The following is a 144179-nucleotide window of genomic DNA, read 5'->3' as shown; positions in this document are numbered from 1 at the left end:
AATTGAGTTATGAATTCTTAGAAGATACTGAAGACCTAGTAGGAATAGAATCTCGAGTGAAGGAATTGGAGTCATGTTTGGCTATAGGGTCTGATGATGTTCGCATTATAGGGGTTTGGGGGATGGGGGGAATAGGTAAAACAACTCTTGCTAGAGTTGTTTTTCGTATGGTTTCAAACAAGTTTGAAGGTTGTTGCTTTCTCCCTAATGTTAGGGAGGTTTGTGAAAAAGATGGTTTAATTCCATTGCAACAACAACTTATTAGAAAAATATTAAATGAAAGTATGAGTATACAAGATGTTGACGAGGGAGTTTTCGTGATCAAGAATAGATTACGTCATAAAAGAATTCTTATCGTTCTTGATGATATAAATCAATTAGACCAGTTGAAAAAGTTAGTTGGGAAGCATAATTGGTTTGGTTCTGGTAGTAGAGTTATCATAACAACAAGGGACAAACATTTACTACGTATACTTGAAGTGGATGAAATATTCGAAGCTGAAGGATTGAGTGATGATGAAGCTCTTCATCTTTTGAGTTTAAAAGCTTTTAAAAATGGCCATCCTCCCAAAGATTATCTAGAGCTATCCAAAGATGTCGTACAATATACCAAAGGCCTTCCTTTAGCTATTGAGATTTTGGGTTCCTTTTTGTTCAGTAGAAGCATCAATCAATGGAAAAGTACATTAATTAGGATAAAAGAATATCCTGAAGGTGCAATTCTCCAAGCACTTAAAATAAGTTATGATGGACTACACGAAACGGAGAAAAAAATATTCCTATATATTGCATTTTTCTTTAACCATGAGGAAAAAAATAGTGTAGTAGAGAAACTAAATTATTTTGGCCTTTACCCTGATGTTGGATTAGAGGTTCTAGTTGATAAATCTCTTATAAAAATAGAAGACTTTAAAGTGTGGATGCATGATTTACTACAAGACATGGCCAGGAAAATAATTCATGAAGAATGCCCTGAAGAGCCTGGAAAACGTAGCATTTTGTGGTTATTTGAAGACATTAACAATGTACTAACAAATAATATGGTAAGAGGTTATATAAAAACTTGAGCACATACCCTATTATATTATTTATGTTCAAATTATAGTAGCTTTGGTAGTCATACATTTTGCAATTCTCTAATCCCTTTTGTTCATTATTATTAGGGAACAGAAGCAATTCAAGGCATAGTCCTAAAGTTGCCTGAATCAAAAGAGGCATATTGGAATCCTGATTCATTTTCAAAGATGCATCATCTTAAATTGCTCAGAATTAGTAATGTTCAACTTCTCCACGAACCCAAACATCTTCCTATTAGCTTAAGATTTCTTGAGTGGAGTGGGTACCCTTCAAAATCTTTGCCATTGAATTTCCAATCAAGTGAGCTTGTTGAACTTTACATGTGTGGTAGCCGCATTGAACAACTTTGGAAAGGAGCAAAGGTAATTTAAGCATCCTTGTACTTGTTTATATTTAAGTTCCATTAAATTGTAGGTATTTGTTGAAGCTAATTGTTCTTTTTTTTTGTTGCTTTTAATAGTCTTTTGAGAAGTTGAAAATCATCCAAATGAATGGGTCTACAAACCTTAAAGAGACCCCTGATTTGATCAGAGTCCCAAATCTTAAAGAAATGGTTCTTGAAGATTGTTTAAATTTACGTGAGATCCACCCTTCAACTTGGGTTCATAATAGACTTACTCGTCTCAATCTAAAAGGCTGTGTAAATGTCAATGTCAAAACTCTTCCAAGCAAGTTTGAAATGGAGTTTCTTGAGGATCTTATTCTTTCTGGTTGCTCAAAACTAAAAAAGATTCCAGAATTTGGAGAAAACATGCAACGTGTATTGAAGCTTTATTTGGATGGAACTGCTATTACTAAACTACCAACATCAATTGGGCATTTGACTAGCCTTGTTTTATTGGACGTAAGAGATTGCAAAAGTCTTACGTGTCTACCAAGCGTCATTTTTAATTTGAAGTTGCTTAAAGACCTGAATATTTCGGGATGCTCAAGACTTGATAGATTGCCTGAGAATGTGGGTAACGCTGAAAGTGTAGAGGAGCTGGATGTGAGTGGAACTGCCATAACAGAGGTGCCTTCTTCCATTGCTCTCTTAAAAAATCTTAAAGTGCTATCTTTCAGTGGATGTAAAGGGTTATCATCATTTAACTCTACATCTTGGTATGATCTCCTCCCTTTTTCTTCAAGGCCAAAAATTGCAAATCCCGCGAGGTTGTCCTCTCTATCGGGTTTGTGTTCTTTGACTAAATTGAATCTACGAGACTGCAATCTCAGGGAAATCCCTAATGATATTGGTTGCTTATTCTCTTTAGAAGAAATAGATCTAAGTGGGAATAGTTTTGTTTGCCTTCCTGATAGCATCAGTCGACTATGTAAGTTGGAACAAATGCATTTGAAGAATTGCACGAGTCTTCGATCATTGCTAAATCTTCCAGTAGATATCGTACGAATTTGGGGAGATGGTTGTACCTCACTGGAAATGGTACCAGATCTCCGAAAACCTAATTCTTTTTGTAAGGGAGAGCTTTATCTTTCAAATTGCAGTAAATTGGCTGAAAATCAAGATTTCATTGACATCTTTTTGGCTGTGATAAGAAAGCACCATCAGGTCTCTCTCTCTCTCTCTCTCTCTCTCTCTCTGTGTGTTATAAACAACTTGCTTTTTATGTTTTAGGGACTCTTTCGTCCCCGTAGATATGACTTTCAAGAGTACAATTGGAGATATGACATGATTATTTCTGGAACTGTAATTCCGAAGTGGTTTATCCATCAAAGTATTGGGGCTGAAGTGAATATAAAAGAACCTTCTTCTCATTTGTGTCATGACTGGATGGGGATTGATGTTTGCGTTGTACTTTCTTCTCGTTTCAAATTTGTACGATCTTGTCAGTTCATAGCAAATGGAAAAGTAATGTCTTCTGAAGTAAGCGATGGTTTCATGCTTGGATTAGTACCATCAGATGGTTTATTATCAGATCATATTTGGCTATTTTATTTGCTTCCTCAGTACTTCAACGAGAAGGACATAAAATTACTGAACGAATGTGAAGCAAATGAATTGACTCAAATTGGCATTAAAATTAAAACTAATGGTTCAGGCACGGATGTGAAGAAATGCGGGTTCCGAATGGTATACAAGAAAGACATGGAAGAACTCAACCGAACTATGGCTCAAAGTAGCAACACCAGCATCATTCCTTATGAGGACTTGGATGTCCTTCGTCATAATTTCGACAATTCAGCAGTGGTAGTGGAAGGTAAAAAAGCAAAGCGAATTAGTGTCGATTACGAAGGTGTTGGACCTAGCGGAGAAGGAAGCTCTAATGATGCGCCACAACCAAAAAGGATTGAAAGGCTCCTCGGTGATTCTGATTGTGAGGAATACTTCGAATGTGGTGAGGAGATCAATGATTAGCAGGAATCTAGATGGAATTGGAAATTGGGTTCAAATACTCTGTAAGTCAATGAATCCAAATTAATTGCTATTTGTTTTATCTTTTGGTATATATTTGTACTTTTGTTTGATTTGATTTTAAATTCTAAATCATATATTGCTTAGCTTCGTTATTTACACTTATTCCAAAAAGGGGCATCATTGAAGATTGTTGAACTCCTTGTCTTTAATCTAAATCAATTTTTTTCTCTTGTTTGCCCATAAGTTACTATCTTTCTTCTTGATTAAAGTTTTATTGAATTTTCCATCTTTACAAATTATATATGTGAACTCATGTATAAATCACAATTACAACAATTAGTCTATATATATATATATATATATATATATATATATATATATATATATATATATATATATATATCTGCTCTGAATTTTATTTTATTCTTTTCAAAGTAGGATACTAATGTGATTTGTGGTTCAACTCAATTGATTCATGGGTAAACTGAAAAGGATCTATATCTACACAGTAGCGGTTTTGGTAATTTGCTTAAGCTATCATAATTAGGAAGCTAAGCTTTTGTACCTATATGTAAACAGGTATGTGATAAACAACTAATTAAAAAGCTCTCACCGGAGACAATCTTTTATGCTAAAAGCATTTAATTTTGATTTATCTGTCACCACTACATGTTTTGAATGACTATATATTGCTCAATTGTTAGGCATGCCTTGATGAATAAGTGATTTATGATAATAGAATATGGAATAGTAAGTAGTACTAAATGGCCTCAGCTATGTGCAGCTTTTGTTCTGGATTGTAAGGGAATCATCATTCACATCATTGTCCTATCACCTATGTATTGCTTGTGTAGAAGCATTGATGAGACCTTGATCGAGTTTAAAAGAACACGGTTGCTAAAACATGAATTATGTAAAATTCGCAGTTTAAAAGTCTTAATTATGTAAGTTTTTACCATAAGATTTTTGTGCTTTTGCCTTTTAATGTACTTGAAAGTTTTTCCACCTTTCTAAAACTTTCACTCTGAATCAAATTATTGGCTTAAGGCTATCCATACCCATTTCAGATCATTACCATACCAGGCAGAGTTGAAACAAACCAAAAGTCCTATCTCCAAATTGTACCTTAATTAGATTATACCCAGTTGTAAGTGCACAATTGCACTTGGACCCAAAGACAACTACGGGCTTAGGCCCAATGAGCCTTAAACAATGAAATTTGTAGAGTGTGGGCTTGAAACCTAGGTTAGAAGTACTGAGAACTTGATAACAGGCTAAAAGTTACAAACACTTGTAAATAATAAATGATAATTGCAAATAGACCTCCTCGGACGTAAGCCGAGGACCCTCTCTGTATTATTTCTCTTTCTTTCTCAAAGATTACAATTCTTAATTTCTTTTTTTGTTTCTTGGCCCCCCCCCAATTTCTTTGGCGTTCATCCCCCTTAAATACTTCTTTTCCTGATACTTTATCCACGTGTTGCTCAAACCTCCTCCCCCCTAGATATTTCTTTTCTTAGTGCCTTTGAATAGTGACCAGAAGTTTCAGTTCTACTGTTTAGGAGTCACTTCCCCATTAATGCGGCTAGGGAGGTAGGTGCAGAGTCTTTAATGTGGAGGTGGCAGCCTTTGCTTTTGGTATTTTTCTAACACCGGTGTACCTCGAAGGCTCAAGGTTTCCCCCTTTTAACCAACAATCCTTCCAGAATTCTGCCTTGCCCTTCGTAGTGAATCTCCAAGTTCTCTTGGATCTGTCCGAGGAGAAACTCACCCTCGGCTGTATCCTCGGACCCTCGGCGTATGGGCCGATTCGTAGTACTAACAAATTCTTAGATCAAAAGCAGATCGGCCCTCCTTGCTACAGCCCAAAAGGCCCAAATGCCCACTTGGGTTCCTTTACACCCCACACCAGCAAAGAGACCTAACTAGAATTTAAATTAAAAGGACAGCAATAGACGGTAGAGAACCTGACCATACAACAAACTTGATTATATATTACTAAGCTTGTCATCTGAGACATATTCATCTTTACTTTAATCAAACTCGAGAAGGCAAACAACTGTGTTGACAAGGTTGAAAGTTGTAGAAGGTAGCCTGCTTAGTGCTTAGATTGGTAAGCCTTCTTGTTTTACTTGCTATCATTGCTGTATTACATCTAGAATTAAAGTTTTCTCATCTTATTCCCATTGGGTTTATTATTTAGAAGGATGTATCATAATCATAGTGGAAAGATGTTAAGCTTTCATAATCATTGTCATTCATTTCTTGAAAATCTTATATTTTTTGTCATTCAAAGCAATCAGCATCTGTTAATAGGAATTTAAAGTCATCTTGACACTTCGACTTGGAAACAGTACCAGGTTAGGGAGTGATACTCTCCTGAGGTGTGTGGTCAAATTTTAGTCACCCCTATCTCAAGGCAAGGAGCTATAGATAAGCTGATATGGCCTCAATGATATAACGTTAAAATTAGCTGCCATTGAAAGTAGGAGAACTTAGATTATAGGAGACATGTTTGTGGGGATTGAAGCTTCCTTTGAAGTTAATAATTTTTGTGTGGAACGCATGAAGACTTACTCATCAAATCAAAATAGTGAAACGAAACATAGTGAGTGACAGTGTGTCTTATGCAATGAGGCAGAGGAAAACATGGATCTTTTATCCCTTAAGTGCTCATGCTATCTTGTTTGGGTTATATTTGAGCCTTGGAACTGAGTTAATTTCTCCTTGCTCTTTGAAGCAGTGGTTGGCTCAATGGATGGACAATCCAAATTTGTATAGATTGATGTTTAAGGGTGCAAAAGAGTGTGCTTAAGAAGTGATAATGCTTTGTTTTGCAGGTATGCATAAGCCTCTATTGCACATCAGGCAGATCGAAGTGACTGCAGGAAAGTACCAAGGCAAGTGTATTGAGCTCTGAAGGGTTGTGGATGTTGACAATTGAGGGACACCAGCAGAGATGGTGTGGATGGGGTGGTTTTGGCTATGAAGCCAAATCATGTGATGGCAAGCTGTTGCAGTTCTTCCATATGCAACTAAATGGCATGTAACTAGATGCCTGGCTGTGCAAAAAACATTAACTGAGGCTATACAGCTTGATTTTTGCAGACTTATTTGAACAATATCTAGAGTGGAGGACCTCTTTTTGAGAAAGAAAGTCCCTTGGCAAATTTTTGTGCTGATTGAAGACCACAAGTGCTTGGAAGTTGGTGAACACTAGTGGTTATGTATGTTGTGCATAAGAGAGTCATTGCAGATCTTGGGGCCCTGGCTACTCTTGCTTTCTAATCTTATAGACATTTTTGGACTCTACTAATAGCCAACCATTCTGACATTATTGTATCTAAAAACCAAACCAGAAAAAATGTTATCTTTATACCTTTTTTGGACTTATTTAAGCCTTGGGCATATGTCAGTGTGCATTCATTTATATTTTAAGACATTACATAAGAGATTTGTTTCTTTGAGTAAATTCCTGTTAAAGCAAATAAGAGCAATTGACTTGACCATATAAAATTGCTTGAGACCAACTTTTCTTGCCTCATGAAGCTTCTGCTATCCTGGGTATTCCACTGAGTCGTCACTGCCCTCCAGATAAAATTGCTTGGGCTTACTCCCCATTGGGTTTGTTCACCACAAGCAGCGCCTATAAGCTCCTTGTTTCCAGTGATGCTGTCAGTCAAAGCAGGAAGCTCGAATGTGGATACTCAAAAACATCTTTGGAAGGGAGTTTGGAGGCTACGGGTTCCTAACAAGATTAAACATTTCATTTGGCGAGCTTGAAATGACACTCTGCTAACTATGAGCAACCTCTTACGTCCTCTGATAAGTGTGAACTTTGCCAACTCTGCCCAGAAGATCCGTTGCATGCCATCTGGTCTTTCAAGGATGTTGAGAGTACTTGGAGCTCAGTCCAATGCTTCCACCAATCGAGTGCCCCCCAACCCCTGAATTTTTGTGACTTACTCTCTCAGTTTTTGCAGGTTCAGGAAGATTACAGAAGGAGGTGTTTGCTATATCAGCTTGGTTCTTGTGGAATTGGAGAAACGCTATCCATTTTGGCCGACTAGTGCACCTTCGGCTCATATCATCTCATTGGCGGGTAACTTGCTGCAAGATTTCTTGGCTACTCAAGAACTGGACCTGGTGGTGGATCGCTCCCCCATCCTGCAACAATGGCGCCCTCTGGAGCTAAACCAGCACAAAGTCAACTTTGATGCTGCAATATTCAGAGCTACAAATTCGGCTGGAACTGGAGTCGTTGTCAGAGACTGGAAAGGTGAATTTGTTGGCGCGTTGTCTATCTCTGTGCTGCTGTCTTATACCGTTGCTGATATGGAAATCTTAGCGTGTCAATAAGCTGTCGAATTTGCTGCTGAGATTGGTCTTAAGAGAGTAATTTTTGAAGGGGATTCAGCCACGGTTATCAATGCTTTAAATCAAGGTAGTGCTGGATTATCAACCTATGGAGTCGTCATTGAAGACATTCGCTGTCAAGCTATGGTTTTTCAGTCCTCTGTTTTCAATCATGCTCGTTGTTCTTGTAACTGTGTTGCTGATGCTTTAGCAAAAAAAGCTAAAGGCAGTCGGGGTACCCAGGTGTGGCTCAACGATCCACCTAAGGATATTGCCTCCTTGTTATTTGATGTTCATTAAGTTCTTTTTCAAATACCACATTGCACTATCAATTGAGTTGCCTAAATACAAGGCAATTGAAGTTATAAAAAATGGATATGTACAGCATTAGCCTACTAGGAAAACAATATCACCGAAACGGAGTAAAATTCACTTTGCTCATGTTGCCGTGTAAATCCATGAAAAACATGAACTTGATTATGACATAAAATAAATAAATAAAAGGTACATGAATAATAAATAAAAGGTCATGCTAATAAGTGTCTTTTTTTTTTTTTTTTTTCTATACAAGATAAAATTCAATAAAAGCCTAGTCTTCTTGTCTGGTTTCTCAAAAACAAAAAAGACTTGACCACTTAATGGCTCTAGCCGAGTAACTATTGTATACAATTTTTGTTGTGCATCAACAAGATATGCGTCCTTTGAGTCACGTTATATAAATTTCCAATAGAAAAACTTTGCTCAAATGGGTTAGAATGGTAATAATAAGAAGATAAATGAAGTTTAGAATAGCTTCTCTTGTTTCTTAATGGAATGATGAAAATTGCATAATTTTTTCCAATTTAAAAGGATCTAGGGCAAAACCATCTAGTCTTTTCAAGCGTGTAGTAGTAAATTATTGTTATGCTGCATAACATGATCATTTTGGTTTCAGCCAAGGAACGCAAACAGTTGTAGAGAATTCACAACACTTGGTAATGTATTGAGAAATCTCATTAGTTCTTAGAGAATTTAGAAGTCACTAGTGAACTTATCGAAACCCTCATATACCTCATGACATACCTCATGATGCAAATCCATTCGCAAAGTTATGAATTTTGAAGATGGGGTTCCCACTAAATTTTTTTAGATTACATTTTCAATCTTCATTTATTATTATTCATTTTTAAAAATGGTTACATCTAAAATCATTAATAATGTCTTCAACTGCCTTTTGTTCATCTACCAAAAAAAAAAAAAAACTTCAACTGCCTTTCAAAATCCCCTACCTCTTTCTTTTCCTTTTTCTCCCTTTCAAAGAACACAACAAGCTTTCTTTTCCTGTCCTATCAACGATTTCTAGGCATTTGCTATACCTTTTGGATTTGCAATGCAACAAATCACATAAACTACATTACACATAAAAATTTCTTAGTCTGTAACAATCATCAATTCATTAATGGAAGTGAAACGCAACAAAGGAACGATTGCATGACATTTTCTTTGACTTTCAAAGAACTTGGGTGCAATTGTGAGACCAAGATAGCTATTGTTTGAAATGATCGAAACCAAGATATAAATCATTGTGATGCAAAAATTTCACAACTCTAGGTTCTGTGAAAGAAACAAATTATTAGAAGAAGAGAAATAAAAGAGAGAAAAGCCGCCATGGGGGGTGGGGGTGGGGGGCTAACCATAAAAGGCACAAAGAAATCAAAACTCACCAAAGAACTGAGTGAAAATGAAGAAGTTCAAGTAGCAGGAAACATTTTAGGTCATTGCTGGAGGAAGAGGTTTCATGACGATGTCAATGCTGAATACTACTTGAAGAAAATGTATACAAAAAAAGAAGTATCCTATCTCAAACTCAATTATGAACAGATTTAGATGCAAAATTATACAAAGGAAGCAAATGGAAGAAGAGAATAAGAGCAAAGAAATTATTGAGAGCCAAATAAACATAGATGTAAGCTGTATAATTCCAAGTAGTGAGTTACAGATAACTAAAAAAATGTCAAAAGTGTCATTTGACAGAAAAACACAACATAAATTTTTTTTTTTTGGTGAAAAGAAAAATGGTTAGGAGGGGATTGTAGCACCCCTTAACCGTCTCCGAGCAAGGCCTCATTTTTATGAAGTATAAGGGGCAGCACCGCTTCCCTAGTGGGGAAATGACTCGAACCCAGGATCTAAGGCCACTAGTCCACTCTCAACAGTAGTGAACATAATATATTTAGAGTATATCAATTAATTGATATACATCCTACAGACATGCCTATGCCCATAAATAACAATGTGGATATATATGGCTTTCACAAATAAAAATTTTCAATCAATTTTAGTGATCTACAATCATGGAAGGCACAAATAAGTAACCTCACTTCATAAATCTGAGGCTTCAACAATCTTAGGAGTAAAAAATATTAAGCCTCAATAATAAGAGGTTGCAACCATACATTAACAACCTTACCACTTATACCAAAAGCTAATACAGTTAAGAAATTATAGATTTAATATTTTAATCATTATTATGACACTCCCTCTAACGTGTGAGATTATACTACCTTTTAACATGTAGGATCCAACACAAGTGATTTTTAACTTTCTTAAATGGGAGGTAAAGTAGATATAAGATTTGAACTTAAGACCACTTACTTTAATACTATGATGAACTATTAGTTGTTCTAAAAGTTTAAACTATTAAAAAATGGTGAACCTAATTATTTACTTATTATTCTAATGGTTTGAAATAGAATGACATGTCATGGTCTATCAACTTGAAACTCTATTTTGGGTAAAATTTCTCATTTGCTAAGACCGCTACTAGAATGAATTTCTTCTTCTTTCCTTCTGTTTTCAGTTTTCTCTATTGAGTTGAAGTTCTCATCCACCACTTCAATGGGGTATCCCCAATTGTATATCTATCTTGGTTTATTGTGGTAAGGATTCATAGTCGACCCCAAAATTTGAGACTAATGCTTCTTGTTGTTGTTATACTAAGTTCCTTAAACACATTTGCCAACTGGTGGGAGCTCGAATTCCCAAATTATCGCTAAACAAAAAATTAACAATTAAGAACAATCAAGAATCCCCCAACACTGCAAAAGGGCTAGTACTACTGACAAAGACATGATCTTTAAACCACCAATAGCAAGTAAACAAGAAACTAGGCTATATTTGGCACTGTTGTTTAAATAATAGTTTTCAGTGTTTAAATAACAATAATACTTCTAACATGTATTTCTATAACACTCAAACACGTATTTCCATAACACTGAAAACTGAATAACAATACTTAAATACTGCTACCAAACGGGCTCTAAAGAATTGGGTAACCAAAGAAACACAATTTAATGCAAATTTCTTGTTCAAACTTCTTGTTCAATTGGGCCTCACTGTGTCTGAGATAGTGATTGGGGCCTAGACAAGCCGAGTAAGTAATGCAAATTTTTGTTTACTTATATTATTTTAAAGATAATGCAATTTAGGGTCTGGTTAATGATTTTGTGGATGATTAAAAACTACGAGAGTCTGGATCTTTTCTCAAAGATCCCATGGAAATGCCAAGCCTAACATGCCAAACCTAAAACGAAAAATGTGGCTATCAAGTAAATAAAATAAATCAATTTGGCTAGTAAATAATTCCACACGTGTTACTCAATACTTTCTTCTAGGTAGATAGGGACAGACCTTCAATTATCCTCTTCTTACTTATCTCTTAAGCATTTCCAAGTGCCACTAGCCATTTAAAAGCATAGTTGAATAGTGAAATACGATTCACAAAAGTCAAGAAAAGTGAGCACAATAATGGTGGATGACTCACATGGTGTGACCTATTTCATGCAGCCATAGGACCAGGTGTTGAAATTATAACATCATATCATCTAATCACTGAGCAAAGTACTCTTTTTTCCTCCTCTTTTCTTTTGCTTTGTAGACTATATAGAAAGCCAAGACCTATGTTCCTAATTGGCTCATTAACTTCATCGGATAAGGATGGCTATTAGAGCTGCACCATATGTAAGCATTACTTATATTATCAAGACATTTTTTTTTTTTTTGTTTAAAGAATTTCTTTACCTAAATCATGTGAAGATGTCCCTTCTTTTTTTTTTTTTGACTTTTGAAGTAAACCATTGTGCATTATAAAGTGAAATATTATCCACGTATTTAGCATATATATGTTAGGGAGGAGAGAATGTATGAGTTTAAGATCCAAAGTTTTAAGGGTCTTTTGAAAACCAATTTGGATTGTACTTAAATATGATCACAAATTCAAAAAACCAAGGGTTTGGTTCTTAAATTGAAGCATGATTTCAATTCATGGTAATTATGTCAATGACTTGCTTGATAATTTTTTTATTTATTATACCCCATCAAATTCAAATGGCTAAAATTAAAGATACCCTGTATGCACCCATTATATTTACAAACATGGATATGTAATGCAATGTTTGATCAACAAGATTCAAGATTTCAAATGATTTTATTTGTAATTGGCATAAGGTCATAAATACGCCAATTCATGTGGTAAGGGCAAATGTTGATCTTAAAAGATATGCTAAAATGCCATTCACACAACCCAATTTAAGATTGCCTTCAAATTGGTTGATTAATTATAAAGTATGCAATTTGCATGAGAAATTATTTCCTAAATATGGAATATTACACCTCTTTCTAAAATAAATGTGATTCTTAATATGGATTCAATCTTTTATATGAGAAGAAGATGTAATACACCAAATATATTAAATAAATTTATAATTTACACAATCAATTATTGAAATAATATCAATTTGCCATTTTTATCAACTTTCATTTGAATCTTGTCATTAATACACTCAAAAAAAGATGAGATATCACTTTGAATAGGAAAATATAACACAATATTGTTTTAGGTGGGTTAACCACAAATATGTGACGGACTATGGTGAAATTGACACATTGATATCATTGTAATGGTAAATGGTGTAAATTATAAGTTTTTAAAGCTAATGAATCGATTTAAAAGTGACCCTAGACTTTGAGAGTGTAAAATGTATATTACCTTAAAATTTAAGATGCTACATAGCCTTAGAAATTTAAATTTTTATTACAAATATTTGTAATTGATCCTATTAATGAGAGTTTACGCCAATATGTAACAGAATTGTGATCCATTTAAGGTGTAATTAAATCATCTTTCATCTATATGTTACTCCAAGGAATATTTTTGAAAAAAAGAAAAAGAAAAAGCATCACCCTAATAAATTCTAGAACATGTCATCGTGCTTTTTGATAGATTTTCAATTTTAAGTGTTTTACTAAATGTATTGAGAAATCTCATTGGTGCTTAGAGGGGGAAAAAGTCATTAATGAACTTATTGACACCCTCATATAGTTTCCATTGAATTTTATATTACATTTCAATCTTCAGTTATTATTAGTTTATGGGTCATGCTAACGAATACTCTTAGGGCATTAGTTAACAATTCATTTTAGGAAAGTTTTAATACCACTTTTATGGGAAATGAAAAAAGCAGTCAAAATATTAATTACTTTATTTCATTTTCGTATAAAAACTTTCTTTAAATGAATTATTAACCAATGCCCTTAGGGCATTCGTTAGCATTTCCCTTAGTTTATTACTAATTTTGTAAAAACGGTTATATCTAATATCAATAATAATGTCTTCAACTACCTTTTTTTCATCTAAAAAAGAATCTTCAACAGAAAAGTAAGAAAAAAATTTAAGAAAAGTTTCAATAAATTGCTGAACAAGTGAACCGTCCATTTTCATGTGAGGTTATGGTGTTGCCACATTAAAGCACTTAATTTAGGCGAAAATGCAAAACTGACCCTCTAAACTTCTTTAGATTTTATTTCAGCCACAAGATGTTTTTCTAAGTAACCAAATGTAACGTAAAAAAAAAAAAAAAAAACACTAATTCTACCAAAATTTTTATTTTAAAATATACAAAAATGAAAAGATTGAATAAAAAATTAATACTAGTAATATCTGTATGAGTGTACGATTGAAAATGAAAGGATCAAACTGATCTCTTTGAGCTCTAGAAATAACGGAAAATGAAAGAGTGGAAATAGAGCTACTCCGTACTATTTTTCTTTTTTTGGTGGTAATTTTAGACTAACAGAATGGGTATACGTGCCATTTTGAATATATGATGGTGGATTAGGTGGTTTATGTGACAATTAATAGTAGATTAGTGGTTTTTTTTTTTTTTAGAAGAAGTAGATTAGTGGCGTTTTTATAAGTGTCCATTTGAGTAAACATTGTTTTTTTTTTTTTTTTTAATATAGTTTCAATAGTTATAACGAGGGAAGAAAGATTTGAAGGTTTCCGTTGAAAATACTTGCTCTTGGCAGTTTAGTTGAGTAAACTATTTTAAAACACTACTAGTAGTATATCCTGGAATTAATTGATAATTTTATGCAAAATAGATAAAATATTTTATAAATCTTATCAAATTGTATTAGTAATTAGTTAATGAGCCACTTACTGAAATGTAGAGGATTCTATTCATGAGGTTGTTTCGGAATTTGAACTTAGGAAAATTATTATTTACTCCCAGAGTACCATAAATGCATACTCCCCCTCTCACATAAATGATAGGTCTCATCATGAATTTAATTAGGAGGACCCACCATTCATGTGAGAAGAGGGAGTACACATCTATGGTACTCCGGGAGTACACAATAATTTCTCTTCAACCTAAAACCCTTGCGAAGAAAGTCAAAAGATTAGATGGAAAAAAAAAAAAAAAGAAAGAGTAAATCATAGTTTTAACTTAGTGGATGCTGAGCTAATTTTTTATTTATGTTTGTCTAGAGGAAAAAATTTATTTAAGTCCATCGAATATTAATGTGTCTCCTAATAGAATTCTCTTCATTTTATCAATTTTATGGTTATGATTTCTATTTTTTGAATTTAATAATGATAAAATATCTTCATTTAAAATTTTAAATAACTTGAAATTCATATACTTTAAATTTGTAAAATTTAATTTAAATTATGAAATAGATTGATTTTAAATAGAGATTATCATTTTCCATAAAAGAGAGTGAGGTCTTTAGCCTAAGTAATTTTATAATAAACTTCTTATTCATAGTCCTATCTTACAATAATTTAGCACTTTATACCATATATGATTCATGCTACCTTTTTCAAACGATAATATATTTCCAATTCCACATCATATGGAATTTGATGAAGGAAAGCTTCATTGAAGGTGCATAAAAAGGAATATTTTTCATTTGTGATTTTGATTTGATTGTCAACTCAACTTGATGGAGAAGCATGCTTTAAGATACCTACAATTAGCTAATATTGATGGTACAAAGGGGATAAAAATTTTGGTGTTATTAGATTTATTTTTAATTTACTAGTACTTACTACTTACCACGACGAAAAAAATCTTGGGTGAGACAGGCGTATAAGCCCATTGTCTCATTGACATATGGACCCACGCATGTGGACCCATAAATGTGGGTCCCACATGTCAGTGAGACAATGGGCTTATACGCCCGTCTCATCTAATACCTTCTCATCACGACATGTTATGGTAAGGCCAACAGTGATCCTAAAGTCTTTAAGAAAATTGACATTTTAATCTATATTTATCTATACTACTATTTAAGAGACTTCTCCTATTTGGATTTCACATTTTGGATACCTAAAGTACCCTCATCATATCCACTTACAAGTTTTCAACTAACGAGGATAAATATGTAAATTAAAACTCCTATACTTTAAAACCCACAAACTCACGTACGTTTTGCAGTTTCTATCTCTCATTCTTCTTCAGATTGAAGACATTTAGTTTAGCTCTACATCCTCCTTTCTTTTTCTTCAGATTCAGATTAAATACATTTATTGTCAGAGGCTCCAACAAATTTTCAGGTTCTATTTTTTGCAAGTTCCTCTTTATTTTCTTTTCTTTTTTTGTTTATGATTGACTTTCTTTTAGCTCTACTTTTTCTTTTCTTTTTTTATGTATCACGTTAACTTTTTTTTTTTTAAATGTAATTTTGAAATGAATGATTCCTTTGTATAAATGATCAATTACTATTTCCTCACTTCTTCTTCTTTTTTCCTTCTTCGAATATTTTTGTTCTTTTTAAGAATTTGTTTTTTACCGTCATTGTATATGTTTTTGGCGTTAAAATTTTTTAGTTTTTTAGTTTTTTTTACCATCATTGTATATGTTTTTGGTGTTAAATTTTTGTTATTTAGTTATTTATTTAAATAGTTGATGATGTGCTGATTAGATTTTAAAGAGTCCATGATAGAGTTAAATTCTAAAAAATATTTATCTTCTATTTCCTCACTTTTTTTTTTCCTTCTTCATATTTTTTTTTCTTTTTAAGAATTTTTTTTTTTTTACCATCATTGTATATGTTTCACCAACTGTTTCATGATGTTTTGGAGACTGTTTGGTGTAGTCTTGCTGATGGGGATGCCGATGCCTTGGTCTTAAAGGTTTGATTTTTACTTCGTATTTTTTTTTCTTAGCTTTTCCTGTATGGCTTTGTTATTTTATGATGAATGTGTTGCAGCTTTAATAGGAGAAGAAACAAGTTCTGATTGTTTTTTTGTTTGATCTCTCTTGGATTGTTTATAGGAATAAGAATGAGATAATAAAGAACAATGAAGACAATAGCATTGTCTTTTTTCCTTCTTCGTATTTTTTTTTCTTTTTAAGAATTTTTTTTTTTTACCATCATTGTATATGTTTTTGGCGTTAAATTTTTTTTTATTTAGTTATTTATCTATATCTATATCTTCTATACTATTATTTAAGGGGCTCTCTCTGTTTGGATTCCTCATTTTTTAATTCAAAAATGCCCCTACACCTCTATGTTTAAGTAGAGACAAAACTAAAGGACAATCCGGTAAAAATGCAACTCTAACTTCCACTAAAACATTGCCTAAAAAATAGGACCACTCTGCTGTTAACTTTTAAATTACTTTTTCAAAATAAAAATTATATATATTAGTTTTTATTTATTTATTATTATTATTTTTTTATGTGATATGCGGCAGGGGTTTTTTTTTTTTTTTAGGAAACAGTGGGTGGGTTTTTTTTTTTTTTTTAAAGAAGGTGGGGTAGTTTTTTTTTTTTTTTTTTTATAGAACTTGGGATAGGTGTTTTTTAATAGAAAACCGTAGGGTAGGTTTTTTTAGAAGGTGGGATGGTTTTTTTAGGAGAAAGTGGGGATTGTGAACAATTTTTATTTTTCCACTTTTTTGTTATTAATTTTTGTTGATTTACAATTTTAACCTTTTTTATTTTTTAGGAATAATAATAAGTTAATTAAATTAGGGGTATTTTTGTAAGTTGAAAACACAATAACTAGCTTTTTGAATCCTCTTAATATATAGAGAAATCCTCTTAATATATAGAGAAGATAAAATTTTTTTTAAAAAAAACACAGTTTTTTCCTACAAAATAGGACCACTAACAAAAAAAAAAGCCTCATCGCACACACGAAGCACGTGTGATGAGGCTAGTACTATTATTTAAGGGGCTTTCCCTGTTTGGATTCCTCTTTTTTTTTTTCAAAAATGCCCCTACACCCCTAGGTTTAAGTAGAGACAAAACTAAAGGACAATCCGGTAAATGCAACTCTAACTCCTACTAAAACATTGCCTAAAAAATAGGACCGCTCTCCTATTAATTTTTAAATTGATTTATCCACTTATAAATTAAATTTTCAAAATAAAAAATACTATTATTTAAGGAGCTTCCCCTGTTTGGATTCCTCTTTTTTTTCTCAAAAATGCCCTTACACCCCTATGTTTAAGTAGAGACAAAATTAAAGGACAATCCGGTAAATGCAACTCTAACTCCTACTAAAACATTGCCTAAAAAATAGAACCACTCTCCTATTAATTTTTAAATTGCTTTATCCACTTGTAAATTAGATTTTCAAAATAAAAATTATATATATATATAATAAATAAATAAAAAAAAACTCTACAAAATAGGATCACTATTAAAATTTTAAAAAAAAAAAAAACCTCACTTCAAAATTCAAATACATTCCCAAGTAGTTACCTAAAATCAAATCTTTTCCACTAACCAGCAGTTTCACTCCATATGCCAGACTTAAAACCACGATGATTTTGCCTTTTACAACTCTTAAATCTATTTCTATGGTTCTACGGAATTTCACTACTAGGTAAGAGGGATACTCTACTTATTTCTCCAATTTCATTTTTTTTTTTTGGGTATTTATGTTTCTAATGACAATTGTTTTTTTGGATAAATAATCTCAGTTAATTACTTTTTTTGAAATAATCTCAGTTAATTACTGATGTATTGCGTCTTGATTGATGTGATTCTCAACCATTTTTTTATTTAATTATTTTACTTATTCTTGGGTAATCGGGTTAGATGAATATTTCTGCCCATGAACTAATACAATTGTTTTCAGGTCTTAGTACTTGGGGCGTTAGGCAATGGTTGCTCTTGAAGATATTTTGGTTCTTGGAGAGCCAGTGGCTAGAATTGTGAAAGATTCAAACATGAAACAATTACAGATCTCAAGGAAAAATGAGGAAAACCACATAAAGGATTTGGATAACTATTTATTGGAGAGTGATGATTGAGAGTGAGTTTGATTTCGTTACCCATTATCTTGCACTTCAGATAAACATTATAAAAAATAACTTTAATGTTTTTGTCTTATTAATTTTTTTTTTTGGTATGTGTATGATTGTATCTCAAGTTGAGGAACACGAAAAGAAGGTTATCTTAGCCCTTTATTAGTTGGATAAAATGTTGTAATTTAAATTTTCATCCAGCCAATCATAAAAAAGAAAAAGAAGAATAGAAAGAGGATTATTATTATTTTTCTTTCTTTCTTATATCTATAATTCTAAGGATCTGGATAGTAATAAAGTAAAATACATAATCGAAAAAGGTATTTTTGTATCTTGTATTTTGTATTTTTGTGTTTTCAAATACCATTAAACCAAAGGATAGTGACTCCAAAAGAAAAAAGAAAAAAGATAAGTGCTTTTAAATATATATTTTTATTCTATATTTTATCTCAATATATATATATATATATATAAGTATAGTTTTCTACACCAAAAAAAAAAAAAAAAACACCTTAGGTGGCGATGGTGCTTATTTATATCTTGAGCTTGTGATTTCATAAATTTTATCATTGATAAATATTAGATTTTGAATTCAAAAATCTATCCACACAGCGTCATACTAGCCTCTGAATTCCATCACACCTCTAATTATTTTATAATTGAAAATATAATAATCTCAAATTATAATAGACGTAAATTATTAACTTTTTCTTAAAAAAATAGAAAAGTGTGCGTGTTCAGAAACTAGTAGATGTTGAATTAAGTGGATAACTGTTTCAATTCTCAAAAAAAAAAAAAAAAGTGGATAACTGTTTAGAGAACTTCGTAACTCAATTGGCAATATATTTTTTAAAAATAAAAATAAAGTAAATAGATTCTAATTGTCGTTACAAAAATATTGTCAACGGTCTTTTTGTAAATAAAACAAACAAGTTAAGTTATTATATAGAAGAACGTTCCAAAAAGTTTCCATCCACCCACTATTCTCATTTCCCCAAACCAACTCACGTGACCTACTCAATTTATTTCTCATCTCACCTAAAATCTTGACCATTTCCTATTCTCATTTCCAACGTCTGTGGCTTTATGATATGTGCTCTGAGTCTCTGCAGTCTCTTTTCTCTTCTTCTTCTTTGCATTTTCTCTCTCAACCGGGCTCTGTTTCATCTCGTTCTTTTTTTCTCTCCTCTATGCGATGATCCAGTGTTTTAAGGCAGTGGGTTTGATTTGTAACTATTGGGCTAATAGATTTTTAATTTTTTTTTTTTAAGTTTTTGTTTTGTAAAGTTTTTGGGTTTGTTGTTGTCAGTTGGGCTGGGTTGGATTGCCTGGGTTGATTCATGTTGCCTAATAAAAAAAATTTCTTAGGGTCAGAGGGCCCGGGCCCTTTGGGCCCCCCACTGGTCTGACCCCACCACTAACTATTTGAAAGCAAAGTTTTTTTTTTTTTGGGGATGGGATTTGAAAGCAAAGTTAATGTACAAAAGTGAAGAAAAGTGAGCATATTAATGGTGGAATTGTCATATTGTGTGTCCTATTTCATTCAGCCATAGGGACTAGGTGTTAGAATTTTAACATGATATCATCGTTACACTGAGCAAAGTTTTTTTTTTTTTTTTTTTGGATTTTGTTAGTGTGTGCCATTAGGGCACACAATAAGTATCCATTTTTGGATAAAAATTTCTTAAAAATTGAAAAAGTATTGACAACTTTTTTAATTTTCAAGAAAATTTTACCATAAATGGATAGCTTAATGTGTGCCCTTAGGGCACACATTAACTGGATTTTTTTTTTTTTTTTTACTCCTTTTCTTTTGCTTCGTAGGCTATAGAAAGCGAAAAACCTTTGTTGGTAATTGGCTAAGGATGGCTATTAGAGCTACATGCCTGCATCACATGTAAACATGCTAATCTTATCATTACTTTTTTGTTTTAAAATTTTCTTAACTTAAATCATATTAACATCTCTCTCTCTCTCTCTCTCCAAGTAGACTATTGGAAATTCTAAGTGAATGATCAACCACTTCTTCAGCATATGTACTCTAGGGAGGAGAGAATGTATGGATTTAATATCTATAGTTTTATGGGTCTTTTAAAAACCAAATCGGACTATAATTATATATAGTCACACACATTCTAAAAGCCAAGGTTTTGGTTCTTAAATTAAAAAGCATACTTATAAAAAAAAACTAACAATTAAAAAGTATAATCTAAATTCAATTTATGACAATCATGTCAATGACTTGTTCCATAATGTTTTTTATTAAACACCTCAAATTTGACTAGCCAAAATTAAAGATGTCTAACTTTTTATGTCATATCAAATTTCATTCAAATATAATATTATTTATTATTTGGTTAATGAATTTATTTTTTATATATAAATTTAAATATTTAATTAATAACATAGAGATATATATATATATATATATATATATTTTTTTTTTTTTTTTTTTTTTCTGAACACGCAGTGCAATAGTGGAAGATAAACCCTTTCGGACTAATAATAAAAGCCAATAACTTTGATTCTATTTTTAGGAGCGGATAGAACTTATTGCTGAAAACTAAAAACACTGTAGTAAAATAATTTTTAAATGTGTGAATAGTGCCGTGGGACCCATTTTTAATGAAAAAATTGCTGAAAAGTGAAATTTGTGGGTCCATGAATAGTGCACAAATGCACTGTTCATGAGAAATTAGTCAACAACTACGGCTTGAAAAAAAAAAAAAAAAAAACTGAAAATGCGGGGCTTCAAAACGCAACGTGAAAACGTTGAATCCAAACGGGCGGAGATACAGAGAAAATGGAACAAAGACCAATCATCCGGTCCCACGAGTAAAGGCAATTCCCATGATGATGAAACTTCCAAGTTCCTATAGCTTTTCTTAACTCTCCAACATGCTATAATAGTTTTCCTCTTCAATTATTGTCTCTCTATTTTTCTCTTTTTCAGACTGAGCACACGGAAAGTTTTATTTTTTTACCACCAAATCGTTCAAGCCTACTCGAATCCTCAAGGTCCTCTCTCTTCTCTTATGCAGTGTTTTGTGTGAATTCTCTATTTTCTCTTTCTTTCTTTTTCAAACAAAGAATCTGAATGCCCAGCAATATTAGGATCACCACAGAATTCACAAGAGTTTACCATACCAATAAATGAGAGATATGTCGCAAAAAATAACTATCCTACTAACTTTTTTTTTTTGTGTGGAATAAAGAACATATTAATAGGTAGTTATTTTTGCACACATATTTTTTATTTATTAGATTTAATACGAATGACGTGGTAACATTTGATACAAAATACATTTTTTCACGCTTAGGCTCGACTTCTTTTTTTTCTTATATATTTATTTTTTTTAAATGGCCCATGTGCAAGTTAGTTGGCAACTTTAATGTAGTTGTGAGAAGTGAGATTGTTGAGAATTTTATTGTGACATCTCGCCCCTCTTTCACATATTCACAAAATAATAATAATAATAATAACAACAACAACAACAACAACTAGCCTCTAAGAGCATCTACAATGGCTCATGCCAATCCTATCATATTTTACCATCTTAAAAAGTCACTTTATCAATTATACAATACCATTTTATAATACACCAACATCCCAACTTTTATTTTACCATACCACATATTAAAATAATATAAAAATATTTCTCACTTCTCTCTGTGATCTCTATTTCTCTTCCTCTGTCAACCTTCTCAGTCACACCACCACCACCATCCAGCTTCTCAGTCACACCACCCACTTCCGCTAAGCAAAATCTAGCTAATCACTCGCCAATTTTCGATCCAAATCAAAATCAAAATCCAAAACCAAAACCAGAAACCCACCACCGACCCACGCCGCTGCTACGCCACCTGACCCACACCCACATCAGTCACAAACCCACCACCGCTAGAAACCCACACAACTCACCGATCTCCACCGCTAGAAACCCAAATCACTCACCGATCTCCGATCCAAATCAAAATCTAAAATCAAAATCAAAACCAGAAACCCACCACCGACCCACACCGTCGTTGCCGCCACTGCACCACCTGACCCACGGCCACATCAGTCACAAACCCACCACCGCCAAAAACCCACACAACTCGCCGATCTCCACCGCTAGAAACCCAAATCACTCGCCAATCTCCACCACCAGAAACCACAAAAAATACCCAGAAATGAGAGACCAACTGAGAGAGAACAGCCTGAGATTAAAGGGATTTGGAGATGGGTGGGTGAATTGGCAACGATGGCGAGAGAGAGAGAGGGGGGATGAGAGAGAAGAGAGAGGCTTGGTGTGAGAAAGAGTTCAGCGATGGAGAGAGAGATGAGAGACCATGGAGAGAGAGAACTGATATGTACAAATAAAAAATTAATATTTTTTTTACAATTGAGCTACAGTGTGATTCTACATTTAGAATCACACTATAGCACAATTGCAAATTTTTTTTGCAATCCTTAAACTTTACAAGTTCCGCGGTAGTGGGTAAAATGGGCTTACATTTGCCATTTGCCCATTTCACTGCTGATGCTCTAAGGTTAAAAATTTTTGTTGATGTGATTAAGACTTATTAAAGGTAAAAAATAAAAAATGATTTTTTTTTTTGAAAACATGAGTTTAGGTAGTTGGAGCATTTCAAATACCTGAATAAAGAATATTCCTATTTTGTAAGTAATGTTTTAGTATAAGTTTTTTTACATAAATATAATTTAGTTTTTTCTCTACATTTTTTTGAGGAACAGTTTTGTCTTTACTTAAATTTAGGAATATTAGAGGTATTTTTGAACCAACAAAATGTCCAATTCAAACAAAAAAGCCCCTTAAATAGTAGTATAAATAAGAAAATTTTTGTGTAGTCCCAACCAATAAATATAAGACACCTCATTAAAAAAATGCTTACATAGGCTTTTATGCCACATCAGCTCAATAACCCCTACCCATCTTAACATCTATTAACCCCGTTTGAGTAGAATTCAAAATTTAGAAGTGAATTAGGCGGGCTTCACTAGAATTGCAATCTCAGTCAAACTTTCAAATTTCATTTTTTAGATATGCCATCTGTATCAAAATTCCAAGAACTTGCTCTCTCACAGTCTCCCCGCCATAGCAGTATCCACCTCTCCTGCATCAAGGGGGAAATATATGCTTTGGCCTGAATGAGGCACTTGTAAGAGCATAGTTTCTTTTTCCTATTTTCATGTGTTCATGTGTTTTATAATTTTGCATATGAGGTGTTTTAAGAAAAATGCAACTTAATGATAACTATGGATGTTTGTATGGTGTAAATTAAAATGGTTTGTTGGGTTTTACTGATGTAGAATCGATTTGAATAAGAAGCAAATGCAACAATGCATAAGCATCTCTTGTTTAGTTCCATTAGAGTTGATGTCACATGCATATTACTTTTAGCAACCATGTGCAACTTCATTTTTAATTAATATTCATGAGTTTTTACTTGCAGAGGTAAGTAGCATTGATGCCCAAATTAGAGCAGTCGAAGTTTCCCCATGAATGAAGGTTGAGGGCTAGAGGCTATAAGGTGAAGCAACAGTGGGAGAAAAAAGTAAAATTGCTAGGATTGAAGTCCAAATTGGAACATTCAGATTTATTCATCTAAGATAATCAGGTCAATGTCAATGTAGATGGGAAGGATAGGGAGATTTTTCCCCTCCCCCTAAGTTGAACTCTCTTGTAGTCTTTAATCAGAAGAAGGTTTTTTTTTTTTTTTTCTTTTTTTTCACTCTTTGTTTATATCCGCATAGTAGAGGGAAATTTCTTTTCTTTAGTTGTAAGAATCTTTTTTGATCTCTTTCTTGTTTACGTGATAATAGAGGGAAAAGAGATTGGTTGTAAATGACAATAATAGAAGAGAGACGAAAAAAAATATTGAACTTATTTTAAAATCTTGTTGCTCAAGACATGCAGTAAGCTTTGGATGGGTTGTTACAGCTGCTCTAGGAATGACTAGTACTGAAAATACTTTCGGAAACCAACTTGGGAGTAAGAAGCTGCAATTCTAAAGATAGTTGCTGCAATGCTCAAAATTGAAATGCAAGCGTAAAAATATGGATCGTCATTCTTCGTAAGAAGCAATAGTTGCCTGGTAATAGCTATCCAATGTTCATAGCCAGACATTTCAACCTAAAATAACTTCAAATGCTCCCTGTCATTATAACAACCAATAAATTAATATACGCTATAGAATGTTATGAACTAGCCTCATGAAATTGTGAGGGAAAAAAGAATTTGAGTTCTAATTTTCTGCTTTCATCTTTATTAATTTGTTTCTCTTTAAATAGCATACAGTACATGACAGATGTACGATACAACTTATGATAAACACCCAACTCATAACATAAGCTAGATAAAAAAACTAGCAAACAACCCAATGCTCCTCTACACTTCAGAAAGTCTAGGAAATAAGCTATTAATAATTTTTATCTCTAACTCATGAATCCATGTCATCCAAAGCCAATAATGACAGCTCCTTCATGTTCAAGTTGCTGATCCTCATCTTTGGCCTATTGCTCATCCTCATCTTTGGCAAGCCGAGATTCCCTCTACTCCAAGCATCTTCCAAAATGCAAATGCCTTCCAGGTTTGTCCGAATCATAACACAGAATCACTAAATTATTGTTCATCAATAAAAATCTATTGTCTAACTACTTAATGGTTTAAACTATCCAATATTTACCATTGCATCATTAACTGTATTCAAAAGTACATTAAAATGCACACAAGTTTGCTAGCACAAATGTCAATTATTATTACTGTCAATTAGATTGACAAGCCTTTATACTATCAATCATTACCTTTGGCCGTGAAAATAAGATTTTTTTCCATGGTAAGGATAACTTGAACTTCATACAAGGCATAAAAGTCAATATCTAAATAGCCAATATTCAAAGTTCAAAAGTTTTTGCCTATCCAAATTTTCACCATATCTGTTGAAGTTAGGAAACCATAATGCACAATAAACTTTATTTCAGGGATTCAATTCTCTCTTGCTTTGTCATTGACATTCATTCCATGCGATTGGTCGCCAATTGAAAATATGACCAGACTCCACTGCTCATGCATGTATGCCTATAATTATCACAACACTCATAAACAAAGAATAAAACTTATAGCATGGTCATGGCACTAATCTTGATATAATATATAGAGCATTGCACCTCAGATATAGCAACTGAAATTATTTGCAAATTAAAGTTAAACAACACTTAAGAGTTCACGTGGTAACAGGTCCAAGAATGAGTCTTGATGATTGAACTAAGCTTTTCTCATGGAAATAAACAAGTTGAATAAAAAGCCTATACCCAAATTCTTTAAAGATGACATGGTCTTTTCATTGGGGCATTTTATCAAACGAGTTGATTACAATGAGTCAGTGATAGGAGGAACGAACATAAATTGTGAAATTAATTGGCCATAAATACCTAAATACCCAAAAGAAAAATCATCAAAGAGATCAACATGGATATCAATGGAAACTAAAGAAAAACAAAATAAAAGATCACCAAGAACACCTATGGCATAAAATGTCATGGGCTAAGAAATCCGGGAATTTCATCCTACAAAAAGAAAGGGAAAATAGAACTCACCCCATTCATCGCTTGAATCTTGAAGCATTATCATCCTTTGTTAAAGGAACAACATACCTCTCAAATCTAAAAATTTGGATTACCCATCAAAGCATTTTGTATATCCAGGATGAGGAGGCGAGGGATTACGATAGAGAAAACGTAGAGGAGGCGTGCGGTGATAAGCAAGGCGATCTTGAGGTTGCCGTTGCTGGTGAGTGGGATGTTGGAGGCGATTTCACCAAAAATACATTTTGTTCGGTGTTGGGAAATATGTGATATTCCATAAAACAAATTTTGAAGAAAGGTTTCAGATCCTGCCATTTACATCTCAAATTTGAATTTGGTCTAAAAAACAAAATTTGAAAACACTCTCAGAAGAACTGACGGGGTTAAAGGGACGTTAGACATAATGGGTGACATGGCAGGTTAGCTTACATCGTCAGTTTTTAATGATCTGTCTTCTTCTTATCGGTCCAGATTACACAATAATTTCTCTTTTTTTTGTACCTTTTTTTGGGATTCAGGTCCTATAGATTTTCTATAGTACTCTACTAAATAGATTTTCTTAAATTTTAACAATTCTTTAATGATTTAATGGTCTAGATTTTATCATGTCAATATTCTGTTAACAATAATTTTAATTGTTTTGTTTGCAACATTATTTTATTATTTTAAAACTATTGTTAATGGAATGTTCACATGGCAGAATCTAGACCTTAAAATCATAAAAGAGTGGTTAGGATTGAAAATCCATTGGTAGAGTACCCTAGAAGATTTGAATCCGTTTTTTCATGTGTCTTTCGTAACAAACTAGTTAACGAATTTAGTTATTTGTTAACTAGTTTGTCAGTATTGTTTATTTAATTGTAGTTGTACTACATCACTTTTTTTTAATACTATTGTGGAGGCCTCTTTATAAATGTTCTGATTCCTAATCGAAATTTCATTAGTTATTTAAATGAATCTTCTTTTCCTAATCTCAATAAGCTTCCGGAATCCTGTGGTGCACCTTTGGTGTGGTGGTCACTCCACAAGTATAAAAACTTATGGGGTGTAGGAGGTAAGGGTTGGGTTTCAAGTCTCTAGGAGGGAGTTTCACACATATTTATACTTAGATTAGGCTAGAGTAGAATTTTATTTTGTATTAAAAAAAAAAAAGCTTCCTGAATAAAAACTCACAACAATTTCCATGATTATGTTATGATAGTTTTATATTTATTGTGGCCAAATTCCATCTACCAATAAATAATTAATTTATGAGTAAGTTTTTGACTTTTGTCATTAACATTACTTATAAATTAATAATTAATGGTAACATTGTTTTCACTTTAACCTAACACTAAGGGTTTGTTTAGAATCCGCTTATTTGTTGAAACTAAAAATTTTTTGTTGAAAGTACTGTAGATAAAGGTGAATGTTAGTTGAAATAGTACAATAAAACCTATGAATAGTACCAAAAAGTCTATGTATAACCCCACTCAATGTGAAAGGGACAATACATGCATTGGATGCATGGTGTATATTCTTGTGAGAGAGTCAGAGAGAGAGAGATAGAGGCCTGTTCTCCATGGGCCTAACTTTAATTAAATGTTAGAAGGGCCTTATGTGTCCTTTTTATATATAAAATGTTCACTTACAAGGTCATTGGGCCAATGTAATTGGGTCCCAATTGTGTTCAAGATAGTTACATTTAGGCACATTTAGGCCTAGATAAGCCGAGTGAATAAGGCAATTTATGAGTCTGAGGAATGATTTTGTGGATGATTAGGAACTACAGTAACTGGATATTTTCTCAAAGATCCCATGGAAATGCCAAGCCTATAACATGCCGAACCTAAAACAAAAAATGTGGCTATCAAGTAAATAAAATAAAATAAATTTGGCTATTAGGGTCTGTGTTTATTAGTGTTATTTAAACAACAATTTTCATCAACACAACATATATTTTCATAATACTTTTTCACCTACACGTATTTTTATATCATTTAAACAACATTAGAAATACAAATGGGTCCTAAATCATTTTAAATGTGAACTTAATATTTTATCCTAGGCAGACAGGGGCAAGACCTTCAATTATCTTTAAGCATTTCCAAGTGCCACCAGCATTTTAAAAACATAGTTGAACAGTAAAAATAAGATGTACAGAAGTCAAGAAAAGTGAGCTTAATAATGGTGGATGACTCAACACGGTGTGTCCCATTTCATCATTACACTGGGCAAAGTACTCTTCTTCGTTTTTTACTCCTCTTTTCGTTTGCTTTGTAGACTATTGAACATAATGGAGAGGAATCTTCCAACTAAAAAAAAAAGCCAATAAACTAAAACAAAAAGATGAATTATTCGGTCCCACGAGTAAAAGCAATTCCAATGACGAAGTTTCCTAGTTCATACAACTTTCCTTAACTCTCCAACTTTAACTATAATAGTGTTTCTCTTCAATTATTGTCACTCTATTTTTTTCTCTCTCTCAAACTGAGCACACACAAGGTTTTTTCTACCACCAAATCGTTCAAGCCTACTCGCATCCTCAAGGTCCTATCTCTTCTCTTATGCAATGTTTTGTGTGAATTCTCTGTTTTATTTCTTTCTTTCATTCTTTTTATATTTATCTATATGTTTCGATTTCTCTTTTGGATGATGAGAAAGCAGAGGGAAAGGGGAGGAGGAACATACAGATTTTTTTGTACTGGGTTTTGACCTTTTGTTTTATAGTATCTGAATTTGTCTAGTCTTATACGAACTGTGATTGTTAAATTACAAACACAGAGGATGCTTTTGTAATAATTTAACGTTAGTTAAATAAATTTCTGCATAAATAATAATCATAATAACGTGAGTTATCTACTTCGTATAAAAAATAAACAAACAAAAAATGTTGACTTCACTGAAAACAGAGGATGTGTGAATGTCCAGTAAGGCTAGGATCGTTGCCAATAGCTTGTTTTTTTCGTCTTATTATTTTAAAAAAATTAAATTAAATGGTGCGAGGTAATTAGCAAATTGAGTGTAGTTGAAAGATTGTTGTGACCTTAGTTTATTTTATTAATGTCTTTCGTCTCTCTTTCACATACTCACAAACAAAAGAAAAAATAATAGTCATTCCTTTATTAAAAAAGAAATTATATAATAGGAATTGAATCATGTGTTGTTTCTAAGATATTTTTGAGCTTTACAATCACTACTGCAAATTCATTTCTCAAATCCATAAGGTTTCAATTTATACACGTCCATCTCTTTTTTCTATCCTTTCACTCCCTCCTTAAAATAAAACATCCATATCAAATATTTCCTTTTTTCTCTAATTTATTTCTTTTACTTTTTCTGTCAATTTTAATTGAAAACTACCTCTTTTATTTATTTATTTATTTATTTTTCTTTATTGTAGTTCAATACTTGCCAACATATTTCCAATGTCTGCCATTAGCACTAAGAAGGCCTCCTCTTTGTCATCATTTTCATCTTCAACACAACAGTGCAAATATGATGTCTTTCTTAGTTTTAGAGGTGAGGATACTCGCACTAGTTTCACGGACCATCTATATGTTGCTTTGAAACAAAAAGGCATATTCACCTTTAGAGATGAGGAAAATCTTGAGAGAGGAAAATCTATTTCACCGGAGCTCTTGAAAGCAATAGAAGAATCAAGATTTGCAATTGTCATTCTCTCAAGGAACTATGCATCTTCAATATGGTGCTTGAAAGAACTTGCAAAGATCATTGAATGCAGGAAAGAGATGACCACAATAGTTTTGCCAATTTTTTATGATGTGGATCCATCTACAGTAAGAAAACAAACAAGCACCTTTGCCCAAGCCTTTTCTAAACATGAAGAATGTTTCAAGGATGATATAGAGAAAGTGCAAACATGGAGAGCTGCTTTAATAGAGATGGCAAATATCAAAGGGTGGCATCTATAGGATAGGTAATCCAATTTGGCATATTACTTGCTTTTAAATGTTCAGACTTCAAATAAATGCTCTTCTTATCTTAAGCCTTGTTTTGAACTTTAAGTAAAGCGACATAGATATTCACGCTTCTTTTCTATTTTGACCTGATATAATTAATTTACATTTTTGTGTTTCTTTCAAGTTTTCCTTGCACCAGTTATCTACTTTTTCTTGTTTTAGTCAACAAAATAGAACATTGGATGCCTACTTTCTTTTTGGTCCTATTTATGGGTGGTACTCACTAAATATCATTCTCTCTTCATTGCAGGTACGAGGCACAACTTATCCAAAATATTGTGGGGGAGTTATGGCAAAAATTGAGTTATGAATTCTTAGAAGATGCGAAGACCTAGTAGGAATAGAATCTCGAGTGAAGGAATTGGAGTCATGTTTGGCTATAGGGTCTGATGATGTTCGCATTATAGGGGTTTGGGGGATGGGGGGAATAGGTAAAACAACTCTTGCTAGAGTTGTTTTTCGTATGGTTTCAAACAAGTTTGAAGGTTGTTGCTTTCTCCCTAATGTTAGGGAGGTTTGTGAAAAAGATGGTTTAATTCCATTGCAACAACAACTTATTAGAAAAATATTAAATGAAAGTATGAGTATACAAGATGTTGACGAGGGAGTTTTCGTGATCAAGAATAGATTACGTCATAAAAGAATTCTTATCGTTCTTGATGATATAAATCAATTAGACCAGTTGAAAAAGTTAGTTGGGAAGCATAATTGGTTTGGTTCTGGTAGTAGAGTTATCATAACAACAAGGGACAAACATTTACTACGTATACTTGAAGTGGATGAAATATTCGAAGCTGAAGGATTGAGTGATGATGAAGCTCTTCATCTTTTGAGTTTAAAAGCTTTTAAAAATGGCCATCCTCCCAAAGATTATCTAGAGCTATCCAAAGATGTCGTACAATATACCAAAGGCCTTCCTTTAGCTATTGAGATTTTGGGTTCCTTTTTGTTCAGTAGAAGCATCAATCAATGGAAAAGTACATTAATTAGGATAAAAGAATATCCTGAAGGTGCAATTCTCCAAGCACTTAAAATAAGTTATGATGGACTACACGAAACGGAGAAAAAAATATTCCTATATATTGCATTTTTCTTTAACCATGAGAAAAAAAATAGTGTAGTAGAGAAACTAAATTATTTTGGCCTTTACCATGATGTTGGATTAGATGTTCTAGTTGATAAATCTATTATAAAAATAGAAGACTTTAAAGTGTGGATGCATGATTTACTACAAGACATGGCCAGGAAAATAATTCATGAAGAATGCCCTGAAGAGCCTGGAAAACGTAGCATTTTGTGGTTATTTGAAGACATTAACAATGTACTAACAAATAATACGGTAAGAGGTTATATAAAAACTTGAGCACATACCCTATTATATTATTTATGTTCAAATTATAGTAGCTTTGGTAGTCATACATTTTGCAATTCTCTAATCCCTTTTGTTCATTATTATTAGGGAACAGAAGCAATTCAAGGCATAGTCCTAAAGTTGCCTGAATCAAAAGAGGCATATTGGAATCCTGATTCATTTTCAAAGATGCATCATCTTAAATTGCTCAGAATTAGTAATGTTCAACTTCTCCACGAACCCAAACATCTTCCTATTAGCTTAAGATTTCTTGAGTGGAGTGGGTACCCTTCAAAATCTTTGCCATTGAATTTCCAATCAAGTGAGCTTGTTGAACTTTACATGTGTGGTAGCCGCATTGAACAACTTTGGAAAGGAGCAAAGGTAATTTAAGCATCCTTGTACTTGTTTATATTTAAGTTCCATTAAATTGTAGGTATTTGTTGAAGCTAATTGTTCTTTTTTTTTGTTGCTTTTAATAGTCTTTTGAGAAGTTGAAAATCATCCAAATGAATGGGTCTACAAACCTTAAAGAGACCCCTGATTTGATCGAGTCCCAAATCTTAAAGAAATGGTTCTTGAAGATTGTTTAAATTTACGTGAGATCCACCCTTCAACTTGGGTTCATAATAGACTTACTCGTCTCAATCTAAAAGGTTGTGTAAATGTCAATGTCAAAACTCTTCCAAGCAAGTTCGAAATGGAGTTTCTTGAGGATCTTATTCTTTATGGTTGCTCAAAACTAAAAAAGATTCCAGAATTTGGAGAAAACATGCAACGTGTATTGAAGCTTTATTTGGATGGAACTGCTATTACTAAACTACCAACATCAATTGGGCATTTGACTAGCCTTGTTTTATTGGACGTAAGAGATTGCAAAAGTCTTACGTGTCTACCAAGCGTCATTTTTAATTTGAAGTTGCTTAAAGACCTGAATATTTCGGGATGCTCAAGACTTGATAGATTGCACGAGAATGTGGGAGCGAAAGTGTAGAGGAGGCTGGATGTGAGTGGAGCTGCCATAACGAGAGGTGCCTTCTTCCATTGCTCTCTTAAAAAATCTTAAAGTGCTATCTTTCAGTGGATGTAAAGGGTTATCATCATTTAACTCTACATCTTGGTATGATCTCCTCCCTTTTTCTTCAAGGCCAAAAATTGCAAATCCCGCGAGGTTGTCCTCTCTATCGGGTTTGTGTTCTTTGACTAAATTGAATCTACGAGGCTGCAATCTCGGGGAAATCCCTAATGATATTGGTTGCTTATTCTCTTTAGAAGAAATAGATCTAAGTGGGAATAGTTTTGTTTGCCTTCTGATAGCATCGATCGACTATGTAAGTTGGAACAAATGCATTTGAAGAATTGCACGAGTCTTCGATCATTGCTAAATCTTCCAGTAGATATCGTACGAATTTGGGGAGATGGTTGTACCTCACTGGAAATGGTACCAGATCTCCGAAAACCTAATTCTTTTTGTAAGGGAGAGCTTTATCTTTCAAATTGCAGTAAATTGGCTGAAAATCAAGATTTCATTGACATCTTTTTGGCTGTGATAAGAAAGCACCATCAGGTCTCTCTCTCTCTCTCTCTCTCTCTCTCTCTCTCTCTCTCTCTCTCTGTGTTATAAACAACTTGCTTTTTATGTTTTAGGGACTCTTTCGTCCCCGTAGATATGACTTTCAAGAGTACAATTGGAGATATGACATGATTATTTCTGGAACTGTAATTCCGAAGTGGTTTATCCATCAAAGTATTGGGGCTGAAGTGAATATAAAAGAACCTTCTTCTCATTTGTGTCATGACTGGATGGGGATTGATGTTTGCGTTGTACTTTCTTCTCGTTTCAAATTTGTACGATCTTGTCAGTTCATAGCAAATGGAAAAGTAATGTCTTCTGAAGTAAGCGATGGTTTCATGCTTGGATTAGTACCATCAGATGGTTTATTATCAGATCATATTTGGCTATTTTATTTGCTTCCTCAGTACTTCAACGAGAAGGACATAAAATTACTGAACGAATGTGAAGCAAATGAATTGACTCAAATTGGCATTAAAATTAAAACTAATGGTTCAGGCACGGATGTGAAGAAATGCGGGTTCCGAATGGTATACAAGAAAGACATGGAAGAACTCAACCGAACTATGGCTCAAAGTAGCAACACCAGCATCATTCCTTATGAGGACTTGGATGTCCTTCGTCATAATTTCGACAATTCGGCGAGTGGTAGTGGAAGGTAAAAAAGAAAAGCGAATTAGTGTCGATTACGAAGGTGCGGGACCTAGAGGAGAAGGAAGCTCTAATGATGCGCCACAACCAAAAAGGATTGAAAGGCTCCTCGGTGATTCGATTGTGAGGAATACTTCGAATGTGGTGAGGAGATCAATGATTAGCAGGAATCTAGATGGAATTGGAAATTGGGTTCAAATACTCTGTAAGTCAATGAATCCAAATTAATTGCTATTTGTTTTATCTTTTGGTATATATTTGTACTTTTGTTTGATTTGATTTTAAATTCTAAATCATATATTGCTTAGCTTCGTTATTTACACTTATTCCAAAAAGGGGCATCATTGAAGATTGTTGAACTCCTTGTCTTTAATCTAAATCAATTTTTTTCTCTTGTTTGCCCATAAGTTACTATCTTTCTTCTTGATTAAAGTTTTATTGAATTTTCCATCTTTACAAATTATATATGTGAACTCATGTATAGATCACAATCACAACGATTAGTTGATATATATATATATATGCTCTGAATTTTATTTTATTCTTATTAAAGTAGGATACTAATGTGATTTGTGGTTCAACTCAGTTGATTCGTGGGTCAACTGAAAAGGATCTATATCTACATAGTAGCGGTTTTGGTAATTTGCTTAAGCTATCATAATTAGGAAGCTAAGCTTTTGTACCTATATATAAACAGGTGTGTGATAAACAACTAATTAAAAAGCTCTCACCAGAGACAATCTTTTATGCTAAAAGCATTTAATTTTGATTTATCTGTCACCACTACATGTTTTGAATGACTATATATTGCTCAATTGTTAGGCATGCCTTGATGAATAAGTGATTTATGATAATAGAATATGGAATAGTAAGTAGTACTAAATGGCCTCAGCTATGTGCAGCTTTTGTTCTGGATTGTAAGGGAATCATCATTCACATCATTGTCCTATCACCTATGTATTGCTTGTGTAGAAGCATTGATGAGACCTTGATCGAGTTTAAAAGAACACGGTTGCTAAAACATGAATTATGTAAAATTCGCAGTTTAAAAGTCTTAATTATGTAAGTTTTTACCATAAGATTTTTGTGCTTTTGCCTTTTAATGTACTTGAAAGTTTTTCCACCTTTCTAAAACTTTCACTCTGAATCAAATTATTGGCTTAAGGCTATCCATACCCATTTCAGATCATTACCATACCAGGCAGAGTTGAAACAAACCAAAAGTCCTATCTCCAAATTGTACCTTAATTAGATTATACCCAGTTGTAAGTGCACAATTGCACTTGGACCCAAAGACAACTACGGGCTTAGGCCCAATGAGCCTTAAACAATGAAATTTGTAGAGTGTGGGCTTGAAACCTAGGTTAGAAGTACTGAGAACTTGATAACAGGCTAAAAGTTACAAACACTTGTAAATAATAAATGATAATTGCAAATAGACCTCCTCGGACGTAAGCCGAGGACCCTCTCTGTATTATTTCTCTTTCTTTCTCAAAGATTACAATTCTTAATTTCTTTTTTTGTTTCTTGGCCCCCCCCCCCAATTTCTTTGGCGTTCATCCAACTTAAATACTTCTTTTCACGATACTTTATCCACGTGTTGCTCAAACCTCCTCCCCCTAGATATTTCTTTTCTTAGTGCCTTTGAATAGTGACCGAAGTTTCAGTTCTCCTGTTTAGGAGTCACTTCCCCATTAATGCGGCTAGGGAGGTAGGTGCAGAGTCTTTAATGTGGAGGTGGCAGCCTTTGCTTTTGGTATTTTTCTAACACCGGTGTACCTCGAAGGCTCAAGGTTTCCCCCTTTTAACCAACAATCCTTCCAGAATTCTGCCTTGCCCTTCGTAGTGAATCTCCAAGTTCTCTTGGATATGTCCGAGGAGAAACTCACCCTCGGCTGTATCCTCGGACCCTCGGCGTATGGGCCGATTCGTAGTACTAACAAATTCTTAGATCAAAAGCGAGATCGGCCCTCCTTGCTACGGCCCAAAAGGCCCAAATGCCCACTTGGGTTCCTTTACACCCCACACCGGCAAAGAGACCTAACTAGAATTTAAATTAAAAGGACGGCAATAGACGGTAGAGAACACGACCATACAACAAACTTGATTATATATTACTAAGCTTGTCATACGAGACATATTCATCTTTACTTTAATCAAACTCGAGAAGGCAAACAAGCGTGTTGACAAGGTTGAAAGTTGTAGAAGGTAGCTTGCTTAGTGCTTAGATTGGTAAGCCTTCTTGTTTTACTTGCTATCATTGCTTTGTATTACATCTAGAATTAAAGTTTTCTCATCTTATTCCCATTGGGTTTATTATTTAGAAGGATGTATCATAATCATAGTGGAAAGATGTTAAGCTTTCATAATCATTGTCATTCATTTCTTGAAAATCTTATATTTTTTGTCATTCAAAGCAATCGGCATCTGTTAATAGGAATTTAAAGTCATCTTGACACTTCGACTTGGAAACGGTACCAGGTTAGGGAGTGATACTCTCCTGAGGTGTGTGGTCAAATTTTAGTCACCCCTATCTCAAGGCAAGGAGCTATAGATAAGGCGATATGGCCTCGATGATATAACGTTAACATTACCTGCCATTGAAAGTAGGAGAACTTAGATTATAGGAGACATGTTTGTGGGGATTGAAGCTTCCTTTGAAGTTAATAATTTTTGTGTGGAACGCATGAAGACTTACTCATCAAATCAAAATAGTGAAACGAAACATAGTGAGTGACGGTGTGTCTTATGCAATGAGGCGAGAGGAAAACATGGATCTTTTATCCCTTAAGTGCTCATGCTATCTTGTTTGGGTTATATTTGAGCCTTGGAACTGAGTTAATTTCTCCTTGCTCTTTGAAGCGAGTGGTTGGCTCAATGGATGGACAATCCAAATTTGTATAGATTGATGTTTAAGGGTGCAAAAGAGTGTGCTTAAGAAGTGATAATGCTTTGTTTTGCAGGTATGCATAAGCCTCTATTGCACATCGGGCGGATCGAAGTGGCTTGCGGGGAAAGTACCAAGGCAAGTGTATTGAGCTGCGAAGGGTTGTGGATGTTGACAATTGAGGGACACCAGCGGAGATGGTGTGGATGGGGTGGTTTTGGCTATGAAGCCAAATCATGTGATGGCAAGCTGTTGCAGTTCTTCCATATGCAACTAAATGGCATGTAACTAGATGCACTTTGTGCAAAAAACATTAGCGAGGCTATACGGCTTGATTTTTGCGAGACTTATTTGAACAATATCTAGAGTGGAGGACCTCTTTTTGAGAAAGAAAGTCCCTTGGCAAATTTTTGTGCTGATTGAAGACCACAAGTGCTTGGAAGTTGGTGAACACTAGTGGTTATGTATGTTGTGCATAAGAGAGTCATTGCGAGATCTTGGGGCCCTGGCTACTCTTGCTTTCTAATCTTATAGACATTTTTGGACTCTACTAATAGCCAACCATTCGACATTATTGTATCTAAAAACCAAACCAGAAAAAATGTTATCTTTATACCTTTTTTGGACTTATTTAAGCCTTGGGCATATGTCGGTGTGCATTCATTTATATTTTAAGACATTACATAAGAGATTTGTTTCTTTGAGTAAATTCTGTTAAAGCAAATAAGAGCAATTGACTTGACCATATAAAATTGCTTGAGACCAACTTTTCTTGCCTCATGAAGCTTACGCTATCTGGGTATTCAACGAGTCGTCACGCCCTCCGGATAAAATTGCTTGGGCTTACTCCCCATTGGGTTTGTTCACCACAAGCGGCGCCTATAAGCTCCTTGTTTCCGGTGATCTTGTCGGTCAAAGCAGGAAGCTCGAATGTGGATACTCAAAAACATCTTTGGAAGGGAGTTTGGAGGCTACGGGTTCCTAACAAGATTAAACATTTCATTTGGCGAGCTTGAAATGACACTGCGCTAACTATGAGCAACCTCTTACGTCCTCGATAAGTGTGAACTTTGCCAACTGCGCCGGAAGATCCGTTGCATGCCATCTGGTCTTTCAAGGATGTTGAGAGTACTTGGAGCTCGGTCCAATGCTTCCACCAATCGAGTGCCCCCCAACCCCTGAATTTTTGTGACTTACTCTCTCGGTTTTGCGGGTTCGGGAAGATTACGAAGGAGGTGTTTGCTATATCGGCTTGGTTCTTGTGGAATTGGAGAAACGCTATCCATTTTGGCCGACTAGTGCACCTTCGGCTCATATCATCTCATTGGCGGGTAACTTGCTGCAAGATTTCTTGGCTACTCAAGAAGCTGGACACAGTGGTGGATCGCTCCCCCATCCTGCAACAATGGCGCCCTGCGGAGCTAAACCGGCACAAAGTCAACTTTGATGCAGCAATATTGAGCTACAAATTCGGCTGGAGCTGGAGTCGTTGTCGAGCGGAAAGGTGAATTTGTTGGCGCGTTGTCTATCTACGTGCTGCTGTCTTATACCGTTGCTGATATGGAAATCTTAGCGTGTCAATAAGCTGTCGAATTCTTCTTGAGATTGGTCTTAAGAGAGTAATTTTTGAAGGGGATTCAGCCACGGTTATCAATGCTTTAAATCAAGGTAGTGCTGGATTATCAACCTATGGAGTCGTCATTGAAGACATTCGGCTGTCAAGCTATGGTTTTTCAGTCCTCTGTTTTCAATCATGCTCGTTGTTCTTGTAAGCGTGTTCTTGATGCTTTAGCAAAAAAAGCTAAAGGCGGTCGGGGTACCCAGGTGTGGCTCAACGATCCACCTAAGGATATTGCCTCCTTGTTATTTGATGTTCATTAAGTTCTTTTTCAAATACCACATTGCACTATCAATTGAGTTGCCTAAATACAAGGCAATTGAAGTTATAAAAAATGGATATGTACGGCATTAGCCTACTAGGAAAACAATATCACCGAAACGGAGTAAAATTCACTTTGCTCATGTTGCCGTGTAAATCCATGAAAAACATGAACTTGATTATGACATAAAATAAATAAATAAAAGGTACATGAATAATAAATAAAAGGTCATGCTAATAAGTGTCTTTTTTTTTTTTTTCTATACAAGATAAAATTCAATAAAAGCCTAGTCTTCTTGTCTGGTTTCTCAAAAACAAAAAAGACTTGACCACTTAATGGCTCTAGCCGAGTAACTATTGTATACAATTTTTGTTGTGCATCAACAAGATATGCGTCCTTTGAGTCACGTTATATAAATTTCCAATAGAAAAACTTTGCTCAAATGGGTTAGAATGGTAATAATAAGAAGATAAATGAAGTTTAGAATAGCTTCTCTTGTTTCTTAATGGAATGATGAAAATTGCATAATTTTTTCCAATTTAAAAGGATCTAGGGCAAAACCATCTAGTCTTTTCAAGCGTGTAGTAGTAAATTATTGTTATGCTGCATAACATGATCATTTTGGTTTCAGCCAAGGAACGCAAACAGTTGTAGAGAATTCACAACACTTGGTAATGTATTGAGAAATCTCATTAGTTCTTAGAGAATTTAGAAGTCACTAGTGAACTTATCGAAACCCTCATATACCTCATGACATACCTCATGATGCAAATCCATTCGCAAAGTTATGAATTTTGAAGATGGGGTTCCCACTAAATTTTTTTAGATTACATTTTCAATCTTCATTTATTATTATTCATTTTTAAAAATGGTTACATCTAAAATCATTAATAATGTCTTCAAGTGCCTTTTGTTCATCTACCAAAAAAAAAAAAAAACTTCAACTGCCTTTCAAAATCCCCTACCTCTTTCTTTTCCTTTTTCTCCCTTTCAAAGAACACAACAAGCTTTCTTTTCCTGTCCTATCAACGATTTCTAGGCATTTGCTATACCTTTTGGATTTGCAATGCAACAAATCACATAAACTACATTACACATAAAAATTTCTTAGTACGTAACAATCATCAATTCATTAATGGAAGTGAAACGCAACAAAGGAACGATTGCATGACATTTTCTTTGACTTTCAAAGAACTTGGGTGCAATTGTGAGACCAAGATAGCTATTGTTTGAAATGATCGAAACCAAGATATAAATCATTGTGATGCAAAAATTTCACAACTCTAGGTTACGTGAAAGAAACAAATTATTAGAAGAAGAGAAATAAAAGAGAGAAAAGCCGCCTTGGGGGTTGGGGGTGGGGGGCTAACCATAAAAGGCACAAAGAAATCAAAACTCACCAAAGAGCGAGTGAAAATGAAGAAGTTCAAGTAGCGAGGAAACATTTTAGGTCATTGCTTGGAGGAAGAGGTTTCATGACGATGTCAATGCTGAATACTACTTGAAGAAAATGTATACAAAAAAAGAAGTATCCTATCTCAAACTCAATTATGAACAGATTTAGATGCAAAATTATACAAAGGAAGCAAATGGAAGAAGAGAATAAGAGCAAAGAAATTATTGAGAGCCAAATAAACATAGATGTAAGCTGTATAATTCCAAGTAGTGAGTTACGAGATAACTAAAAAAATGTCAAAAGTGTCATTTGACGAGAAAAACACAACATAAATTTTTTTTTTGGTGAAAAGAAAAATGGTTAGGAGGGGATTGTAGCACCCCTTAACCGTCTCCGAGCAAGGCCTCATTTTTATGAAGTATAAGGGGCAGCACCGCTTCCTAGTGGGGAAATGACTCGAACCCAGGATCTAAGGCCACTAGTCCACTCTCAACAGTAGTGAACATAATATATTTAGAGTATATCAATTAATTGATATACATCCTACAGACATGCCTATGCCCATAAATAACAATGTGGATATATATGGCTTTCACAAATAAAAATTTTCAATCAATTTTAGTGATCTACAATCATGGAAGGCACAAATAAGTAACCTCACTTCATAAATGCGAGGCTTCAACAATCTTAGGAGTAAAAAATATTAAGCCTCAATAATAAGAGGTTGCAACCATACATTAACAACCTTACCACTTATACCAAAAGCTAATACAGTTAAGAAATTATAGATTTAATATTTTAATCATTATTATGACACTCCCTCTAACGTGTGAGATTATACTACCTTTTAACATGTAGGATCCAACACAAGTGATTTTTAACTTTCTTAAATGGGAGGTAAAGTAGATATAAGATTTGAACTTAAGACCACTTACTTTAATACTATGATGAACTATTAGTTGTTCTAAAAGTTTAAACTATTAAAAAATGGTGAACCTAATTATTTACTTATTATTCTAATGGTTTGAAATAGAATGACATGTCATGGTCTATCAACTTGAAACTCTATTTTGGGTAAAATTTCTCATTTGCTAAGACCGCTACTAGAATGAATTTCTTCTTCTTTCCTTCTGTTTTCAGTTTTCTCTATTGAGTTGAAGTTCTCATCCACCACTTCAATGGGGTATCCCCAATTGTATATCTATCTTGGTTTATTGTGGTAAGGATTCATAGTCGACCCCAAAATTTGAGACTAATGCTTCTTGTTGTTGTTATACTAAGTTCCTTAAACACATTTGCCAACTGGTGGGAGCTCGAATTCCCAAATTATCGCTAAACAAAAAATTAACAATTAAGAACAATCAAGAATCCCCCAACACTGCAAAAGGGCTAGTACTACGACAAAGACATGATCTTTAAACCACCAATAGCAAGTAAACAAGAAACTAGGCTATATTTGGCACTGTTGTTTAAATAATAGTTTTCAGTGTTTAAATAACAATAATACTTCTAACATGTATTTCTATAACACTCAAACACGTATTTCCATAACACTGAAAACTGAATAACAATACTTAAATACTGCTACCAAACGGGCTCTAAAGAATTGGGTAACCAAAGAAACACAATTTAATGCAAATTTCTTGTTCAAACTTCTTGTTCAATTGGGCCTCACTGTGTCTGAGATAGTGATTGGGGCCTAGACAAGCCGAGTAAGTAATGCAAATTTTTGTTTACTTATATTATTTTAAAGATAATGCAATTTAGGGTCTGGTTAATGATTTTGTGGATGATTAAAAACTACGAGAGTCTGGATCTTTTCTCAAAGATCCCATGGAAATGCCAAGCCTAACATGCCAAACCTAAAACGAAAAATGTGGCTATCAAGTAAATAAAATAAATCAATTTGGCTAGTAAATAATTCCACACGTGTTACTCAATACTTTCTTCTAGGTAGATAGGGACAGACCTTCAATTATCCTCTTCTTACTTATCTCTTAAGCATTTCCAAGTGCCACTAGCCATTTAAAAGCATAGTTGAATAGTGAAATACGATTCACAAAAGTCAAGAAAAGTGAGCACAATAATGGTGGATGACTCACATGGTGTGACCTATTTCATGCAGCCATAGGACCAGGTGTTGAAATTATAACATCATATCATCTAATCACTGAGCAAAGTACTCTTTTTTCCTCCTCTTTTCTTTTGCTTTGTAGACTATATAGAAAGCCAAGACCTATGTTCCTAATTGGCTCATTAACTTCATCGGATAAGGATGGCTATTAGAGCTGCACCATATGTAAGCATTACTTATATTATCAAGACATTTTTTTTTTTTTTGTTTAAAGAATTTCTTTACCTAAATCATGTGAAGATGTCCCTTCTTTTTTTTTTTTGACTTTTGAAGTAAACCATTGTGCATTATAAAGTGAAATATTATCCACGTATTTAGCATATATATGTTAGGGAGGAGAGAATGTATGAGTTTAAGATCCAAAGTTTTAAGGGTCTTTTGAAAACCAATTTGGATTGTACTTAAATATGATCACAAATTCAAAAAACCAAGGGTTTGGTTCTTAAATTGAAGCATGATTTCAATTCATGGTAATTATGTCAATGACTTGCTTGATAATTTTTTTATTTATTATACCCCATCAAATTCAAATGGCTAAAATTAAAGATACCCTGTATGCACCCATTATATTTACAAACATGGATATGTAATGCAATGTTTGATCAACAAGATTCAAGATTTCAAATGATTTTATTTGTAATTGGCATAAGGTCATAAATACGCCAATTCATGTGGTAAGGGCAAATGTTGATCTTAAAAGATATGCTAAAATGCCATTCACACAACCCAATTTAAGATTGCCTTCAAATTGGTTGATTAATTATAAAGTATGCAATTTGCATGAGAAATTATTTCCTAAATATGGAATATTACACCTCTTTCTAAAATAAATGTGATTCTTAATATGGATTCAATCTTTTATATGAGAAGAAGATGTAATACACCAAATATATTAAATAAATTTATAATTTACACAATCAATTATTGAAATAATATCAATTTGCCATTTTTATCAACTTTCATTTGAATCTTGTCATTAATACACTCAAAAAAAGATGAGATATCACTTTGAATAGGAAAATATAACACAATATTGTTTTAGGTGGGTTAACCACAAATATGTGACGGACTATGGTGAAATTGACACATTGATATCATTGTAATGGTAAATGGTGTAAATTATAAGTTTTTAAAGCTAATGAATCGATTTAAAAGTGACCCTAGACTTTGAGAGTGTAAAATGTATATTACCTTAAAATTTAAGATGCTACATAGCCTTAGAAATTTAAATTTTTATTACAAATATTTGTAATTGATCCTATTAATGAGAGTTTACGCCAATATGTAACAGAATTGTGATCCATTTAAGGTGTAATTAAATCATCTTTCATCTATATGTTACTCCAAGGAATATTTTTGAAAAAAAGAAAAAGAAAAAGCATCACCCTAATAAATTCTAGAACATGTCATCGTGCTTTTTGATAGATTTTCAATTTTAAGTGTTTTACTAAATGTATTGAGAAATCTCATTGGTGCTTAGAGGGGGAAAAAGTCATTAATGAACTTATTGACACCCTCATATAGTTTCCATTGAATTTTATATTACATTTCAATCTTCAGTTATTATTAGTTTATGGGTCATGCTAACGAATACTCTTAGGGCATTAGTTAACAATTCATTTTAGGAAAGTTTTAATACCACTTTTATGGGAAATGAAAAAAGCAGTCAAAATATTAATTACTTTATTTCATTTTCGTATAAAAACTTTCTTTAAATGAATTATTAACCAATGCCCTTAGGGCATTCGTTAGCATTTCCCTTAGTTTATTACTAATTTTGTAAAAACGGTTATATCTAATATCAATAATAATGTCTTCAACTACCTTTTTTTCATCTAAAAAAGAATCTTCAACAGAAAAGTAAGAAAAAAATTTAAGAAAAGTTTCAATAAATTGCTGAACAAGTGAACCGTCCATTTTCATGTGAGGTTATGGTGTTGCCACATTAAAGCACTTAATTTAGGCGAAAATGCAAAACTGACCCTCTAAACTTCTTTAGATTTTATTTCAGCCACAAGATGTTTTTCTAAGTAACCAAATGTAACGTAAAAAAAAAAAAAAAAACACTAATTCTACCAAAATTTTTATTTTAAAATATACAAAAATGAAAAGATTGAATAAAAAATTAATACTAGTAATATCTGTATGAGTGTACGATTGAAAATGAAAGGATCAAACTGATCTCTTTGAGCTCTAGAAATAACGGAAAATGAAAGAGTGGAAATAGAGCTACTCCGTACTATTTTTCTTTTTTTGGTGGTAATTTTAGACTAACAGAATGGGTATACGTGCCATTTTGAATATATGATGGTGGATTAGGTGGTTTATGTGACAATTAATAGTAGATTAGTGGTTTTTTTTTTTTTTAGAAGAAGTAGATTAGTGGCGTTTTTATAAGTGTCCATTTGAGTAAACATTGTTTTTTTTTTTTTTTTTAATATAGTTTCAATAGTTATAACGAGGGAAGAAAGATTTGAAGGTTTCCGTTGAAAATACTTGCTCTTGGCAGTTTAGTTGAGTAAACTATTTTAAAACACTACTAGTAGTATATCCTGGAATTAATTGATAATTTTATGCAAAATAGATAAAATATTTTATAAATCTTATCAAATTGTATTAGTAATTAGTTAATGAGCCACTTACTGAAATGTAGAGGATTCTATTCATGAGGTTGTTTCGGAATTTGAACTTAGGAAAATTATTATTTACTCCCAGAGTACCATAAATGCATACTCCCCCTCTCACATAAATGATAGGTCTCATCATGAATTTAATTAGGAGGACCCACCATTCATGTGAGAAGAGGGAGTACACATCTATGGTACTCCGGGAGTACACAATAATTTCTCTTCAACCTAAAACCCTTGCGAAGAAAGTCAAAAGATTAGATGGAAAAAAAAAAAAAAAAAGAAAGAGTAAATCATAGTTTTAACTTAGTGGATGCTGAGCTAATTTTTTATTTATGTTTGTCTAGAGGAAAAAATTTATTTAAGTCCATCGAATATTAATGTGTCTCCTAATAGAATTCTCTTCATTTTATCAATTTTATGGTTATGATTTCTATTTTTTGAATTTAATAATGATAAAATATCTTCATTTAAAATTTTAAATAACTTGAAATTCATATACTTTAAATTTGTAAAATTTAATTTAAATTATGAAATAGATTGATTTTAAATAGAGATTATCATTTTCCATAAAAGAGAGTGAGGTCTTTAGCCTAAGTAATTTTATAATAAACTTCTTATTCATAGTCCTATCTTACAATAATTTAGCACTTTATACCATATATGATTCATGCTACCTTTTTCAAACGATAATATATTTCCAATTCCACATCATATGGAATTTGATGAAGGAAAGCTTCATTGAAGGTGCATAAAAAGGAATATTTTTCATTTGTGATTTTGATTTGATTGTCAACTCAACTTGATGGAGAAGCATGCTTTAAGATACCTACAATTAGCTAATATTGATGGTACAAAGGGGATAAAAATTTTGGTGTTATTAGATTTATTTTTAATTTACTAGTACTTACTACTTACCACGACGAAAAAAATCTTGGGTGAGACAGGCGTATAAGCCCATTGTCTCATTGACATATGGACCCACGCATGTGGACCCATAAATGTGGGTCCCACATGTCAGTGAGACATTGGGCTTATACGCCCGTCTCATCTAATACCTTCTCATCACGACATGTTATGGTAAGGCCAACAGTGATCCTAAAGTCTTTAAGAAAATTGACATTTTAATCTATATTTATCTATACTACTATTTAAGAGACTTCTCCTATTTGGATTTCACATTTTGGATACCTAAAGTGCCCTCATCATATCCACTTACAAGTTTTCAACTAACGAGGATAAATATGTAAATTAAAACTCCTATACTTTAAAACCCACAAACTCACGTACGTTTTGCAGTTTCTATCTCTCATTCTTCTTCAGATTGAAGACATTTAGTTTAGCTCTACATCCTCCTTTCTTTTTCTTGATTCAGATTAAATACATTTATTGTCAGAGGCTCCAACAAATTTTCAGGTTCTATTTTTTGCAAGTTCCTCTTTATTTTCTTTTCTTTTTTTGTTTATGATTGACTTTCTTTTAGCTCTACTTTTTCTTTTCTTTTTTTATGTATCACGTTAACTTTTTTTTTTTTAAATGTAATTTTGAAATGAATGATTCCTTTGTATAAATGATCAATTACTATTTCCTCACTTCTTCTTCTTTTTTCCTTCTTCGAATATTTTTGTTCTTTTTAAGAATTTGTTTTTTACCGTCATTGTATATGTTTTTGGCGTTAAAATTTTTTAGTTTTTTAGTTTTTTTTACCATCATTGTATATGTTTTTGGTGTTAAATTTTTGTTATTTAGTTATTTATTTAAATAGTTGATGATGTCTTGATTAGATTTTAAAGAGTCCATGATAGAGTTAAATTCTAAAAAATATTTATCTTCTATTTCCTCACTTTTTTTTTTCCTTCTTCATATTTTTTTCTTTTTAAGAATTTTTTTTTTTTACCATCATTGTATATGTTTCACCAAGCTGTTTCATGATGTTTTGGAGACTGTTTGGTGTAGTCTTGCTGATGGGGATGCCGATGCCTTGGTCTTAAAGGTTTGATTTTTACTTCGTATTTTTTTCTTAGCTTTTCTTGTATGGCTTTGTTATTTTATGATGAATGTGTTGCAGCTTTAATAGGAGAAGAAACAAGTTCTGATTGTTTTTTTGTTTGATCTCTCTTGGATTGTTTATAGGAATAAGAATGAGATAATAAAGAACAATGAAGACAATAGCATTGTCTTTTTTCCTTCTTCGTATTTTTTTCTTTTTAAGAATTTTTTTTTTACCATCATTGTATATGTTTTTGGCGTTAAATTTTTTTTTATTTAGTTATTTATCTATATCTATATCTTCTATACTATTATTTAAGGGGCTCTCTCTGTTTGGATTCCTCATTTTTTAATTCAAAAATGCCCCTACACCTCTATGTTTAAGTAGAGACAAAACTAAAGGACAATCCGGTAAAAATGAAAATCTAACTTCAACTAAATCATTGCTTTTAAAAAATAGGACCATTTCTATTTGTTAACTTTTAAATTACTTTTTCAAAATAAAAATTATATATATTAGTTTTTATTTATTTATTATTATTATTTTTTTATGTGATATGCGGCAGGGGTTTTTTTTTTTTTTTAGGAAACAGTGGGTGGGTTTTTTTTTTTTTTTTTTAATAAGGTGGGATATTTTTTTTTTTTTTTTTTTTATAGAACTTGGGATAGGTGTTTTTTAATAGAAAACCGTAGGGTAGGTTTTTTTAGAAGGTGGGATGGTTTTTTTAGGAGAAAGTGGGGATTGTGAACAATTTTTATTTTTCCACTTTTTTGTTATTAATTTTTGTTGATTTACAATTTTAACCTTTTTTATTTTTTAGGAATAATAATAAGTTAATTAAATTAGGGGTATTTTTGTAAGTTGAAAACACAATAACTAGCTTTTTGAATCCTCTTAATATATAGAGAAATCCTCTTAATATATAGAGAAGATAAATTTTTTTTTAAAAAAAACACAGTTTTTTCCTACAAAATAGGACCACTAACAAAAAAAAAAGCCTCATCGCACACACGAAGCACGTGTGATGAGGCTAGTACTATTATTTAAGGGGCTTTTCCTGTTTGGATTCCTCTTTTTTTTTTTCAAAAATGCCCCTACACCCCTAGGTTTAAGTAGAGACAAAACTAAAGGACAATCCGGTAAATGCAACTCTAACTCCTACTAAAACATTGCCTAAAAAATAGGACCGCTCTCCTATTAATTTTTAAATTGATTTATCCACTTATAAATTAAATTTTCAAAATAAAAAATACTATTATTTAAGGAGCTTCCCCTGTTTGGATTCCTCTTTTTTTTCTCAAAAATGCCCTTACACCCCTATGTTTAAGTAGAGACAAAATTAAAGGACAATCCGGTAAATGCAACTCTAACTCCTACTAAAACATTGCCTAAAAAATAGAACCACTCTCCTATTAATTTTTAAATTGCTTTATCCACTTGTAAATTAGATTTTCAAAATAAAAATTATATATATATATAATAAATAAATAAAAAAAACTCTACAAAATAGGATCACTATTAAAATTTTAAAAAAAAAAAAAAACCTCACTTCAAAATTCAAATACATTCCCAAGTAGTTACCTAAAATCAAATCTTTTCCACTAACCAGCAGTTTCACTCCATATGCCAGACTTAAAACCACGATGATTTTGCCTTTTACAACTCTTAAATCTATTTCTATGGTTCTACGGAATTTCACTACTAGGTAAGAGGGATACTCTACTTATTTCTCCAATTTCATTTTTTTTTTTTGGGTATTTATGTTTCTAATGACAATTGTTTTTTTGGATAAATAATCTCAGTTAATTACTTTTTTTGAAATAATCTCAGTTAATTACTGATGTATTGCGTCTTGATTGATGTGATTCTCAACCATTTTTTTATTTAATTATTTTACTTATTCTTGGGTAATCGGGTTAGATGAATATTTCTGCCCATGAACTAATACAATTGTTTTCAGGTCTTAGTACTTGGGGCGTTAGGCAATGGTTGCTCTTGAAGATATTTTGGTTCTTGGAGAGCCAGTGGCTAGAATTGTGAAAGATTCAAACATGAAACAATTACAGATCTCAAGGAAAAATGAGGAAAACCACATAAAGGATTTGGATAACTATTTATTGGAGAGTGATGATTGAGAGTGAGTTTGATTTCGTTACCCATTATCTTGCACTTCAGATAAACATTATAAAAAATAACTTTAATGTTTTTGTCTTATTAATTTTTTTTTTTTTTGGTATGTGTATGATTGTATCTCAAGTTGAGGAACACGAAAAGAAGGTTATCTTAGCCCTTTATTAGTTGGATAAAATGTTGTAATTTAAATTTTCATCCAGCCAATCATAAAAAAGAAAAAGAAGAATAGAAAGAGGATTATTATTATTTTTCTTTCTTTCTTATATCTATAATTCTAAGGATCTGGATAGTAATAAAGTAAAATACATAATCGAAAAAGGTATTTTTGTATCTTGTATTTTGTATTTTTGTGTTTTCAAATACCATTAAACCAAAGGATAGTGACTCCAAAAGAAAAAAGAAAAAAGATAAGTGCTTTTAAATATATATTTTTATTCTATATTTTATCTCAATATATATATATATATATAATTATATTTTTCTACACCAAAAAAAAAAAAAAAAAACACCTTAGGTGGCGATGGTGCTTATTTATATCTTGAGCTTGTGATTTCATAAATTTTATCATTGATAAATATTAGATTTTGAATTCAAAAATCTATCCACACAGCGTCATACTAGCCTCTGAATTCCATCACACCTCTAATTATTTTATAATTGAAAATATAATAATCTCAAATTATAATAGACGTAAATTATTAACTTTTTCTTAAAAAAATAGAAAAGTGTGCGTGTTCAGAAACTAGTAGATGTTGAATTAAGTGGATAACTGTTTCAATTCTCAAAAAAAAAAAAAAGTGGATAACTGTTTAGAGAACTTCGTAACTCAATTGGCAATATATTTTTTAAAAATAAAAATAAAGTAAATAGATTCTAATTGTCGTTACAAAAATATTGTCAACGGTCTTTTTGTAAATAAAACAAACAAGTTAAGTTATTATATAGAAGAACGTTCCAAAAAGTTTCCATCCACCCACTATTCTCATTTCCCCAAACCAACTCACGTGACCTACTCAATTTATTTCTCATCTCACCTAAAATCTTGACCATTTCCTATTCTCATTTCCAACGTCTGTGGCTTTATGATATGTGCTCTGAGTCTCTGCAGTCTCTTTTCTCTTCTTCTTCTTTGCATTTTCTCTCTCAACCGGGCTCTGTTTCATCTCGTTCTTTTTTTTCTCTCCTCTATGCGATGATCCAGTGTTTTAAGGCAGTGGGTTTGATTTGTAACTATTGGGCTAATAGATTTTTAATTTTTTTTTTTTAAGTTTTTGTTTTGTAAAGTTTTTGGGTTTGTTGTTGTCAGTTGGGCTGGGTTGGATTGCCTGGGTTGATTCATGTTGCCTAATAAAAAAAATTTCTTAGGGTCAGAGGGCCCGGGCCCTTTGGGCCCCCCACTGGTCTGACCCCACCACTAACTATTTGAAAGCAAAGTTTTTTTTTTTTTGGGGATGGGATTTGAAAGCAAAGTTAATGTACAAAAGTGAAGAAAAGTGAGCATATTAATGGTGGAATTGTCATATTGTGTGTCCTATTTCATTCAGCCATAGGGACTAGGTGTTAGAATTTTAACATGATATCATCGTTACACTGAGCAAAGTTTTTTTTTTTTTTTTTTTTTTGGATTTTGTTAGTGTGTGCCATTAGGGCACACAATAAGTATCCATTTTTGGATAAAAATTTCTTAAAAATTGAAAAAGTATTGACAACTTTTTTAATTTTCAAGAAAATTTTACCATAAATGGATAGCTTAATGTGTGCCCTTAGGGCACACATTAACTGGATTTTTTTTTTTTTTTTTACTCCTTTTCTTTTGCTTCGTAGGCTATAGAAAGCGAAAAACCTTTGTTGGTAATTGGCTAAGGATGGCTATTAGAGCTACATGCCTGCATCACATGTAAACATGCTAATCTTATCATTACTTTTTTGTTTTAAAATTTTCTTAACTTAAATCATATTAACATCTCTCTCTCTCTCTCTCCAAGTAGACTATTGGAAATTCTAAGTGAATGATCAACCACTTCTTCAGCATATGTACTCTAGGAAGGAGAGAATGTATGGATTTAATATCTATAGTTTTATGGGTCTTTTAAAAACCAAATCGGACTATAATTATATATAGTCACACACATTCTAAAAGCCAAGGTTTTGGTTCTTAAATTAAAAAGCATACTTATAAAAAAAAACTAACAATTAAAAAGTATAATCTAAATTCAATTTATGACAATCATGTCAATGACTTGTTCCATAATGTTTTTTATTAAACACCTCAAATTTGACTAGCCAAAATTAAAGATGTCTAACTTTTTATGTCATATCAAATTTCATTCAAATATAATATTATTTATTATTTGGTTAATGAATTTATTTTTTATATATAAATTTAAATATTTAATTAATAACATAGAGATATATATATATATATATATATATATTTTTTTTTTTTTTTTTTTCTGAACACGCAGTGCAATAGTGGAAGATAAACCCTTTCGGACTAATAATAAAAGCCAATAACTTTGATTCTATTTTTAGGAGCGGAGATACAGAGAAAATGGAACAAAGACCAATCATCCGGTCCCACGAGTAAAGGCAATTCCCATGATGATGAAACTTCCAAGTTCCTATAGCTTTTCTTAACTCTCCAACATGCTATAATAGTTTTCCTCTTCAATTATTGTGTCTCTATTTTTCTCTTTTTCAGACTGAGCACACGGAAAGTTTTATTTTTTTACCACCAAATCGTTCAAGCTTACTCGAATCCTCATGGTCCTCTCTCTTCTCTTATGCAGTGTTTTGTGTGAATTCTCTGTTTTCTCTTTCTTTCTTTTTCAAACAAAGAATCTGAATGCCCAGCAATATTAGGATCACCACAGAATTCACAAGAGTTTATGATACCAATAAATGAGAGATATGTCGCAAAAAATAACTATCCTACTAATTTTTTTTTTTTTGTGTGTGGAATAAAGGACATATTAATAGGTAGTTATTTTTGTACACATATTTTTTATTTATTAGATTTGATACGAATGACGTAGTAACATTTGATACAAAATACATTTTTTCACGCTTAGGCTTGACTTCTTTTTTTTCTCATATATTTATTTTCTTAAATGGCCCATGTGCAAGGTAGTTGACAACTTTAATGTACTTGTGAGAAGTGAGATTGTTGAGAATTTTATTGTGACCTCTCGCCCCTCTTTCACATATTCACAAAATAATAATAATAATAATAATAACAACAACGACAACAACTAGCCTTTAAGAGCATCTACAATGGCTCATGCCAATCCTATCCTATTTTACCATCTTAAAAAATCACTTTATCAATTATACAATACTATTTTATAATACACCAACATCCCAAATTTTATTTTACCATACTACATATTAAAATAATATAAAAATATTTCTCACTTCTCTCTCTGATCTCTATTTCTCTTCCTCTGTCAACCTTCTTAGTCACACCACCACCACCGTCCAGCTTCTCAGTCACACCACCCACTTCCACTGAGCAAAATCTAGCTAATCACTCGTCGATTTTCGATCCAAATCAAAATCAAAATCCAAAATCAAACCAGAAATCCACCACCGACCCACGCCGCTGCTACGCCACCTGACCCACGCCCACATTAGTCACAAACCCACCACCGCTAGAAACCCACACAACTCACCGATCTCCACCACTAGAAACCCAAATCACTCGCCGATCTCCGATCCAAATCAAAATCAAAACCAGAAACCCACCACCGACCCATACCGTCGCTGCCGCCACTGCACCACCTGACCCACGCCCACATCAGTCACAAACCCACCACCGCCAAAAACCCACACAACTTGCCAATCTCCACCGCTAGAAACCCAAATCACTCACCAATCTCCACCGCCAAAAACCACAAAAAATACCCAGAAATGAGAGACCGACTGAGAGAGAAAAGCCTGAGATTAAAGGGATTTGGAGATGGGTGGGTGAATTGGCAGCGATGGCGAGAGAGAGAGAGAGGGGATGAGAGAGAAGAGAGAGGCTTGGTGTGAGAAAGAGTTCAGCGATGGAGAGAGAGATGAGAGACCGTGGAGAGAGAGAACTGATATGTACAAATAAAAAATTAATATTTTTTTTACAATTGAGCTACAGTGTGATTCTACATTTAGAATCACACTATAGCACACTTGCAAAAAATTTTTGCAATCCTTAAACTTTACAAGTTCCGCTGTAGTGGGTAAAATGGGCTTGATAGGTAAAATGGGCTTACATTTGCCATTTTCCCATTTCACTGCTAATGCTCTAAGGTTAAGAATTTTTGTTGATGTGATTAAGACTTATTAAAGGTAAAAAAATAAAAAAATTTGATTTTTTTTTTTTTTTTTGAAAACATGAGTTTAGGTAGTTGGAGTATTTCAAATACCTGAATAAAGAATATTCCTATTTTGTAAATAATGTTTTAGTACAAGTTTTTTTACCTAACTATTCTTTAGTTTTTTCTCTACCTTTTTTTTTAGGAACAGTTTTGTCTCTACTTAAATTTAGGAGTGTTGGAGGTATTTTTGAACCAACAAAATGTCCAATTCAAACAGAAAAAAACCCCTTAAATAGTAGTATAAATAAGAAAATTATTGTGTAGTCCCAACCAATAAATATAAGACACCTCATTAAAAAAATGCTTACATAGGCTTTTATGCCACATCAGCTCAATAACCCCTACCCATCTTAACATCTATTAACCCCGTTTGAGTAGAATTCAAAATTTAGAAGTGAATTAGGCGGGCTTCACTAGAATTGCAGTCTCAGTCAAACTTTCAAATTTCATTTTTTAGATATGCCATCTGCATCAAAATTCCAAGAACCTGCTCTCTCACAGTCTCCCCGCCATAGCAGTATCCACCTCTCCTACATCAAATTTCATTTTTTAGATATGCCATCTGCATCAAATTTCATTGAGAATTTCAAATTTAATGATTGACCTCTTGACAGATTGCCTTTAAGGTGTTTGTGGAAATGCTTGTTTTTCTTGGCATTTCTTTGTTGGCTTATGCTCTCATTTCTGGTGGGTGGGTATATGAAGGTGTCATTTGTGGTGGACATGTTTTAGCTGTGTTGGGGTGGGAAGTGGATTTAGAAGGGGGAAATATATGCTTTGGCCTGAATGAGGCACTTGTAAGAGCATAGTTTCTTTTTCCTATTTTCATGTGTTCATGTGTTTTATAATTTTGCATATGAGGTGTTTTAAGAAAAATGCAACTTAATGATAACTATGGATGTTTGTATGGTGTAAATTAAAATGGTTTGTTGGGTTTTACTGATGTAGAATCGATTTGAATAAGAAGCAAATGCAACAATGCATGCATCTCTTGTTTAGTTCCATTAGAGTTGATGTCACATGCATATTACTTTTAGCAACCATGTGCAACTTCTTTTTTTAATTAATATTCATGAGTTTTTACTTGCAGAGGTAAGTAGCATTGATGCCCAAATTAGAGCGGTCGAAGTTTCCCCATGAATGAAGGTTGAGGGCTAGAGGCTAAGGTGAAGCAACAGTGGGAGAAAAAAGTAAAATTGCTAGGATTGAAGTCCAAATTGGAACATTTAGATTTATTCATCTAAGATAATCAGGTCAATGTCAATGTAGATGGGAAGGATAGGGAGATTTTTCCCCTCCCCCTAAGTTGAACTCTCTTGTAGTCTTTAATCAGAAGAGGGTATTATTTATTTATTTTTATTTTTTTTCACTCTTTGTTTATATCCGCATAGTAGAGGGAAATTTCTTTTCTTTAGTTGTAAGAATCTTTTTTGATCTCTTTCTTGTTTATGTGATAATAGAGGGAAAAGAGATTGGTTGTAAATGACTATAATAGAAGAGAGACGAAAAAAAAAATTGAACTTATTTTAAAATCTTGTTGCTCAAGACATGCAGTAAGCTTTGGATGGGTTGTTACAGCTGCTCTAGGAATGACTAGTACTGAAAATACTTTCGGAAACCAACTTGGGAGTAAGAAGCTGCAATTCCAAAGATAGTTGCTGCAATGCTCAAAGTTGAAATGCAAGCGTAAAAATATGGATCATCATTCTTCGTAAGAAGCAATAGTTGCCTGGTAATAGCCATCCAATGTTCATAGCCAGACATTTCAACCTAAAATAACTTCAAATGCTCCCTGTCATTATAACAACCATTAAATTAATATACGCTATAGAATGTTATGAACTAGCCTCATGAAATTGTGAGGGAAAAAGAATTTGAGTTCTAATTTTCTGCTTTCATCTCTATTAATTTGTTTCTCTTTAAATAGCATACAGTACATGACATATGTACGATACAACTTATGATAAACACCCAACTCATAACATAAGCTAGATAAAAAAACTAGCAAACAACCCAATGCTCCTCTACACTTCAGAAAGTCTAGGAAATAAGCTATTAATAATTTTTATCTCTAACTCATGAATCCATCTCATCCAAAGCCAATAATGACAGCTCCTTCATGTTCAAGTTGCTGATCCTCATCTTTGGCCTATTCCTCATCCTCATCTTTGGCAAGCCGAGATTCCCTCTACTCCAAGCATCTTCCAAAATGCAAATGCCTTCCAGGTTTGTCCGAATCATAACACAGAATCACTAAATTATTGTTCATCAATAAAAATCTATTGTCTAACTACTTCATGGTTTAAACTATCCAATATTTACCATTGCATCATTAACTGTATTCAAAAGTACATTAAAATGCACACAAGTTTGCTAGCACAAATGTCAATTATTATTACTGTCAATTAGATTGACAAGCCTTTATACTATCAGTCATTACCTTTGGCCGTGAAAATAAGATTTTTTTCCATGGTAAGGATAACTTGAACTTCATACAAGGCATAAAAGTCAATATCTAAATAGCCAATATTCAAAGTTCAAAAGTTTTTGCCTATCCAAATTTTCACCATATCTGTTGAAGTTAGGAAACCATAATGCACACTAAACTTTATTTCAGGGATTCAATTCTCTCTTGCTTTGTCATTGACATTCATTCCATGCGATTGGTCGCCAATTGAAAATATGACCAGACTCCACTGCTCATGCATGTATGCCTATAATTATCACAACACTCGTAAACAAAGAATAAAACTTATAGCATGGTCATGGCACTAATCTTGATATAATATATAGAGCATTGCACCTCAGATATAGCAACTGAAATTACTTGCAAATTTAAGGTAAACAACACTTAAGAGTTCACGTGGTAACAGGTCCAAGAATGAGTCTTGATGATTGAACTAAGCTTTTCTCATGGAAATAAACAAGTTGAATAAAAAGCCTATACCTAAATTCTTTAAAGATGACGTGGTCTTTTCATTGGGGCATTTTATCAAACGAGTTGATTACAATGAGTCAGTCATAGGAGGAATGAACATGAATTGTGAAATTAATTGGCCATAAATACGTAAATACCCAAAAGAAAAATCATCAAAGAGATCAACATGGATATCAATGGAAACTAAAGAAAAACAAAATAAAAGATCACCAAGAACACCTATGGCATAAAATGTCATGGGCTAAGAAATCCGGGAATTTCATCCTACAAAAAGAAAGGGAAAATAGAACTCACCCTATTCATCGCTTGAATCTTCTTGAAGCATTATCATCCTTTGTTAAAGGAACAACATACCTCTCAAATCTAAAAATTTGGATTACCCATCAAAGCATTTTGTATATCCAGGATGAGGAGGCGAGGGATTACGATAGAGAAAACGTAGAGGAGGCGTGCGGTGATAAGCAAGGCAGTGCTGAGGTTGCCGTTGCTGGTGAGTGGGATGTTGGAGGCGATTTCACCAAAAATACATTTTGTTCGGTGTTGGGAAATATGTGATATTCCATAAAACAAATTTTGAAGAAAGGTTTCAGATCCTGCCATTTACATCTCAAATTTGAATTTGGTCTAAAAAACAAAATTTGAAAACACTCTCAGAAGAACTGACGGGGTTAAAGGGACGTTAGACATAATGGGTGACATGGCAGGTTAGCTTACATCGTCAGTTTTTAATGATCCGTCTTCTTCTTATTGGTTAGGATTACACAATAATTTCTCTTTTTTTTGTACTTTTTTTGGGATTTAGATCCTATAGATTTTCTATAGTACTTTGCCAAATAGATTTCTTTAAATCTTAACCATTCTTTAATAATTTAATTGTCTAGATTTTGTCATGTCAACATTTCATTAATGTGGCGTTTGGTACGGGGGAATCCACATTACTTCTGGCATCAAGATTCTTAGGAATCACATTCCTAGGAATGTATTTATTCCTATGTTTGGTTTCATTTGGAGATTCCTAGGAATGTGAGATGATAATGTTTGGTATATTCCCAGGAATCTTAAGTGAATTATTTATTTTTCTCATTTTGTCCTTAGATTTGAATGTGAAATACTAAGTCCTTTAAAAAAACTTCCTTTAAATAAATAATGAAAAATATATATAAACTATTAAAAATATCTTCCTCTAAATAAATAGATAAAAAAAATATTTTAGAATTAATATGACATTGACGTTTTTAATCAATGATATTGCACACATGTGCACTAACATCATCCACATTTGACGTAGTAAATCTAATTGATGTAGCAACACAACTAAAATTTTCTTTTTATGATTCCTTGGTGGTCGAGCCATCACTGCAATCATACACAAGAAATAAAAACTTGACATTTAAGAAAATTACAAATTATGAAAACAACTGCTACTAAACTAGCTACCAGTGTGACATATAGCTATGTAACTAATATAATGGAAGAAAACTACTTGGGATACTTACTAATAAATTCTTATTAGCTAAAAAAATCTGTTGTTTTTAATCTTAGACTAGCTATTGCCCGTAAATGACCAGTGCAAAAAGAGTAAAATGAGTTTCCTCCATTATATATTCTCACAATAATATCAAACCAATGAATCATAAAACAGCTAAACAATTAATTACAAACGAAATTACAAGCATCATAAAACAGCTACTAATATTATAGCGGCAGAGAATTATTTTGTCTTAGATTAGTTGCACACATAGAGTCATATACCAGCGTGGCAGATCTAGAAGAAAGAGAGTCACAGGTGCTACGTGATAGAATAGGTGCAAAAGACGCAAGGTTCAGGGAAGGTGATGAGGTGGAGAAGTTAGACTCTTTTTTTTTTTGGAAAAGTGGAGGAGAAGTTAGACTTTAAGACCGTGTATCATGTTCCATCTCTTCACTCAAAAAAAAAAAAAAAAAAAGGACCGTGTATCATCTAGAAGCACGTTGTTGGCGAAAATTTGCTGAATAGTACCATTTTAAAAACCATTTTGGTGAATAGTATATGAATGCAATTTTATTCATGGGTTGTTAAAAATTTATGCATTTTGTATCATTGTAAAATCAAAATCAAAAGCACTAGAGAGGATACAAATTATTGACATGTACTGTAACATATGAATCTAGAAACAAAGCTATAAATCCAAAAAAAAAAAAAAAAACTACATGAAGCTACTAATTAGATCTATATTTCTAGAAACTAAACAAAACTAAGATCTGAGATACGGATAGAAACATTAACAAATTCTCATGAAAATAAATTCATTAAAGTTTTGTTGAACAATACACACAACAGTAAATGTGATTTCTCAAAAAAAAAAAAAAAAAAGTAAAACTGAATACCTGGCAATAATGGAGAGTCTCCTTCAAACTTTTTTTTTCACACGTAAAATCTAAATAGAACTTTGTTAAAAAATATATTAACAGGGTTGTTTATCCTTATATTGTTTTGGCGGGAAAAGATAAAGACAAAAGAAAAGATATTGATAATTTGTTTATAGTTTATCTTAATTGTTTAAATGATAAGGAAAAAGGGTTAAAATTGTAAATTTATAAAAAATATAATTTATTTTAAGCTTGGGAATCTGGATTCCTACCTGTTTTAAAGGGAATCCACATTCCCACTGAGAGGGGTTTAAGAGGGGAATCCAGATTCCCTGGCATCTGATTCCCAAGCATAATTTGCAACCAAACATAGGAATCTTTAAACATTCCTAGGAATCTTAAAACATTCCCCCATACCAAACGCCACATAATAATAATCTTAACTGTTTTGTTTGCAACATTATTTTATTATTTTAAGACTATTGTTAGTGGAATGTTCACATGGCAGAATCTAGACCTTAAAATCATAAAAGAGTGGTTAGGATTGAAAATCCATTGGTAGAGTAAATCAGGAAATCTAGAAGATTTGAATCCGTTTTTTCATGTGTCTTTCGTAACAAACTAGTTAACGAATTTAGTTATTTATTAACTAGTTTGTTAGTATTGTTTATCTAATTGTAGTTGTACTACATCACTTTTTTTTTAATACTATTATGGAGGCCTCTTTATAAATGTTCTGATTCCTAATTGAAATTTCATTAGTTATTTAAATGAATCTTCTTTTCCTAGTCTCAATAAGCTTCCTGAATACCACTGTACACCTTTAGTGCAATGGTCACTCTACAAATATAAAAACTTGTGGGGTGTAGGAGGTAAATGTTGGGTTTCAAGTCTTCAGGAGGGAGTTTCACACATATTTACACTTAGATTAGGCTAAAGTAGAATTTTATCTTGTAAAAAAAAAAAAAAAAAAAAAAAAAAAAAAAAAAAAACTTCCTGAATAAAAGCTCACAACAATTTCCATGATTATGGTATGATAGTTTTATATTTATTGTGGCCAAATTCCATCTACCAATAAATAATTAATTTATGAGTAAGTTTTTGACTTTTGTCATTAACATTACTTATAAATTAATAATTAATGGTAACATTGTTTTCACTTTAACCTAACACTAAGGGTTATTTGGGATCTGCTTATTTGTTAAAACTGAAATTTTTTTTGTTAAAAGTACAGTAAAAGCATAGATCAACAGCAAAATAAGATATACAGAAGTCAAGAAAAGTGAGTTTAATAATGGTGGATGACTCACATGGGCAAAGTACTCTTCTTCGTATTTTACTCCTCTTTTCGTTTGCTTTGTAGACTATTGAACATAATGGAGAGGAATCTTCCAACTAAAAAACAAAAGCCAATAAACTAAAAACAAAAAGATGAATTATTCGGTCCCACGAGTAAAAGCAATTCCAATGACGAAGCTTCCTAGTTCATACAACTTTCCTTGACTCTCCAACTTTAACTATAATAGTGTTTCTCTTCAATTATTGTCACTCTATTTTTTTCTCTCTCAAACTGAGCACACACAAAGTTTTTTCTACCACCAAATCGTTCAAGCCTACTCGCATCCTCAAGGTCCTATCTCTTCTCTTATGCAATGTTTTGTGTGAATTCTCTGTTTTATTTCTATCTTTCATTCATTTTATATTTATCTATATGTTTCGATTTCTCTTTTAGATGATGAGAAAGCAGAGGGAAAGGGGAGGAGGAACATACAGATTTTTTTGTACTGGGTTTTGACCTTTTGTTTTATAGTATCTGAATTTGTCTGGTCTTTTACGAACTGTGATTGTTAAATTACAAACACAGAGGATGCTTTTGTAATAATTTAACGTTAGTTAAATAAATTTCTGCATAAATAATAATCATAATAACGTGAGTTATCTACTTTGTATAAAAAATAAACAAACAAAAAATGTTGACTTCACTGAAAACAGAGGATGTGTGAATGCCCAGTAAGGCTAGGATCGTTGCCAATAGCTTGTTTTTTTTCGTCTTATTATTTAAAAAAAATTAAATTAAATGGTGCGAGGTAATTAGCAAATTGAGCGTAGTTGAAAGATTGTTGTGACCTTAGTTTATTTTATTAATGTCTTTCGTCTCTCTTTCACATACTCAAACAAAAGAAAAAATAATAGTCATTCCTTTATTAAAAAAGAAATTATATAATAGGAATTGAATCATGTGTTGTTTCTAAGATATTTTTGAGCTTTACAATCACTACTGCAAATTCATTTCTCAAATCCATAAGGTTTCAATTTATACACGTCCATCTCTTTTTTCTATCCTTTCACTCCCTCCTTAAAATAAAACATCCATATCAAATATTTCCTTTTTTCTCTAATTTTTTTTCTTTTACTTTTTCTGTCAATTTTAATTGAAAACTACCTCTTTTATTTATTTATTTATTTATTTTTCTTTATTGTAGTTCAATACTTGCCGCCAACATATTTCCAATGTCTTCCATTAGCTCTCAGAAGGCCTGCTCTTCGTCATCATTTTCATCTTCAACACCTCGGTGGAAATATGATGTCTTTCTTAGTTTTAGAGGTGAGGACACCCGCACTAGTTTTACAGACCATCTATATGTTGCTTTGAAACAAAGGGGCATAGTTACCTTTAGAGACGAGGAAAATCTTGAGATAGGAAAATCTATTTCACCGGAGCTCTTGAAAGCAATAAAAGAATCGAGATTTGCAATTGTCATTCTCTCAAGAAACTTTGCGTCATCAACATGGTGCTTGGATGAACTTACAAAGATAATTGGATGCCTAAAAGAGACGATCACGACTGTTTTGCCAATATTTTATGATGTGGATCCATCTGATGTACGAAAACAAACGGGTGCCTTTGCCCAAGCCTTTTTTAAACATGAAGAACGTTTCAAGGACAATATAGAGAAAGTGCAAACATGGAAAGTTGCTTTAGAAGAAGTGGCAAATCTCAAAGGGTGGCACCTACAGGATAGGTAATCCAATTTGACATATTACTTGCTTTTAGATGTTCAAACTTCAAATAAATACTCTTCTTATCTTAAGCCTTGTTTTGAACTTTAAGTAAAGCAACAAAGATGTTCACACTTCTTTTTTATTTTTACTTGATCTTACTAATTTACATCTTGTATTTCTTTCAAATTTCTCTTGCACCAAGTTATTTACTTTTTCTTGGTTTAACCAACATAATAGAACATTGTATGTCTACTTTCTTTTTTGGTCCTATTTGTGCGTGGTACTCACTAGATATCATTCTCTCTTCATTGCAGGTCTGAGGCACAACTTATCCAAAATATTGTGGGGGAGTTATGGCAAAAATTGAGTTATGAATTCTTAGAAGATACTGAAGACCTAGTAGGAATAGAATCTCGAGTGAAGGAATTGGAGTCATGTTTGGTTATAGGGTCTGATGATGTTCGCATTATAGGGGTTTGGGGGATGGGGGGAATAGGTAAAACAACTCTTGCTAGAGTTGTTTTTCGTATGGTTTCAAACAAGTTTGAAGGTTGTTGCTTTCTCCCTAATGTTAGGGAGGTTTGTGAAAAAGATGGTTTAATTCCATTGCAACAACAACTTATTAGAAAAATATTAAATGAAAGTATAAGTATACAAGATGTTGACGAGGGAGTTTTTGTGATAAAGAATAGATTACGTCATAAAAGAATTCTTATCGTTCTGGATGATATAAATCAATTAGACCAGTTGAAAAAGTTAGTTGGGAAGCATAATTGGTTTGGTTCTGGTAGTAGAGTTATCATAACAACAAGGGACAAACATTTACTGCGTATACTTGAAGTAGATGAAATATTCGAAGCTGAAGGATTGAGTGATGATGAAGCTCTTCATCTTTTGAGTTTAAAAGCTTTTAAAAACGGCCATCCTCCCAAAGATTATCTAGAGCTATCCAAAGATGTTGTACAATATACCAAAGGCCTTCCTTTAGCAATTGAGATTTTGGGTTCCTTTTTGTTCAGTAGAAGCATCAATCAATGGAAAAGTACATTAATTAGGATAAAAGAATATCCTGAATGTGCAATTCTCCAAGCACTTAAAATAAGTTATGATGGACTACACGAAACGGAGAAAAAAATATTCCTATATATTGCATTTTTCTTTAACCATGACGAAAAAAATAGTGTTGTAGAGAAACTAAATTATTTTGGCCTTTACCCTGATGTTGGATTAGAGGTTCTAGTTGATAAATCTCTCATAAAAATAGAAGCCTCTAACGTGTGGATGCATGATTTACTACAAGACATGGCTAGGAAAATAATTCATGAAGAATGCCCTGAAGAGCCTGGAAAACGTAGCATTTTGTGGTTATTTGAAGACATTAACAATGTACTAACAAATAATACGGTAAGAGGTTATATAAAAACTTGAGCACCTACCCTATTATATTATTTATGTTCAAATTATAGTAGCTTTGGTAGTCATACATTTTGCAATTCTCTAATCCCTTTTGTTCATGATTATTAGGGAACAGAAGCAATTCAAGGCATAGTCCTAAAGTTGCCTGAATCAAAAGAGGCATATTGGAATCCTGATTCATTTTCAAAGATGCATCATCTTAAATTGCTCAGAATTAGTAATGTTCAACTTCTCCACGAACCCAAACATCTTCCTATTAGCTTAAGATTTCTTGAGTGGAGTGGGTACCCTTCAAAATCTTTGCCATTGAATTTCCAATCAAGTGAGCTTGTTGAACTTTACATGTGTGGTAGCCGCATTGAACAACTTTGGAAAGGAGCAAAGGTAATTTAAGCATCCTTGTACTTGTTTATATTTAAGTTCCATTAAATTGTAGGTATTTGTTGAAGCTAATTGTTCTTTTTTTTTTTTTTTTTTTTTTTTTTTTGCTTTTAATAGTCTTTTGAGAAGTTGAAAATCATCCAAATGAATGGGTCTACAAACCTTAAACAGACCCCTGATTTGATCAAAGTCCCAAATCTTGAGGAAATGGTTCTTGAAGATTGTTTAAATTTACATGAGATCCACCCTTCAACTTGGGTTCATAATAGACTTACTCGTCTCAATCTAAAAGGTTGTGTAAATGTCAATGTCAAAACTCTTCCAAGCAAGTTCGAAATGGAGTTTCTTGAGGATCTTATTCTTTCTGGTTGCTCAAAACTAAAAAAGATTCCAGAATTTGGAGAAAACATGCAACGAGTATTGAAGCTTTATTTGGGTGGAACTGCTATTACTAAACTACCAACATCAATTGGGCATTTGACCAGCCTTGTTTTATTGGACGTAAGAGATTGTAAAAGTCTTACGTGTCTACCAAGCGTCATTTTTAATTTTAAGTTGCTTAAAGACGTGAATATTTCGGGATGCTCAAGACTTGATAGATTGCCTGAGAATGTGGGTAACGCTGAAAGTGTAGAGGAGCTGGATGTGAGTGGAACTGCAATAAAAGAGGTGCCTTCTTCCATTGGTCTCTTAAAAAATCTTAAAGTGCTATCTTTCAATGGATGTAAGGGGTTATCATCATTTAACTCTACATCTTGGTATGATCTCCTCCCTTTTTCTTCAAGGCCAAAAATTGCAGATCCCGTGGGGTTGTCCTCTCTATCGAGTTTGTGTTCTTTGACTGAATTGAATCTACAAGACTGCAATCTCAGGGAAATCCCTAATGATATTGGTTGCTTATTCTCTTTAGAAGAAATAGATCTAAGTGAGAATAGTTTTGTTTGCCTTCCTGATAGCATCAGTCAACTATGTAAGTTGGAAATGATGCATTTGAATAATTGCACGAGTCTTCGATCATTGCCAAAGCTTCCAGTAGATATCGTAGCAATTTGTGGACATGGTTGTACCTCACTGGAAATGGTACCAGATCTCCAAAAACCTAATTTTTTTTGTAAGGGAGAGCTTTATCTTTCAAATTGCAATCAACTGGCTGACAATCAAGATTTCATTGACATCTTTTTGGCTCTGATAAGAAATCACCATCAGGTCTCTCTCTCTCTCTCTCTCTCTCTCTCTCTCTCTCTCTCTCTCTCTGTGTTATAAACAACTTGCTTTTTATGTTTTAGGGACTCATTCGTCCCCATAGATATGACGATCAAGATTACAATTGGAGATATGACATGATTATTTCTGGAATTGTAATTCCGAAGTGGTTTATCCATCAAAGTATTGGGGCTGAAGTGAATATAAAAGAACCTTCTTCTCATTTGTGTGATGACTGGATGGGGATTGCTGTTTGCGTTGCATTTTCTTCTCTTTGCAATATTGAAGTAACTTGTCAGTTCATAGCAAATGGAGAAGTAATGTCTTCTGTAGCAGACTTTCTTTTCACATATGCTGATTTATTTTCAGATCATATTTGGCTATGTTATTTGCTTCCTCAATACTACAACGAGAAGGACATAAAATTACTGAACGAATGTGAAGCAAATGAATTGAGTCAAATTGGCATTAAAATTGAAATCAATGATTCAAGATTGGAGGTGAAGAAATGCGGGTTCCGAATGGTATACAAGAAAGACATAGAAGAACTCAACCGAACTATGGCTCAGAGTAGCAACACCAGCATCATTCCTTATGAGGACTTGGATATTCTCCATCATAATTTCGACAATTCAGAAGTGGTTGCAAAAGATAACAAAGCAAAGCAAACTCGTGACTATTACAATGGGATTGGACCTAGTGGAGAAGGAAGTTGTAATGATGTGGCACACCGAAACAGGATTGAAAGGCTACATGGTGACTCGGATTGTGAGGAGTACTTCGAATGTGGTGAGGGGATCAGTGATTAGCAGGAATTTCAAATACTCTGTGAGTCAATGAATCCAAATTAATTCATATTTGTTTTATCTTTTGGTATATATTTGTACTTTAGTTTGATTTGATTTAAATTCTAAATAGTATATTGCTTATCTTCGTTATTCGCACTTACTCCAAAAAGGGGCATCATTGAAGATTGTTGAACTCCTTGTCTTTTTTCTTAATCAACTTTTTTCTGTTGACTGCCCGTAAGTCACTGTTTTTCTTCTTAATTAAAGTTTTGTATAGATCACAATCACAATGATTAGTCTAGCTAGATGTAGCATCTTGCTTTCTTGAAGGTTTTATGCAGTTGTTTACTAACTGTCAGCCAAAGAAAATGCTCTGTTCTGTTTAAAAGAGTCCAAATGATTTATATAAATATTCTGCTCTGCTCTGAAATTCTTATTTTTTCAAAGTAGGATGTTAATGTGATTCGTGGTTCAACTGAAAAGGATCTATATCATCTACATTCTTCATAATTGATTTGTAGGTCAACTGAAAAGGATCTATATCTACATCAGTAGTGGTTTTGGTAATTTTCTTAAGCTAGCATAATTAGGAAGCTAAGCTTGTACCCATATGTAAACAGGTGTGTGATAAACAACTAAATAAAAAGCTCTCACCGGAGACAATCTTTTATGCTAAAAGCATTTAATTTTGATTTATCTGTCACCACAACATGTTTTGAATGACTATATATTGCTCAATTGTTAGACATGCCATGATGAATTAGTGATTTATGATAATAGAATATGGAATAGTAAGTAGTACTAAATGGCCTCAGATATGTGTAGCTTTTGTTCTGGAATGTAAGGAAATCATCATTCACACCATTGTCCTATCACCTATGTATTGCTTGTGTAGAAGCATTGATGAGACCTTGATCGAGTTTAAAAGAACGTTGCTACGACATGAATTATGTAAAATTCACATTTTAAAAGTTTTTACCAAAAGATTTTTGTGCTTTTGCCTCTTAATGTACTTGAAAGTTTTTCCACCTTTCTATAACTTTCACTCTGAATCAAATTATTGGCTTAAGGTTGTCCATACCCATTTTAGATCATTACCAGACCAGGCAGAGCTGACACAAACCAAAAGTCCTATCTCCAAATCGTACCTTAATTGGATTATACCCAGCAAAGAGACTTGACTAGAATTTAAATTAAAAGGACAGCAATAGACAGTAGAGAACCTGACCATACAACAAACTAGATTATATATTACTAAGCATATCATCTGAGACATATTCATCTTTTCAGTAATCAGACTGGAGAAGGCAAACAATTGTGTTGACAAGGTTGAAAGTTGTAGAAGGTAGCCTGCTTAGGGCTTAGATTGGTAAGCCCTCCTGTTTTACTTGCTATCATTGCTGTATTACATCTAGAATTAAAGTTTTCTCATATTATTCCCGTTGGGTTTATTATTTAGAAGGATGTATCATAATCATAGTGGAAAGATGTTAAGCTTTCATAATCATTGTCATTCATTTTTTGAAAATCTTATATTTTTTTGTCATTCAAAACAATCTGCATCTGTTAATAGGAATTTAAAGTTATCTTGACACTTTGACTTGGAAACAGCACCAGGTTAGGGAGTGATACTCTCTTGAGGTGTCTGGTCAAATTTTAGTCACCCCTATCTCAAGGTAAGGAGCTATTGATAAGCTGACATGGCCTCAATGATATAAGGTCAAAATAAGCTACCATTGAAAGTAAGGGAACTTAGGTTATAGGAGACATTTTTGTGGGGATTGAAGCTTCCTTTGAAGTTAATAATTTTTATGTGGAACACATGAGGACTTACTCATCAAATCAAAATAGTGAAACGAAACATAGTGAGTGACAGTGTGTCTTATGCAATGAGGAAGAGGAAAACTTGGATCTTTTATCCCTTAAGTGCTCATGCTATCTTGTTTGGATTAGATTTGAGCCTTGGAACTGAGTTAATTTCTCCTTGCTCTTTGAAGCACTGGTTGGCTCAATGGATGGAGGATCCAAATTTGTATAGATTGATGTTAAAGGGTGCAAAAGAGTGTGCTTAAGAAGTGATAATGCTTTGTATTGCAGGTATACATAAGCCTGTATTGCACATCAGGCAGATCAGAGTGACTGCAGGAAAGTACCAAGGCAAGTGTATCCAGTTCTGGAGGGCTGTGGATGTTGTTGACAATTGAGGGACACTAGCAGAGATGGTGTGGATGGGGTGGTTTTGGCTATTAAGCCAAATCATGTGATGGCAAGCTGTTGCAGTTCTTCCATATGCAACCAAATGGCATGTAGCTAGATGCCTGGCTGTGCAAACAGCATTAACTGAGGCTATACAGCTTGATTTTTGCAGACTTATTTCAACAATATCTAGAGTGGAGGACCTCTTTTTGAGAAAGAAAGTCCCTTGACAAATTTTTGTGCTGATTGAAGACCACAAGTGCATGGAAGTTGGTGAACACTAGTGGTTATGTATGTTGTGCATTAGAGAGTCATTGCAGATCTATGGGCCCTGGCTACTCTTGCTTTCTAATCTTATAGATATTTTTGGACTCTTCTAATAGCCAACCATTCTGACATTATTGTATCTAAAAACCAAACCAGAAAAAATGTTATCTTTATCCCTTTTTTGACTTATTTAAGCCTTGGGCATATGTCTGTGTGCATTCATTGACATTTTAAGACATTACATAAGAGATTTGTTTGTGTGTAAATTCCTGTTAAAGCAAATAAGAGCAATTGACTTGACCATTTAAAATTGCTTGAGACCAGCTTTTCTTCCCCTTATGAAGCTTCTACCATCCTGGGTAGTCTGTTGAGTCGTCACTGCCCTCCAGATAAAATTGCTTGGGCTTACTCCCATCGGGTTTGTTCACCACAAGCAGCGCCTATAAGTTCCTTGTCTTGATGCTGTCAGTTAAGCAGGAAGCTCGAATATGGATACTCAAAAACATTTTTGGATGGGAGTTTGGAGGCTACGGTTCCTAACAAGATTAAACATTTTATTTGGCGGCAGATTACGTCCTGTGATAAGTGTGAACTTTGCCAACTCTGCCCAAAAGATCTGTTGCATGCCATTTGGTCTCGCAAGGATGTTGAGAATACTTGGAGCTTAGTCCAATGCTACCACCAATCGAGTGCCCCCCAACCCCTGAATTTTTGTGACTTAGTCTCTCGGTTTTTGCAGGTTCAAGAAGATTACAGAAAGGAGGTGTTTGCTATATCAGCTTGGTTCTTGTGGAATCGGAGAAACGCTATCCATTTTGGCCGACCAGTGCACCCTTCGGCTCATATCATCTCGTTGGCGGGTAACTTGCTGCAAGATTTCTTGGCTACTCAAGAATTGGACCCGGTGGTGGCCCGCTCCCTCCCCCATCCTGCAACAATGGCGTCCTCTAGAGCTAAACCAGCACAAAGTCAACTTTGATGCTGCAATATTCAGAGCTACAAATTTGGCTGGAATTGGAGTAGTTGTTAGAGACTGGAGAGGTGAATTTGTTGGCGCGTTTTCTATCTCTGTGCTGCTGTCTCATACCGTTGCTGATATGGAAGCCTTAGCGTGTTGAAAAGCTGTCGAATTTGCTGCTGAGATTGGTCTGCAGAGAATAATTTTTGAAGGGGATTCAGCCGTGGTTATCAATGCTTTAAATCAAAGTAGTGCTGGATTATCAACCTATGGAGTAGTCGTTGAAGACATTCGCTGTCAAGCTATGGTTTTTCAGTCCTCTGTTTTCAATCATGCTAGTCGTTCTTGTAACTGTGTTGCCGATGCTTTAGTGAAAAAAGCTATAGGCAGTCAGGGTTCCCAGTTGTGGCTCAACGATCCACCCAAGGATATTGCCTCCTTCTTGTTATTTGATGTTCATTAAGTTCTTGTTCTTATTCAATAAAAACCCAGGCTTCTTGTCTGGTTTCTCAACCAAAAAAAAAAGACTTGACCATTTATTGGCTCTAGCCGAGTAACTATTGTATACATTTTTTGTTGTGCATCAACAAGATATGCGTCTTTTGAGTCAATTTATATAAATTTCCAATAGAAAAACTTTGCTCAAATGGGTTAGAATGGTAATAATAAGAAGATAAATAAAGTTTAGAATAGCTTCTCTTGTTTTTTAATGGAATGATGAAAATTGCATAATTAGTTCCAATTTAAAAGGATCTAAGGCAAAACCACCTAGTCTTTTCTAGCGTATAGTAGTGAATTATTGCTATGCTGCATAACATGATCATTTTGGTTTCAGCCAAGGAACACAAACAGTTGTAGAGAATTCACAACACTTGGTAATGTATTGAGAAATCTCATTAGTGCTTAGAGAATTTATAAGTCATTTGTGAACTTATTGAAACCCTCATATACCTCATGATGCAAATCCATTCGCAAAGTCATGAATTTTGAAGACGGGGTTCCCACTAAATTTTTTTAGATTACATTTTCAATCTTCATTTATTATTATTCATTTTTAAAAATGGTTACATCTAAAATCATTAATAATGTCTTCAACTGCCCTTTGTTCATCTACCAAAAAAAAAAAAAAAGCTTCAACTACCTTTGAAAATCCCCCGCCTCTTTCTTTTCCTTTTTCTCTCTTTCAAAGAACACAACAAGCTTTCTCTTCCTGTCCTATCAACGATTTCTAGGCATTTGCTATACCTTTTGGATTTGCAATGCAACAAATCACATAAACTACATTACACATAAAAAAATTTCCTAGTTTGTAACAATCATCAATTCTTTAATGGAAGTGAAACGCAGCAAAGGAATGATTGCATGACATAATCCTTTGACTTTCAAAGAACTTGGGTGCAATTGTGAGACCAAGATAGCTATTTTGTTTGAAATGTTCGAAACCAATATATAAATCATTGTGATGCAAAAATTTCACAACTCTAGGTTATGTGAAAGAAACAAATTATTAGAAAAAGAGAAATAAAAGAGAGAAAAGCCGTGCCAGGGGGGGGGGTAACCATAAAAGGCACAAAGAAATCAAAACTCACCAAAGAACTGAGTGAAAATGAAGAAGTTCAAGTTGCAGGAAACATTTTAGGTCATTGCTAGCAGAAGAGGTTTCACGATGGTGTCAATGCTGAATACTACTTGAAGAAAATGTATACCCAAAAGAAGTATCCTATCTCAAGCTCAATTATGAACAGATTTAGATATAAAATGATACAAAGGAAGCAAATGGAAGAAGAGAATAAGAGTAAAGAAATTATTGAGAGCCAAATAAACATAGATGTAAGCTGTATAATTCCAAGAAGTGAGTTGCAGATAACTAAAAAAATGTCAAAAGTGTTAATTGACAGAAAAACATAGCATTTTTTTTTTTGGTGAAAAGAAAAATGGTTAGGAGGGGATTGTGGCACCCCTTAACCGTCTCCGAGCAAGACCTCATTTTTATGAAGTATAAGGGGCAGCACCACTTCCCTAGTGGGGAAAGGACTCGAACCCAGGATCTAAGGCCACTAGTCCACTCTCAACAGTAGCGAACATAATATATTTAGAGTATATCAATTAATTGATATACATCCTACAGACATGCCTATGCCCATAAATAACAATGTGGATATAGATGGCTTTCACAAATAAAAATTTTCAATCAATTTTAGTGATCTACAATCATGGAAGGCACAAATAAGTAACCTCACTTGATAAATATGAGGCTTCAACAATTTTAGGAGTAAAAAAAATTTAGGATTCAACACAAGTGATTTTTAACTTTCTTAAATGGGAGGTAAAGTAGAGATAAGATTTGAACTCAAGACCACTTACTTTAATACTATGATGAACTATTAGTTGTTCCAAAAGTTTAAATTATTAGAAAATGGTGAACCTAATAATTTACCTATTATTCTAATGGTTTGAAATAGAATGACATGTCATGGTCTATCAACTTGAAACTCTATATTGGGTAAAATTTCTCATTTGCTAAGACCGCTACTAAAATGAATTTCTTCTTCTTTCCTTCAGTTTTTCAGTTTTCTCTATTGAGTAAAAGTTCTCATCCACCACTTCAATGGGGTATCCCCAATTGTATATCTAACTTGGTTTATTGTGGTAAGGATCCATAGTTGACCCCAAAATTTGAGACTAATGCTTCTTGTTGTTGTTATACTAAGTTCCTTAAACACATTTGCCAACTGTGGGAGCTCGAATTCCCAAATTATCGCTAAACAAAAAATTAAAAATTAAGAACAACCAAGAATCCCCCAACACTACAAAAGGCTAGTACTACTGACAAAGACATGATCTTTAAACCACCAATAGCAAGTAAACAAGAAACTAGGCTATGTTTGATACCGTTGTTTAAACAATAGTTTTCAACGTTTAAATAATAACAATACTTCTAACACATATTTCTATAACACTCAAACTCGTATTTTCATAACACTGAAAACTGAACAGCAATACTTAAACACTGCTACCAAACGGGCCCTAAGAACTGGGTAACCAAAGAAACACAATTTAATACAAGTAATCATGAATTCTCTCAACTAGGTTAGCAAAAATAACCAAGAAATAGAAATGAAAATTCAGAAAATTGAGAGTTGAAAGTTGTAGCGGAGCTAGGGTCAATCTTGACGATGGAATCATCATCGTTGTCATCATGGTCGTGGCGTTTGGACTTGTCTTTCTATCAAATTTCGTTTATTCATTAACAGTAAAATTCCATTTTGACTTGTGTGTTGTGTAAATTTCTCATGCTTATAAAAGTTTTTACAAATGTTTTTATAACTTTTTTTTTTGAAAGATTTTTTTTTTTTTTGTAGTGATTGAAATAAGATTACTTTTACTTTTTTTTTTTTTTTTATAAGAATGTTACTTTCTCTTTAACCTAGCACTATTATTACTTTTATTATACATTAACCACAACAAGTCATCTTATCAAAAAAAAAAAAAAAAAACCACAACAAGTCACCTAAGAAATTATGACAAAATTATAAAAAAATTTGGTATCATTAGATTTATTTTTCATTCACTAGTATTTACCATAAAATGTGATGGTAAGGCGAAAAGTGATCCTAAAGTCTCAAAAAAGAGACATTTTAATAGGTGATGGTAAGGCCAAAAATGATACCTTCTTTTATTTTTAACAAAGACATCTAAGATTCAAATCTCCCTACTCTCAATTATCAATATATTAGTATATTACCAAGAGTCTTGTAAGTAGTAGCTTAATGATGTAACTAATTTCCTTTATGATGAGAAAAAATTTAAAGTCTCCCCTTTTCCATTTATATATATATATATCACCTCAAACTCACTCTTTTTTGGAACTCAAAAAGTGCAACAGACTCCTACAAAGTACCTATCAATTTAGGATAATTACATAGTAAATTTGTAATGTTACGGTTTAATGGTTAAAAAACAATTATTAATTCTGTCTTCTACCATGTAGTCGGGGATTGAAGAGAGAGAGAGAGATATGTTGTTGGCCCATGGGCCCAACTTCAATTAAATGTTAGAAGGGCCTTACATGTTCCTTCTAATTTTTAAAATGCTCCCTTGCAAGGTTGTTGGGCCAAACTTCTTGTGCAATTGAGACTTAACTGTGTCTGGGATAGTGATTTGGGCTTAGACAAGCCGAGTAAGTAATGCAAATTTATGTTTATTTATATTATTTTAAAGATAATACAATTTAGGGTCTGGTTAATATTTTGTGGATGATTAAAAACTACGAGTCTGGATCTTTTCTCAAAGATCCCATGGAAATGCCAAGCCTAACATGCCAAACCTAAAACGAAAAATGTGACTATCAAGTAAATAAAATAAATAAATTTGGCTGGTAAATAATTCCACACGTGTTACTCAATATTTTCTTCTAGGTAGATAGCGACAGACCTTCAATTATCCTCTTCTTACTTATCTCTTAAGCATTTCCAAGTGCCACTAGCCATTTAAAAGCATAGTTGAATAGTAAATTATTATTCACAAAAGTCAAGAAAAGTGAGCACAATAATGGTGGATGACTCACATGGTGTGACCTATTTCATGCAGCCATAGGACCAGGTGTTGAAATTATAACATCATATCATCTAATCACTGAGCAAAGTACTCTTTTTTCCTCCTCTTTTCTTTTGCTTTGTAGACTATATAGAAAGCCAAGACCTATGTTGCTAATTGGCTCATTAACTTCATCGGATAAGGATGGCTATTAGAGCTGCACCATATGTAAGCATTGCTTATATTATCATGACTTTTTTTTTTGTTTAAAGAATTTCTTTACCTAAATCATGTGAAGATGTCCCTTTTTTTTTTTTTACTTTTGAAGTAAACCATTGTGCATTATAAAGTGAAATATTATCCACGTATTTAGCATATATATGTTAGGGAGGAGAGAATGTATGAGTTTAATATCTAAAGTTTTAACGGTCTTTTGAAAACCAATTCGGATTATACTTAAATATGATCACAAATTCAAAAAACCAAGGGTTTGGTTCTTAAATTGAAAAGCATGATTTCAATTCATGGTAATTATGTCAATGACTTGCTTGATAATTTTTTTATTTATTTTACCCCATCAAATTCAAATGGCTAAAATTAAAGATGCCCTGTATGCACCCATTATATTTACAAACATGGATATGTAATGCAATGTTTGATCAACAAGATTCAAGATTTCAAATGATTTTATTTGTGATTGGCATAAGGTCATAAATACGCCAATTCATGTGGTAAGGGCAAATGTTGATCTTAAAAGATATGCTAAAATGCCATTCACACAACTTAATTTAAGATTGCCTTCAAATTGGTTGATTAATTATAAAGTATGCAATTTGCATGAGAAATTATTTCCTAAATATGGAATATTACACCTCTTTCTAAAATAAATGTGATTCTTAATATGGATTCAATCTTTTATATGAGAAGAAGGTGTAATACACCAAATATATTAAATAAATTTATAATTTACACAATCAATTATTGAAATAATATCAATTTGCTATTTTTATCAACTTTCATTTGAATCTTGTCATTAATACACTCAAAAAAAGATAAGATATCACTTTGAATAGGAAAATATAACACAATATTGTTTTAGGTGGGTTAACCACAAATATGTGACGGACTATGATGAAATTGACACATTGATATCATTGTAATGGTAAATGGTGTAAATTAGAAGTTTTTAAAGCTAATGAATCGATTTAAAAGTGACCCTAGACTTTGAGAGTGTAAAATGTATTTTACCTTAAAATTTAAGATGCTACATAGCCTTAGAAATTTAAATTTTTATTACAAATATTTGTAATTGATCCTATTAATGAGAATTTACGCTAATATGTAACAGAATTGTGATCCATTTAAGGTGTAATTAAATCATCTTTCATCTATATGTTACTCCAAGGAATATTTTTGAAAAAAAGAAAAAGAAAAAGCATCACCCTAATAAATTGTAGAACATGTCATCGTGCTTTTTGATAGATTTTCAATTTTAAGTGTTTTATTGAATGTATTGAGAAATCTCATTGGTGCTTAGAGGGGGAAAAAGTCATTAATGAACTTATTGAAACCCTCATATAGTTTCCATTGAATTTTATATTACATTTCAATTTTCAGTTATTATTAGTTTATGGGTCATGCTAACGAATGCTCTTAAGGCATTGGTTAACAATTCTTTTTAGGAAAGTTTTAATACCACTTTTATGGAAAATGAAAAAAACTGTCAAAATATTAATTACTTTATTTCATTTTCATATAAAAACTTTCTTTAAATGAATTATTAACCAATGCCCTTCGGGCATTCGTCAGCATTTCCTTTAGTTTATTGCTAATTTTGTAAAAACGGTTATATCTAAAATCAGTAATAATGTCTTCAACTGCCTTTTGTTCATCTAAAAAAGAATCTTCAACAGAAAAGTAAGAAAAAAATTTAAGAAAAGTTTCTATAAATTGCTGAACAAGTGAACCATCCATTTTCATGTGAGGTTATGGTGTTGCCACGTTAAAGCACTTACTTTAGGTGAAAATGCAAAACTGACCCTCTAAACTTTTTTTGATTTTATTTCAGCCACAAGATGGTTTTCTAAGTAACCAAATGTAACGTAAAAAAATAAAAATAATTCTACCAAAATTTTTATTTTAAAATATACAAAAATGAAAAGATTGTATAAAAAATTAATACCAATAATTTCTGTATGAGTGTACGATTGAAAATTAAAGGATCAAACTGATCTCTTTGAGCTCTGGAAATAACGGAAAATGAAAGAGTGGAAATAGAGCTACTCCGTACTAAATTTCTTTTTTTGGCGGTAATTTTAGACTAACAGAATGGGTATACGTGCCATTTTGAATATTTGACGGTGGATTAGGTGGTTTATGTGACAATTAATAGTAGATTAGTGGTTTTTTTTTTAGAAGAAGTAGATTAGTGGCGTTTTTATAAGTGTCCATTTGAGTAAACATTGTTTTTTTTTTTTTAATATAGTTTCAATAGTTATAACGAGGGAAGAAAGATTTGAAGGTTTCCGTTGAAAATACTTGCTCTTGGCAGTCGAAAATTATATGTTGTACCCGGCATATATGCCGGGTGCACCATATACTGGCTCCTTGGCAGTTTAGTTGAGTAAACTATTTTAAAACACTACTAGTAGTATATCCTGGAATTAATTGAAAATTTTATGCAAAATAGATAAAATATTTTATAAATCTTATCAAATTGTATTAATAATTAGTTAATGAGCCACTTACTAAAATGTAGAGGATTCTATTCATGAGGTTGTTTCGGAATTTGAACCTAGGAAAATTATTAAGTACTCCTAGAGTACCATAAATGCGTACTCCCCTCTCTCACATAAATGATAGGTCTCATCATGAATTTAATTAGTAGGACCCACTATTCATGTGAGAGGAAGGAGTATACAATAATTTCTCTTCAACCTAAAACCCTTGCGAAGAAAGTCAAAAGATTAGATGGAAAAAAAAAAAAAAAAAAAGAGTAAATCATAGTTTTAACTTAGTGGATGCTGAGCTAATTTTTTATTTATGTTTGTCTAGAGGAAAAAATTTATTTAAGTCCATTGAATATTAATGTGTCTCCTAATAGTATTCTCTTCATTTTATCAATTTTATGGTTATGATTTCTATTTTTTGAATTTAATAATGATAAAATATCTTCCTTTAAAATTTTAAATAACTTGAAATTCATATACTTTAAATCTGTAAAATTTAATTTAAATTATGAAATAGATTGATTTTAAATAGAGATTATCATTTTCCATAAAAGAGAGTGAGGTTTTTAGCCTAATTAATTTTATAATAAACTTCTTATTCATAGTCCTATCTTACAATAATTTAGCACTTTATACCATATATGATTCATGCTACCTTTTTCAAACGATAATATATTTCCAATTCCACATCATATGGAATTTGATGAAGGAAAGCTTCCTTGAAGGTGCATAAAAAGGAATATTTTTCATTTGTGATTTTGATTTGATTGTCAACTCAACTTGATGGAGAAGCATGCTTTAAGATACCTACAATTAGCTAATATTGATGGTACAAAGGGGATAAAAATTTTGGTGTTATTAGATTTATTTTTAATTTACTAGTACTTACTATTTATCATGACGAAAAAATCTGGGGTGAGACAGGCGTATAAGCCCATTGTCTCACTGACATATGGGACCCATGCATGTGGACCCATGAATGTGGGTCCCACCTGTCAGTGAGACAATGGGCTTATACGCCCGTCTCATCTAATACCTTCTCATCACTACATGTTATGGTAAGGCCAACTGTGATCCTAAAGTCTTTAAAAAAATTGACATTTTAATCTATATTTATATTATTATTTAAAGGGCTTCCCTTGTTTGGATTTCTCTTTTTTTTTTTCAAAAATGCCTCTACACCCCCTATGTTTAAGTAGAGACAAAACTAAAGGATAATCCCGTAAATGCAACTCTAACTCCTACTAAAACATTGCCTAAAAAATAGGACTACTGTCCTATTAATTTTTAAATTGCTTTATCGACTTATAAATTAAATTTTCAAAATAAAAAATACTATTATTTAAGGGGCTTCTCCTGTTTGGATTCCTTTTTTTTTTTTTTCAAAAATGCCTCTACACCATTATGTTTAAGTAGAGACAAAACTAAAGGACAATTTAGTAAATGCAACTCTAACTCCTACTAAAACATTGCCTAAAAAATAGGACTACTCTCCTATTAATTTTTAAATTGCTTTATCCACTTATAAATTAGATTTTCAAAATAAAAATTATATATATATATATAAAATAAATAAATAAAAAAACTCTACAAAATAGGATCACTATAAAATAAAATAAAAATAAAAAAAAAAACCTCATCGCACTTCAAAATACAAATACATTCCCAAGTAGTTACCTAAAATCAAATCTTATCCACTAACCAGCAATTTCACTCCATATTCCAGACTTAAAACCACGATGATTTTGCCTTTTACAACTCTTAAATCTGTTTCTATGGTTCTACGGAATTTCACTACTAGGTAAGAGGGATACTCTACTTATTTCTCCAATTTCATGTTTTTTTTTTTTGGTATTTATGTTTCTAATGACAATTGTTTTTTTGGATAAATAATCTCAGTTAATTACTGATGTATTGCATCTTGATTGATGTGATTCTCAACCATTTTTTTATTTAATTATTTTACTTAATCTTGGGTAACCGGGTTAGATGAATATTTCTGCCCATGAACTAATACAATTGTTTTCAGGTCTTAGTACTTGGGGCGTTAGGCAATGGTTGCACTTGAAGATATTTTGGTTCTTGGAGAGCCAGTGGCTAGAATTGTGAAAGATTCAAACATGAAACAATTACAGATCTCAAGGAAAAATGAGGAAACCACATAAAGGAATTGGATAACTATTTATTGGAGAGTGATGATTGAGAGTGAGTTTGATTTCGTTACCCATTATCTTGCACTTCAGATAAACATCATAAAAAATAACTTCAATGTTTTTGTCTTTTTTTTTTTTTTTTCTTTTTTTTTTGTGTATGTGTATGATTGTATCTCAAGTTGAGGAACACGAAAAGAAGGCTATCTTATCCCTTTATTAGTTGGATAAAATGTTGTAATTTAAATTTTCATCCAGCCAATCAGAAAAAAAGAAAAAGAAAAAGAAAAAGAAGAATAGAAAGAGGATTATTATTATTTTTCTTTCTTTCTTATATCTATAATTCTAAGGATTTGGATAGTAATAAAGTAAAATACATAATCGAAAAAGGTATTTTTTGTATCTTGTATTTTGTATTTTTGTTTTTTCAAATACCATTAAACCAAAGGATAGTGACTCCAAAAAAAAAAAAAAAAAAGATAAGTGCTTTTAAATACATTTTTTATTCCTATTCTCATTTCCAACGTCTGTGGCTTTATGATATGTGCTCTGAGTCTCTGCAGTCTCTTTTCTCTTCTTCTTCTTTGCATTTTCTCTCTCAACCCGGCTCTATTTCATCTCGTTCTTCTTCTTTTTTTCTCCTCTATGCGATGATCCAGTGTTTTAAGGCAGTGGGTTTAATTTGTAACTATTGGGCTAATAGATTTTTTAATTTTTGTTTTGTAAAGTTTTTGGGTTTGTTGTTGTCAGTTGGGCTGGATTGGACTGCCTGGGTTGATTCATGAGGGGAAGGGCCTAATAAAAAAAATTTCTTAGGGTCAGAGGGCCCGGGCCCTTTGGGCCCCCCACTGGTCCGACCCCACCACTAACTATTTGAAAGCAAAGTTTTTTTTTTTTTTGGATGGGATTTGAAAGCAAAGTTAATGTACAAAAGTGAAGAAAAGTGAGCATAATAATGGTGGAATTGTCACATTGTGTGTCCTATTTCATTCAGCCATAGGGACCAGGTGTTAGAATTTTAACATGATATCATCATTACACTTAGCAAAGTACTCTTTTTTTTTTCTTTTTTTTTTTATTAATGTGTGCCTTTAAGACACACAATAAGTATCTATTTTTAGATAAAAATTTCTCGAAAATTGAAAAAGTATTGACAGCTTTTTCAATTTTTTACTCCTCCTTTTCTTTTGCTTCACAGGCTATAGAAAGCGAAAAACCTTTGTTGGTAATTGGTTAAGGATGGCTATTAGAGCTACATGCCTGCATCACATGTAAACATGCTAATCTTATCATGACTTTTTTGTTTTAAAATTTTCTTAACTTAAATCATATTAAGATCTCTCTCTCTCTCTCTCTCTCTCTCTCTCTCTCTCTCCAAGTAGACTATTGGAAATTCTAAGTGAATGATCAACCACTTCTTCAGCATATGTACTCTAGGGAGGAGAGAATGTATGGATTTAATATCTATAGTTATATGGGTCTTTTAAAAACCAAATCGGACTATAATTATATATAGTCACTCACATTCTAAAAGCCAAGGTTTTGGTTCTTAAATTAAAAAGCATACTTATAAAAAAAATTAACAATTAAAAAGTATAATCTAAATTCAATTTATGACAATCATGTCAATGACTTGTTCCATAATGTTTTTTATTAAACACCTCAAATTTGACTAGCCAAAATTAAAGATGTCTAACTTTTTATGTCATATCAAATTTCATTCAAATATAATATTATTTATTATTTGGTTAATAAATTTATTTTTTATATATAAATTTAAATATTTAATTGATAACATAAATTTTTTTTTTTTTGTCTGAACACGCAGTGCAATAGTGGAAGATAAACCCTTTCAGACTAATAATAAAAGCCAATAACTTTGATTCTATTTTTAGGAGCGGATAGAACTTATTGCTGAAAACTAAAAACACTGTAGTAAAATAATTTTTAAATGTGTGAATAGTGCCGTGGGACCCATTTTTAATGAAAAAATTGCTGAAAAGTGAAATTTGTGGGTCCATGAATAGTGCACAAATGCACTGTTCATGAGAAATTAGTCAACAACTACGGCTTGAAAAAAAAAAAAAAAAAAACTGAAAATGCGGGGCTTCAAAACGCAACGTGAAAACGTTGAATCCAAACGGGCAAAGAGAAAATGGAACAAAGACCAATCATCCGGTCCCACGAGTAAAGGCAATTCCCATGATGATGAAACTTCCTAGTTCCTATAGCTTTTCTTAACTCTCCAACATGCTATAATAGTTTTCCTCTTCAATTATTGTCTCTCTATTTTTCTCTTTTTCAGACTGAGCACACGGAAAGTTTTATTTTTTTACCACCAAATCGTTCAAGCCTACTCGAATCCTCAAGGTCCTCTCTCTTCTCTTATGCAGTGTTTTGTGTGAATTCTCTATTTTCTCTTTCTTTCTTTTTCAAACAAAGAATCTGAATGCCCAGCAATATTAGGATCACCACAGAATTCACAAGAGTTTACCATACCAATAAATGAGAGATATGTCGCAAAAAATAACTATCCTACTAACTTTTTTTTTTTGTGTGGAATAAAGAACATATTAATAGGTAGTTATTTTTGCACACATATTTTTTATTTATTAGATTTAATACGAATGACGTGGTAACATTTGATACAAAATACATTTTTTCACGCTTAGGCTCGACTTCTTTTTTTTCTTATATATTTATTTTTTTTAAATGGCCCATGTGCAAGTTAGTTGGCAACTTTAATGTAGTTGTGAGAAGTGAGATTGTTGAGAATTTTATTGTGACATCTCGCCCCTCTTTCACATATTCACAAAATAATAATAATAATAATAACAACAACAACAACAACAACTAGCCTCTAAGAGCATCTACAATGGCTCATGCCAATCCTATCATATTTTACCATCTTAAAAAGTCACTTTATCAATTATACAATACCATTTTATAATACACCAACATCCCAACTTTTATTTTACCATACCACATATTAAAATAATATAAAAATATTTCTCACTTCTCTCTGTGATCTCTATTTCTCTTCCTCTGTCAACCTTCTCAGTCACACCACCACCACCATCCAGCTTCTCAGTCACACCACCCACTTCCGCTAAGCAAAATCTAGCTAATCACTCGCCAATTTTCGATCCAAATCAAAATCAAAATCCAAAACCAAAACCAGAAACCCACCACCGACCCACGCCGCTGCTACGCCACCTGACCCACACCCACATCAGTCACAAACCCACCACCGCTAGAAACCCACACAACTCACCGATCTCCACCGCTAGAAACCCAAATCACTCACCGATCTCCGATCCAAATCAAAATCTAAAATCAAAATCAAAACCAGAAACCCACCACCGACCCACACCGTCGTTGCCGCCACTGCACCACCTGACCCACGGCCACATCAGTCACAAACCCACCACCGCCAAAAACCCACACAACTCGCCGATCTCCACCGCTAGAAACCCAAATCACTCGCCAATCTCCACCACCAGAAACCACAAAAAATACCCAGAAATGAGAGACCAACTGAGAGAGAACAGCCTGAGATTAAAGGGATTTGGAGATGGGTGGGTGAATTGGCAACGATGGCGAGAGAGAGAGAGGGGGGATGAGAGAGAAGAGAGAGGCTTGGTGTGAGAAAGAGTTCAGCGATGGAGAGAGAGATGAGAGACCATGGAGAGAGAGAACTGATATGTACAAATAAAAAATTAATATTTTTTTTACAATTGAGCTACAGTGTGATTCTACATTTAGAATCACACTATAGCACAATTGCAAATTTTTTTTGCAATCCTTAAACTTTACAAGTTCCGCGGTAGTGGGTAAAATGGGCTTACATTTGCCATTTGCCCATTTCACTGCTGATGCTCTAAGGTTAAAAATTTTTGTTGATGTGATTAAGACTTATTAAAGGTAAAAAATAAAAAATGATTTTTTTTTTTTTGAAAACATGAGTTTAGGTAGTTGGAGCATTTCAAATACCTGAATAAAGAATATTCCTATTTTGTAAGTAATGTTTTAGTATAAGTTTTTTTACCTAACTATTCTTTAGTTTTTTCTCTACCTTTTTTTTGAGGAACAGTTTTGTCTTTACTTAAATTTAGGAATATTAGAGGTATTTTTGAACCAACAAAATGTCCAATTCAAACAAAAAAGCCCCTTAAATAGTAGTATAAATAAGAAAATTTTTGTGTAGTCCCAACCAATAAATATAAGACACCTCATTAAAAAAATGCTTACATAGGCTTTTATGCCACATCAGCTCAATAACCCCTACCCATCTTAACATCTATTAACCCCGTTTGAGTAGAATTCAAAATTTAGAAGTGAATTAGGCGGGCTTCACTAGAATTGCAATCTCAGTCAAACTTTCAAATTTCATTTTTTAGATATGCCATCTGTATCAAAATTCCAAGAACTTGCTCTCTCACAGTCTCCCCGCCATAGCAGTATCCACCTCTCCTGCATCAAGGGGGAAATATATGCTTTGGCCTGAATGAGGCACTTGTAAGAGCATAGTTTCTTTTTCCTATTTTCATGTGTTCATGTGTTTTATAATTTTGCATATGAGGTGTTTTAAGAAAAATGCAACTTAATGATAACTATGGATGTTTGTATGGTGTAAATTAAAATGGTTTGTTGGGTTTTACTGATGTAGAATCGATTTGAATAAGAAGCAAATGCAACAATGCATAAGCATCTCTTGTTTAGTTCCATTAGAGTTGATGTCACATGCATATTACTTTTAGCAACCATGTGCAACTTCATTTTTAATTAATATTCATGAGTTTTTACTTGCAGAGGTAAGTAGCATTGATGCCCAAATTAGAGCAGTCGAAGTTTCCCCATGAATGAAGGTTGAGGGCTAGAGGCTATAAGGTGAAGCAACAGTGGGAGAAAAAAGTAAAATTGCTAGGATTGAAGTCCAAATTGGAACATTCAGATTTATTCATCTAAGATAATCAGGTCAATGTCAATGTAGATGGGAAGGATAGGGAGATTTTTCCCCTCCCCCTAAGTTGAACTCTCTTGTAGTCTTTAATCAGAAGAAGGTTTTTTTTTTTTTTTTCTTTTTTTTCACTCTTTGTTTATATCCGCATAGTAGAGGGAAATTTCTTTTCTTTAGTTGTAAGAATCTTTTTTGATCTCTTTCTTGTTTACGTGATAATAGAGGGAAAAGAGATTGGTTGTAAATGACAATAATAGAAGAGAGACGAAAAAAAATATTGAACTTATTTTAAAATCTTGTTGCTCAAGACATGCAGTAAGCTTTGGATGGGTTGTTACAGCTGCTCTAGGAATGACTAGTACTGAAAATACTTTCGGAAACCAACTTGGGAGTAAGAAGCTGCAATTCTAAAGATAGTTGCTGCAATGCTCAAAATTGAAATGCAAGCGTAAAAATATGGATCGTCATTCTTCGTAAGAAGCAATAGTTGCCTGGTAATAGCTATCCAATGTTCATAGCCAGACATTTCAACCTAAAATAACTTCAAATGCTCCCTGTCATTATAACAACCAATAAATTAATATACGCTATAGAATGTTATGAACTAGCCTCATGAAATTGTGAGGGAAAAAAGAATTTGAGTTCTAATTTTCTGCTTTCATCTTTATTAATTTGTTTCTCTTTAAATAGCATACAGTACATGACATATGTACGATACAACTTATGATAAACACCCAACTCATAACATAAGCTAGATAAAAAAACTAGCAAACAACACAATGCTCCTCTACACTTCGTAAAGTCTAGGAAATAAGCTATTAATAATTTTTATCTCTAACTCATGAATCCATGTCATCCAAAGCCAATAATGACAGCTCCTTCATGTTCAAGTTGCTGATCCTCATCTTTGGCCTATTGCTCATCCTCATCTTTGGCAAGCCGAGATTCCCTCTACTCCAAGCATCTTCCAAAATGCAAATGCCTTCCAGGTTTGTCCGAATCATAACACAGAATCACTAAATTATTGTTCATCAATAAAAATCTATTGTCTAACTACTTAATGGTTTAAACTATCCAATATTTACCATTGCATCATTAACTGTATTCAAAAGTACATTAAAATGCACACAAGTTTGCTAGCACAAATGTCAATTATTATTACTGTCAATTAGATTGACAAGCCTTTATACTATCAATCATTACCTTTGGCCGTGAAAATAAGATTTTTTTCCATGGTAAGGATAACTTGAACTTCATACAAGGCATAAAAGTCAATATCTAAATAGCCAATATTCAAAGTTCAAAAGTTTTTGCCTATCCAAATTTTCACCATATCTGTTGAAGTTAGGAAACCATAATGCACAATAAACTTTATTTCAGGGATTCAATTCTCTCTTGCTTTGTCATTGACATTCATTCCATGCGATTGGTCGCCAATTGAAAATATGACCAGACTCCACTGCTCATGCATGTATGCCTATAATTATCACAACACTCATAAACAAAGAATAAAACTTATAGCATGGTCATGGCACTAATCTTGATATAATATATAGAGCATTGCACCTCAGATATAGCAACTGAAATTATTTGCAAATTAAAGTTAAACAACACTTAAGAGTTCACGTGGTAACAGGTCCAAGAATGAGTCTTGATGATTGAACTAAGCTTTTCTCATGGAAATAAACAAGTTGAATAAAAAGCCTATACCCAAATTCTTTAAAGATGACATGGTCTTTTCATTGGGGCATTTTATCAAACGAGTTGATTACAATGAGTCAAAGGATAGGAGGAACGAACATAAATTGTGAAATTAATTGGCCATAAATACCTAAATACCCAAAAGAAAAATCATCAAAGAGATCAACATGGATATCAATGGAAACTAAAGAAAAACAAAATAAAAGATCACCAAGAACACCTATGGCATAAAATGTCATGGGCTAAGAAATCCGGGAATTTCATCCTACAAAAAGAAAGGGAAAATAGAACTCACCCCATTCATCGCTTGAATCTTGAAGCATTATCATCCTTTGTTAAAGGAACAACATACCTCTCAAATCTAAAAATTTGGATTACCCATCAAAGCATTTTGTATATCCAGGATGAGGAGGCGAGGGATTACGATAGAGAAAACGTAGAGGAGGCGTGCGGTGATAAGCAAGGCAGTGCTGAGGTTGCCGTTGCTGGTGAGTGGGATGTTGGAGGCGATTTCACCAAAAATACATTTTGTTCGGTGTTGGGAAATATGTGATATTCCATAAAACAAATTTTGAAGAAAGGTTTCAGATCCTGCCATTTACATCTCAAATTTGAATTTGGTCTAAAAAACAAAATTTGAAAACACTCTCAGAAGAACTGACGGGGTTAAAGGGACGTTAGACATAATGGGTGACATGGCAGGTTAGCTTACATCGTCAGTTTTTAATGATCTGTCTTCTTCTTATCGGTCCAGATTACACAATAATTTCTCTTTTTTTTGTACCTTTTTTTGGGATTCAGGTCCTATAGATTTTCTATAGTACTCTACTAAATAGATTTTCTTAAATTTTAACAATTCTTTAATGATTTAATGGTCTAGATTTTATCATGTCAATATTCTGTTAACAATAATTTTAATTGTTTTGTTTGCAACATTATTTTATTATTTTAAAACTATTGTTAATGGAATGTTCACATGGCAGAATCTAGACCTTAAAATCATAAAAGAGTGGTTAGGATTGAAAATCCATTGGTAGAGTACCCTAGAAGATTTGAATCCGTTTTTTCATGTGTCTTTCGTAACAAACTAGTTAACGAATTTAGTTATTTGTTAACTAGTTTGTCAGTATTGTTTATTTAATTGTAGTTGTACTACATCACTTTTTTTTAATACTATTGTGGAGGCCTCTTTATAAATGTTCTGATTCCTAATCGAAATTTCATTAGTTATTTAAATGAATCTTCTTTTCCTAATCTCAATAAGCTTCCTGAATACTGTTGTGCACCTTTGGTGTGGTGGTCACTCCACAAGTATAAAAACTTATGGGGTGTAGGAGGTAAGGGTTGGGTTTCAAGTCTCTAGGAGGGAGTTTCACACATATTTATACTTAGATTAGGCTAGAGTAGAATTTTATTTTGTATTAAAAAAAAAAAAAGCTTCCTGAATAAAAACTCACAACAATTTCCATGATTATGTTATGATAGTTTTATATTTATTGTGGCCAAATTCCATCTACCAATAAATAATTAATTTATGAGTAAGTTTTTGACTTTTGTCATTAACATTACTTATAAATTAATAATTAATGGTAACATTGTTTTCACTTTAACCTAACACTAAGGGTTTGTTTAGAATCCGCTTATTTGTTGAAACTAAAAATTTTTTGTTGAAAGTACTGTAGATAAAGGTGAATGTTAGTTGAAATAGTACAATAAAACCTATGAATAGTACCAAAAAGTCTATGTATAACCCCACTCAATGTGAAAGGGACAATACATGCATTGGATGCATGGTGTATATTCTTGTGAGAGAGTCAGAGAGAGAGAGATAGAGGCCTGTTCTCCATGGGCCTAACTTTAATTAAATGTTAGAAGGGCCTTATGTGTCCTTTTTATATATAAAATGTTCACTTACAAGGTCATTGGGCCAATGTAATTGGGTCCCAATTGTGTTCAAGATAGTTACATTTAGGCACATTTAGGCCTAGATAAGCCGAGTGAATAAGGCAATTTATGAGTCTGAGGAATGATTTTGTGGATGATTAGGAACTACAGTAACTGGATATTTTCTCAAAGATCCCATGGAAATGCCAAGCCTATAACATGCCGAACCTAAAACAAAAAATGTGGCTATCAAGTAAATAAAATAAAATAAATTTGGCTATTAGGGTCTGTGTTTATTAGTGTTATTTAAACAACAATTTTCATCAACACAACATATATTTTCATAATACTTTTTCACCTACACGTATTTTTATATCATTTAAACAACATTAGAAATACAAATGGGTCCTAAATCATTTTAAATGTGAACTTAATATTTTATCCTAGGCAGACAGGGGCAAGACCTTCAATTATCTTTAAGCATTTCCAAGTGCCACCAGCATTTTAAAAACATAGTTGAACAGTAAAAATAAGATGTACAGAAGTCAAGAAAAGTGAGCTTAATAATGGTGGATGACTCAACACGGTGTGTCCCATTTCATCATTACACTGGGCAAAGTACTCTTCTTCGTTTTTTACTCCTCTTTTCGTTTGCTTTGTAGACTATTGAACATAATGGAGAGGAATCTTCCAACTAAAAAAAAAAGCCAATAAACTAAAACAAAAAGATGAATTATTCGGTCCCACGAGTAAAAGCAATTCCAATGACGAAGTTTCCTAGTTCATACAACTTTCCTTAACTCTCCAACTTTAACTATAATAGTGTTTCTCTTCAATTATTGTCACTCTATTTTTTTCTCTCTCTCAAACTGAGCACACACAAGGTTTTTTCTACCACCAAATCGTTCAAGCCTACTCGCATCCTCAAGGTCCTATCTCTTCTCTTATGCAATGTTTTGTGTGAATTCTCTGTTTTATTTCTTTCTTTCATTCTTTTTATATTTATCTATATGTTTCGATTTCTCTTTTGGATGATGAGAAAGCAGAGGGAAAGGGGAGGAGGAACATACAGATTTTTTTGTACTGGGTTTTGACCTTTTGTTTTATAGTATCTGAATTTGTCTAGTCTTATACGAACTGTGATTGTTAAATTACAAACACAGAGGATGCTTTTGTAATAATTTAACGTTAGTTAAATAAATTTCTGCATAAATAATAATCATAATAACGTGAGTTATCTACTTCGTATAAAAAATAAACAAACAAAAAATGTTGACTTCACTGAAAACAGAGGATGTGTGAATGTCCAGTAAGGCTAGGATCGTTGCCAATAGCTTGTTTTTTTTCGTCTTATTATTTTAAAAAAATTAAATTAAATGGTGCGAGGTAATTAGCAAATTGAGTGTAGTGGAAAGATTGTTGTGACCTTAGTTTATTTTATTAATGTCTTTCGTCTCTCTTTCACATACTCACAAACAAAAGAAAAAATAATAGTCATTCCTTTATTAAAAAAGAAATTATATAATAGGAGTTGAATCATGTGTTGTTTCTAAGATATTTTTGAGCTTTACAATCACTACTGCAAATTCATTTCTCAAATCCATAAGGTTTCAATTTATACACGTCCACCTCTTTTTTCTATCCTTTCACTCCCTCCTTAAAATAAAACATCCATATCAAATATTTCCTTTTTTCTCTAATTTTTTTTCTTTTACTTTTTCTGTCAATTTTATTTGAAAACTACCTCTTTTATTTATTTATTTATATATTTTTCTTTATTGTAGTTCAATACTTGCCGCCAACATATTTCCAATGTCTTCCATTAGCTCTCAGAAGGCCTCCTCTTCGTCATCATTTTCCTCTTCAACACCTCGGTGGAAATATGATGTCTTTCTTAGTTTTAGAGGTGAGGACACCCGCACTAGTTTTACAGACCATCTATATGTTGCTTTGAAACAAAGGGGCATAGTTACCTTTAGAGACGAGGAAAATCTTGAGATAGGAAAATCTATTTCACCGGAGCTCTTGAAAGCAATAAAAGAATCGAGATTTGCAATTGTCATTCTCTCAAGAAACTTTGCGTCATCAACATGGTGCTTGGATGAACTTACAAAGATAATTGGATGCCTGAAAGAGACAATCACGACTGTTTTGCCAATATTTTATGATGTGGACCCATCTGATGTACGAAAACAAACAGGCGTCTTTGCCCAAGCCTTTTTTAAACATGAAGAACGTTTCAAGGACGATATAGAGAAAGTGCAAACATGGAAAGTTGCTTTAGAAGAAGTGGCAAATCTCAAAGGGTGGCACCTACAGGATAGGTAATCCAGTTTGACATATTACTTGCTTTTAGATGTTCAAACTTCAAATAAATACTCTTCTTATCTTAAGCCTTGTTTTGAACTTTAAGTAAAGCAACAGAGATGTTCACACTTCTTTTTTATTTTTACTTGATCTAACTAATTTACATCTTGTATTTCTTTCAAATTTCTCTTGCACCAAGTTATTTACTTTTTCTTGGTTTAACCAACAGAATAGAACATTGTATGTCTACTTTCTTTTTTGGTCCTATTTGTGCGTGGTACTCACTAGATATCATTCTCTCTTCATTGCAGGTCTGAGGCACAACTTATCCAAAATATTGTGGGGGAGTTATGGCAAAAATTGAGTTATGAATTCTTAGAAGATACTGAAGACCTAGTAGGAATAGAATCTCGAGTGAAGGAATTGGAGTCATGTTTGGCTATAGGGTCTGATGATGTTCGCATTATAGGGGTTTGGGGGATGGGGGGAATAGGTAAAACAACTCTTGCTAGAGTTGTTTTTCGTATGGTTTCAAACAAGTTTGAAGGTTGTTGCTTTCTCCCTAATGTTAGGGAGGTTTGTGAAAAAGATGGTTTAATTCCATTGCAACAACAACTTATTAGAAAAATATTAAATGAAAGTATGAGTATACAAGATGTTGACGAGGGAGTTTTCGTGATCAAGAATAGATTACGTCATAAAAGAATTCTTATCGTTCTTGATGATATAAATCAATTAGACCAGTTGAAAAAGTTAGTTGGGAAGCATAATTGGTTTGGTTCTGGTAGTAGAGTTATCATAACAACAAGGGACAAACATTTACTACGTATACTTGAAGTGGATGAAATATTCGAAGCTGAAGGATTGAGTGATGATGAAGCTCTTCATCTTTTGAGTTTAAAAGCTTTTAAAAATGGCCATCCTCCCAAAGATTATCTAGAGCTATCCAAAGATGTCGTACAATATACCAAAGGCCTTCCTTTAGCTATTGAGATTTTGGGTTCCTTTTTGTTCAGTAGAAGCATCAATCAATGGAAAAGTACATTAATTAGGATAAAAGAATATCCTGAAGGTGCAATTCTCCAAGCACTTAAAATAAGTTATGATGGACTACACGAAACGGAGAAAAAAATATTCCTATATATTGCATTTTTCTTTAACCATGAGGAAAAAAATAGTGTAGTAGAGAAACTAAATTATTTTGGCCTTTACCCTGATGTTGGATTAGAGGTTCTAGTTGATAAATCTCTTATAAAAATAGAAGACTTTAAAGTGTGGATGCATGATTTACTACAAGACATGGCCAGGAAAATAATTCATGAAGAATGCCCCGAAGAGCCCGGAAAACGTAGCATTTTGTGGTCATTTGAAGATATTGACAGTGTACTAACAAAAAATACGGTAAGAGGTTATGTAGAAAACTTGAGCACATACCCCATTATATTATTCAAAAAAGTTCAACTTAGAGTAGTTTTGGTAATCATACATTTTGCTATTCATTAATCCCTTTTGTTTATGATTATTAGGGAACAGACGCAATTCAAAGCATAGTCCTAAATTTGCCTGAATCAAAAGAGGCATATTGGAATCCTGAATCTTTTTCAAAGATGCATCATCTTAAATTGCTCATTATTAATAATGTTCAACTTCTACATGAACCCAAGCATCTTCCTATTGGCTTAAGATTTCTTGAGTGGAGTGGGTACCCTGCAAAATCTTTGCCGTTAAATTTCCAATCAAATGAGCTTGTTGAACTTTACATGTGTGGTAGCTACATTGAGCAACTTTGGAAAGGAGAAAAGGTAATTTAAGTATCCTTGTACAACTTTATATTTAAGTTAATTAAACTGTAAGGTTTTGTTGAAGCTAATAGTTTTTTTGTTTCTGTTTTTTTGTTAATGGTTGCTTATAATAGTCTTTTCGGAGTTTGAAAGTCATCCTATTGAATGGGTCTACAAACCTTAAAGAAACCCCTGATTTTACCAAAGTCCCGAATCTTGAGAAATTGGATCTTAAAGATTGTTTAAATATACGTGCGATTCACCCTTCAATCGGAGTTCTTAAAAAGCTTACTCTTCTTGATCTAAAAGGTTGTGTAAATGTCAATGTCAAAACTCTTCCAAGCAAGTTCGAAATGGAGTTTCTTGAGGATCTTATTCTTTCGGTTGCTCAAAACTAAAAAAGATTCCAGAATTTGGAGAAAACATGCAACGTGTATTGAAGCTTTATTTGGATGGAACTGCTATTACTAAACTACCAACATCAATTGGGCATTTGACTAGCCTTGTTTTATTGGACGTAAGAGATTGCAAAAGTCTTACGTGTCTACCAAGCGTCATTTTTAATTTGAAGTTGCTTAAAGACTCGAATATTTCGGGATGCTCAAGACTTGATAGATTGCCCGAGAATGTGGGTAACGCCGAAAGTGTAGAGGAGCCGGATGTGAGTGGAACCGCCATAACAGAGGTGCCTTCTTCCATTGCTCTCTTAAAAAATCTTAAAGTGCTATCTTTCGGTGGATGTAAAGGGTTATCATCATTTAACTCTACATCTTGGTATGATCTCCTCCCTTTTTCTTCAAGGCCAAAAATTGCAAATCCCGCGAGGTTGTCCTCTCTATCGGGTTTGTGTTCTTTGACTAAATTGAATCTACGAGATCGCAATCTCGTGGAAATCCCTAATGATATTGGTTGCTTATTCTCTTTAGAAGAAATAGATCTAAGTGGGAATAGTTTTGTTTGCCTTCCCGATAGCATCACGACTATGTAAGTTGGAACAAATGCATTTGAAGAATTGCACGAGTCTTCGATCATTGCTAAATCTTCCAAGAGATATCGTACGAATTTGGGGAGATGGTTGTACCTCACCGGAAATGGTACCAGATCTCCGAAAACCTAATTCTTTTTGTAAGGGAGAGCTTTATCTTTCAAATTGCAGTAAATTGGCTGAAAATCAAGATTTCATTGACATCTTTTTGGCCGTGATAAGAAAGCACCATCGTGTCTCTCTCTCTCTCTCTCTCTCTCTCTCTCTCTCTCTCTCTCTCTCTCTCTGTTATAAAAAAAACAAGCTTTTTATGTTTTAGGGACTCTTTCGTCCCCGTAGATATGACTTTCAAGAGTACAATTGGAGATATGACATGATTATTTCGGAACTCGTAATTCCGAAGTGGTTTATCCATCAAAGTATTGGGGCTGAAGTGAATATAAAAGAACCTTCTTCTCATTTGTGTCATGACTGGATGGGGATTGATGTTTGCGTTGTACTTTCTTCTCGTTTCAAATTTGTACGATCTTGTCAGTTCATAGCAAATGGAAAAGTAATGTCTTCGAAGTAAGCGATGGTTTCATGCTTGGATTAGTACCATCGTATGGTTTATTATCGTATCATATTTGGCTATTTTATTTGCTTCCTCAGTACTTCAACGAGAAGGACATAAAATTACTGAACGAATGTGAAGCAAATGAATTGACTCAAATTGGCATTAAAATTAAAACTAATGGTTCAGGCACGGATGTGAAGAAATGCGGGTTCCGAATGGTATACAAGAAAGACATGGAAGAACTCAACCGAACTATGGCTCAAAGTAGCAACACCAGCATCATTCCTTATGAGGACTTGGATGTCCTTCGTCATAATTTCGACAATTCAAAGAAAGTGGTAGTGGAAGGTAAAAAAGCAAAGCGAATTAGTGTCGATTACGAAGGTGTTGGACCTAGCGGAGAAGGAAGCTCTAATGATGCGCCACAACCAAAAAGGATTGAAAGGCTCCTCGGTGATTCTGATTGTGAGGAATACTTCGAATGTGGTGAGGAGATCAATGATTAGCAGGAATCTAGATGGAATTGGAAATTGGGTTCAAATACTCTGTAAGTCAATGAATCCAAATTAATTGCTATTTGTTTTATCTTTTGGTATATATTTGTACTTTTGTTTGATTTGATTTTAAATTCTAAATCATATATTGCTTAGCTTCGTTATTTACACTTATTCCAAAAAGGGGCATCATTGAAGATTGTTGAACTCCTTGTCTTTAATCTAAATCAATTTTTTTCTCTTGTTTGCCCATAAGTTACTATCTTTCTTCTTGATTAAAGTTTTATTGAATTTTCCATCTTTACAAATTATATATGTGAACTCATGTATAGATCACAATCACAACGATTAGTTGATATATATATATATATGCTCTGAATTTTATTTTATTCTTATTAAAGTAGGATACTAATGTGATTTGTGGTTCAACTCAGTTGATTCGTGGGTCAACTGAAAAGGATCTATATCTACATAGTAGCGGTTTTGGTAATTTGCTTAAGCTATCATAATTAGGAAGCTAAGCTTTTGTACCTATATATAAACAGGTGTGTGATAAACAACTAATTAAAAAGCTCTCACCAGAGACAATCTTTTATGCTAAAAGCATTTAATTTTGATTTATCTGTCACCACTACATGTTTTGAATGACTATATATTGCTCAATTGTTAGGCATGCCTTGATGAATAAGTGATTTATGATAATAGAATATGGAATAGTAAGTAGTACTAAATGGCCTCAGCTATGTGCAGCTTTTGTTCTGGATTGTAAGGGAATCATCATTCACATCATTGTCCTATCACCTATGTATTGCTTGTGTAGAAGCATTGATGAGACCTTGATCGAGTTTAAAAGAACACGGTTGCTAAAACATGAATTATGTAAAATTCGCAGTTTAAAAGTCTTAATTATGTAAGTTTTTACCATAAGATTTTTGTGCTTTTGCCTTTTAATGTACTTGAAAGTTTTTCCACCTTTCTAAAACTTTCACTCTGAATCAAATTATTGGCTTAAGGCTATCCATACCCATTTCGCATCATTACCATACCAGGCAGAGTTGAAACAAACCAAAAGTCCTATCTCCAAATTGTACCTTAATTAGATTATACCCAGTTGTAAGTGCACAATTGCACTTGGACCCAAAGACAACTACGGGCTTAGGCCCAATGAGCCTTAAACAATGAAATTTGTAGAGTGTGGGCTTGAAACCTAGGTTAGAAGTACTGAGAACTTGATAACAGGCTAAAAGTTACAAACACTTGTAAATAATAAATGATAATTGCAAATAGACCTCCTCGGACGTAAGCCGAGGACCCTCTCTCGTATTATTTCTCTTTCTTTCTCAAAGATTACAATTCTTAATTTCTTTTTTTGTTTCTTGGCCCCCCCAATTTCTTTGGCGTTCATCCCCCTTAAATACTTCTTTTCCCGATACTTTATCCACGTGTTGCTCAAACCTCCTCCCCCTAGATATTTCTTTTCTTAGTGCCTTTGAATAGTGACCGAAGTTTCAGCTTCTACCGTTTAGGAGTCACTTCCCCCTTAATGCTGCTAGGGAGGTATTTGTAGATTCTTGAATGTGGAGGTGGCTGCCTTTGCTTTTGGTAGTTTTCTAACACCGGTGTCACTCGAAGGATCTAGGTTTTCCCCTTTTAACCAACAGTCCTTCCAGAATTCTGCCTTGCCCTTCGTAGTGAATCTCCAAGTTCTCTTGGATCGGTCCGAGGAGAAAATCATCCTCGGCTGTATCCTCGGACCCTCGGCGTATGGGTCGATTCGTAGTACTAACGAATTCTTAGATCAAAAGCAGATCGGCCCTCCTTGCTACAGCCCAAAAGGTCCAAATTCCCACTTGGGTTCCTTTACACCCCACACCAAAGAAAGAGACCTAACTAGAATTTAAATTAAAAGGACAAAGAATAGACGGTAGAGAACCCGACCATACAACAAACTTGATTATATATTACTAAGCTTGTCATCCGAGACATATTCATCTTTACTTTAATCAAACTCGAGAAGGCAAACAACCGTGTTGACAAGGTTGAAAGTTGTAGAAGGTAGCCTCGCTTAGTGCTTAGATTGGTAAGCCTTCTTGTTTTACTTGCTATCATTGCCGTATTACATCTAGAATTAAAGTTTTCTCATCTTATTCCCATTGGGTTTATTATTTAGAAGGATGTATCATAATCATAGTGGAAAGATGTTAAGCTTTCATAATCATTGTCATTCATTTCTTGAAAATCTTATATTTTTTGTCATTCTAATCAATCAGCATTCGTTAATAGGAATTTAAAGTCATCTTGACACTTCGACTTGGAAACAGTACCAGGTTAGGGAGTGATACTCTCCGAGGTGTGTGGTCAAATTTTAGTCACCCCTATCTCAAGGCAAGGAGCTATAGATAAGCCGATATGGCCTCAATGATATAACGTTAAAATTAGCCGCCATTGAAAGTAGGAGAACTTAGATTATAGGAGACATGTTTGTGGGGATTGAAGCTTCCTTTGAAGTTAATAATTTTTGTGTGGAACGCATGAAGACTTACTCATCAAATCAAAATAGTGAAACGAAACATAGTGAGTGACAGTGTGTCTTATGCAATGAGGCAGAGGAAAACATGGATCTTTTATCCCTTAAGTGCTCATGCTATCTTGTTTGGGTTATATTTGAGCCTTGGAACCGAGTTAATTTCTCCTTGCTCTTTGAAGCAGTGGTTGGCTCAATGGATGGACAATCCAAATTTGTATAGATTGATGTTTAAGGGTGCAAAAGAGTGTGCTTAAGAAGTGATAATGCTTTGTTTTGCAGGTATGCATAAGCCTCTATTGCACATCAGGCAGATCGAAGTGACTGCAGGAAAGTACCAAGGCAAGTGTATTGAGCTCTGAAGGGTTGTGGATGTTGACAATTGAGGGACACCAGCAGAGATGGTGTGGATGGGGTGGTTTTGGCTATGAAGCCAAATCATGTGATGGCAAGCTGTTGCAGCTTCTTCCATATGCAACTAAATGGCATGTAACTAGATGCCTGGCTGTGCAAAAAACATTAACCGAGGCTATACAGCTTGATTTTTGCAGACTTATTTGAACAATATCTAGAGTGGAGGACCTCTTTTTGAGAAAGAAAGTCCCTTGGCAAATTTTTGTGCTGATTGAAGACCACAAGTGCTTGGAAGTTGGTGAACACTAGTGGTTATGTATGTTGTGCATAAGAGAGTCATTGCAGATCTTGGGGCCCTGGCTACTCTTGCTTTCTAATCTTATAGACATTTTTGGACTCTACTAATAGCCAACCATTCTGACATTATTGTATCTAAAAACCAAACCAGAAAAAATGTTATCTTTATACCTTTTTTGGACTTATTTAAGCCTTGGGCATATGTCAGTGTGCATTCATTTATATTTTAAGACATTACATAAGAGATTTGTTTCTTTGAGTAAATTCCTGTTAAAGCAAATAAGAGCAATTGACTTGACCATATAAAATTGCTTGAGACCAACTTTTCTTGCCTCATGAAGCTTCTGCTATCCCGGGTATTCCACCGAGTCGTCACTGCCCTCCAGATAAAATTGCTTGGGCTTACTCCCCATTGGGTTTGTTCACCACAAGCAGCGCCTATAAGCTCCTTGTTTCCAGTGATGCTGTCACCAAAGCAGGAAGCTCGAATGTGGATACTCAAAAACATCTTTGGAAGGGAGTTTGGAGGCTACGGGTTCCTAACAAGATTAAACATTTCATTTGGCGAGCTTGAAATGACACTCGCTAACTATGAGCAACCTCTTACGTCCTCTCGATAAGTGTGAACTTTGCCAACTCTGCCCAGAAGATCCGTTGCATGCCATCTGGTCTTTCAAGGATGTTGAGAGTACTTGGAGCTCAGTCCAATGCTTCCACCAATCGAGTGCCCCCCAACCCCCGAATTTTTGTGACTTACTCTCTCAGTTTTTGCAGGTTCAGGAAGATTACAGAAGGAGGTGTTTGCTATATCAGCTTGGTTCTTGTGGAATTGGAGAAACGCTATCCATTTTGGCCGACTAGTGCACCTTCGGCTCATATCATCTCATTGGCGGGTAACTTGCTGCAAGATTTCTTGGCTACTCAAGAACCGGACCTGGTGGTGGATCGCTCCCCCATCCCGCAACAATGGCGCCCTCTCGGAGCTAAACCAAGACAAAGTCAACTTTGATGCCGCAATATTCAGAGCTACAAATTCGGCCGGAACTGGAGTCGTTGTCGAGACCGGAAAGGTGAATTTGTTGGCGCGTTGTCTATCTCTCGTGCTGCTGTCTTATACCGTTGCTGATATGGAAATCTTAGCGTGTCAATAAGCCGTCGAATTTGCTGCCGAGATTGGTCTTAAGAGAGTAATTTTTGAAGGGGATTCAGCCACGGTTATCAATGCTTTAAATCAAGGTAGTGCTGGATTATCAACCTATGGAGTCGTCATTGAAGACATTCGCCGTCAAGCTATGGTTTTTCAGTCCTCTCGTTTTCAATCATGCTCGTTGTTCTTGTAATCGTGTTGCCGATGCTTTAGCAAAAAAGCTAAAGGCAGTCGGGGTACCCAGGTGTGGCTCAACGATCCACCTAAGGATATTGCCTCCTTGTTATTTGATGTTCATTAAGTTCTTTTTCAAATACCACATTGCACTATCAATTGAGTTGCCTAAATACAAGGCAATTGAAGTTATAAAAAATGGATATGTACAGCATTAGCCTACTAGGAAAACAATATCACCGAAACGGAGTAAAATTCACTTTGCTCATGTTGCCGTGTAAATCCATGAAAAACATGAACTTGATTATGACATAAAATAAATAAATAAAAGGTACATGAATAATAAATAAAAGGTCATGCTAATAAGTGTCTTTTTTTTTTTTTTTTTTCTATACAAGATAAAATTCAATAAAAGCCTAGTCTTCTTGTCTCGGTTTCTCAAAAACAAAAAAGACTTGACCACTTAATGGCTCTAGCCGAGTAACTATTGTATACAATTTTTGTTGTGCATCAACAAGATATGCGTCCTTTGAGTCACGTTATATAAATTTCCAATAGAAAAACTTTGCTCAAATGGGTTAGAATGGTAATAATAAGAAGATAAATGAAGTTTAGAATAGCTTCTCTTGTTTCTTAATGGAATGATGAAAATTGCATAATTTTTTCCAATTTAAAAGGATCTAGGGCAAAACCATCTAGTCTTTTCAAGCGTGTAGTAGTAAATTATTGTTATGCCGCATAACATGATCATTTTGGTTTCAGCCAAGGAACGCAAACAGTTGTAGAGAATTCACAACACTTGGTAATGTATTGAGAAATCTCATTAGTTCTTAGAGAATTTAGAAGTCACTAGTGAACTTATCGAAACCCTCATATACCTCATGACATACCTCATGATGCAAATCCATTCGCAAAGTTATGAATTTTGAAGATGGGGTTCCCACTAAATTTTTTTAGATTACATTTTCAATCTTCATTTATTATTATTCATTTTTAAAAATGGTTACATCTAAAATCATTAATAATGTCTTCAACTCGCCTTTTGTTCATCTACCAAAAAAAAAAAACTTCAACTCGCCTTTAAAAATCCCCTACCTCTTTCTTTTCCTTTTTCTCCCTTTCAAAGAACACAACAAGCTTTCTTTTCCTGTCCTATCAACGATTTCTAGGCATTTGCTATACCTTTTGGATTTGCAATGCAACAAATCACATAAACTACATTACACATAAAAATTTCTTAGTCCGTAACAATCATCAATTCATTAATGGAAGTGAAACGCAACAAAGGAACGATTGCATGACATTTTCTTTGACTTTCAAAGAACTTGGGTGCAATTGTGAGACCAAGATAGCTATTGTTTGAAATGATCGAAACCAAGATATAAATCATTGTGATGCAAAAATTTCACAACTCTAGGTTCTGTGAAAGAAACAAATTATTAGAAGAAGAGAAATAAAAGAGAGAAAAGCCGCCATGGGGGGTGGGGGTGGGGGGCTAACCATAAAAGGCACAAAGAAATCAAAACTCACCAAAGAACTCGAGTGAAAATGAAGAAGTTCAAGTAGCAGGAAACATTTTAGGTCATTGCCGGAGGAAGAGGTTTCATGACGATGTCAATGCCGAATACTACTTGAAGAAAATGTATACAAAAAAAGAAGTATCCTATCTCAAACTCAATTATGAACAGATTTAGATGCAAAATTATACAAAGGAAGCAAATGGAAGAAGAGAATAAGAGCAAAGAAATTATTGAGAGCCAAATAAACATAGATGTAAGCCGTATAATTCCAAGTAGTGAGTTACGTATAACTAAAAAAATGTCAAAAGTGTCATTTGACAGAAAAACACAACATAAATTTTTTTTTTTTGGTGAAAAGAAAAATGGTTAGGAGGGGATTGTAGCACCCCTTAACCGTCTCCGAGCAAGGCCTCATTTTTATGAAGTATAAGGGGCAGCACCGCTTCCCTAGTGGGGAAATGACTCGAACCCGTGATCTAAGGCCACTAGTCCACTCTCAACAGTAGTGAACATAATATATTTAGAGTATATCAATTAATTGATATACATCCTACAGACATGCCTATGCCCATAAATAACAATGTGGATATATATGGCTTTCACAAATAAAAATTTTCAATCAATTTTAGTGATCTACAATCATGGAAGGCACAAATAAGTAACCTCACTTCATAAATCTGAGGCTTCAACAATCTTAGGAGTAAAAAATATTAAGCCTCAATAATAAGAGGTTGCAACCATACATTAACAACCTTACCACTTATACCAAAAGCTAATACAGTTAAGAAATTATAGATTTAATATTTTAATCATTATTATGACACTCCCTCTAACGTGTGAGATTATACTACCTTTTAACATGTAGGATCCAACACAAGTGATTTTTAACTTTCTTAAATGGGAGGTAAAGTAGATATAAGATTTGAACTTAAGACCACTTACTTTAATACTATGATGAACTATTAGTTGTTCTAAAAGTTTAAACTATTAAAAAATGGTGAACCTAATTATTTACTTATTATTCTAATGGTTTGAAATAGAATGACATGTCATGGTCTATCAACTTGAAACTCTATTTTGGGTAAAATTTCTCATTTGCTAAGACCGCTACTAGAATGAATTTCTTCTTCTTTCCTTCTGTTTTCAGTTTTCTCTATTGAGTTGAAGTTCTCATCCACCACTTCAATGGGGTATCCCCAATTGTATATCTATCTTGGTTTATTGTGGTAAGGATTCATAGTCGACCCCAAAATTTGAGACTAATGCTTCTTGTTGTTGTTATACTAAGTTCCTTAAACACATTTGCCAACCGGTGGGAGCTCGAATTCCCAAATTATCGCTAAACAAAAAATTAACAATTAAGAACAATCAAGAATCCCCCAACACTGCAAAAGGGCTAGTACTACTGACAAAGACATGATCTTTAAACCACCAATAGCAAGTAAACAAGAAACTAGGCTATATTTGGCACTCGTTGTTTAAATAATAGTTTTCCGTGTTTAAATAACAATAAACCTTCTAACATGAAATTCTATACCACTCAAACACCTATATCCATAACACCGAAAACCGAATAACAATACTTAAATACTGCTACCAAACGGGCTCTAAAGAATTGGGTAACCAAAGAAACACAATTTAATGCAAATTTCTTGTTCAAACTTCTTGTTCAATTGGGCCTCACTGTGTCTGAGATAGTGATTGGGGCCTAGACAAGCCGAGTAAGTAATGCAAATTTTTGTTTACTTATATTATTTTAAAGATAATGCAATTTAGGGTCTGGTTAATGATTTTGTGGATGATTAAAAACTACGAGAGTCTGGATCTTTTCTCAAAGATCCCATGGAAATGCCAAGCCTAACATGCCAAACCTAAAACGAAAAATGTGGCTATCAAGTAAATAAAATAAATCAATTTGGCTAGTAAATAATTCCACACGTGTTACTCAATACTTTCTTCTAGGTAGATAGGGACAGACCTTCAATTATCCTCTTCTTACTTATCTCTTAAGCATTTCCAAGTGCCACTAGCCATTTAAAAGCATAGTTGAATAGTGAAATACGATTCACAAAAGTCAAGAAAAGTGAGCACAATAATGGTGGATGACTCACATGGTGTGACCTATTTCATGCAGCCATAGGACCAGGTGTTGAAATTATAACATCATATCATCTAATCACTGAGCAAAGTACTCTTTTTTCCTCCTCTTTTCTTTTGCTTTGTAGACTATATAGAAAGCCAAGACCTATGTTCCTAATTGGCTCATTAACTTCATCGGATAAGGATGGCTATTAGAGCTGCACCATATGTAAGCATTACTTATATTATCAAGACATTTTTTTTTTTTTGTTTAAAGAATTTCTTTACCTAAATCATGTGAAGATGTCCCTTCTTTTTTTTTTTTGACTTTTGAAGTAAACCATTGTGCATTATAAAGTGAAATATTATCCACGTATTTAGCATATATATGTTAGGGAGGAGAGAATGTATGAGTTTAAGATCCAAAGTTTTAAGGGTCTTTTGAAAACCAATTTGGATTGTACTTAAATATGATCACAAATTCAAAAACCAAGGGTTTGGTTCTTAAATTGAAGCATGATTTCAATTCATGGTAATTATGTCAATGACTTGCTTGATAATTTTTTTATTTATTATACCCCATCAAATTCAAATGGCTAAAATTAAAGATACCCTGTATGCACCCATTATATTTACAAACATGGATATGTAATGCAATGTTTGATCAACAAGATTCAAGATTTCAAATGATTTTATTTGTAATTGGCATAAGGTCATAAATACGCCAATTCATGTGGTAAGGGCAAATGTTGATCTTAAAAGATATGCTAAAATGCCATTCACACAACCCAATTTAAGATTGCCTTCAAATTGGTTGATTAATTATAAAGTATGCAATTTGCATGAGAAATTATTTCCTAAATATGGAATATTACACCTCTTTCTAAAATAAATGTGATTCTTAATATGGATTCAATCTTTTATATGAGAAGAAGATGTAATACACCAAATATATTAAATAAATTTATAATTTACACAATCAATTATTGAAATAATATCAATTTGCCATTTTTATCAACTTTCATTTGAATCTTGTCATTAATACACTCAAAAAAAGATGAGATATCACTTTGAATAGGAAAATATAACACAATATTGTTTTAGGTGGGTTAACCACAAATATGTGACGGACTATGGTGAAATTGACACATTGATATCATTGTAATGGTAAATGGTGTAAATTATAAGTTTTTAAAGCTAATGAATCGATTTAAAAGTGACCCTAGACTTTGAGAGTGTAAAATGTATATTACCTTAAAATTTAAGATGCTACATAGCCTTAGAAATTTAAATTTTTATTACAAATATTTGTAATTGATCCTATTAATGAGAGTTTACGCCAATATGTAACAGAATTGTGATCCATTTAAGGTGTAATTAAATCATCTTTCATCTATATGTTACTCCAAGGAATATTTTTGAAAAAAAGAAAAAGAAAAAGCATCACCCTAATAAATTCTAGAACATGTCATCGTGCTTTTTGATAGATTTTCAATTTTAAGTGTTTTACTAAATGTATTGAGAAATCTCATTGGTGCTTAGAGGGGGAAAAAGTCATTAATGAACTTATTGACACCCTCATATAGTTTCCATTGAATTTTATATTACATTTCAATCTTCAGTTATTATTAGTTTATGGGTCATGCTAACGAATACTCTTAGGGCATTAGTTAACAATTCATTTTAGGAAAGTTTTAATACCACTTTTATGGGAAATGAAAAAAGCAGTCAAAATATTAATTACTTTATTTCATTTTCGTATAAAAACTTTCTTTAAATGAATTATTAACCAATGCCCTTAGGGCATTCGTTAGCATTTCCCTTAGTTTATTACTAATTTTGTAAAAACGGTTATATCTAATATCAATAATAATGTCTTCAACTACCTTTTTTTCATCTAAAAAAGAATCTTCAACAGAAAAGTAAGAAAAAAATTTAAGAAAAGTTTCAATAAATTGCTGAACAAGTGAACCGTCCATTTTCATGTGAGGTTATGGTGTTGCCACATTAAAGCACTTAATTTAGGCGAAAATGCAAAACTCGACCCTCTAAACTTCTTTAGATTTTATTTCAGCCACAAGATGTTTTTCTAAGTAACCAAATGTAACGTAAAAAAAAAAAAAAACACTAATTCTACCAAAATTTTTATTTTAAAATATACAAAAATGAAAAGATTGAATAAAAAATTAATACTAGTAATATCTCGTATGAGTGTACGATTGAAAATGAAAGGATCAAACTGATCTCTTTGAGCTCTAGAAATAACGGAAAATGAAAGAGTGGAAATAGAGCTACTCCGTACTATTTTTCTTTTTTTGGTGGTAATTTTAGACTACCGTAATGGGTATACGTGCCATTTTGAATATATGATGGTGGATTAGGTGGTTTATGTGACAATTAATAGTAGATTAGTGGTTTTTTTTTTTTTAGAAGAAGTAGATTAGTGGCGTTTTTATAAGTGTCCATTTGAGTAAACATTGTTTTTTTTTTTTTTTAATATAGTTTCAATAGTTATAACGAGGGAAGAAAGATTTGAAGGTTTCCGTTGAAAATACTTGCTCTTGGCAAGCTTTAGTTGAGTAAACTATTTTAAAACACTACTAGTAGTATATCCCGGAATTAATTGATAATTTTATGCAAAATAGATAAAATATTTTATAAATCTTATCAAATTGTATTAGTAATTAGTTAATGAGCCACTTACCGAAATGTAGAGGATTCTATTCATGAGGTTGTTTCGGAATTTGAACTTAGGAAAATTATTATTTACTCCCGTAGTACCATAAATGCATACTCCCCCTCTCACATAAATGATAGGTCTCATCATGAATTTAATTAGGAGGACCCACCATTCATGTGAGAAGAGGGAGTACACATCTATGGTACTCCGGAGTACACAATAATTTCTCTTCAACCTAAAACCCTTGCGAAGAAAGTCAAAAGATTAGATTGAAAAAAAAAAAAAAAATGAAATTGTAAATCATGTTTTTAAGTTAGTGGATGGGGAGATAATTTTTTATTTATGTTTGTCTAGAGGAAAAAATTTATTTAAGTCCATCGAATATTAATGTGTCTCCTAATAGAATTCTCTTCATTTTATCAATTTTATGGTTATGATTTCTATTTTTTGAATTTAATAATGATAAAATATCTTCATTTAAAATTTTAAATAACTTGAAATTCATATACTTTAAATTTGTAAAATTTAATTTAAATTATGAAATAGATTGATTTTAAATAGAGATTATCATTTTCCATAAAAGAGAGTGAGGTCTTTAGCCTAAGTAATTTTATAATAAACTTCTTATTCATAGTCCTATCTTACAATAATTTAGCACTTTATACCATATATGATTCATGCTACCTTTTTCAAACGATAATATATTTCCAATTCCACATCATATGGAATTTGATGAAGGAAAGCTTCATTGAAGGTGCATAAAAAGGAATATTTTTCATTTGTGATTTTGATTTGATTGTCAACTCAACTTGATGGAGAAGCATGCTTTAAGATACCTACAATTAGCTAATATTGATGGTACAAAGGGGATAAAAATTTTGGTGTTATTAGATTTATTTTTAATTTACTAGTACTTACTACTTACCACGACGAAAAAAATCTTGGGTGAGACAGGCGTATAAGCCCATTGTCTCATTGACATATGGACCCACGCATGTGGACCCATAAATGTGGGTCCCACATGTCAGTGAGACAATGGGCTTATACGCCCGTCTCATCTAATACCTTCTCATCACGACATGTTATGGTAAGGCCAACAGTGATCCTAAAGTCTTTAAGAAAATTGACATTTTAATCTATATTTATCTATACTACTATTTAAGAGACTTCTCCTATTTGGATTTCACATTTTGGATACCTAAAGTACCCTCATCATATCCACTTACAAGTTTTCAACTAACGAGGATAAATATGTAAATTAAAACTCCTATACTTTAAAACCCACAAACTCACGTACGTTTTGCAGTTTCTATCTCTCATTCTTCTTCGTATTGAAGACATTTAGTTTAGCTCGACATCCTCCTTACTTTTTCTTCGCATTCAGATTAAATACATTTATTGTCGAGGCTCCAACAAATTTTCAGGTTCTATTTTTTGCAAGTTCCTCTTTATTTTCTTTTCTTTTTTTGTTTATGATTGACTTTCTTTTAGCTCTACTTTTTCTTTTCTTTTTTTATGTATCACGTTAACTTTTTTTTTTTTAAATGTAATTTTGAAATGAATGATTCCTTTGTATAAATGATCAATTACTATTTCCTCACTTCTTCTTCTTTTTTCCTTCTTCGAATATTTTTGTTCTTTTTAAGAATTTGTTTTTTACCGTCATTGTATATGTTTTTGGCGTTAAAATTTTTTAGTTTTTTAGTTTTTTTTACCATCATTGTATATGTTTTTGGTGTTAAATTTTTGTTATTTAGTTATTTATTTAAATAGTTGATGATGTGCTGCTTAGATTTTAAAGAGTCCATGATAGAGTTAAATTCTAAAAAAAATTTATCTTCTATTTCCTAACAATCTTTTTTTTTCCTTCTTCATATTTTTTTTTCTTTTTAAGAATTTTTTTTTTTTTACCATCATTGTATATGTTTCACCAACTGTTTCATGATGTTTTGGAGACTGTTTGGTGTAGTCTTGCTGATGGGGATGCCGATGCCTTGGTCTTAAAGGTTTGATTTTTACTTCGTATTTTTTTTTCTTAGCTTTTCCTGTATGGCTTTGTTATTTTATGATGAATGTGTTGCAGCTTTAATAGGAGAAGAAACAAGTTCTGATTGTTTTTTTGTTTGATCTCTCTTGGATTGTTTATAGGAATAAGAATGAGATAATAAAGAACAATGAAGACAATAGCATTGTCTTTTTTCCTTCTTCGTATTTTTTTTTCTTTTTAAGAATTTTTTTTTTTTACCATCATTGTATATGTTTTTGGCGTTAAATTTTTTTTTATTTAGTTATTTATCTATATCTATATCTTCTATACTATTATTTAAGGGGCTCTCTCTGTTTGGATTCCTCATTTTTTAATTCAAAAATGCCCCTACACCTCTATGTTTAAGTAGAGACAAAACTAAAGGACAATCCGGTAAAAATGCAACTCTAACTTCCACTAAAACATTGCCTAAAAATAGTGACCACTCTGCTGTTAACTTTTAAATTACTTTTTCAAAATAAAAATTATATATATTAGTTTTTATTTATTTATTATTATTATTTTTTTATGTGATATGCGGCAGGGGTTTTTTTTTTTTTTTAGGAAACAGTGGGTGGGTTTTTTTTTTTTTTTTAAAGAAGGTGGGGTAGTTTTTTTTTTTTTTTTTTTTATAGAACTTGGGATAGGTGTTTTTTAATAGAAAACCGTAGGGTAGGTTTTTTTAGAAGGTGGGATGGTTTTTTTAGGAGAAAGTGGGGATTGTGAACAATTTTTATTTTTCCACTTTTTTGTTATTAATTTTTGTTGATTTACAATTTTAACCTTTTTTATTTTTTAGGAATAATAATAAGTTAATTAAATTAGGGGTATTTTTGTAAGTTGAAAACACAATAACTAGCTTTTTGAATCCTCTTAATATATAGAGAAATCCTCTTAATATATAGAGAAGATAAATTTTTTTTTAAAAAAAACACAGTTTTTTCCTACAAAATAGGACCACTAACAAAAAAAAAAGCCTCATCGCACACACGAAGCACGTGTGATGAGGCTAGTACTATTATTTAAGGGGCTTTCCCTGTTTGGATTCCTCTTTTTTTTTTTCAAAAATGCCCCTACACCCCTAAGTTTAAGTAGAGACAAAACTAAAGGACAATCCGGTAAATGCAACTCTAACTCCTACTAAAACATTGCCTAAAAAATAGGACCGCTCTCCTATTAATTTTTAAATTGATTTATCCACTTATAAATTAAATTTTCAAAATAAAAAATACTATTATTTAAGGAGCTTCCCCTGTTTGGATTCCTCTTTTTTTTCTCAAAAATGCCCTTACACCCCTATGTTTAAGTAGAGACAAAATTAAAGGACAATCCGGTAAATGCAACTCTAACTCCTACTAAAACATTGCCTAAAAAATAGAACCACTCTCCTATTAATTTTTAAATTGCTTTATCCACTTGTAAATTAGATTTTCAAAATAAAAATTATATATATATATAATAAATAAATAAAAAAAACTCTACAAAATAGGATCACTATTAAAATTTTAAAAAAAAAAAAAACCTCACTTCAAAATTCAAATACATTCCCAAGTAGTTACCTAAAATCAAATCTTTTCCACTAACCAGCAGTTTCACTCCATATGCCAGACTTAAAACCACGATGATTTTGCCTTTTACAACTCTTAAATCTATTTCTATGGTTCTACGGAATTTCACTACTAGGTAAGAGGGATACTCTACTTATTTCTCCAATTTCATTTTTTTTTTTTGGGTATTTATGTTTCTAATGACAATTGTTTTTTTGGATAAATAATCTCAGTTAATTACTTTTTTTGAAATAATCTCGCTTAATTACCGATGTATTGCGTCTTGATTGATGTGATTCTCAACCATTTTTTTATTTAATTATTTTACTTATTCTTGGGTAATCGGGTTAGATGAATATTTCGCCCATGAACTAATACAATTGTTTTCGTGTCTTAGTACTTGGGGCGTTAGGCAATGGTTGCTCTTGAAGATATTTTGGTTCTTGGAGAGCCAGTGGCTAGAATTGTGAAAGATTCAAACATGAAACAATTACAGATCTCAAGGAAAAATGAGGAAAACCACATAAAGGATTTGGATAACTATTTATTGGAGAGTGATGATTGAGAGTGAGTTTGATTTCGTTACCCATTATCTTGCACTTCAGATAAACATTATAAAAAATAACTTTAATGTTTTTGTCTTATTAATTTTTTTTTTTTTTTGGTATGTGTATGATTGTATCTCAAGTTGAGGAACACGAAAAGAAGGTTATCTTAGCCCTTTATTAGTTGGATAAAATGTTGTAATTTAAATTTTCATCCAGCCAATCATAAAAAAGAAAAAGAAGAATAGAAAGAGGATTATTATTATTTTTCTTTCTTTCTTATATCTATAATTCTAAGGATCTGGATAGTAATAAAGTAAAATACATAATCGAAAAAGGTATTTTTGTATCTTGTATTTTGTATTTTTGTGTTTTCAAATACCATTAAACCAAAGGATAGTGACTCCAAAAGAAAAAAGAAAAAAGATAAGTGCTTTTAAATATATATTTTTATTCTATATTTTATCTCAATATATATATATATATATATATATATATAAGTATATTTTTCTACACCAAAAAAAAAAAAAAAACACCTTAGGTGGCGATGGTGCTTATTTATATCTTGAGCTTGTGATTTCATAAATTTTATCATTGATAAATATTAGATTTTGAATTCAAAAATCTATCCACACAGCGTCATACTAGCCTCTGAATTCCATCACACCTCTAATTATTTTATAATTGAAAATATAATAATCTCAAATTATAATAGACGTAAATTATTAACTTTTTCTTAAAAAAATAGAAAAGTGTGCGTGTTCAGAAACTAGTAGATGTTGAATTAAGTGGATAACTGTTTCAATTCTCAAAAAAAAAAAAAAAAGTGGATAACTGTTTAGAGAACTTCGTAACTCAATTGGCAATATATTTTTTAAAAATAAAAATAAAGTAAATAGATTCTAATTGTCGTTACAAAAATATTGTCAACGGTCTTTTTGTAAATAAAACAAACAAGTTAAGTTATTATATAGAAGAACGTTCCAAAAAGTTTCCATCCACCCACTATTCTCATTTCCCCAAACCAACTCACGTGACCTACTCAATTTATTTCTCATCTCACCTAAAATCTTGACCATTTCCTATTCTCATTTCCAACGTCTGTGGCTTTATGATATGTGCTCTGAGTCTCTGCAGTCTCTTTTCTCTTCTTCTTCTTTGCATTTTCTCTCTCAACCGGGCTCTGTTTCATCTCGTTCTTTTTTTTCTCTCCTCTATGCGATGATCCAGTGTTTTAAGGCAGTGGGTTTGATTTGTAACTATTGGGCTAATAGATTTTTAATTTTTTTTTTTTAAGTTTTTGTTTTGTAAAGTTTTTGGGTTTGTTGTTGTCAGTTGGGCTGGGTTGGATTGCCTGGGTTGATTCATGTTGCCTAATAAAAAAAATTTCTTAGGGTCAGAGGGCCCGGGCCCTTTGGGCCCCCCACTGGTCTGACCCCACCACTAACTATTTGAAAGCAAAGTTTTTTTTTTTTTGGGGATGGGATTTGAAAGCAAAGTTAATGTACAAAAGTGAAGAAAAGTGAGCATATTAATGGTGGAATTGTCATATTGTGTGTCCTATTTCATTCAGCCATAGGGACTAGGTGTTAGAATTTTAACATGATATCATCGTTACACTGAGCAAAGTTTTTTTTTTTTTTTTTTTTTTTGGATTTTGTTAGTGTGTGCCATTAGGGCACACAATAAGTATCCATTTTTGGATAAAAATTTCTTAAAAATTGAAAAAGTATTGACAACTTTTTTAATTTTCAAGAAAATTTTACCATAAATGGATAGGCAATGTGTGCCCTTAGGGCACACATTAACTGGATTTTTTTTTTTTTTTTTACTCCTTTTCTTTTGCTTCGTAGGCTATAGAAAGCGAAAAACCTTTGTTGGTAATTGGCTAAGGATGGCTATTAGAGCTACATGCCTGCATCACATGTAAACATGCTAATCTTATCATTACTTTTTTGTTTTAAAATTTTCTTAACTTAAATCATATTAACATCTCTCTCTCTCTCTCTCCAAGTAGACTATTGGAAATTCTAAGTGAATGATCAACCACTTCTTCAGCATATGTACTCTAGGAAGGAGAGAATGTATGGATTTAATATCTATAGTTTTATGGGTCTTTTAAAAACCAAATCGGACTATAATTATATATAGTCACACACATTCTAAAAGCCAAGGTTTTGGTTCTTAAATTAAAAAGCATACTTATAAAAAAAAACTAACAATTAAAAAGTATAATCTAAATTCAATTTATGACAATCATGTCAATGACTTGTTCCATAATGTTTTTTATTAAACACCTCAAATTTGACTAGCCAAAATTAAAGATGTCTAACTTTTTATGTCATATCAAATTTCATTCAAATATAATATTATTTATTATTTGGTTAATGAATTTATTTTTTATATATAAATTTAAATATTTAATTAATAACATAGAGATATATATATATATATATATATATATATATATATTTTTTTTTTTTTTCTGAACACGCAGTGCAATAGTGGAAGATAAACCCTTTCGGACTAATAATAAAAGCCAATAACTTTGATTCTATTTTTAGGAGCGGAGATACAGAGAAAATGGAACAAAGACCAATCATCCGGTCCCACGAGTAAAGGCAATTCCCATGATGATGAAACTTCCAAGTTCCTATAGCTTTTCTTAACTCTCCAACATGCTATAATAGTTTTCCTCTTCAATTATTGTGTCTCTATTTTTCTCTTTTTCAGACTGAGCACACGGAAAGTTTTATTTTTTTACCACCAAATCGTTCAAGCTTACTCGAATCCTCATGGTCCTCTCTCTTCTCTTATGCAGTGTTTTGTGTGAATTCTCTGTTTTCTCTTTCTTTCTTTTTCAAACAAAGAATCTGAATGCCCAGCAATATTAGGATCACCACAGAATTCACAAGAGTTTATGATACCAATAAATGAGAGATATGTCGCAAAAAATAACTATCCTACTAATTTTTTTTTTTTTTTTTGTGTGTGGAATAAAGGACATATTAATAGGTAGTTATTTTTGTACACATATTTTTTATTTATTAGATTTGATACGAATGACGTAGTAACATTTGATACAAAATACATTTTTTCACGCTTAGGCTTGACTTCTTTTTTTTCTCATATATTTATTTTCTTAAATGGCCCATGTGCAAGGTAGTTGACAACTTTAATGTACTTGTGAGAAGTGAGATTGTTGAGAATTTTATTGTGACCTCTCGCCCCTCTTTCACATATTCACAAAATAATAATAATAATAATAATAACAACAACGACAACAACTAGCCTTTAAGAGCATCTACAATGGCTCATGCCAATCCTATCCTATTTTACCATCTTAAAAAATCACTTTATCAATTATACAATACTATTTTATAATACACCAACATCCCAAATTTTATTTTACCATACTACATATTAAAATAATATAAAAATATTTCTCACTTCTCTCTCTGATCTCTATTTCTCTTCCTCTCGTCAACCTTCTTAGTCACACCACCACCACCGTCCGGCTTCTCGGTCACACCACCCACTTCCACCGAGCAAAATCTAGCTAATCACTCGTCGATTTTCGATCCAAATCAAAATCAAAATCCAAAATCAAACCGTAAATCCACCACCGACCCACGCCGTCGCTACGCCACCTGACCCACGCCCACATTAGTCACAAACCCACCACCGCTAGAAACCCACACAACTCACCGATCTCCACCACTAGAAACCCAAATCACTCGCCGATCTCCGATCCAAATCAAAATCAAAACCAGAAACCCACCACCGACCCATACCGTCGCCGCCGCCACCGCACCACCTCGACCCACGCCCACATCGGTCACAAACCCACCACCGCCAGAAACCCACACAACTTGCTGATCTCCACCGCTAGAAACCCAAATCACTCGCCGATCTCCACTGTCCAAAACCACAAAAAATACCCAGAAATGAGAGACTGATTGAGAGAGAAAAGCCTGAGATTAAAGGGATTTGGAGATGGGTGGGTGAATCGGCGGCGATGGCGAGAGAGAGAGAGAGAGAGGGGATGAGAGAGAAGAGAGAGGCTTGGTGTGAGAGAGTTCATCGATGGAGAGAGATGAGAGACCGTGGAGAGAGAGAACTGATATGTACAAATAAAAAATTAATATTTTTTTTACAATTGAGCTACAGTGTGATTCTACATTTAGAATCACACTATAGCACACTTGCAAAAAATTTTTGCAATCCTTAAACTTTACAAGTTCCGCTGTAGTGGGTAAAATGGGCTTGATAGGTAAAATGGGCTTACATTTGCCATTTTCCCATTTCACTGCTAATGCTCTAAGGTTAAGAATTTTTGTTGATGTGATTAAGACTTATTAAAGGTAAAAAAATAAAAAAATTTGATTTTTTTTTTTTTTTTTGAAAACATGAGTTTAGGTAGTTGGAGTATTTCAAATACCTGAATAAAGAATATTCCTATTTTGTAAATAATGTTTTAGTACAAGTTTTTTTACCTAACTATTCTTTAGTTTTTTCTCTACCTTTTTTTTTAGGAACAGTTTTGTCTCTACTTAAATTTAGGAGTGTTGGAGGTATTTTTGAACCAACAAAATGTCCAATTCAAACAGAAAAAAACCCCTTAAATAGTAGTATAAATAAGAAAATTATTGTGTAGTCCCAACCAATAAATATAAGACACCTCATTAAAAAAATGCTTACATAGGCTTTTATGCCACATCAGCTCAATAACCCCTACCCATCTTAACATCTATTAACCCCGTTTGAGTAGAATTCAAAATTTAGAAGTGAATTAGGCGGGCTTCACTAGAATTGCAGTCTCAGTCAAACTTTCAAATTTCATTTTTTAGATATGCCATCTGCATCAAAATTCCAAGAACCTGCTCTCTCACAGTCTCCCCGCCATAGCAGTATCCACCTCTCCTACATCAAATTTCATTTTTTAGATATGCCATCTGCATCAAATTTCATTGAGAATTTCAAATTTAATGATTGACCTCTTGACAGATTGCCTTTAAGGTGTTTGTGGAAATGCTTGTTTTTCTTGGCATTTCTTTGTTGGCTTATGCTCTCATTTCTGGTGGGTGGGTATATGAAGGTGTCATTTGTGGTGGACATGTTTTAGCTGTGTTGGGGTGGGAAGTGGATTTAGAAGGGGGAAATATATGCTTTGGCCTGAATGAGGCACTTGTAAGAGCATAGTTTCTTTTTCCTATTTTCATGTGTTCATGTGTTTTATAATTTTGCATATGAGGTGTTTTAAGAAAAATGCAACTTAATGATAACTATGGATGTTTGTATGGTGTAAATTAAAATGGTTTGTTGGGTTTTACTGATGTAGAATCGATTTGAATAAGAAGCAAATGCAACAATGCATGCATCTCTTGTTTAGTTCCATTAGAGTTGATGTCACATGCATATTACTTTTAGCAACCATGTGCAACTTCTTTTTTTAATTAATATTCATGAGTTTTTACTTGCAGAGGTAAGTAGCATTGATGCCCAAATTAGAGCAGTCGAAGTTTCCCCATGAATGAAGGTTGAGGGCTAGAGGCTAAGCTGAAGCAACAGTGGGAGAAAAAAGTAAAATTGCTAGGATTGAAGTCCAAATTGGAACATTTAGATTTATTCATCTAAGATAATCAGGTCAATGTCAATGTAGATGGGAAGGATAGGGAGATTTTTCCCCTCCCCCTAAGTTGAACTCTCTTGTAGTCTTTAATCAGAAGAGGGTATTATTTATTTATTTTTATTTTTTTTCACTCTTTGTTTATATCCGCATAGTAGAGGGAAATTTCTTTTCTTTAGTTGTAAGAATCTTTTTTGATCTCTTTCTTGTTTATGTGATAATAGAGGGAAAAGAGATTGGTTGTAAATGACTATAATAGAAGAGAGACGAAAAAAAAAATTGAACTTATTTTAAAATCTTGTTGCTCAAGACATGCAGTAAGCTTTGGATGGGTTGTTACAGCTGCTCTAGGAATGACTAGTACTGAAAATACTTTCGGAAACCAACTTGGGAGTAAGAAGCCGCAATTCCAAAGATAGTTGCTGCAATGCTCAAAGTTGAAATGCAAGCGTAAAAATATGGATCATCATTCTTCGTAAGAAGCAATAGTTGCCTGGTAATAGCCATCCAATGTTCATAGCCAGACATTTCAACCTAAAATAACTTCAAATGCTCCCTGTCATTATAACAACCATTAAATTAATATACGCTATAGAATGTTATGAACTAGCCTCATGAAATTGTGAGGGAAAAAGAATTTGAGTTCTAATTTTCTGCTTTCATCTCTATTAATTTGTTTCTCTTTAAATAGCATACAGTACATGACATATGTACGATACAACTTATGATAAACACCCAACTCATAACATAAGCTAGATAAAAAAACTAGCAAACAACCCAATGCTCCTCTACACTTCAGAAAGTCTAGGAAATAAGCTATTAATAATTTTTATCTCTAACTCATGAATCCATCTCATCCAAAGCCAATAATGATAGCTCCTTCATGTTCAAGTTGCTGATCCTCATCTTTGGCCTATTCCTCATCCTCATCTTTGGCAAGCCGAGATTCCCTCTACTCCAAGCATCTTCCAAAATGCAAATGCCTTCCAGGTTTGTCCGAATCATAACACAGAATCACTAAATTATTGTTCATCAATAAAAATCTATTGTCTAACTACTTCATGGTTTAAACTATCCAATATTTACCATTGCATCATTAACTGTATTCAAAAGTACATTAAAATGCACACAAGTTTGCTAGCACAAATGTCAATTATTATTACTGTCAATTAGATTGACAAGCCTTTATACTATCAGTCATTACCTTTGGCCGTGAAAATAAGATTTTTTTCCATGGTAAGGATAACTTGAACTTCATACAAGGCATAAAAGTCAATATCTAAATAGCCAATATTCAAAGTTCAAAAGTTTTTGCCTATCCAAATTTTCACCATATCTGTTGAAGTTAGGAAACCATAATGCACACTAAACTTTATTTCAGGGATTCAATTCTCTCTTGCTTTGTCATTGACATTCATTCCATGCGATTGGTCGCCAATTGAAAATATGACCAGACTCCTTGCTCATGCATGTATGCCTATAATTATCACAACACTCGTAAACAAAGAATAAAACTTATAGCATGGTCATGGCACTAATCTTGATATAATATATAGAGCATTGCACCTCAGATATAGCAACTGAAATTACTTGCAAATTTAAGGTAAACAACACTTAAGAGTTCACGTGGTAACGAGGTCCAAGAATGAGTCTTGATGATTGAACTAAGCTTTTCTCATGGAAATAAACAAGTTGAATAAAAAGCCTATACCCAAATTCTTTAAAGATGACGTGGTCTTTTCATTGGGGCATTTTATCAAACGAGTTGATTACAATGAGTCGATCATAGGAGGAATGAACATGAATTGTGAAATTAATTGGCCATAAATACGTAAATACCCAAAAGAAAAATCATCAAAGAGATCAACATGGATATCAATGGAAACTAAAGAAAAACAAAATAAAAGATCACCAAGAACACCTATGGCATAAAATGTCATGGGCTAAGAAATCCGGGAATTTCATCCTACAAAAAGAAAGGGAAAATAGAACTCACCCTATTCATCGCTTGAATCTTCTTGAAGCATTATCATCCTTTGTTAAAGGAACAACATACCTCTCAAATCTAAAAATTTGGATTACCCATCAAAGCATTTTGTATATCCAGGATGAGGAGGCGAGGGATTACGATAGAGAAAACGTAGAGGAGGCGTGCGGTGATAAGCAAGGCAGTGCTGAGGTTGCCGTTGCTGGTGAGTGGGATGTTGGAGGCGATTTCACCAAAAATACATTTTGTTCGGTGTTGGGAAATATGTGATATTCCATAAAACAAATTTTGAAGAAAGGTTTCAGATCCTGCCATTTACATCTCAAATTTGAATTTGGTCTAAAAAACAAAATTTGAAAACACTCTCAGAAGAACTGACGGGGTTAAAGGGACGTTAGACATAATGGGTGACATGGCAGGTTAGCTTACATCGTCAGTTTTTAATGATCTGTCTTCTTCTTATTGGTTAGGATTACACAATAATTTCTCTTTTTTTTGTACTTTTTTTGGGATTTAGATCCTATAGATTTTCTATAGTACTTTGCCAAATAGATTTCTTTAAATCTTAACCATTCTTTAATAATTTAATTGTCTAGATTTTGTCATGTCAACATTTCATTAATGTGGCGTTTGGTACGGGGGAATCCACATTACTTCTGGCATCAAGATTCTTAGGAATCACATTCCTAGGAATGTATTTATTCCTATGTTTGGTTTCATTTGGAGATTCCTAGGAATGTGAGATGATAATGTTTGGTATATTCCCAGGAATCTTAAGTGAATTATTTATTTTTCTCATTTTGTCCTTAGATTTGAATGTGAAATACTAAGTCCTTTAAAAAAAACTTCCTTTAAATAAATAATGAAAAATATATATAAACTATTAAAAATATCTTCCTCTAAATAAATAGATAAAAAAAATATTTTAGAATTAATATGACATTGACGTTTTTAATCAATGATATTGCACACATGTGCACTAACATCATCCACATTTGACGTAGTAAATCTAATTGATGTAGCAACACAACTAAAATTTTCTTTTTATGATTCCTTGGTGGTCGAGCCATCACTGCAATCATACACAAGAAATAAAAACTTGACATTTAAGAAAATTACAAATTATGAAAACAACTGCTACTAAACTAGCTACCAGTGTGACATATAGCTATGTAACTAATATAATGGAAGAAAACTACTTGGGATACTTACTAATAAATTCTTATTAGCTAAAAAAATCTGTTGTTTTTAATCTTAGACTAGCTATTGCCCGTAAATGACCAGTGCAAAAAGAGTAAAATGAGTTTCCTCCATTATATATTCTCACAATAATATCAAACCAATGAATCATAAAACAGCTAAACAATTAATTACAAACGAAATTACAAGCATCATAAAACAGCTACTAATATTATAGCGGCAGAGAATTATTTTGTCTTAGATTAGTTGCACACATAGAGTCATATACCAGCGTGGCAGATCTAGAAGAAAGAGAGTCACAGGTGCTACGTGATAGAATAGGTGCAAAAGACGCAAGGTTCAGGGAAGGTGATGAGGTGGAGAAGTTAGACTCTTTTTTTTTTGGAAAAGTGGAGGAGAAGTTAGACTTTAAGACCGTGTATCATGTTCCATCTCTTCACTCAAAAAAAAAAAAAAAAAAAAAGGACCGTGTATCATCTAGAAGCACGTTGTTGGCGAAAATTTGCTGAATAGTACCATTTTAAAAACCATTTTGGTGAATAGTATATGAATGCAATTTTATTCATGGGTTGTTAAAAATTTATGCATTTTGTATCATTGTAAAATCAAAATCAAAAGCACTAGAGAGGATACAAATTATTGACATGTACTGTAACATATGAATCTAGAAACAAAGCTATAAATCCAAAAAAAAAAAAAAAAACTACATGAAGCTACTAATTAGATCTATATTTCTAGAAACTAAACAAAACTAAGATCTGAGATACGGATAGAAACATTAACAAATTCTCATGAAAATAAATTCATTAAAGTTTTGTTGAACAATACACACAACGGTAAATGTGATTTCTCAAAAAAAAAAAAAAAAGTAAAAAAGAATACCTGGCAATAATGGAGAGTCTCCTTCAAACTTTTTTTTTCACACGTAAAATCTAAATAGAACTTTGTTAAAAAATATATTAACAGGGTTGTTTATCCTTATATTGTTTTGGCGGGAAAAGATAAAGACAAAAGAAAAGATATTGATAATTTGTTTATAGTTTATCTTAATTGTTTAAATGATAAGGAAAAAGGGTTAAAATTGTAAATTTATAAAAAATATAATTTATTTTAAGCTTGGGAATCTGGATTCCTACCTGTTTTAAAGGGAATCCACATTCCCACTGAGAGGGGTTTAAGAGGGGAATCCAGATTCCCTGGCATCTGATTCCCAAGCATAATTTGCAACCAAACATAGGAATCTTTAAACATTCCTAGGAATCTTAAAACATTCCCCCATACCAAACGCCACATAATAATAATCTTAACTGTTTTGTTTGCAACATTATTTTATTATTTTAAGACTATTGTTAGTGGAATGTTCACATGGCAGAATCTAGACCTTAAAATCATAAAAGAGTGGTTAGGATTGAAAATCCATTGGTAGAGTACCCTAGGAAATCTAGAAGATTTGAATCCGTTTTTTCATGTGTCTTTCGTAACAAACTAGTTAACGAATTTAGTTATTTATTAACTAGTTTGTTAGTATTGTTTATCTAATTGTAGTTGTACTACATCACTTTTTTTTTAATACTATTATGGAGGCCTCTTTATAAATGTTCTGATTCCTAATTGAAATTTCATTAGTTATTTAAATGAATCTTCTTTTCCTAGTCTCAATAAGCTTCCTGAATACCACTGTACACCTTTAGTGCAATGGTCACTCTACAAATATAAAAACTTGTGGGGTGTAGGAGGTAAATGTTGGGTTTCAAGTCTTCAGGAGGGAGTTTCACACATATTTACACTTAGATTAGGCTAAAGTAGAATTTTATCTTGTATAAAAAAAAAAAAAAAAAAAAAAAGCTTCCTGAATAAAAGCTCACAACAATTTCCATGATTATGGTATGATAGTTTTATATTTATTGTGGCCAAATTCCATCTACCAATAAATAATTAATTTATGAGTAAGTTTTTGACTTTTGTCATTAACATTACTTATAAATTAATAATTAATGGTAACATTGTTTTCACTTTAACCTAACACTAAGGGTTATTTGGGATCTGCTTATTTGTTAAAACTGAAATTTTTTTTGTTAAAAGTACAGTAAAAGCATAGATCAACAGCAAAATAAGATATACAGAAGTCAAGAAAAGTGAGTTTAATAATGGTGGATGACTCACATGGGCAAAGTACTCTTCTTCGTATTTTACTCCTCTTTTCGTTTGCTTTGTAGACTATTGAACATAATGGAGAGGAATCTTCCAACTAAAAAACAAAAGCCAATAAACTAAAAACAAAAAGATGAATTATTCGGTCCCACGAGTAAAAGCAATTCCAATGACGAAGCTTCCTAGTTCATACAACTTTCCTTGACTCTCCAACTTTAACTATAATAGTGTTTCTCTTCAATTATTGTCACTCTATTTTTTTTCTCTCTCAAACTGAGCACACACAAAGTTTTTTCTACCACCAAATCGCTCAAGCCTACTCGCATCCTCAAGGTCCTATCTCTTCTCTTATGCAATGTTTTGTGTGAATTCTCTGTTTTATTTCTATCTTTCATTCATTTTATATTTATCTATATGTTTCGATTTCTCTTTTAGATGATGAGAAAGCAGAGGGAAAGGGGAGGAGGAACATACAGATTTTTTTGTACTGGGTTTTGACCTTTTGTTTTATAGTATCTGAATTTGTCTAGTCTTATACGAACTGTGATTGTTAAATTACAAACACAGAGGATGCTTTTGTAATAATTTAACGTTAGTTAAATAAAGTTCTGCATCAATAATAATCATAATAACGTGAGTTATCTACTTTGTATAAAAAATAAACAAACAAAAAATGTTGACTTCACCGAAAACAGAGGATGTGTGAATGCCCAGTAAGGCTAGGATCGTTGCCAATAGCTTGTTTTTTTTCGTCTTATTATTTAAAAAAAATTTAATTAAATGGTGCGAGGTAATTAGCAAATTGAGCGTGGTTGAAAGGTTGTTGTGACCTTAGTTTATTTTATCAATGTCTTTCGTCTCTCTTTCACATACTCAAACAAAAGAAAAAATAATAGTCATTCCTTTATTAAAAAAGAAATTATATAATAGGAATTGAATCATGTGTTGTTTCTAAGATATTTTTGAGCTTTACAATCACTACTGCAAATTCATTTCTCAAATCCATAAGGTTTCAATTTATACACGTCCATCTCTTTTTTCTATCTTTTCACTCCCTCCTTAAAATAAAACATCCATATAAAATATTTCCTTTTTTCTCTAATTTATTTTCTTTTACTTTTTCTGTCAATTTTAATTGAAAACTACATCTTTTATTTATTTATTTATTTATTTTTCTTTATTGTAGTTCAATACTTGCCGCCAACGTATTTCCAATGTCTTCCATTAGCTCTCAGAAGGCCTCCTCTTCATCATCACTTTCATCTTCAACACCTCGGTGGAAATATGATGTCTTTCTTAGTTTTAGAGGTGAGGACACCCGCACTAGTTTTACAGACCATCTATATGTTGCTTTGAAACAAAGGGGCATAGTTACCTTTAGAGACGAGGAAAATCTTAAGATAGGAAAATCTATTTCACCGGAGCTTTTGAAAGCAATAAAAGAATCGAGATTTGCAATTGTCATTCTCTCAAGAAACTTTGCGTCATCAACATGGTGCTTGGATGAACTTACAAAGATAATTGGATGCTTGAAAGAGACGATCACGACTGTTTTGCCAATATTTTATGATGTGGACCCATCTGATGTACGAAAACAAACAGGTGCCTTTGCCCAAGCCTTTTTTAAACATGAAGAACGTTTCAAGGACAATATAGAGAAAGTGCAAACATGGAAAGTTGCTTTAGAAGAAGTGGCAAATCTCAAAGGGTGGCACCTACAGGATAGGTAATCCAATTTGACATATTACTTGCTTTTAGATGTTCAAACTTCAAATAAATACTCTTCTTATCTTAAGCCTTGTTTTGAACTTTAAGTAAAGCAACAAAGATGTTCACACTTCTTTTTTATTTTTACTTGATCTTACTAATTTTTGTGTTTCTTTCAAGTTTTCCTTGCACCAGTTATCTACTTTTTCTTGTTTTAGTCAACAAAATAGAACATTGGATGCCTACTTTCTTTTTGGTCCTATTTATGGGTGGTACTCACTAAATATCATTCTCTCTTCATTGCAGTTCTGAAGCACAGCTTATCCAAAATATTGTGGGAGAAGTATGGCATAAATTAAATTATGCATTCTTAGATGATATTGAAGACCTTGTAGGAATAGGATCTAGAGTGAAGGAATTGGAGTCATGTTTGGCTATAGGGTCTAATGATGTTCGCATTATAGGGGTTTGGGGGATGGGGGGAATAGGTAAAACAACTCTTGCTAGAGTCGTTTTTGAAATGGTTTCGAAGGAGTTTGAAGGTTGTTGCTTTCTCTCTAATGTTAGGGAGGTTTGTGAAAAAGAGAGTTTAATTCCATTGCAACAATTTCTTATTAGAAAAATATTAAATGAAAGTGTAAGTATACAAGATGTTGAAGAGGGAGTTTCCGTGATTAGGAATAAATTACGTTGTAACAGAATTCTTATTGTTTGTGATGATGTAGATCAATTAGACCAGTTGAAAAAGTTAGTTGGGAAGCGTGAATGGTTTGGTTTTGGTAGTAGAATTATCATAACAACAAGGGATAGACATTTACTACGTGTACTTAGAGTAGATGAAATATATGAAGTTAAAGGATTGAATGATGATGAAGCTCTTCATCTTTTGAGTTTGAAAGCTTTTAATAAAGGCCATCCTTCCGAAGATTATCTGGAGCTATCCAAAGATATTGTACAATATACTAAAGGCCTTCCTTTAGCTATTGAGATTTTGGGTTCCTTTTTGTTGGATAGAAGCATCAATCAATGGAAAAGTACATTAATGAGAATAGAGAGTTTCCTGAACGTGCAATATTCCAAGCACTTAAAATAAGTTATGATGGACTACACGAAACGGAGAAAAAAATATTTCTATACATTGCATTTTTCTTTAACCATGAGAAAAAAAATAGTGTAGTAGAGAAACTAAATTATTTTGGCCTTTACCCTGATGTTGGATTAGAGGTTCTAGTTGATAAATCTCTCATAAAAATAGTAGCCTCTAAAGTGTGGATGCATGATTTATTACAAGACATGGCCAGGAAAATAATTCATGAAGAATGCCCTGAAGAGCCTGGAAAACGTGGCATTTTGTGGTTATTTGAAGACATTAACAATGTACTAACAAATAATACGGTAAGAGGTTATATAAAAACTTGAGCACATTCCCTATTATATTATTTATGTTCAAATTATAGTAGCTTTGGTAGTCATACATTTTGCAATTCTCTAATCCCTTTTGTTCATGATTATTAGGGAACAGAAGCAATTCAAGGCATAGTCCTAAAGTTGCCTGAATCAAAAGAGGTATATTGGAATCCTGATTCATTTTCAAAGATGCATCATCTTAAATTGCTTATAATTAGTAATGTTCAACTTCTCCACGAACCCAAACATCTTCCTATTAGCTTAAGATTTCTTGAGTGGAGTGGGTACCCTTCAAAATCTTTGCCATTGAATTTCCAATCAAGTGAGCTTGTTGAACTTTACATGTGTGGTAGCCGCATTGAACAACTTTGGAAAGGAGCAAAGGTAATTTAAGCATCCTTGTACTTGTTTATATTTAAGTTCCATTAAATTGTAGGTATTTGTTGAAGCTAATTGTTCTTTTTTTTTTTTTTTGTTTTTTTTTTTTTTTGCTTTTAATAGTCTTTTGAGAAGTTGAAAATCATCCAAATGAATGGGTCTACAAACCTTAAACAGACCCCTGATTTGATCAAAGTCCCAAATCTTGAGGAAATGGTTCTTGAAGATTGTTTAAATTTACATGAGATCCACCCTTCAACTTGGGTTCATAATAGACTTACTCGTCTCAATCTAAAAGGTTGTGTAAATGTCAATGTCAAAACTCTTCCAAGCAAGTTCGAAATGGAGTTTCTTGAGGATCTTATTCTTTCTGGTTGCTCAAAACTAAAAAAGATTCCAGAATTTGGAGAAAACATGCAACGTGTATTGAAGCTTTATTTGGGTGGAACTGCTATTGCTAAACTACCAACATCAATTGGGCATTTGACCAGCCTTGTTTTATTGGACGTAAGAGATTGTAAAAGTCTTACGTGTCTACCAAGCGTCATTTTTAATTTCAAGTTGCTTAAAGACGTGAATATTTCGAGATGCTCAAGACTTGATAGATTGCCTGAGAATGTGGGTAATGCTGAAAGTGTAGAGAAGCTAGATGTGAGTGGAACTGCAATAAAAGAGGTGCCTTCTTCCGTTGGTCTCTTAAAAAATCTTAAAGTGCTATCTTTCAATGGATGTAAGGGGTTATCATCATTTAACTCTACATCTTGGTATGATCTCCTCCCTTTTTCTTCAAGGCCAAAAATTACAGATCCCGTGGGGTTGTCCTCTCTATCGGGTTTGTGTTCTTTGACTGAATTGAATCTACGAGACTGCAATCTCAGGGAAATCCCTAATGATATTGGTTGCTTATTCTCTTTAGAAGAAATAGATCTAAGTGAGAATAGTTTTGTTTGCCTTCCTGATAGCATCAGTCAACTATGTAAGTTGGAAAGGATGTGTTTAGAGAATTGCATGAATTTTCGATTATTGCCAAATTTTCCAGTAGATGTCGTACAAATTTGGGGAGATGGTTGTACCTCACTGGAAACGGTACTAGATTTCCAAAAACCTAATTCTTTTTGTAAAGGAGAGTTTTATCTTTCAAATTGCAATAAACTGGCTGACAATCAAGATTTCATTGACATCTTTTTGGCTGTGATAAGAAAGCACCATCAGGTCTCTCTCTCTCTCTCTCTCTCTGTGTGTGTGTGTGTGTGTGTGTGTGTGTGTTATAAACAACTTGCTTTTTATGTTTTAGGGACTCTTTCGTCCCCGTGGATATGACCATCCAGGGTTCAATTGGAGATATGACATGATTATTCCTGGAAGTGTAATTCCGAAGTGGTTTATCCATCAAAGTATTGGGGCGGAAGTGAAAATAAAAGAACCTTCTTCTCATTTGTGTGATGACTGTATGGGGACTGCTGTTTGCATTGCATTTTCTTCTCATGGCAAGTTTAGACGAGCTTGTCATTTCATAGCAAATGGAAAAGTAATGTCTTCTACAGTAGGCCCTCCTGGCCTAGATGCTAATTTATCTTCGGATCATATTTGGCTATTCTATTTGCTTCCTCAATACTACAAGGAGAAGGACATAAAATTACTGAACGAATGTGAAGCAAATGAATTGACTCAGATTGGCATTAAAATTGAAGCTGATGGTTCAAGATTGGGTGTGAAGAAATGCGGGTTCCGAATGGTATACAAGAAAGACATAGAAGAACTCAATCGAACTATAGCTCAGAGTAGCAACACCAGCATCATTCCTTATGAGGACTTGGATATTCTCCATCATAATTTCGACAATTCGGTAGTGGTTGCAGAAGATAACAAAGCAAAGCAAACTCGTGACTATTACAATGGGATTGGACCTAGTGGAGAAGGAAGTTGTAATGATGTGGCACACCGAAACAGGATTGAAAGGCTACATGGTGACTCGGATTGTGAGGAGTACTTCGAATGTGGTGAGGGGATCAGTGATTAGCAGGAATTTCAAATACTCTGTGAGTCAATGAATCCAAATTAATTCATATTTGTTTTATCTTTTGGTATATATTTGTACTTTAGTTTGATTTGATTTAAATTCTAAATAGTATATTGCTTATCTTCGTTATTCGCACTTACTCCAAAAAGGGGCATCATTGAAGATTGTTGAACTCCTTGTCTTTTTTCTTAATCAACTTTTTTCTGTTGACTGCCCGTAAGTTACTGTTTTTCTTCTTAATTAAAGTTTTGTATAGATCACAATCACAATGATTAGTCTAGCTAGATGTAGCATCTTGCTTTCTTGAAGGTTTTATGCGGTTGTTTACTAGTCGGCCAAAGAAAATGCTATACGTTTAAAAGAGTCCAAATGATTTATATAAATATATATCTGCTCTGAAATTCTTATTCTTTTCAAAGTAGGATGTTAATGTGATTCGTGGTTCAACTGAAAAGGATCTATATCATCTACATTCTTCATAATTGATTTGTAGGTCAACTGAAAAGGATCTATATCTACATCAGTAGTGGTTTTGGTAATTTTCTTAAGCTAGCATAATTAGGAAGCTAAGCTTTTGTACCCATATGTAAACAGGTGTGTGATAAACAACTAAATAAAAAGCTCTCACCGGAGACAATCTTTTATGCTAAAAGCATTTAATTTTGATTTATCTGTCACCACAACATGTTTTGAATGACTATATATTGCTCAATTGTTAGACATGCCATGATGAATTAGTGATTTATGATAATAGAATATGGAATAGTAAGTAGTACTAAATGGCCTCAGATATGTGTAGCTTTTGTTACGGAATGTAAGGAAATCATCATTCACACCATTGTCCTATCACCTATGTATTGCTTGTGTAGAAGCATTGATGAGACCTTGATCGAGTTTAAAAGAACGTTGCTACGACATGAATTATGTAAAATTCACATTTTAAAAGTTTTTACCAAAAGATTTTTGTGCTTTTGCCTCTTAATGTACTTGAAAGTTTTTCCACCTTTCTATAACTTTCACTACGAATCAAATTATTGGCTTAAGGTTGTCCATACCCATTTTAGATCATTACCGGACAGGCAGAGTGACACAAACCAAAAGTCCTATCTCCAAATCGTACCTTAATTGGATTATACCCGGCAAAGAGACTTGACTAGAATTTAAATTAAAAGGACGGCAATAGACGGTAGAGAACCCGACCATACAACAAACTAGATTATATATTACTAAGCATATCATCGAGACATATTCATCTTTTCGGTAATCGATTGGAGAAGGCAAACAATTGTGTTGACAAGGTTGAAAGTTGTAGAAGGTAGCCTGCTTAGGGCTTAGATTGGTAAGCCCTCCTGTTTTACTTGCTATCATTGCTGTATTACATCTAGAATTAAAGTTTTCTCATATTATTCCCGTTGGGTTTATTATTTAGAAGGATGTATCATAATCATAGTGGAAAGATGTTAAGCTTTCATAATCATTGTCATTCATTTTTTGAAAATCTTATATTTTTTTTGTCATTCAAAACAATCTGCATCTGTTAATAGGAATTTAAAGTTATCTTGACGCTTCGACTTGGAAACAGCACCAGGTTAGGGAGTGATACTCTCCTGAGATGTCTGGTCAAATTTTAGTCACCCCTATCTCAAGGTATGGAGCTATTGATAAGCTGACATGGCCTCAATGATATAAGGTCAAAATAAGCTACCATTGAAAGTAGGGGAACTTAGGTTATAGGAGACATTTTTGTGGGGATTGAAGCTTCCTTTGAAGTTAATAATTTTTGTGTGGAACACATGAGGACTTACTCATCAAATCAAAATAGTGAAATGAAACATAGTGAGTGACAGTGTGTCTTATGCAATGAGGAAGAGGAAAACTTGAATCTTTTATCCCTTAAGTGCTCATGCTATCTTGTTTGGATTAGATTTGAGCCTTGGAACTGAGTTAATTTCTCCTTGCTCTTTGAAGCAGTGGTTGGCTCAATGGATGGAGGATCCAAATTTGTATAGATTGATGTTGAAGGGTGCAAAAGAGTGTGCTTAAGAAGTGATAATGCTTTGTATTGCAGGTATACATAAGCCTGTATTGCACATCAGGCAGATCAGAGTGACTGCAGGAAAGTACCAAGGCAAGTGTATCCAGTTCTGGAGGGCTGTGGATGTTGTTGACAATTGAGGGACACTAGCAGAGATGGTGTGGATGGGGTGGTTTTGGCTATTAAGCCAAATCATGTGATGGCAAGCTGTTGCAGTTCTTCCATATGCAACCAAATGGCATGTAGCTAGATGCCTGGCTGTGCAAAAAGCATTAACTAAGGCTATACAGCTTGATTTTTGCAAACTTATTTCAACAATATCTAGAGTGGAGGACCTCTTTTTGAGAAAGAAAGTCCCTTGGCAAAGTTTTGTGCTGATTGAAGACCACAAGTGCTTGGAAGTTGGTGAATGCTAGTGGTTATGTATGTTGTGCATAAGAGAGTCATAGCAGATCTTGGGGCCCTGGCTACTCTTGCTTTCTAATCTTATAGACATTTTTGGACTCTACTAATAGCCAACCATTCTGACATTATTGTATCTAAAAACCAAACCAGAAAAAATGTTATCTTTATACCTTTTTTGACTTATTTAAGCCTTGGGCATATGTCTGTGTGCATTCATTTATATTTTAAGACATTACATAAGATATTTGTTTCTTTGAGTAAATCCCTGTTAAAGAAAATAAGAGCAATTGACTTGACCATTTGAAATTGCTTGGGACTAGCTTTTCTTGCCTCATGAAGCTTCTGCCATCCTGGGTATTCCACTGAGTCGTCACTGCCCTCCAGATAAAATTGCTTGGGCTTACTCCTCATTGGGTTTGTTCACCACAAGCAGCGCCTATAAGCTCCTTGTATTAATGTTGTCAGTCAAGCAGGAAGCTCGAATGTGGATACTCAAAAACATTTTTGGATGGGAGTTTGAAGGCTACGGGTTCCTAACAAGATTTGACATTTTATTTGGCGGCAGATTACATCCTCTAATAAGTTTGAACTTTTCCAACTCTGCCCAAAAGATCTGTTGCATGCCATTTGGTCTTGCAAGGATGTTAAGAGTACTTGGAGCTCAGTCCAATGCTTCCACTAATCGAGTGCCCCCCAACCCCTGAATTTTTGTGACTTAGTCTCTCGGTTTTTCAGGTTCAAGAAGATTACAGAAAGGAGGTGTTTGCTATATCAGCTTGGTTCTTGTGGAATCGGAGAAATGCTATCCATTTTGGCCGACCAGTGCACCCTTCAGCTCATATCATCTCGTTGGCAGGTAACTTGCTGCAAGATTTCTTGGCTACTTAAGAACTGGACCCGGTGGTGGCTCGCTCCCCCATCCTGCAACAATGGTGTCCTCTAGAGCTAAACTAGCACAAAGTCAACTTTGATGCTGCAATATTCAGAGCCACAAATTCGGCTGGAATTAGAGTAGTTGTTAGAGACTGGAGAGGTGAATTTGTTGCCGCGTTTTCTATCTCTGTGCTGCTGTCTCATACCATTGCTGAAATGGAAGCCTTAGCCTGTTGAAAAGCTGTCGAATTTGCTGCTGAGATTGGTCTGCAGAGAATAATTTTTGAAGGGGATTCAGCCGTGGTTATCAATGCTTTAAATCAAAGTAGTGCTGGATTATCAACCTATGGAGAAGTCGTTGAGACATTCGCTGTCAAGCTATGGTTTTTTAGTCCTCTGTTTTCAATCATGTTAGTCGTTCTTGTAACTGTGTTGCCGATGCTTTAGTGAAAAAAGCTATAGGCAGTCAGGGTACCCAGGTGTGGCTCAACGATCCACCTAAGGATATTGCCTCCTTCTTGTTATTTGATGTTCATTAAGTTCTTGTTCTTATTCAATAAAAACCCAGGCTTCTTGTCTGGTTTCTCAAAAAAAAAAAAGACTTGACCATTTAATGGCTCTAGCCGAGTAACTATGGTATACATTTTTTGTTGTGCATCAACAAGATATGCGTCTTTTGAGTCACGTTATATAAATTTCCAATAGAAAAACTTTGCTCAAATGGGTTAGAATGGTAATAATAAGAAGATAAATAAAGTTTAGAATAGCTTCTCTTGTTTTTTAATGGAATGATGAAAATTGCATAATTAGTTCCAATTTAAAAGGATCTAAGGCAAAACCACCTAGTCTTTTCTAGCGTATAGTAGTGAATTATTGCAATGCTGCATAACATGATCATTTTGGTTTCAGCCAAGGAACACAAACAGTTGTAGAGAATTCACAACATTTGGTAATGTATTGAGAAATCTCATTAGTGCTTAGAGAATTTATAAGTCATTTGTGAACTTATTGAAACCCTCATATACCTCATGATGCAAATCCATTCGCAAAGTCATGAATTTTGAAGATGTGGTTCCCACTAAATTTTTTTAGATTACATTTTCAATCTTCATTTATTATTATTCATTTTTAAAAATGGTTACATCTAAAATCATTAATAATGTCTTCAACTGCCTTTTGTTCATCTACCAAAAAAAAAAAAACTTCAACTGCCTTTGAAAATCCCCCGCCTCTTTCTTTTCCTTTTTCTCTCTTTCAAAGAACACAACAAGCTTTCTCTTCCTGTCCTATCAACGATTTCTAGGCATTTGCTATACCTTTTGGATTTGCAATGCAACAAATCACATAAACTACATTACACATAAAAAAAATTTCCTAGTTTGTAACAATCATCAATTCATTAATGGAAGTGAAACGCAGCAAAGGAATGATTGCATGACATAATCCTTTGACTTTCAAAGAACTTGGGTGCAATTGTGAGACCAAGATAGCTATTTTGTTTGAAATGTTCGAAACCAAGATATAAATCATTGTGATGCAAAAATTTCACAACTCTAGGTTTTGTGAAAGAAACAAATTATTAGAAAAAGAGAAAGAAAAGAGAGAAAAGCCGTGCCGGGGGGGGGGGGGGGGTTAACCATAAAAGGCACAAAGAAATCAAAACTCACCAAAGAACTGAGTGGAAATGAAGAAGTTCAAGTTGCAGGAAACATTTTAGGTCATTGCTAGCAAAAGAGGTTTCACGATGGTGTCAATGCTGAATACTACCCGAAGAAAATGTATACGCAAAAGAAGTATCCTATCTCAAGCTCAATTATGAACAGGTTTAGATATGAAATTATACAAAAGAAGCAAATGGAAGAAGAGAATAAGAGTAAAGAAATTATTGAGAGCCAAATAAACATAGATGTAAGCTGTATAATTCCAAGCAGTGAGTTACAGATAACTAAAAAAATGTCAAAAGTGTTAATTGACAGAAAAACATAGCATTTTTTTTTTTTTTTGGTGAAAAGAAAAATGGTTAGGAGGGGATTGTGGCACCCCTTAACCGTCTCCGAGCAAGACCTCATTTTTATGAAGTATAAAGGGCAGCACCACTTCCCTAGTGGGGAAAGGACTCGAACCCAGGATCTAAGGCCACTAGTCCACTCTCAACAGTAGTGAACATAATATATTTAGAATATATCAATTAATTGATATACATCCTACAAACATGCCTATGCCCATAAATAACAATGTGGATATAGATGACTTTCACAAATAAAAATTTTCAATCAATTTTAGTGATCTACAATCATGGAAGGCACAAATAAGTAACCTCACTTGATAAATATGAGGCTTCAACAATTTTAGGATTAAAAAAAATTTAGGATTTAACACAAGTGATTTTTAACTTTCTTAAATGGGAGGTAAAGTAGAGATAATATTTGAACTCAAGACCACTTACTTTAATACAATGATGAACTATTAGTTGTTCCAAAAGTTTAAACTATTAGAAAATGGTGAACCTAATAATTTACCTATTATTCTAATGGTTTGAAATAGAATGACATGTCATGGTCTATCAACTTGAAACTCTATATTGGGTAAAATTTCTCATTTGCTAAGACCGCTACTAAAATGAATTTCTTCTTCTTTCCTTCAGTTTTTCAGTTTTCTCTATTGAGTAAAAGTTCTCATCCACCACTTCAATGGGGTATCCCCAATTGTATATCTAACTTGGTTTATTGTGGTAAGGATCCATAGTTGACCCCAAAATTTGAGACTAATGCTTCTTGTTGTTGTTATACTAAGTTCCTTAAACACATTTGCCAACTGTGGGAGCTCGAATTCCCAAATTATCGCTAAACAAAAAATTAAAAATTAAGAACAACCAAGAATCCCCCAACACTACAAAAGGCTAGTACTACTGACAAAGACATGATCTATAAACCACCAATATCAAGTAAACAAGAAACTAGGCTATGTTTAATACCGTTGTTTAAAGAATAGTTTTCAGTATTTAAATAACAATAATACTTCTAACACGTATTTTTATAACACTCAAACCTGTATTTTCACAACACTGAAAACTAAACAGCAATACTTAAACACTGCTACCAAACGAGCCCTACGAATTGGGTAACCAAAGAAACACAATTTAATACAAGTAATCATGAATTCTCTCAACTAGGTTAGCAAAAATAACCAAGAAATAGAAATGAAAATTCAGAAAATTGAGAGTTGAAAGTTGTAGCGGAGCTGGGGTCAATCTTGACGATGGAATCATCATCGTTGTCATCATGGTCATGGCGTTTGGACTTGGCTTTCTATCAAATTTTGTTTTCGTTTATTCATTAACAGTAAAATTCCGTTTGGACTTGTGTGTTGTGTAAATTTATCTTGTTTATAAAAGTTTTTACAAATTTTTTTATAACTTTTTTTTTAGAAAGATTTTTTTTATATAACTTGATAAAATGCTAAGTAGTGATTGAAATAAGATTACTTTTACTTTTTTATTTATTTATTTATAAGAATGTTACTTTCACTTTAACCTAGCACTATTATTACTTTTATTATACATTAACCACAACAAGTCATCTTATCAAAAAAAAAAAAAAAAAAAACCACAACAAGTCACCTAAGAAATTATGACAAAATTATAAAAAAAATTTGGTATCATTAGATTTATTTTTCATTCACTAGTATTTACCATAAAATGTGATGGTAAGGCGAAAAGTGATCCTAAAGTCTCAAAAAAGAGACATTTTAATAGGTGATGGTAAGGCCAAAAATGATACCTTCTTTTATTTTTAACAAAGACATCTAAGATTCAAATCTCCCTACTCTCAATTATCAATATATTAGTATATTACTAAGAATCTTGTAAGTAGAAGCTTAATGATGTAACTAATTTCCTTTATGATGAGAAAAAAAATTAAAGTCTCCCCTTTTCCATTTGTTTATATATATATCACCTCAAACTCACTCTTTTTTGGAACTCAAAAAGTGCAACAGACTCCTACAAAGTACCTATCAATTTAGGATAATTACATTGTAAATTTGTAATGTTATGGTTTAATGGTTAAAAAACAATTATTAATTCTGTCTTCTACCATGTAGTCGGGGATTGAAGAGAAAGAGAGAGAGATATGTTGTTGGCCCATGGGCCCAACTTCAATTAAATGTTAGAAGGGCCTTACATGTTCCTTCTAATTTTTAAAATGCTCCCTTGTAAGGTTGTTGGGCCAAACTTCTTGTGCAATTGGGACTCAACTGTGTCTGGGATAGTGATTTGGGCCTAGACAAGCCGAGTAAGTAATGCAAATTTATGTTTATTTATATTATTTTAAAGATAATACAATTTAGGGTCTGGTTAATGATTTTGTGGATGATTAAGAACTACAAGAGTCTGGATCTTTTCTCAAAGATCCCATGGAAATGCCAAGCCTAACATGCCAAACCTAAAACGAAAAATGTGGCTATCAAGTGAATAAATAAATAAATTTGGCTAGTAAATAATTTCACACGTGTTACTCAATATTTTCTTCTAGGTAGATAGGGACAGACCTTCAATTATCCTCTTCTTACTTATCTCTTAAGCATTTCCAAGTGCCACTAGCCATTTAAAAGCATAGTTGAACAGTAAAATATGATTCACAAAAGTCAAGAAAAGTGAGCACAATAATGGTGGATGACTCACATGGTGTGACCTATTTCATGCAGCCATAGGACCAGGTGTTGAAATTATAACATCATATCATCTAATCACTGAGCAAAGTACTCTTTTTTTTACTCCTCTTTTCTTTTGCTTTGTAGACTATATAGAAAGCCAAGACCTATGTTGCTGATTGGTTCATTGGATAAGGATGGCTCTTAGAGCTGCACCATACGTAAGCATTGCTTATCTTATCATGACTTTTTTTTTTCTTTTCTTTTTTTTTTTCAAGAATTTCTTTACCTTAATCATGTGAAGATGTCCTTTTTTTTTTTTGAAATAAACCATTGTGCATTATTAAGTGAAATATCATCCACGTATTTAGCATATATATGTTAGGGAGGAGAGAATGTATGAGTTTAATATCTAAAGTTTTAAGGGTTTTTTGAAAACCAATTCGGACTATACTTATATATGATAACAAATTCAAAAAACCAAGGGTTCGGTTCTTAAATTGAAAAGCATGATTTCAATTCATGGTAATTATGTCGATGACTTGCTTGATAAATTTTTATTATTATTAAACCCCATCAAATTCGAATGGCTAAAATTAGAGATTTCTTGTATGCACCCATTATATTTACAAACATTCAAAGGATTTTATTCGTGATTGGCATATATGTCATAGATAAGCCAATTCATGTGGTAAGGGCAAATGTTTACCTTAAAAGATATGCTAAAATACCATTCATACAACCTAATTTAAGATTGCCTTTAAATTGGTTGATTAATTATAAAGTATATGAAATTTGAGTTAGAAATTATTTCCTAAATCTTTTATATGAATTCAACATTTATATGAAAATAAGGTCTAATACACCAAGTACGTTAAATAGTTTTTTTCAGTAATTATTAAATAATTCATAATTTACACAATCAAGTATTACAATGGTACCTTCTCAAAAAAAGAAAAGAAAAAGTATTACAATGGTATTAATGTGCCCTTTTCACCAACATTTATTGGAATCTTGTCACTAATCCACTCAAAAACAATAAGATATCACTTTGAATAGGAAAATATAAAACAATATTGTTTTAGGTGGGTTTATCGCAAAAATGCGACAGACTATAATGAAAATTGACACATGTCGTTGTAATTATTAATGGCGTAAATTATAAGTTTTAAAAGTTAATGAACCGATCTAAAAGTAACCCTAGATTTAGAAGGTGTGAAATGTATTTTACCTTAAAATTTAAGATGTTTCATAGCCTTAAGGAATATAAATGTTTATTAAAATATTTGTAATTGACCCTATTAATGGGAATTAACCCCTTTAAGAATACAGGCTAATATGTAACAGACTTGTGATCCTTTTTTTTTTTCTTTTTTTTCTGAGAAGCAACTTGTGATCCATTTAAGGTGTAATTAAATGATTTAAATCATCTTTCATCTATATGTTACTTCAAGGAATATTTTTGAAAAAAAAAAAAAAAGCATCACCCTAATAAACCCTAGTACATGTCATCGTGCTTTGTGATAGATTTTCAATTTTTTAAGTGTTTTACTAAATGAATAACTTAAATTAAAAGACAATATTTAAAAGAAAAATACCTTTATAACAAACCCTAATCCAAACAAGATTTAACCCAAAAAAAATAAAAGGTTTATACAATCTTTTTTTTCAACCGCAAATTCTATTACCAAAACTTGTAACAAACCAAGTACTCATAGCCCTTTCAGTTTCTATTATTAAACTAACAAACAAAAAAAACCAACCTTTTCCACATAATTTTCTCAGCAAACAAACAGACTTCAAGTAATAAATCAAACCCCCCAGGGGTAAATCCGGAAACCAAAAAAAAAAAAAAAACCTAACCTAACCTAACAACACAAACAGAAACAAACAGAAACACAAACACAAACACAGAGAGACATAGGAATATATATAAAAGGCTCGCTGTTTTCACCTTTCGCCTCCTCTTTAACTTTCCATTCAAACTCCACGGCGCAGATCCGAGGAGTTTGGAAAAACCCTAGCTCTCTCTTCAAACCTCTTTCAATAATCTTTCACTCTACTTTTCTTCAACACTTTCAGGTCTCTCTCTCTCTCTCTCTCTCTCTCTCACTGTTTCTCCCTGTGTGTGTGTATATGTTTCTGTGTGATGTTTTGTATGTATAGGGATGTGTATTTGGATATTTGGGTTGATGGGTCTGTTTTAAATACGCATGTTTCTTGTTTGTTCTGGTTGAAGCTTGAGAGTATGTATCTGTGTGTTTGTGTGTGTGTGTGAAGCTATATATAGCTATATGTATAGGACTGTGTATATGGATGTTGGGCTTGATGGGAAACGCTGAAATTGTAAAAAGTTGTGATTTTTTCTTCCTATTTGTTCAGTTTGATAGTATATATATATATATCTCTGTGTGGGATTGAAGGTATATAAAGATATATGTATAGGACTGTGTATTTGGTAATATGGGGTGACGGGTCTGTTGTAAAAATGGTGAATTTGTATTAAGTTGTTATTTTTTTTGTTTGTTTGTACTGGTTGAAAGTATGTATATATATATCTGTGTATGTGAAGCTTTATGTACAGGACTGTATATGTGGATGAGTGGCTTGATGGGTCGGTTGGAAAAGCGGTGAATTTGGTAGAAATTTTTGGTGTTTTTTTGGTTGAAAGATTTGATATTGGATGTAAGTGTGTAGTGATTGCTTTTTGTATGTGCTATGTGTTTCTTTTGGGATCTGGGATTCGTCTGTTGGGCTTGTGATTATTGTTGTAGTTCTTTGTTTGCTGTTTGATTTTTGTGACTGTGTTTACTGGGTGCTGTGTTTGGTTTGTGTTCTGTTTGTGACAATGGTTGTAGTTCTGTGTTAGATATTTGATTTTTGTGATAATGTTAAATGGGTGCTTGTGTTTGGTGATTGTGAAGAGTAGGGGGGTAGAGAATGTGATTGATGCGGGGGAAATTGATGGAATTTAGTGATTGAGGCTTGTGGGACTATTTAGTTTGATAGTTTTTTTGGGGGATTTTTGGGAAGCTACACATGATGAAGTAGGAGTGAAAAGGCCTGGTTTTGTGTTTGTGTGTTTTTTTCTCAGTAATCATCTAGAGGGTGAGGGAATTTTTTTCTGGGGAACTGTTGGCTTTAGTGGTCTATGTAGGAAAAGGGAGCAGTTTTAGTGTCATCTCTTTCTGAGAGCTCAGAGATTCAATTACTGTATTGGGAAATAAGTATTGTTTTATGTATTCAAGTCATGTACTATAGGGTGAACTTATTGCGAGTGTTATGATTCTCAAGGGAAATTGTTTTTTATCCATGCTGTAGTTTGTGTTATATTTTTTAATATGTTCCAAGGTTACGCTAGTGGCATATTTATTATTATGTACTGAGTGGTAAGAATACTATTCAGTTTTTCCTAGTTTCTGCTAATTCTAAGAGAAATAATGGCAATGCATATTATGTTTAGCCAGACTTTGGGGGAGTGGGTGAAGTGGTTTCTGTTGCTCAATGATTTATTTCTATCATGACAGATTTCCATCTACTCCTCAGAATATCTTCCCCAGACATTAAAGACAGAAATCTAATACTTCTATACCACTTTGTTTGGTTTGCAAGTTTGGCTCTTCTGTTATATTGTTTAGCAACCTTTTTTTTAATAAAACTTTTTGACGTGTGGTTTGGTTTTCCATCATTACTCCTACACTACTTTGATCCATGCAGTAGTTTTTGTTATATTTTTTCTCCTATATTCCAAGGTTACTGTAGCGGTATATTTATGATTAAGTACTGAGTGGTAAGATTATTATTCCATTTTGTGCTGGATTCTGCTAATTTTAAGAGAAACAATGGCAATGCATATTGCATTTAGCAAAACTTTGGGGGAGTGGGTGAAGCGGTGTCTGTTGCTCAAGGATTTATTTCCATCATGACAGATTTTCGTCTACTCCTTAGAATATCTTCCCCAGACATTAAGACAGAAATCTAATACTTGTATGCCACTTTGTTTGGTCTGCAAGTTTGGCTCTTCTGTTACATTGTTTAGCAACTTTTTATCACTTTTTGACATGTGGTGTGGTTGTCCCATCTTTACTTGTACACCACTTTGCTCCTTGAATTAGCCCGATTTTATTTATTTCCACTGAAAACACATAATGGTTTGGTAATGTCTATCTATTTTTTCTTGTGTGTATGTATTTATATTTGACAAATCATGGGATCTCTGAATTGATTCTGGAGCTTAAATATGCTATTCTGTTTTAGTCCTTTGTGCTCGCTCTTTCTCACTGAAGTTTCTTATTAACTAAATATTTGTTTGTGTACAGCTATGGCAGGTGCAGCTCCAGAAGGTTCACAATTTGATGCTCGCCAGTTTGATGCTAAAATGAATGAGTTGTAAGTTTATTTTCTATATTCTTAACCATGGTTTCTGTTCTTTCTATTTACATATACAATTTACTCTTAAAATTGTTGGATCATATCATTCATGCTTTGTGATTTGTGCAAATTCTAATTATATTTTTTGACAAATTGGTTGTTGCAGACTCTCAACTGATGGGCAAGAAGAGTTCTTCACCTCATATGATGAGGTTTATGAAAGTTTTGATTCAATGAAATTGCATGAAAACCTTCTGAGAGGAATCTATGCTTACGGTAGGAATAGAAGATCTTTTGTTTAATATCTCTTCTTCTGGTTGTAAAAAAGAAGTGAAATTGAAATTTTGATGGCTCCCAAGTTGTTAGCCTGCATCAACCTATGGAAAACTTCTTTTAAAATTTATGTACAAATCATTGTAAATACTCATGAATTGTAGGCTACCACCTATTAACTTGTTATAAAATATGGTAAAAACCAAGTGGGCTGGGGGTCCATTTAAAAAAAACAATTTACTATATGTATGTTTATTTATTTGATTTTAATTGCAGAAAACCCCTAAAATATGGGGTATATGCATTTTGCACCCCGAATATGAAAACTTGCAATCACCACCCCAACCGTAAGAGAGACTGCAAATTGCACCTCATAAATTGATTGACTGTTAAAATTAGTGATCACATACAAGTCACATGATCGTCAAAAGTTGATTTCTCTGTTGTGCCCTGTTTTGAGCTATTGTCTCGAATTATTGCAGTTAATCAGGCTATGGGGTGCAGTTTGTGAAGTTTGTTATAATCGGAATTGTAATTGCAAATTTTTATAATTTCAGTACAAAGTGCTGTACCCCCATTGTTTAGGGTGGTTTTCAATTTCATGGTTTTTTGCAATGAACATACCATCATGGAAATTGCATGGTTTATCATTGAATCTATGATCATGTTCCCTGGTTCTATTCTTCTGCTTCTTGTTTATATTTTGCTTGGATATGTTTTAATGAAATTCTCTACTTAAGGTTTTGAGAAGCCTTCTGCAATTCAGCAAAGGGGGATTGTTCCTTTCTGCAAAGGTCTTGATGTTATTCAACAGGCTCAGTCTGGAACTGGGAAAACAGCAACTTTCTGCTCTGGGATTTTGCAACAACTTGATTATGAGCTTGTCCAGTGCCAGGCTTTGGTTTTGGCACCCACTAGGGAACTTGCACAACAGATTGAGAAGGTTATGCGGGCACTTGGTGATTATCTTAATGTCAAGGTTCATGCTTGCGTTGGTGGCACAAGTGTTCGTGAGGATCAACGCATCCTTCAGGCAGGTGTTCATGTTGTTGTAGGCACCCCTGGTCGTGTATTTGACATGTTGCGAAGGCAGTCACTTCGACCTGATTACATTAAGATGTTTGTACTGGATGAGGCTGATGAAATGCTTTCTCGTGGTTTCAAGGACCAGGTTAGTAAATTTACTTTGATCTTGATCCTTTTTTATGTTTGCAATGCATATGCACCATACATAATTTCTCTTTGACGTCAATTTTTTTTTTTTGTTGGATGGGTGCTTGCATGTGTTAGGTGTCTATTTTGCAATATCTTGTTTTTGATGAACAACATATGGGAAGGAAGTAACATGTATCACAGTAAGAAATTAAACATTGGAGCTGTTTTACCCTTATTAAAGACAATTGGAGTCTTTCAGGAACAACTTATCAGTTTAGGGGCCACTTTGAATTTGAGGCACTTGACTTGTCAGATTAACAGTAAATTCTCCGTGTTCTTTTTAGTGCTGTTTCATTTACAAGTCAGATCTAATTCTGTGGTTATTAATATTTTTTTTAAGTTCTATTGGGTTTTTGGGTCATGTATAAGGTTACTTGGTCATTTTAATGGTTTAATAATTGAAAATGAACCCATCTTTATTTTTTAAGGAATAATGGGATTAGGTCTGTGTGTGTTTTCAGGTTAAATTGGATTAGGTGTGTAGTGGTTTTTTATTCTGCTGTTCAGGTCCAAAAGCCTGATGATAACTATTTACTGCTCTCTTTATAATAAGGAAAAGTTATTGTTTTGTTCATGAATAATCCATGTCTAACTTCATATATTAATTGTACTGATGAAAGGATTGAACTTCTATTAGTGTTTTTTCTCCATGTGCTCTCTCTTATCTTGTTCAAAGATTTGCAGTTCTTGAAGTGCTTGGATATTATGTTCTAATGTTGTTATTATGGTTGTCAGATCTATGATATTTTCCAGCTGCTTCCCGCCAAGGTTCAGGTTGGGGTGTTCTCTGCTACAATGCCTCCTGAAGCCCTTGAGATCACTAGGAAGTTTATGAACAAGCCTGTGAGAATCTTGGTGAAGCGAGATGAACTCACCCTTGAGGGTATCAAGCAGTTTTATGTGAATGTTGAGAAGGAAGAGTGGAAGCTTGAGACACTATGTGATCTCTACGAAACCCTGGCCATCACCCAAAGTGTCATCTTTGTGAACACACGGCGCAAGGTTGACTGGCTCACTGACAAGATGCGTGGCCGTGACCATACAGTCTCAGCCACCCATGGTGACATGGACCAGAATACTCGTGATATAATTATGCGTGAATTCCGCTCTGGATCTTCCCGTGTTCTCATCACCACTGACCTCTTGGCTCGTGGTATTGATGTGCAGCAAGTCTCCTTGGTCATAAACTTTGATCTGCCGACTCAACCAGAAAATTACCTTCACCGTATTGGACGAAGTGGACGGTTTGGGAGAAAGGGTGTTGCCATTAATTTTGTTACAAAGGACGATGAGCGAATGCTGTTTGACATTCAGAAGTTCTACAATGTGCAAGTTGAGGAGCTGCCATCAAATATTGCAGATCTCCTGTGATGAAGTCTTTTTTGGTTTTGTTTGAGGCATGGGGTTCCCTTCCTTTCATAGTACTATTTATTTTTTAACTTCTTATTTTTGTTTTGTTTTTTTCCCCCATCTAGTGTCCCAAGTTAATGTTGGCAAACATATCTGACCTTTTAATGAATTGGATTTTAGGGCATTGCATATTATTGCAACATAAAGACAGTCTAAGTTCTTATTTCAGCTTGGAGGGATTATTTAAAATTTTGTTTTGGGTAGGGTTTGTATTCTAAGCCCCTTTGTTTATTATTATACTATCACTATTATTGTTTTCTTTTTTGAGTTATCAAAGGTGTTAGATTAGTACTGATTGCCTTTTTATTGTTTTAAACTTCGACTATTGTTTCAAGAGCTGGTTTTTACTTAGGCTCTATCCCAGTTGATATTTATATCTTCCCTCTTCTGTAGTGTTAACCTACATCTTTTCCATCCATCTTTTGTATGCAAGGATTGTAGTATGTTTGTTGCTGCATCTGCTATTATCTGGGGATGCAATGGTGGGTTGTGCAAGATTTTGGTCTTGGCTTTACCTCTTGGTAATAAACTGGTTTTTCACTTCGAAACATTTATGTTTAAATTCATTGCCAATTTAACCTTAATAATGTCTGACAAACAAAAAACAACCTTTCCTCAAAAAAAAAAAGAGACAGCCGATGACTTATTCAGCTCTATTTTTTCTGTCATTTTCGCAGCTTACAACCAAATTATTTAACTAACAAAGTAAAATCCATGTCAACGCGTAAAATTGCCATTCTTAGTTTGGACAAATCGCTTAGAATATTGAAGTTAGGGCTTATAGAGAAAGGAGATGAATGTGCATACCAGTCAGAATGTAAAATCTTCTTCATACAATTTTGTTGGTGGCAAAGATTGTGACCTTGTGTATTGACTTTTGAGTTTGATTGAAAATTGTTAGGGTGTGATGTGGATGACTGACTTGGTCTTGGTAAGTTGTTAACTTGGCATATCCCTGTTACCAAGAAAACTTGGATGTAAATGTAATGCTTGTAGAAATTGCTGAAAGCAGAGACATCCATGAGGCCATCTACCACATTACATGTGGATCAAATGGGTAGGTAACACATGGGGTTTCTCTCTGTTTTATAATTATTTTGGAAATTCCAAAATAACTCTCTCTCTCTCTCTCTCTCTCTCTCTCTCTCTGGTTCCATGTTGTGGGGTCTTGCTTGTTTATTCTATTTCATGAATTAGTTGTGTTAGTAGTTGTCTGTAAATAAATGACAATTCTCCCATGCCGTTGTGGATGGCACTTGTGAAACATGCCATGAGCAACAAAGGTCCACTACTAATTTTTTAGCAATTGTTTGGATACAAGCTATCCACCTGATCCTACTGGATTGATCTGTCTTATTGGGAAGAGACTGAGTCCTTCAATAAACATGATCGTTTCACAGGCCCTACCATAGATTTCATTAATGAAAAAAATGGTGTTGATCAATTCATAGAATCATAGTTATAGCATATAAAAGCAACTTTACAGAATTACTTTCCTTGAGATAATTATCCATTAGATATGGTCAACCAATTCAACATAACTGATCATTGCTGATCTTACTGTGCAATCTACCTTGCCTACCTATTTCCCCTTTACTCATGGCAAATTCTGACCAAATGATGGAAAAGTAATCATGGTTTTTTTTTTTTGTTTAATCAGACACTATGGTTTATGTTGTAAATTTCATACGACAAATAAGACTAGTGAGATTAGGAAATTCATCTTCCACATTATAATCATTTATATAATAATTTTTCTTAAAATAAAATCTAATAAACCTTTTTTCAAAGAAAATTGGGTAATTACATCTCACTTTCTTGATATTTAAGAGAATGACACTCTACCCCAATCATGAAGGGAAAAAATATTTTCTCCTATTAATATTCATTTGACCAAATTTTGTTAAATTAATGTTAAAAATATTATGCAATACCCTGCCTTTTGCTTAAAAATAAGAGTATTCTATAATATTCAAAATGATTTTTGCTTCTTTTTTTTTCTTTTTTCAACAGCTTAAGAAGAGACTTGTCATTGCAACTCTTTTGGTACTTGATCAACTTTGTATTTTAATTATAAATTTATTAGTTATGTTTTTACTCATCATGATTAAACTTAATTAAAGAAAATCTTATAAAAATTTAAAATATTTCATTATTAATATAAACAAATGAGGGAGTGTTATTTTCTTCCAACATAAAAAGAGGTGAATGCTCTCCTTCAAGAAGAAGAGTATAATAATTACCCCAAGAAAATTTAGTAAACCTTCTTTTTTGTTTTAAATTTAGGCCTTTTACTCATGACAAAGAAAATTTATAAGTTAAAACTCATTGGAACCGACAAAGTGAGCAAGTCTGAATAGAATATGGTATTTATCAAAGATGTTTTATTGTTTCCACATCGTAGCATTTTCCTTGGTCAAAATTAATATGGGTTAGTAGTACTGCATTCATTTCATGGCAATGACTTCAAACATTGAATAGACATCTCAATTTTGGTACTCCACGCACTCTATTTTTCTTTTTCTTTTTTTTCTTTTCTTACATATACCAGTCAAAATTTAACCATTTCACGTGTAAAAAGCCAGTCAAACTAAGCAGCCTAATCCTCATGCAACTCCACAGTGAGGCGAAGTTGGAAAAATCACATTCCCTCAAATTCCCATTAAAGAAAAGCAATATTGATATTAATATATTAACAACTGAAAGAGACAATCTTGAGCTGTTCCCACATTAAAAAATGATTGAAAATATCTAAGAAAAGTTTATAGCAATGAATAATTGTAATTGAAACACCACAAAGAAAAGCCCAACAAGCCCCCCTTTTTTTTTTGCCTTTTCCTTTCTTTTCTCCCACTCCATTAGTTCTCTCATTCATTCTTGAACCTTTCAAACTCTTGTGAGCTTGTTCCTGTTCCCTCATGGAGGATTTCAGATCCAAGTCATGCAGGGATGGGAGGATGATGCAGATTGAGAGCTACTATGGAGGAAGAGGTGCCCCAACAAGCATGCAAGATCTGAGGTCTTACAGTGTGAATTATGCAGGTTCATCTGTACAGTCAAATAACCAGATTGTACCAAAGGAGCTGAAGATGAAGAAAGGGAAAAGCAGTGTTGGGACAGTCTCTAAAAACTGGAGCTTCAATGACCCAGAATTGCAAAGGAAGAAGAGAGTTGCTGGGTACAAGGTTTACACTGTGGAGGGCAAGATGAAAGGATCACTGAGGAAAAGCTTTAGGTGGATCAAGAACACATACACCCAAGTGGTCTATGGATGGTGGTGATTCATGTGATGGGTATATCTTCCTTTTTCATTTTTTTAAGGTTTCTCTTTTGGTTTGTAATGGATTGTGAAGTTCTATTATGAGTTTGAATATCATAGGACTTAAAAGTCCTATTTTTTATGCCAATTCTATAGATATACTATAGTTCTATTATAAGTTTAAATATCATAGGACTTAAAGAGTCCTATTTTTATGGCAATTCTATATACTATAGATGTGAGAGTACTTAATGTCTTAGTTTTGTTTTGAGAAGCTTACTCTATAATACCTTATCTTTCTCTTGAATTCCATATGCCAATGTTATCAAGATCTGCAACAAAATTTGCTTATTTTAGGCCTCACATATTTTATCCTATGATCTCACTGTAATCTTGGCATGGGTAATGATTGATTTTTTTCCCCTTTAAGCACTGAACTCTGACAAAAGATAAAGAATGCTGAAAAAGGAGGAAAAAAGTGCCATTAGAATTCTGTTTGGTTAGCCTAAGGTTTGCTTCTTGCATGTTTCACTTGGGGAACCTTTGAATTCCTTGAATCCAGTAATAGGTGACATTTTGTAAAATGGGTAGTCTGAAATTTTTTGGACTCAATGTCAAATAATCCATCCTTTTATTTTTCTTCATCAATGGTCAAGAAAATTATCCTTTTATTTTTCTTCATCAATGGTCAACAAAATTATGAAGATTTGCCATTGTGGTCTTAGAAGATTTTCCATTAGAAATTTTTTTATTCTCTTTCAATTAATTTTACTGCAAGTAGCACAAGCCAAGAAGTACTTTTATATGGATATCCCCCCACATCTACTGATCATTATGACTTATAGCAATAACAAATGGCAAGAGCTCATATGAAATATCCTCATTAGCTTTGAAACTTCAATCCTCACACACATTTCTTATGTAAGTTAATAATTCACAAAGCCAAGATAGACTTTGTTTTTGTTTTCCCCCCTCCAAAATCTGATTAACGAATCCTTAATCCCTTAATTTTCACATCCACCATTGTTTTAGGACTTAAAAGTAGAAGTAAAGGGTACCACATATGGGCAGTCATGGGTCGAACCAGTGCTCAGCCTTTTAAGGAAGTTGTAGACATCACTACACAGTACACAATACTCATTATCATTAGGCCAAGAGGCCTTGAGCCACGAATGATGGTTCAAAGTTCGAACTTCCTTTATAGGCAATACCACTAAATTGTACTATATATTATATAGGCAAAAAAGAGAACTGATTTAGAAATCTTTGATGGGCTAAGGTTCAAACATTGAAAGAGGTGGAAATCAAATGAACTTTTCTCCAAGATTGAAATATGTTGGGCAATGTGGATCTTAGATTGCATTTAATCAGAATTATGACCTGACCCTATATATAAGTGTTACAGTTTTTAATGGAATTTTTGTGAGGTTTAGTCCATGGACAGGAGGTCCTTGTGAATCTGCAATGTGGGATATAAGAGCATCCACAGCAGTGGAGCAAAATTTTTAGCTTTTTAACACTATAAAAAGTCACTTTATCTATTTTACCTTCTTACATCCAATAACAGTGGTTTTATTTTAGCTTTTAACACAATAAAATAATATAAACACTACAATAAAATAATATTTCATTCAACCACCATCAAAGCCATAGAAATCATTGCACATCCACAACCCCGCCATTGTAACCAGTGCCCATCAAAACCAGAGAAGAAGAACAAAAAAAGAAAGCAAAAAAATCAGACCGAAACACAATTCCAAATCAAAACCCATGCCCGAAACAAAAACCCAGCCCGAAACACAAACCCGAAACATAAGCACAGCCTGAAACACA

General features: G+C 33.1%; 4 protein-coding genes, 1 non-coding gene and 3 pseudogenes across 6 annotated transcripts in view; all 8 read left to right on the top strand.

Annotated features, from left to right (window-relative positions):
- LOC142636764 (TMV resistance protein N-like) overlaps window positions 1-8182 on the top strand; it is a 10125-nt gene extending 1943 nt beyond the window's left edge. Inside the window, exons 2-6 of one of the 2 annotated variants that reach the window (XM_075811058.1) lie at window positions 1-1043; window positions 1164-1439; window positions 1538-2626; window positions 2693-3474; window positions 6274-8182. The exon at window positions 1-1043 is cut by the window's left edge and continues 47 nt beyond it. In XM_075811058.1, the coding sequence (XP_075667173.1) occupies window positions 1-1043; window positions 1164-1439; window positions 1538-2626; window positions 2693-3433 (3149 nt within the window). In that variant the 3' untranslated portion in view covers window positions 3434-3474; window positions 6274-8182. The remainder of the gene's footprint in view (window positions 1044-1163; window positions 1440-1537; window positions 2627-2692; window positions 3475-6273) is intronic. The other variant, XM_075811057.1, reaches the window with a different exon arrangement.
- A 21148-nt stretch (window positions 8183-29330) lies between these two features.
- LOC142637395 (TMV resistance protein N-like) lies at window positions 29331-68321 on the top strand (annotated as a pseudogene).
- Window positions 59696-68188, top strand: LOC142637391 (TMV resistance protein N-like). The gene is made up of 7 exons (XM_075811669.1): window positions 59696-59818; window positions 60672-61211; window positions 61506-62595; window positions 62716-62991; window positions 63106-64194; window positions 64275-65019; window positions 67077-68188. The coding sequence occupies exons 2-6, from the start codon at window positions 60700-60702 to the stop codon at window positions 64998-65000; spliced, it is 3693 nt and encodes a 1230-aa protein (XP_075667784.1). The 5' UTR covers window positions 59696-59818; window positions 60672-60699; the 3' UTR covers window positions 65001-65019; window positions 67077-68188.
- Window positions 68322-87114: 18793 nt separating the features above from the next.
- LOC142637392 (TMV resistance protein N-like) lies at window positions 87115-95461 on the top strand (annotated as a pseudogene).
- Window positions 95462-118566: 23105 nt separating this feature from the next.
- On the top strand, window positions 118567-127886 carry LOC142637394 (TMV resistance protein N-like; annotated as a pseudogene).
- Window positions 127887-133709: 5823 nt separating this feature from the next.
- Window positions 133710-139379, top strand: LOC142637393 (eukaryotic initiation factor 4A-2-like). The gene is made up of 5 exons (XM_075811671.1): window positions 133710-133900; window positions 136138-136207; window positions 136356-136465; window positions 137203-137633; window positions 138413-139379. Exons 2-5 carry the CDS (start codon window positions 136140-136142, stop codon window positions 139046-139048), a joined length of 1245 nt encoding a protein of 414 aa, XP_075667786.1. The 5' UTR covers window positions 133710-133900; window positions 136138-136139; the 3' UTR covers window positions 139049-139379.
- On the top strand, window positions 135754-135852 carry LOC142637738 (small nucleolar RNA snoR98). The gene has a single exon (XR_012844863.1). It is a non-coding gene; the product is annotated as a small nucleolar RNA snoR98 (small nucleolar RNA).
- A 2626-nt stretch (window positions 139380-142005) lies between the features above and the next one.
- Window positions 142006-142368, top strand: LOC142634662 (uncharacterized). The gene has a single exon (XM_075808951.1). It carries the CDS (start codon window positions 142006-142008, stop codon window positions 142366-142368), a length of 363 nt encoding a protein of 120 aa, XP_075665066.1.
- The last annotated feature ends 1811 nt before the right edge of the window (window positions 142369-144179 follow it).

The sequence above is a fragment of the Castanea sativa genome, chromosome 5, assembly GCF_040712315.1.
Source record: "Castanea sativa cultivar Marrone di Chiusa Pesio chromosome 5, ASM4071231v1".
Taxonomy (NCBI): domain Eukaryota; kingdom Viridiplantae; phylum Streptophyta; class Magnoliopsida; order Fagales; family Fagaceae; genus Castanea; species Castanea sativa.
Note: the sequence above shows the minus strand (reverse complement) of the source record. Positions and strands in the feature narration are given on the sequence as shown.

Bases quoted from the DNA above. Each gene is read 5' to 3' on its own strand.
- LOC142637391 (XM_075811669.1), top strand. From the start codon at position 60,700: ATGTCTTCCATTAGCTCTCAGAAGGCCTGCTCTTCGTCATCATTTTCA. The intron at 61,212-61,505 runs GTAATCCAATTT...TCTTCATTGCAG, and splicing joins GGGTGGCACCTACAGGATAG to GTCTGAGGCACAACTTATCC. The intron at 64,195-64,274 runs GTCTCTCTCTCT...TTTATGTTTTAG, and splicing joins TGATAAGAAATCACCATCAG to GGACTCATTCGTCCCCATAG.
- LOC142637393 (XM_075811671.1), top strand. From the start codon at position 136,140: ATGGCAGGTGCAGCTCCAGAAGGTTCACAATTTGATGCTCGCCAGTTT. The intron at 136,208-136,355 runs GTAAGTTTATTT...TGGTTGTTGCAG, and splicing joins GATGCTAAAATGAATGAGTT to ACTCTCAACTGATGGGCAAG. The intron at 137,634-138,412 runs GTTAGTAAATTT...TATGGTTGTCAG, and splicing joins CTCGTGGTTTCAAGGACCAG to ATCTATGATATTTTCCAGCT.
- LOC142634662 (XM_075808951.1), top strand. From the start codon at position 142,006: ATGGAGGATTTCAGATCCAAGTCATGCAGGGATGGGAGGATGATGCAG.